At 40.4% G+C, this 144179-nt stretch overlaps 1 non-coding gene across 1 annotated transcript; it reads left to right on the top strand.

Moving 5' to 3' along the window:
* Positions 1–2971: 2971 nt before the first annotated feature.
* On the top strand, positions 2972–3046 carry Trnal-caa (transfer RNA leucine (anticodon CAA)). The gene has a single exon. It is a non-coding gene; the product is annotated as a tRNA-Leu (tRNA).
* The last annotated feature ends 141133 nt before the right edge of the window (positions 3047–144179 follow it).

Here is a 144179-nt window from a genome sequence, read left to right as displayed (position 1 = left end):
CATCCACACCTACAGTTTTGGAGTGTGCTGGTCTGTTACATGTGCTGTCACAGTGCTGCAATTTCAGTATCACCTGGGCAATAGTTTGTGCAGTGTCATCAATGCTCACTCTTGCTGTAGTAAATGCTGTGATTTCAGTAGTCGCCTGTGAGAAGGATTGTGTAGTGCTATCAGCGATCATTTGTGTAATGGAATATATTAGTGCTTCCAGTGCGACCCAAGCAAAGAATTGTGTGAAATATTTTCAGTGGTTGGTTGCTCATGCAGTGGGCTATGTTCAGCGACTAAGTGGTCACCCCTGCAATGAGTAATGTTTCATGACAATGTCATCATTTCTGTGACTAAGTTCTTCTACCAGTAGAGCTATCAATAAATGTTTACTTATTATCTTTTATGTGCCAGAACATGCTTGTTCTACATCCTATGTAAATTATCCCAAAGTGGTGACACCCAGGCGACAAAGACCAATTGCTTTGTGTACATGGTATGCGATCAATAATTCTGATGAGGTTGTTTCCACCAATCATGCCCCCACTGCTTACATTGTTGCTACATCATATCATAGCGAGCTGGATTCTATGGTTTCCTACATTGACATCCAACTACCATCATTCTGGTCTTCCCTCCCAGTCAGTTCATGCAGATCGAGGCCAGTTTCCATTGCAGTGATGTAATGTCAGAACATACAAAGTACTCAGATGTTGTTAGTCAGCTCGACCACCACTTCACCACTGAGGTTGCTGACATCATCATTGCACCTTTACTACCGAGCCATGCCAGCATCTTAACAGAAAGCACATTCTCCACCTCTGAGTATCTCCAAATGAAAGTGTATGGTCCCTGATTACTGACAATGACATTGGCAACAGAATTTTGTCACAGCTCCTGTGCGCCATCTCAGCAGCATGTTTGACATTGGGACAGTTCCAGACGAGTTGTTTCATGTTCTTTGACTGAACTGGCTGCCTAGCCAGACATTTGCAATTCTCACAACTCAGCTGTCACTTTCAGCACAACAACTAGTGGCCCTGGATGACACTCTGATCGAAGCTCTCATCGCAGCCCTGTATTCTGACCCAGCTTATGTTGCCACTACCAGTGCTGTCTTCTACACGACAACTGCCTGCCAGCCTGCACATTGGATTGCAATGCCTCGGCACCCACCATGGCTAGCCAGGAATTCCAGCTGCATTCAGCCCAGATCAAAGCTGTTACTGTGAAAGTATCCACAGCGTGTGCCTGCATCATTCCAGACAGATATCTGGTCCCAAACTTTCCAAACTTCATCCATGCCCTCAGTAGCACTTCAGTCTTCAATGTCCTCAACTGTGTGAAGGCATTCACATAGATACCAATCGCCACAGCAGACATCCCAAGGGCAGCTGTCAACTTGCCCTTTTGCCTCATTGGATTGCTTTACGTGACATTTGGTCTCTGAAATGCTGTACAGAAATGGCAACGATTCATCTACAGTTTGCTATGCTGCCAACTCATTTGCTTCGCCTATCTCTATGACAAATTCGTGTTTTCTTCTTCTCTGGAGCAACATGGTTAACACCTGTCAGCAGTGTTTCAGCAGATCAACGATTTTGGGGCTATTATTAATTCTTCAAAGTGTTTCTTCAGTGTCTCCCAGGTGACATTCCTGGACCATCAAGTTGTTACAGGTTGCATTACCCCCTCCCCCCCCCCCCAACCCCTTAAAAAATGTTCAAGCTGTTCAGAATATTCAGGACCCATGAAGTTTTCGAAAACTCCAGCGGTTCCTGAAGAAGCTGATGGTATACTACTTTAATCTCCCTGGCACAGCCTACATTGAAAAGCCGCTGACAGATGCTCTTACTGGCCCTAACGTCAATGGCAACAGCCCCATTCCTTGGATGTACGAAATGGATGCTTCATTGCTGCCAATAATAGCCTTGCCAATGCTGCACTTCTGGCTCACCCAGCTGGCACTGGTGGTCGACACCAGCCAGCTCAACTTAGGTGCATCCTTGCAGCAACAGTTCAATGGTCCCCGGAAAGCGTTGGTCTTCTTTTCAAAGAAGCTCATCTTCACACAACATCAATGGAGTGCTTATAATAGGGAGATACATGACATCTATGAAGTGATCCACTACTTTTGCACACTGCTCTACCAACTGAGCTACCCGAGCACGACTCACGCCCCATCCTCACAGCTTTACTTCCGCCGGTACCTCGTCTCCTACCTTCCAAAAATTACAGAAGCTCTCCTGCGAAATCTGCAAAACTAGCACTCCTGAAAGAAAGGATATAGCGGAGACATTGCTTAGTCACAGCCTAAGGGATGTTTCCAGAATGAGATTTTCACTCTGCAGCGGAGTGTGCGCTGATGTGAAACTTTCTGGTAGATTAAAACTCTGTGCCGGACCGAGACTCGAACTCGGGACCTTTGCCTTTCGCAGGCAAGTGCTCTACCAACACAGTTTTTATCTGCCAGAAAGTTTCACATCAGCACACACTCCGCTGCATAGTGAAAATCTCATTCTGGAAACATCCCTTAGGCTGTGGCTAAGCCATGTCTCCGCTATATCCTTTCTTTCAGGAGTGCTAGGTTTGCAGGGTTCTCAGGAGAGCTTCTGTAAAATTTGGAAGGTAGGAGACGAGGTACTGGCGGAAGTAAAGCTGTGAGGGCGGGGCGTGAGTCGTGCTCGGGTAGCTTAGTTGGTAGAGCACTTGCCCGCGAAAGGCAAAGGTCCCGAGTTCGAGTCTCGGTCCGGCACACAGTTTAAATCTGCCAGAAAGTTTCACATCAGCTCACACTGCGCTGCAGAGTGAAAATCTAATTCTGCAAACATCCCTTAGGCTGTGGCTAAGCCATGTCTCCGCTATATCCTTTCTTTCAGGAGTGCTAGTTCTGCAGGGTTCGCAGGAGAGCTTCTGTAATGTTTGGAAGGTAGGAGACGAGGTACTGGCGGAAGTAAAAGCTGTGAGGATGGGGCTTGAGTAGTGCTCGGGTAGCTCAGTTGGTAGAGCACTTGCCCACAAAAGGCAAAGGTCCCGAGTTCGAGTCTCGGTCCGGCACACAGTTTTAATCTGCCAGAAAGTTTCACATCAGTGCACACTCCGCTGCAGAGTGAAAATCTCATTCTGGACTTTTGCACATTGCTGGAGGCTAGGAACTATATGATATTTACTAGCCACAGACCCAACACATAGACCTTCATGTCGGTTACTCCAACTGGAAAATACTTCTCGGTTCACTGCAGGCGTTCGACATATTTCGGGAATGGACAATATCGTTACTGATCACCTGTCACGAGTCGCCAGGACCACCGGTAGCATCACTTTTGCTTCAGTCGCTGCAGCACAAGAGGTCAATATGGAGCTGGAATTTTATTGCAATGGACCAAACACTGGCCTCAGACTGGTGTGTGTCTCTATCATTGGCACAGCTACAAAACTGTCCTGTGACACCTCCACCGTCAAGCCACCACTTTTCCTAACAGCTACTTCCCACGGGCAGGCTATTAAAATATCCACAACACTTGCCACACTGGCGTTGAGACCACTACAAGGCTTGTAATACATCAATATGTGTGGTCTTGCATTGTCTCAGACAGCCACTGCTGGACCTGTTGCTGTGTCACTTGTCAGTGTAATAAGGTTGTCTGACATGTTCAAGCTATCATTGGTGATTTCCCCCAGGCAACAGGGAAGTTCACCAGCTCACCCACATCCACATTAGAGATGGGGGATCCGCTCTTGAACTAATTCATAGAGTTCAATCTTTCAAAGGAGTGAACAATCAGTGATTTAGAAAAAAAGAACGGTAGCTCCAAACGTTTCCCATGGCAGAGAGAGAGAGAGAGAGAGAGAGAGAGAGAGAGAGAGAGACGGAGCATATCAGCAGCGCCTCTGCTGGTCAGAGCACAGTGCACGCCACACAACACAGCCAGCGCCGGCCTCTGCTCTGCTTCTACCTCGGCTGCCTGCATTGTGCAGTGCCCCATTGGATTTTGTGTTTCACATATGCCGTGCCGTCTCTGTGCGTCGTCTGCCGTGTACACTGTGCAGTGTCTGGCGCAGCTTAACTTCGCATCGCACTCTGTCGGCGATCGTTTCAGTCGCACGTCCTGCCCTCTGGGCAGTTGATGCGAGCAACAGGACAGAGAGCCACCTAGCCGATAACATAGGAACTACTTGCAAAAACCTGCTCGCAAGGGAACGGACGATTTGTCTCCGAGCGGGTGAGTTCACCGCTCTCCCCCACCCTCGGAACTCGCCCGCTCAACGCTCACCCCACCGTTTCGACTCTAGCCAGAGCGTCGAGCAAAGCGACTCAGGTGTCACTCTGGTCTCTGCGGTCTCAGCTCACGCAGTAATACAGCTCGCGGCTCGACCTGCTCGACTCAGCGCCTCTGCATCGGAGTTCGTCCCCACTGGATATTGTTCTTCGTAGTAATACCGCTATGTATATTACATTATTATGTTATGTATACATCAATTGTTTTTATTTTATTTTTATTTTTTTAAACTGATTAGATTAGGTTCCTGATGACTCCTCTTACTATAGGATTTTTATTATGGACACTCGAATTTACGCTTTAATTACGAGCGAACCGATAAACGTATCGCAAAATGTGATACACCAATATTTTCCTTGTTTTATTCTGCGTAAGGCTATATGCAGCACTTTCGTTTTACAGTCAAATTTATATTTTTTTTCTTATTCTGGTACGGATTTTGTGATTTTAGGCATCTTCGAAAGGAAACGTTCACTTTAAAAATATATGGCTTGCGATGTATTTGTATGAGGTTAATGAAATTTTAATACATTATAGCCAAATATATTGTTAATGTAAATCTCAAGTTACAACATTTTCTGATCACCCAAAAAACCACGATAGTGCAAAATAAATAAATAATCAAAAACTTTGTCATATCGTGGAAATTTCAATAAACAATACAAAATTCTTACTCATTATCTGTGTTACTTCAAAATAGGATCAAATAAGATCAAAATACAGGTATAGTACTGGAATAAACCAAGTTTAAAGGGCAATGTGCCTTCCATTTATTTTCTATTGTAAATGAGTGGTGAGTCATGAAAAAGAGCTAATTCATTTCAGGGAGTGAACAGTTCTGATCCAATCTCTGAAAAGAACAGTTTTGCCCATCTCTAATCCACATTGACTGTGGGAATCAATGGTATCTTTTAACTGTCATCAACCATTTCACATGCTGCCTAGAGGCAGCATTAATCTCTGAAATCTTAGCTGAAACTGTGGCACAAGTATTCATGAGTATCTGACTATCTCGTTTTGATTCCACACTATATGTCAACAAGGATTGCAGAAGGTAATTTGTTCAGTGAGCTTGTCTGACTTTGTGGCACTCATTACCATCGCTCCATTGGATACCACCCAGCCAGCAATGGCGTGGTCGAATGATAACATTGTACTTTGAAGACTGCCCCACTTTGCCACGACGCAGCATCGGCTACTGCACTCCCCAGTGTCCTTTTCAGCCCCTGCATCAATTTCAAGTCGGACCTCAGTGCCTCAGTGGGTGAGCAGGTGTTTGGTGAGCCTCTTAGGGTACCTATGGAATTTGTCAAGCCCACTGCTACCATTTATGCCTCTGACTCTCAGCGGGGCACCCCACCTTCATTCATTCCTACAGATTTGGCCACTGCCATGTGCATAATGGTCTGAATTGAAGGGAATAAGATTGTTCGTCCTGGTAACTGTACGCTGGGAGTTGCCATCAATGGGTACACCTAGACATTGTCACTGGACCACATTAAGCCAGCCTACACTTTCCCATCTCGACCTGCCTCTGCACACCCACTGCAGATGGTCTCACCACCACCACCACCACCACCACCTCCCCAGTCAGCGCAGCCATCAATTTGAGATCGTCAGACCCCCTCTTCGTGTCGAGTGTACTTGCCAGCTCAATCTGCCTCCATGTTTCACTACTCCTTGGGTAGGGTGGGGAGGGGGGGCTATGGAGTGGCTATCATCTATGATTGTGGTATTCCTGGATGGGCTGCGCATCATGAAGAGTATGTTGTAGACAATATATTGCTTCCTCCCACATAAATCCCACAAAACTATCATAAAGAGAGATTGGGGCTAATACAGATGTTTACCTATACACTTCCCTAGGGCACACCTGAAGTAACTTCTACATCCGTTGATAACTCCCCTCAATCCATTCACAAATCCCATATGATACTCCATATAGTCGTACTTTCAGGAATAGCCATGTGTATTGTACAGTGTCTAATGCCTTTTAGAAGTCAAGCAAAAATGTATTTATTTGACTGTCTTGATCCATGGCTCTTTGTATGTTGTGTGAGAAAAGTGAAAGTTGTGTTTCACATGCTTGAGTCCATGCTGGCTGGCATTGAGGTCATTCTGTTTGAGATACAGCATTACATTTGAGTTCAGAATATGTTACGAGATTCTACAATAAATGGATGACGAGGACATTGGATGACAATTTTGTGTATCACATCTGTTGCCCTCCCTGTAGATGTGTGTGACCCGTGCTTCATTCCCACCATTTGCTACAGTTTTTTGTTCGAGGGACCTTCAGCCACAAATTCGGTGTAGAATCTGACAGGCATTCCGTCGTGTCCTGGCTGTGACTTCATTTCTAACGATTTCAGATATTTCTCAACGCCTCTGACACTAATATTTATTTCGCTCATCTTTGCTATAGTACACGCATTAAATTGGGCAATACTCCTGGATTTTCCTTCGTGAAAGAACAATTTAAAACGTAGCTAGGCATTTCTGCTTTTGCATTGCTACCCTCAATTTCAGTTGCTGTCTGGTCCATGAGTCTCTGGACACTATCTTTGGTGTCACTAACAGCCTTTACATGTGACCAGAAAATGATTTTCCCCTGATCGATAATGTTCAGCAGTGGTAACAGAAGCTGGCCTTGTAGACAGCTTCTGCGTCATATTTCTAAACCTATTGTTCAAATATTGAAGACATCATAAGCCTGGTAAGCAAAATGTGGCTAGCTTCATCGAAATCTATTTTTATACAAAATTTCAAGCAAGCCTGAGCCTGCAGATAATTTTATACTGGTACCCATCTGTCAGCAATAAATATTCATATGAACCAAACAAGCCACATTGTCTTTACTTTTATGTGTTCAGACACTCAACATTAAACCATGAGCTTTCTGGTGGTTGCAGACTTGTGACGTCAGGTCATCAAGTACCTAGTGCTGCTATTAGATGTCACACTCAGCGAATTGTTCTTTTGAAGACATATGAAAATGAAATGTATTTTAGTTATTCCCGGATTTTTTTATGCTCTCTGTATGCACTCAGGGTCGACAGCAGATTGTAGAGATTTTATACCTGTGAGTGTATATATGTATATATGAGGCAAGGAGACCTTATGGGTTGGCCCTATTCGATTTTATTTACGTATATTCACAGGATTTGGAAGTCTGTGCCCAGACATCAAGTTCCTAAAGCAGTGTCACATAATTTTAAAGGAGAAAAACTCAACAAATTGTCTCTAAAAATCAGACGATTTTCGAGCGCTGATAAATGCTAAACGTTTCTCTTATACTAAATGCCTGTAGCTGAACGTCACGAGTGCTGCAGTGGCTGAGCTAGTAGACAGCAAAGCCGGACGAGTACTCACAAGGAGACACTGACTTCTTGTCACCACCGATTTCTTTCAAATTTATACCCAGTGCACCGAGCATGCAGGTAACTGTTTACTCATCCACTCCATCGCAGAGTCCATGACTGGTTAGTTGATACTTTTCATGTTACCACGGACCAAGTGCACCTTCAAGTAGGCAAGTTCCTATTAAAGTACGCTATTCAGATTCCCTTCCAACACAGAGATGATACAATCAGCATGGTGCTCCTTGCGGATGCGATTATTGATTATACCTATGTTCGAATATTCAGTCTTCCTCTGGAAGTAGATGACATATCTATCTTGAGGACGTTTTGGTGAATATGGCGACATGAAAGGCACTCATTATGAATGCTGGTCAAGTCAACACAGGCTCCAATATTTTAGCGGCATAAGTTCAACGGAAATGCGAAACAAAACGGACATTCTGTCTCATTTGCGGATGTTATATTCATTTTCGAACCAACTGCATGCGGAGAGTTTTGTTTTATGGTATTCCTTGGAACAGCGCCACAAGTTAACGGTTGCTGACCTTGGGTCGGCCCCCCCCCCCCCCCCCAAGGTAATGAACTTGGGGCTACATCTTCCCTCATTTCTGGTGATCATCTGACAGTTTCCACTATCAATACGGATGATTTTTCTGTCGCTGCTAGTGAAGCCTGACCCCATTCCTTCTACTGCTTGGACGGCAGTGCACGCGATTCATGGTAAGTGGCGCCACACCAAGGATGGTGATGATTTAGTTGTGCTTTCTCATATCCCTCCTTCCCCTGAGCCGTGTTTGTCTGCTATTCCTACAAGTGGAGTCGTAGAACAGAGCCCTGGCGAGGTGAACATCGAGGAGGCAGTGTCTGGTATTCCTGCTGCTGCAGGAATGGCTCCTATCGAGCTGCCTGGGAGTGAGTGTGTGTCAGAGTCATCTCCTTTATTTGCAGCCTCCACCACAAGTACAGTCAACAATACAGCAATGCGCTCCTGTTGCTTTCTCTGCCCTCAGTGATGTGGATCATGATTTGCTGCCTATTGTGACTCCTGTTGTGGAAATTGTTATCACACAGTTGTCTCCTGCTGTCTCTGACATCTACTACGATTGCCCTCCTTTACAGAGTCGGCATGACTTACAGAGTGTCTTCTGTGAGGCAGGCCTCTGACAATGGGATGTGAAAGACTGCTGTGGAAGTGGTACATGATTCACCTATGCCACTGACTGCAGTGGCTATTATGCCTTGCAGTTAGTGTAAACAAAGTGTATGGCCACACCATGCAGTGGCGCTCAAAACAATCAAGTGTAAGAATTCAGTTGGGCCCGGTACTAGCCCCACTCTCGAATCCGTCATTGGACTTTGCAATGGACTGTAACAGATGACTAGTGTAATAGTAATGCTGCTCTGTTGCTATTTCTGTGCTTTTTCTTTTGATTGATGGCTCAAGCACATGAATTTATCACATTAAATATTAACAGAGTGCAATCAGATCTGTGCCTAGCTTCGCTGCATCGGTTTATATATGCATCCTGTGTGGATATCGTATTTCTGCAAGAAGTGTTATTTAGCAGTTCCTTCCCCCTAGGTTTCGGACTGTTTTTAATATGGTGCCTGAATTTTCGACGGCAACTGCCTTATTCCTTTGGGAAGGTACTCCCATTGCTGAGGTAGAGGTGCTTAAGTTTGGCAGAAGAGCAAACTGTAGACTTTTTGACCTCACCTTGGTTATCTTGTATGCACAGTCTGGTTCTGGTCACACAGCGGAACATTAGCATTTTTATAAACAGTAAATTATTCATCTTTTATGTAGGAGTCCTTGGGGTCTATAGTTGGGTGTTGATTTTAACTGCATTCTGCCTCCTGTTGATCAGTCTCTGCGTTTTAATTATTGCCAGGGGTTAACAGAGTCGATATTCTTGATGCAGTTGAAAGATGTTTGGGAGTCTAAACATTCGGCATTCGTCTTTTTTTTTACGCATTTTACTGCGACTTCTAGTAACAGAACTGACCAATTCTACTTATTTGATCGGATGCGCGATCATACTCTTGCAGTCGACCTTATCCCTGCTAGCTTTTGTGATCACTGCGACTTGGCCGCTACGCTCCAACTTGATTGGCAACCAGTGAAGCTGTTCCATTCCTCGTACATGTTAAATATCTGTCACTTGGCACAGCCTTCAGTTGGTGGTGTGCTACAAGATGTGTGGAAGCATAGTCTTCTTTCTGTTGGGAAGTACATTACCATTCTGGAATGATGGACTACTCTAGCTACAACAAAGCTCCGTCAATCTTTCATCGCTTATTGTGTTGCTAGGGCAAGGGATTTCGGAGAACTAGTGAATTTTATTATTCTCTCTTGTGCTACTTGGGTGATGGAGCAGATAGCGCCCCTCAACGGGCTGCAGATATACATTGCATTAAAGGAACGTTGTTGCAGCTAAAGTGGCGACAGATGGAAGGGTTGCAGGCACGAACAGAAACACGATCACTTATGGCGGAGGAACTGACTTCGCTATACCATCTGTTTCGGCCACAGGCTCACAAGCACCATTCTTGCATTACTTCTCTTACAGCAGATAACGGCCATTAGCTGACAACGCAAGTTAATGTACGTCACACCTTACACCGTCGCTATGTACCTGTATCTCTTTACGACATGAATACATCTAGCGACTTTTCCTTCGACCCGGCTATTGAGACCCTTGGTGTACCGCCCACAGCCGAGCACAACAGCGAATTCTTGGTCACCTTTCGACCAGATGATGCACATGATCTTAGTGTTACTTCTCCTTTTCACAAATAGCCAGGTATGGAAGGGCTCCCCAAGGAATTTTATGTGCGTTTTGGCGCCTCTTGGGCGTCGCATTTACTTCCATGTTGAATGAAGCACAAGGGAGGGGAGTTGCACCGATTCCATTCACAAATTGTATTGATACCTAAATATCCCGGACGCAGTACTGTTGATAACTTACGTCCTCTCATGTCACTGAATTTTAATTATAAGACAGTGATGAGGGTGCTAAAATGCAGACTGTCGTTGGCTAGTATCAAAAAAGTCTTTCTGGTCGCTCTATTATTACCCATGTGAATGAATACCGTGATGTGATTTGGTTGCTGCTATCACTTCTCTCCATTGTGCCTTTATCTTTTTGGATTTTGATAAGGCTTCCAATCGCGTAAATCATAATTCCATGCTTCGGATTTTGGAGATGATCAGGTTTACTGTTGAGGCTCATAAGGTGTTATTGTCAATGAGCAACTAATGCCTTCGACGACCACCTATTGGGGAGTGCCACTGGCGAGCCCACTCTCAAAGTCTCTTTTTGTCTTATCACAGGAGCCATTGTTCAGAAGGTTGCATCCTAGCTTCATGGTTGAATGCTTTGTGGAAGGACCCTTGCTGTTCATGCATATGTTGTTGTGTATCGATGGGTAGAGATAACTGCGATGAATGTGATCATCGATTGTTGTTGCCATGCTTCAGGGGAATGAATTAACAAGGGCAAAACTAAACTACTTAATTTTTGGGATTTCGAGGGAGCAGTAATTACGTGGACCACTGCTGTGGACTGACATACATTACTGGGAGTTGTCATTGATTGTTGTCGGCTCCAAATTGTATCCTCCAACTGAAAGTCGGTTACTGATAACATCCATGGGCAATACTGGAACATGAATGACACACTCTTCCCCTTCTTCAGAAGGTAGGAATTTTTATATGTATATGTTGTGCAAGACATATTAAATCACACATCTTTTCCCGCTTCCCTCCATGATGGCTAAGAAACTGAAGCAGTTGTCCAGCCGTTTTTTATGGAAGTGTTGTATCTTCAAGTTGCAATATGGAACTGTGATAAAGCCACATATCATCTGCGGATTGGGACTTTCGGACATTAAGAGTCAGACTTCCATCTTATATCTTCGGCGCACCATATTGATCATCACTCAGGAATTATATGAGGGGGTTAAAGCCAAAGTGGTGTAAGTCATGTTTCATGCATTTTGAGAAACAGAAGGTTTTGTGAGAAGCATTATAATGAATGCCACAAGAAATCAATACCCCTTTTTTTGTGTTTTACTTCACAGGAAGGTGTCATTGTTTCAATGTGTTCATAATTGAAAACGGTTTAATACAAAATTATGTGTCATTTGAAGGGCCCAAATGACTTACACCATTTTGTCTTTTACCAGTATTGTATTTGCACTAAATTTAAATAAAAACAAAAGGTATTTTTAATGACAAATGATATATTTCAGAAATAACTATGAGCAGTACGACGAAATATCCTTTCTTAGCTATGACAATGTTCAGTCACGTTCAGTATCAACAACATCCAGCGGGCCTGCATCATCTACTGTTGCTTCAGCTGTTGTAAGTCCCTGGAAGTAAGCATGGTTGATGGGTGGAATGTATGGTAGAAGATCTAGCATGTCCCTTTTCTTTTCCTTGGTTACAGGTCTTGGTCCATGGTACAGGTTTTCCAAAGCAATACGTCCAAGTGAAACTGGCCTTCCTGGTTTGGCTGGCTTTAGACATAGAGCGGAGAATGGAAAATCGTCATTAAGAGTCTCCTTGTAATAGAGCATAAAAGGTTCGTTCTTCAGTAAACTAATCCACTGCATATTAAGCCACGACACTGTTTTTTTTTTTTTTTGGCGACATTTTGTTTTCTCCCTGTAATAGCTTGTTCAAGATTCTTCGTAGACTTGAAGTCTTCACGTGACATTTGCGTAACAATAAAAGTTTTCTTTCTTCTTCATTTTGCGATTATGGAGCACCAATCAGCAGGAACATAAACTGTTTTACCTCTTGCATAGGATTCCATAGATACAAAATCTGAATCATTAGGGAGATAGGAGTGGCCACTAACCATAAATTTGTGGTCCATAATGTCGATGTTAACACTGGTGTGAAGCAATTTCATGAGACACAATGCAAATTTCAAATTCCTATTTTGCCCCATACAAGTGTCACTATACATGACAACATGTTTCGAAGCTGAAGCTCTAGTAGTAATATGTTTTGTAACACAAGAACCTACTTCTTGTGACCCACGTGAGGCCCTTGTCTCATCCCATGTGTACATAAAGCCAATATCAGTTGACAGCCAAGATTGTATAAGTACATGTTTTTTTTATAATAGGCCACCGAAGTGGTCAGTTTGGGGAATGGTAGAGCTTTTTGCAAGTCAAAAGTGAAGGCATAATAAAATTTATCTTTCTGTGATTTTTCTTTATCTAATTTCATAGATGTTCTAGCAGCCTTCGCCTTTCTAAGATGAACTTCGTGTTGTACGTCCACGTTCTTTCTTTCTATTGCATCTTCTAAAGTGGATATCTGTATTTTGTACTTGTCACACGTCACACAGGTATCTTTACGTGGGCCGGCCGGAGTGGCCGAGCGGTTAAAGGCGCTACAGTCTGGAACCGCACGACCTCTACGGTCGCAGGTTCGAATCCTGCCTCGGGCATGGATGTGTGTGATGTCCTTAGGTTAGTTAGGTTTAAGTAGTTCTAAGTTCTAGGGGACTTATGGCCACAGCAGTTGAGTCCCATAGTGCTCAGAGCCATTTTTTTATCTTTACGTGGAGCATGAAAGTGCAAGTTGAAGTTATGACTGAAACATCTGCGATAAATGGGCTCTTTAACAGGTAAGATTTTTTTCTCTTTGCAGTATTCTCTGTATAAGTTACACATGAGACGTACATTAAGGTCAGGGGATAAATATTTTCTATTTGGATTTTGATCTCTTGTATAATGAGACTGGTATGAGGGGAATGATGAAATATGCTTCCGGACAATATCCATTCTTTCATCAGAGATTTTGTTCACGGGTATCTCACTTCCTCGTTTGTCCGATCCTGGTTGCTCTCCCATTTTCAACTTTTGTACAGCTCTGGTCATCCGCCCATCTGATATTTGGAATGTTTGAAGGAAATATTTTTTGCATACTTTAAAAGTAGCTCTATCAACTTGAATATAAAATTGATTGCTGGTTGACTTTGGCAATCTTGACCCATCTCTAGGACGGCTGTGTTGAGGACTTATTTGCTTAATTAACCCACATAGAAAAGCATTCTGACAGGAAAAAGAACCTAAATTCCAAAATGTTTCAAATGAACTTCTGTGTGCCACTTCTGATATCTTATCTATACATTTTAATCTGCAGTTACAATTTATGTTTGAGAACGTCTTTTCAATAACCTTTCTCCCCTCCTTGGTTTCATATGCCTGACCCGAATTTCTTTTTTTTCTTTCTTTCCTGCTTCATACTCCCCCTTTTTTGCCTCTTCCTACTTCGATTTGGTAATTCATCTTGTGTTATTTCCACTTCTTCCTCTGAAACCAAACAAACATGCATAATTATTTTCCGAATGTTATGCTACGACGTTTTGAGGTTCTGTATCAAGACCGTTATTATTTTTACGAATTGTTTTGCTGAAATTATGCTACATCGTTTAGCTCGCGTTCCACGTGTGCTATTATTTTCAGTGAAATTACGTTTATAAGCCAGTCATTGTTAAACTTCAAAGACATGATAATGTGTTACTAACGTAATTGGCCAAATGATAGACTACGTGAGTTAAACTTACCTGAAGAACCAGACATTTCATTTTCTGAAGGATCATAATCATCACTAGATCCTGCATTTTGCAATATACTGGGTTCACTACTTGTGTCTTCATCAAATTGAGGATCCGTCTTCACCAGAACACGTAAACTACACGGTACGAAGGCACACCTTAGAAGCACTTAGAGGAATAATGGCGTAAGTCAGACTTGCACCACAATGCCTGTAAACAAAGCGGCCTTTTTATTCACAAGTGAAATTGCTAACGCCATCTATGGGGGTAAGAACAAAACTGTGAGTTACACCATTCTTGCATTTAACAGATCTGTATTTCAAAATTGTATTGCAGCACTTAAGTCAATAATTTTAAAAACGTGACTTACACCACTTCGGCTTTAACACCGTCATATAGGCCTACCTTTATGATTCGACTATTCACCTTTAGTGTGTCAGGCGAGTCTTGATTCCCCTGTTGATGTTGGTCATCTGAATTTTAAACTGAGACACATTCGAGAGCTATGTGGGGCCGACACATTGCAGAAACTGGCGTTCATGACCAAGTTTTTGTTGGGATTCCCAGCCCCAATCCAATGAATTATTATCACAGTGAATGTCCTGGAAAATTATGTGGACCAACGTTGTTCTCCCAGTTTTATCACTGACAGCAGCCTCCTCCTGGTACAGGGTGGTCAACAATTTGATTGTCACCAATGAGCATCTATATCATATCGGCATTAGTGACACAGATAAATGCCACAAGTGAGTAACGCTAGAGATGCTACAACAATGATGTACTTGTCGCGGCCACCAGGAAAACTGGTCCTAGTTCAGGAAGCAACTGCCTATCTTCACTCATTACGTTGAATCTGCACAGTCCACTGATACAGTTCTGCGACGGGCTCTTTCTTTTTTCTGACTACAAAGACTAATATTATCATATGCTTGATTAGTCACTTTTTAGATTATGTCGTTGCTGGTGAGGGTGGTGATGACCATTTGGCTTATCACTATTTTAAGTTTACAGCTTACTAGTGCTGCCTGCAACTGCTCTGACTTCAAGAACTCTTTGCCAACATGCTGAATCTTATCTTCCAAAGTCAGGGCATTGGATATTTCTGGCAGCAGCTGCTGCCCTCTTTGTGCTTTTGTTTTCTTGTCTCTATTTTTGCTCTGTATTCCTTCCTTTTGCGCTGATGCTATTGATTTTGGCGAAGAAAATAGAAAAAGAAAAGCAATGTGTGGGAGTAGCTCAGTGATGATGATGTTTGGTATGTGGGGCGCTGAACTGTACGGTCATCATCGTCCCTACAAACTTCCAAATTTTTCACACTCCAATGTTTTACGCAGTCCAATCTAGACACTGTCACGAATGATGATGATGATAAAATGATGAGGACAACACAAACACCCAGTCCCGAGGCAGAGAAAAATCCCCAACTCGACTGGGAATCGAACCCGGGACCCCATGTTCCAGAGGCAGCAACGCTAGCCATTAGACCACGAGCTGTGGACGAGTAGCTCACTGATAGCGGCGTTGTTTGCGGAAGGAGAGGGGGGGGGGGGGGTGAGGCACTTTGGCCAGGCCTCGGGACTCAAGCCCTTCCCACCTTTTCTCCGCCAACCTGAAGCTGACTGTCACCGTTGTTATTAACTGCTTCTAGTAAAATGCATTTCCTGTTCTGTACAAGTATTTAGATACCGGTACTTCTGTTATGCTTCTAACTAATTCTGTTTTCATATTTGTCCAATATTTCATGTTCATGTTTGTTTTCTTTGTTCAAATGTAAGTTAACTGTACATGCAGAATATTCAATAAGTTACTGTTATGCGTTGATAAAATAAATGTCTTGTGTCAAAGTCTGGTGATAAAAGAGTCTCTGGTTCGAATTTCCCTCTCAGCAATTTTTTGTACATTCATTTACATTCTACGTTTTTGTCAATCGGAAATTATAATACACAAACATTGAATCACAATTTTCTAATTAAAATACATAATTATATTTCAGCTACATGTCACATAAAACATATCTAAATTCGATAGATACATGTTAAATGACTTATTTATATCAATAATACGGTAGAATTAAATTTCATTCTGCAGCACAGTGTGCACAGAAAGGAATGTTCCTCACAGATTAAAACCAAATTAATATACCAAGAAGTTTCATCAATAATACTGGCGCATTCTGTACGATCCTTCCTCGATGGAATGAAGAAAGAAGAAATTAGTGGGCGTTAGCAGCAAACATAGAGATATAGAACTCCCAGAAAAATGCATTTGCAACTGACCAGTAAACTGTTTTTAGAGACCTTTTGAATTTTTACGTACATGTTTGTTTTCTTTGTATAAATGTAAGTTAACTGTACGTGCAGAATATTCAATAAGTTACTGTTATGCGTTGATAAAATAAATGTCTTGCGTCAAAATCTGGTGATAGAAGAGTCTCTGGTTCGAATTTCACTCTCAGAAATTTTTTGTAGATTCATTTACATTCTACGTTTTTGTCAAGTGGAAATTATAATACACAAACATTGAATCACAATTTTCTAATTAAAATACATGACTACTGTGAGGGCTACCTGTCATGATAATTGATCGGTTTTCACTTTACTCACAACGACTAAATTTCGTGCACGTGGCTACCAGAATTTATGAGGGCTGTGTCGTCCAGTCCTTGCTTGCAACGTGAAGTTTCAATATCAGTTTTATCACGATTCACAACACCGGGATTTATTTCTGTTTCCGAATTACCACTGACTGTTGACGTGGAGAAATTGTAAGCACATATTTATATGCATGCATGCATGTCCGAAGTAGCTTTACATCGTAATTCGGATTGATACAGGCACTGCAATATTAGGAGGACCAGATACAGACGTACAAAACAGAGGAAAAACAGCCTAAAAAAAGAGGACACAGTTACAGAAAAGAGAATTCATGGAAACATACGTTCAAATTTAATAAATGAACTAATTAATAGACATAGCATACATTCCTTAACTTTTATTGGTACTTCTTTGAAGATAGAATTTTCTTTAGAAGTGTAGGCTTGCTTAGCAAATAATTGTAAAAAGATATACAAGAATTTTTTTTTAAATTATACTGGACCATCAAAATACCTTTAACAGATTCAAGATTCAACCTCTTCCTGTCATCAGTCCACTGTGTGGTAATTAGCGAAAATACTCTTTCTGCATATGCATTGTGCCCTGATATACTGAAAAAGTATTCTGCAAGTTTTAACAGTTCTGAATGACAATCAACATACTTACCTTCACAGAAATACAAGGCCAATTTTTTACCACAAGATAAATTCAGGATCATTACTATTCTATCCTGATTCAGAAATGTCTGAAATTACAGAATTCATAAAAACATTTTACATCTTCAATTTCAAAGGCTTTACATTTGTCTTGTAAATACAAAAGGCTTTTTTCAACGTCACTTTAGTTAACACCTTTTCTAAGAGACTTACATTGGTAACAGGAGAACTCGTCAGATATATAGAGCCATCATTTTAAATATTCATGGTACGATTGATACAGCAACATAAGTGGTAGAACAACCTTCGTACCACTCCACTCTCCATTGTTGCCAAATTTATTCAAGATGGCGGATCCAAGATGGTGGTGATAGATATGGCAATGTTGCAATGACATCATGGCAGGAAGTTCACATTTTGGTGGGAAAATAGGTCAATTGGGCTAGGCTACCTCCACTAACCTAACCCCCTCACCTTCCCTCTCCCCTCCCCTCCTCCAGAAAATGGCGAGAAGTTCAAACTCCATCAGGACAATGCAACACACCACAGCTACCACCACTAACCTAAGAAAATGGCAGGAAAAAAGGGCACTTTGGCTACCTCCACTAACCTAAGTTATCCAACATCCACCTCTTCCTAGGAACCGGTGGGAAAAGGACTCAGCTTATGCTGGATGGGATGGATGTGGGTCTTTATTTAAACAATTAGACACAGTACCTCCGTCCAGTGTGTTCACCAGGAGGTCCAGAGTCCAACTGACCTAGTATAAGATACCGCCACCAGAGAGCAGCGTCACCCCTCTTGTGACGTAATCCAATATAGCGGTCTGGGATGGGGGAAAATGGCAGGAAAAAGACGCAGCCTGTTCTGGGCTGCTGGAGAGAGGAAGGAGTGTTCTTTATTTATTTCTACATCTACATCTACATCTACATTTATACTCCGCAAGCCACCCAACGGTGTGTGACGGAGGGCACTTTACGTGCCACTGTCATTACCTCCCTTTCCTGTTCCAGTCGCGTATGGTTCGCGGGAAGAACGACTGTCTGAAAGCCTCCGTGCGCGCTCTAATCTCTCTAATTTTACATTCGTGATCTCCTCGGGAGGTATAAGTAGGGGGAAGCAATATATTCGATACCTCATCCAGAAACGCACCCTCTCGAAACCTGGCGAGCAAGCTACACCGCGATGCAGAGCGCCTCTCTTGCAGAGTCTGCCACTTGAGTTGGTTAAACATCTCCGTAACGCTATCACGGTTACCAAATAACCCTGTGACGAAACGCGCCGCTCTTCTTTGGATCTTCTCTATCTCCTCCGTCAACCCGATCTGGTACGGATCCCACACTGATGCGCAATACTCAAGTACAGGTCGAACGAGTGTTTTGTAAGCCACCTCCTTTGTTGATGGACTACATTTTCTAAGGACTCTCCCAATGAATCTCAACCTGGTACCCGCCTTACCAACAATTAATTTTATATGATCATTCCATTTCAAATCGTTCCGCATGCATACTCCCAGATATTTTACAGAAGTAACTGCTACCAGTGTTTGTTCTGCTATTATATAATCATACAATAAAGGATCCTTCTTTCTATGTATTCGCAATACATTACATTTGTCTATGTTAAGGGTCAGTTGCCACTCCCTGCACCAAGTGCCTATCCGCTGCAGATCTTCCTGCATTTCGCTACAATTTTCTAATGCTGCAACTTCTCTGTATATTACAGCATCATCCGCGAAAAGTCGCATGGAACTTCCGACACTATCTACTAGGTCATTTATATATATTGTGAAAAGCCATGGTCCCATAACACTCCCCTGTGGCACGCCAGATGTTACTTTAACGTCTGTAGACGTCTCTCCATTGATAAGAACTTGCTGTGTTCTGTTTGCTAAAAACTCTTCAATCCAGCCACACAGCTGGTCTGATATTCCGTAGGCTCTTACTTTGTTTATCAGGCGACAGTGCGGAACTGTATCGAACGCCTTCCGGAAGTCAAGGAAAATAGCACCTACCTGGGAGCCTGTATCTAATATTTTCTGGGTCTCATGAACAAATAAAGCGCGTTGGGTCTCACACGATCGCTGTTTCCGGAATCCGTGTTGATTCCTACATAGTAGATTCTGGGTTTCCAAAAACGACATGATACTCGAGCAAAAAACATGTTCTAAAATTCTGCAACAGATCGACGTCAGAGATATAGGTCTATAGTTTTGCGCATCTGCTCGACGACCCTTCTTGAAGACTGGGACTATCTGTGCTCTTTTCCAATCATTTGGAACCTTCCGTTCCTCTAGAGACTTGCGGTACACGGCTGTTAGAAGAGGGGCACGTTCTTTCGCGTACTCTGTGTAGAATCGAATTGGTATCCCGTCAGGTCCAGTGGACTTTCCTCTGTTGAGTGATACCAGTTGCTTTTCTATTCCTTGGACACTTATTTCGATGTCAGCCATTTTTTCGTTTGTGCGAGGATTTAGAGAAGTAACTGCAGTGCGGTCTTCCTCTGTGAAACAGCTTTGGAAAAAGGTGTTTAGTATTTCAGCTTTACGTGTGTCATCCTCTGTTTCAATGCCTTCATCATCCCGGAGTGTCTGGATATGCTGTTTCGATCCACTTACTGATTTAACGTAAGACCAGAACTTCCTAGGATTTTCTGTCAAGTCGGTACATAGAATTTTACTTTCGAATTCACTGAACGCTTCACGCATAGCCCTCCTTACGCTAACTTTGACATCGTTTAGCTTCTGTTTGTCTGAGAGGTTTTGGCTGCGTTTAAACTTGGAGTGAAGCTCTCTTTGCTTTCGCAGTAGTTTCCTAACTTTGTTGTTGTACCACGGTGGGTTTTTCCCGTCCCTCACAGTTTTACTCGGCACGTACCTGTCTAAAACGCATTTTACGATTGCCTTGAACTTCTTCCATTCACAGTTTTACTCTGCACGTACCTGTCTAAAACGCATTTTACGATTGCCTTGAACTTTTTCCATAAACACTCAACATTGTCAGTGTCGGAACAGAAATTTTCGTTTTGATCTGTTAGGTAGTCTGAAATCTGTCTTCTATTACTCTTGCTAAACAGATAAACCTTCCTCCCTTTTTTTATATTCCTATTTACTTCCATATTCAGGGATGCTGCAACGGCCTTATGATCACTGATTCCCTGTTCTGCGCTTACAGAGTCGAAAAGTTCGGGTCTGTTTGTTATCAGTAGGTCCAAGATGTTATCTCCACTAGTCGGTTCTCTGTTTAATTGCTCGAGGTAATTTTCGGATAGTGCACTCAGTATAATGTCACTCGATGCTCTGGATGGATTTGACATTGTGTATTTATTACACTGTGAAAAGGTACAGTACTGCCCGACATTGAAAATAGGTACACATACTTCGTTATTCTTGTCAGTACAACATATTTTTTCTAATAATAACTCAGTTTCAATTAATACAGCGAAGCCGGATACCAGTGTGGGAAAGAATGACAATTTATTTATTTAATTGATCACATGTGCACTCCCACAAAATAAATCCCTACATCCAGTTTGGTGAGATCCGTGAAATGAATGAATGTATGGTTGTCTGCTAACCGCAGATAGTGAATGTGGATATATGATCATCTTTGAGACGTTCTTTTGGTCACCTTTGGTGGAACCAAAGAGATGAAACTTACCGGAGCTTTGAGCGCCTGAAATGTGGCTGACAAATACGGTAGCAAGGTGCTCCCCCACTTCGGCAGAGGTGCGAGAGGACCTGAAGAACGGCCATGTTTCGGCACTCTGCCGCTGGATCTAATGTTGTTAAGACCTGTCTTAGGTGTGCTCCGTAAAGACAAAAGAGTGGAGACATGGTATGCATGTGAAATACTTAAGAGTAGTTTGGAATAATAATTTCTCTATTTCAGGAACTTTTCTGGGGAGAATTAAATGCCAGGCAGGTAATATTAAGGGGATCGTAGTAATGTTCAGAAGTGACAAACGGTCACAATGAAACCACGTGTAGCAATAAGTTGAAATACTTCCGAGTGCTTAAGTTAAGCTGAATTACTAGTGTGTCTACTATAAGTTGGAAATATTTAAGAATTGGCGTGTGCAGGACTTGAAATTAGAGACGAGTACTTCCATGTGGTGAGTACTGTGTGAGTCTCAATCTGTGTATGAGACAAAGGATAAAGAGAAGTACTCATCCATGGTGTCAGTTGAGAACTCGCGTGTGTGATGAATATGTTCTTAATATTACTTTGCGTGTTATGTTTCCGTGTGACTTGGCTTGCATTGCACAGGAAGACGTGCATATATCCTCCAGAGTTCATAGTAGGAAAGAAAAATTACGAAGTGGGGCAATGTCATGTGAAACTGGGATAAATACTAATTGAAGTGGGAAAGCTGAAAGTGATAATGTTGTGACTATTCCTTGTGTTGTATTCCATGTTGCAGTGTGGTGTATGTCATGTGTGGTTTGCATGGGAGAGTAGCAACGTAGTTTCAGAGGTAGTGGGTTAAGCATGTTCCTTTTGTACCACTCGGTCTGGAGGAAAGTTTCTTGATGATGGTTGTGAGAGTCGAAGTGTGAGATATAGCAAAAGATCCATCATCCTATCCAGAAAGTGCACTGTAGCGTTAAATAATTACGAGACCATAAGATAGAGAATCACCAATGTAAAGCCATGCCCACTGGGCGGAATTTCTCATGTGTTATTGTTGTAGGTTATAAAATTTGTGTGTTTAGGTTATAGAATTTATCGGAATGAATAAGATAGTGAAAAGAAAAAGATTGGTGGCCTTTTCCTTCGAACAGTATGTGGCCATGTTACCCAGAATTTATAATGTGTGCGCCATTCATATGCAGTGCGATGGCCACGTGTTGATCAAAGCCATTGAATAAGAACGAAATCGTGGTATTGCCAGTGCATAGTGAACAGTCAGAGTTGTGTAAATTACTAATAGTCAGATGTGCGTTTCCGTTGCGCAATATCCAAGCAGGAGAATAACTTTTAACTTAATTGTGAGTACTAGAGTTCATGTTACTTGATAAATAAAAAATGAATGCACTGGCTTGGCAGACCACTCATCTTGCAGGCCTGACTGCTTGATGCCACAGTATGAGCAAGGCATGTGGGTGCCTCTCATAATTCGACCCTGCTAGGATTTTGCTGTTAAGGTTTGCTGTTAAGATTTTTTTTGGATGGAATATATTGTGATAGCGCTAAGAAGTAAAATTTTTTTTGTTTGCAATTTCTTTCTGGATTCGTGAGGATTTTTTATTATTTTTATGTAATTAATTGCTATATCGTACCAGGCTGGAAGATCATTGTATAATTTTTTTTTTTGCATAATGTCGGTAGTAACTAGGTCGCAGTCGAAAAGTGTAGTCACCATGGAGGAGAGTGATTCTGGGGTGAACGTAGCAGTGGGTCAGGAAGTAGGTGTCGACCTTGGGTTAATGAGCGAGAACAGCAAACACTCAGAAGGGGCTGAATTGGTCAGCGGACCGTGGCTAGGTGATCTTTCAGGCAGCGGGCTTTGTCCACAATCGGGGGCTTTTCCCGACGATGCGGGCGAGCCGGGACTAGGTCCGGTATGCAGTGAAAGTGTAGCTACCCTTAGCGAATCTACAGTTTCTCAGGCGAGCGAGGTGAGTGCACGGAAAGTAGCAAATGACAATGTGCTACTGCAGTTTTTACAGAGGATGGATAGAGATAATAAGGAAAGATTGGAAGCGATGGATAAAAATAATAAGGAATGATTGGAAGCAATGGATAAGGGAAATAAAGAGGCAATGAGGAAGCTGCACACAGTTATCGATGAGCGTCTGTCCGCAGTTGATAATCGGTTAGATAAGGGGGAAAAGAATCTGGGTGCATTGAAGCAGGTATGTGCCTCCGTGAAAGAAAAAGCCAATAATTTGGAGGTACGAATTATTGCAATGGAGAGTGATATTACAGAACGTATGGACGTGTTGCCGGTTGAGCGAATCAAAGAGTTAGTGGAGGACTTACTTGCAGATTAACAAAGGGCATTAGACAGCGTGGAAGCTCAAGTCACCCGGCAGGAAGTGGCGCTAAATAAACACAGGGATGAAGTTGCGGAGGTAGTGGTCAGAATGAATACGATTAGCGCAGATGTAGAAAAGATCAGTATAAGAGGCGAAACAGGCTCTGACAGTACACAGCGAGAGGTTTATGCCGACCAGGAGGAGATACAATCACTATTACAGTTTAAAGAGGCACAATTAGAAACAAATAGGAAACGTAGGGAAGAACTAGCACAGTTGCAATTAACGTGCAGAAGCGAAGGTGAAACACCACCAGGTAGATTGCAGAGGGAGAGTGAGATAAATTCAAAAAACGAAAATAGGCAGAAAGAGGAAGACGAACTCAGAGAGTTAGAAGAACTGTTGTGTCGGATGAAACAGGTTGCAAACCCGACTGGGTATAGTCCAAGGTCGGAAAACATAAATGTGGAAGAAGAATGTAGGAGGCGCTTCGTGTCGGTACAAACGTACACTTGCTTTCCGGATCCTGATAACTACCAACATCCATGCCTGTGGCTGTCTCAATTTCAAGATTCATTACCTTGATCGTGGGGACCGCTCCTCAAAATGAAGTTTGTGTGTAATCATTTGAGGGACGAGGCTAGAGCAAAAATGCAGGAAGTTATTAAAGACTGTAGTAGCTACAAGATATTTTGTGACAAGTTTTTAAATGAATTCTGGTCGAAAAGTAAGCAGGACCAGGTTAAGCAAAGCATATTGATGATGCCAAATTTTAACGAAGGTGGTATAAGAGATCCATTGGCGTGCTACCAGGAAATGCTGAGACGAAATGGGTATTTGGATGTGCCATACGAAACTGGGGAGCTCATTAGGATCTGTATAACGAAGTTGCCAGTGAGATTCTGCAGAGATATAGTGATAGCAGGCAGAGGCTTAGACGATTCCACGTCATTTCAGCACTTGTTACAGGAACTGGGTAATGAGAGCAACGTTGTGAACGGAGACACGACTCATAGGTCAGACAGAGTCGAGGATAGGAACGGCAGAAACTATCAGAATGACAGGAGAGCATGGAATCAGAGGAATGACGGAAATGGAAGATGGCGAGGAAACAGGGGGCAGAATTCATGGGGATAGACCGGCAAACCGGGAAAATAGAAGATGGGACAGAGATGGAAGAAGAAGGGAAAATGAAAATGATGGGCGAAGAGAGGATAGGCAGTCATTGGGTTCACGACAGGACAATCACTGTCACAATGACGAAGGGACAAGAAGGTGACTACATGATAGACGGGTACAAGCCAGGACTATTAATGATGTAAATATTAGGTATATAGATTACGGAAAACTAAGGGAGAATCTGTTAGAGGAGTTAAGAGATGTGGGGAGTGAAGTCCACCCAATAATTAGCGTAGAAATAAATAATGTAATCGTACCATGTGTTATCGGCACAGGCAGTGTAATGAGTGTTTTGAGGGAAGATGTGTTTAAGTGTTGTAGTCTTACAAAACCATGGCCAACGTTGCCATTGCAAAGGAAAACAGTGAGAGGGGCAGTTACAGGAAAGGGAATTGAGGTGAAGTTACAAGCGCAGGTAGACTTTGTGTACCAGGCGAAGAGGTTTAGTACAGTGTTCATGATTGTGTCGTCACTAACTGTTGAAGGGATATTAGGTGTAAATTTTTTGAACCAATATAAAGCATTCGTTAAGATGAGAAATGGTTCGATGGAGTTGAAACGAGATTCGGAGGAAATTACAGTAAGATTCGACGATTGTTTATGTGCTAAAGATAACGCATACTTAGCATTATGTCTCGCAGTAAAGTCCGGTAGACAGGCACAGAATAAGGGGTTCGAACAAGAGAAGGAGGAAATTCATAAATGTTTGGAGGAGGAGATCAAGGAGAAAATATGGCATTTACGAGGGACCACGGTCTACGGCTAATTGCAGAAAATTTTATACGAGAACAGGAAGGTATTTAAACATGATGCGGGCACAATAAGAAATTTTGTGTATAGATTCAAAGTCAAGCCCCATAAACAGTTTAGGGCCCAAGTGTACCCGATACCTGTTGTGTACAAAGAAAGAGTAGAAGCTGAAATCGAAAGCATGCTACAACAAGGGATTATCAAACCAGCATCCAGTCCGTACAACAGCCCTTTAGTTTGTGTTGAAAAAAAGGATGGGTCAATTAGATTAGTTTTGGACGCAACAAGGATTAGTAAGATAATAGAGCCAGAGACAGATCGGCCACTGACACTTGACGAATTGCTACAAAAGTTTCATGGGATCAGAGATCTCAGCTCAGTTGATTTGAGAATGAGTTTCTGGCAGGTGGAGTTAGATAGGGGGTGTAGAAAATACACTGCTTTCTTGTGCTACGGGAAATCGTATCAATTCCGGAAACTACCATTTGGGTTAAATGTATCATCCGCGGCATTTATCAGAGCGCTAAATACTGTCATTCCTAATGAAATAAAAGATAAGGTAACACAGTACGTGGATGATGTCCTGATAGCAGAAAGAAACTGGGAAGACCACAATAGAACGTTAAGCATATTGCTCGGTGCATTGGAGAGACATGGGGTAACCGTGAATTTGGGAAAGTCAGAATTTGGACGAAAATAAATCGAGTTTCTATGTCACATTGTGACACCAGAGGGAATAAGACCAAATCCAGACAAACTCGAAGCAAGCAGAGATTTTCTGGTGCCAAGAACAAAACGTCAGCTACGGGGTTATTTAGGATTAATCACTTTTTACAGGAGGTTTATTAAGATTGGGGGTGCAGCGACACCCAGACAATGTCAGCTGACTGGAAAGAAAACGGTATGGAATTGGGAGCCTGTCGCGCAGGAAGAGTATGAGGCGTTAAAGACGGCACTGCTATCAGGCACCTCTTCTCGGCCATCCAGACCTAGGGAAAGAGTTTTGTATGGCCACGGACAGTTCCCGTAGTGGACTTGGGGTAACATTGTTCCAAGAGCAAGAGCAAGGAGGAGAAGTAAAATTACACGGTAACTGAGCTTGAAGCTTTGGCAATAGTACGGGGTTTTAGTAAGCTTAGATACTATTTGTATGGGAGGCATACTAAAATCTATACTGACCACAAGTCACTACAGTTTCTGATGTCGGCCAAAATTAACCATAGACGACTCGCTAGGTGGGCACTCTATTTACAGGAGTTTCAGTTTTCGGTCATGTATATTCCTGGGCCACAGAATATAGTGGCAGATGCGTTGTCAAGGAACCCAGTAGGTCATGGTCAATGCTTTGATGAGGAGGTTAACGAGAACAGATATGACATATTGTATATTCGGGACGTGCCGTTCGAGAGATACATATGGGCGGTACTCACAAATATCGCGAAAGAGCAAGATAAAGACGCGTCATGGAGAATGGTGAAGGACAGAGTTAGAGCGAACTTAGATGCCAATATAGCGCGCTTTTATACAATTCAGAACGGGGTCCTTTTCTACCGTAGAAATCCGAACACACAGGACTGGGTGTTGTGTATACCAAATGAAATAGTCAACAAGCTGATCTGGTACACGCACCTAAGTTACGGGCATTGCGAGGCAAGGAAATGCTGTAAGAAGTTAAGGGAATCAGTTTATTTCATTAATATGGAGAGGAGGATCAAGAACGTGCTTGGTAGTTGCAAATTGTGCCAGAAGGCAAAATCGTTAACTATCTCATGCCAAGCACCGCTTTTTCCGATGGTGCCAGGTAGATTGAGGGAATTCGGAGCAACAGATTTGTTTGGCCCGCTACCTAAGTCAGTGCAGGGATATAGATATGTTTTAGTAGCAGTGGAATTGGTGTCAAAGTATGTGACTTTTACCGCACTGAAACGTGCGACGGGAAGGACAGTAGCAGCAGCGATCGTTAAAAGCTTTTTGCGAGAAGTAGGAACTGTAGAAAAGTTCGTAGCTGACAATGAACCACAATATAGATCCAGACAATGGCTAACCACACTGAAGAGGAAGGATAAAACCAGTGTTCATATCCCGATACCATGCTACAAGTAACCCCAGTGAAAGAGTGGTAAAAGAACTGGGAGAGTTGTGTAAGATCTATTGCCATAGGCAACATAGAAGTTGGAGTATTTTTCTCAAAGATTTGCAGGACATCCTCAATGAGCTACCATATGGAGCAACTGGTTTATCACCAATTACGGTACTAAAGAATGAACCACCACCAGATCGAGTCAGGGAGCTGGTAGATTTTCCGCGATCAGGAAAGCAGAGGCACACAGAAATTGTCAAGGTTGCGATAGAGCGTATTAAGAAAGCAGCTAAGGATAGGCAGGAGAAGCAGAAAGGAAAGATCCGTAAGATCGAATTGGCAGTAGGAGACAAGGTTCTAATTAAAACTCATCGATTATCAAAGAAGCACAGATTCCTAACTAGCAAATTCTTTACGGTGTATAGTGGACCATTCAGAGTGAGGCGGATTGTCCATGAAAATACTGTACTGATTGAGACGATCAAGGGAAAACAATCTCGTGGGCTTCATCACATTTCTAACATCAAATTATGGAAAAGTTAAGGATAGACCGAAAGTAGGCAATTTATGGTAGATAGTCAGTGTGGTGTGTAACGTTGTGCAGGGTCAAATCGAACATAAGAGTTTTCAGGCGGGATGTCAGGATGTGTGACGGAATAGACTGGTCGAATGAGTCATGAACAGGAGTCGACAGAGTGGTGTAGGTACGTATTTTTTGTCATATGAATAAGGATCAAGCAGGAACGACGTGATGATTAATGAGTGGATAAAGATGGTAGATAGAGAGAGAAGCGACGTGATAAATAGTAGTGGATAAAGGTGATATTTAAGGAGAGAAGCGACGTGAAGCAGTGTGATTCATAAAGAGAGATTCGACGTGATGAAACAGTGGTAAATGAAGGTGAGTAGAATTCATAATGTGGAGATGTCTTAGATGTATGTTACAGAGAGGCCTGTGTATGCTGCAATCGAGATTGATGCGAATGGCGAAGGAAGACCAGGAAATGATGGAGTAATGGACGGACGGAGAGCAGAAATACGAATGAAGAGATGAGGACAACTGCACAACGTGAAAGGACATAAAGGGAGTATGAGATCCAGATGGTGAACGTTGTGGAATACTTACGTAAGATGTAATATAAGTGTAAATCTAATTCTTACCATAACATTTGCAATATGAAAAAAAATTTTTGTTGTTGTTGTTGTTGAAGCCTGGTACCAGTGTAACTAATCAAAACGGTACCAAGAATGTGTACAGTTATTTTGTAGGATGAATAATTTGTGTATTTTTTGTTCTTAGATGAAATGTCGCAATTTTAAAGTGATATTTAGCAGGATGAATAATCCGTAAAGTGAAGGCAGAGGTAAGCCAATGGAGAGAGGTGCCAGAGTGAAAGGACGTAATCAGAGACTGGAATGCTATCTCCGAAACAACTCCATGTGTTATGTGGTTGAGTATAAGGGAGCAAAGGTATGGTATGTTGACGTGAGTGTGGTGGTGTTAAGGTTAGCTGACTTCTAGACCTATTCTGTTGGTGTATTAATGGATTGAATGAGAAGGAAAATGTGATGTCTGGTGAGTGAGAGTCGTAGAGTAGTGTGATCAATGCGCACACTTCTGTAAAGGGGATGCTACCAATCCATAACTAAAACATTATTGTGCTTTATTGTTTGATTTGGATGATCCTCGATGGCAGGTCAGGATCTGACATCATGTGGATGGTAAATACATGTCCTAGAAATGTTGTTATATATAAAAAAAGGTAAAATATATGAAGAGATACTAATTTCAGTCTGTCAAAAGCACAAAGGTGCATTGTATGTTGTAGATTTAGAGTCATCAGTTTCTAAAATGTTTATTGTGTTAGGATGTTAAAGTAGTTTACTATTTAACATCATGTGGTAGGTAATTGTGAGCTGTGTAGATTATTTCTTATTTTTTTGTTAGGACACTGTCAAGGGGTATTAATTTCAGTCTGTCACAAGCACAAAGGTGCGTTGTATATTGTAGTTTTAGAATCAACAGTTTCTAATATTTTCACTGTGATAGGATGTTAAAGTAGTCTACTATTTGATATTGTAATAGTGAGCTGTATAGATTGTTTCTTATTCCTTTTCTGTTTTTTTTTTTTTTGACGCTTTCATGTTTTGTATGAGGGACGACAGGTACAATCAATAGCACAAGTGTGGACTGTATATAGAAAAGGGATAAATGTTGATGTTGTATGTGTAGAAAACCAGGGAGTATGATTTTATGTTTTTTTTAGAACAAAGATTTTTTTATTATCAATGTATCTAATAGATCATACATGTAATCAATGCATATTTAAATGCTGTAAGAATATCCTTTTGTCTGTAATGTTGCGAGATGCACGGAAGGGTCTGACTGATTGGGTGTCATAGCGCTGAGGTGCTACGTAGAACGCGCCCATACCGCTAGCGGGAGGCCAAGCTGATTTCGCCATGGGAGAGGCGACAGAGCCGCGGCACTCCCCACTCCACTGCCGGTCGAGGTACACTCCACACGCCCACTACAGCAGGTCAACGGCCTGGGGCGACACGCACATACCACTGGCCATTCATAAGTTCCGCCACCCTTACGACTGGAGACAGTTTACCGCGGAGGCTACAGCGGGTGGTTTTTTTCTGCTAAACGGCTCGCGCGGCGACGGCGCGACAGGCAGAATGAACGACGCGCAGCAGAGTCCAGCGGGCATTTTTCAACACCAACTATTAACTAGTACTGGACTGTGGTGCCGTGAAACAAGATGACTGCTAGTATGTCTCCATAAGGTGGAAAGTGAAGGACTGGTGTTTCCACATTGTGAGTAGTGGAAAAGATTTTGTCGCTAGCAGACAGGACGATTGTTGTGTTTTGTCTTGACCACTGAATGGTGGGATCCATAAGCTTTTGGCAGTGACTTGTTAAGTGTGCTTTGTAAATTGCATGTGGGACGCTTGTTATACTTAAAGAGGACAGTTGTCGTATGGTGACTAATTATTGTCTGAACGCAAGAAACTAAAGTGGGACATTGACATTTGCATTTGTAGTAGGAGACATTTCTTTAATTGGTGCAGGAATAAATGCTGTTTGTTGGAATTTACGACTTTTAATTACACCATGAACTGAAAGGTCAGAACCGTGGGTAATAGTAGTTGTAGGGCCATTTCTGGACAACCAGTTCGTGTGGATGGTAATCTGAGAGTGACTATGACATTTATGTTTGATGTGAGATACAGTTTACTGTTCAGTGCATGTTCAAAATGCCGATTTGAGTGACTCTAAGACTTTCGTCCGTGTAACCATGGGAGAGCTTTGACACCGAGACAGTGTTTCTAGGAAAACTATCAGCAACTTTTTGACTCCAAGAAAATCACACAATGAAATGATTCCGTGTGACTCGCAAGATTGGGAATAATGTATTTGTACTTGTAATTGTGTAACTTTTTTTATATGTTTCATTCCTGAAGGAACAGCAAGTGTAATTGTATTTCATTAACATTTGTGTTTAGAATAGTTAGTGTTTTTTTTGTTTGTTCTGGGTTATCAAGTTCACGTAGCATGTTTATTAGAGTATTTGGTACAATGATGCTTTAATTATTAGCCAGTGGCGTAATACTAATGTAGCGGCTCTTGTTGCATTAGTCAGTAAGGTTGTCACAGGGGACAAGAGTTTGCATTGCACAACAAATATCGGAATTAACTGATGCACTTTGATGTCGTGGACAGTAATGATCTTGTTGGTGTGTTGACTGAAGCCACTTATTTGCATTATCACAGTGGTGATATTTCACATTAAAGTGTAACGAAGGCTAGTCGAAATGCAAGTTCTTGTCGTCTAAATGTGTAACAACAGAGAAATGAGCAGTAGAGTAAGATACGAGAGCTACTGGTGGATTCCAGCACTTATTGCTAACTATTTACTGCGTGTATTGATCAAAGTTGGTGGACTGACTAGCTCAGCAGCAGGTATTTGTACTGGCGGACAAGGATAAGGTTAAACTCACAGTCGAGTAGTGGTGGCAATTGCTTAAGTGATGATAGTTAATGAGGTATGACATGATGTCTTAGATGAACTATATTACGTAACCAGTATGTAACTTGTGGTATATTTCATTTTTTGTCTTCTCTGTTTTATTTCTCTGTAGGTTTGATGTATATTTTAGAGTAATGGTATGGAGCCTGACATTCTACATGTAACTAGTGTACGCAATGTTTTTCTTTTGTTGATTTTGTTTTGTATTTACACTTTGCTGTGTAAAGGTTTATACCCCGCAATTTATGAATGTCAGATTACTTGCTCTGTGTTTGGACGGTGAGCTATTTAAAATTTTATGAGTACAATTAGTGTTTTTTTATTTGTTTTAGAATTACTGAAGTTTGGATTACTCCTAAAAATAACGGAGATCCCGGTAACTAAGCAAATTTTTATCTCACCATTATTTTTTATTTGTATGATGTAACGTTTTATTTGTCATTTGGATTGTTGTAAACATGTATGTGTACGTTACTCCGGATTGTGGAGAGTACAATAATGCAACAACTGTGTCAATAATTTGGTAAAGTAATAGCATTTGGTCGTCTATTTGAGGTCACCAGGGGCTATGGTCTCCTCCTGGTTATTATGATGACTTGCTACGTTTGTTCTAATACAGCTTTCTTAAAAAAATGTTCGAAACTATCCTCGCATTGCAAGGATAGTACCGTGCCATTTTTTTCTGCATGGGTAGCCGGTGGTGAAAGAGTACAGTACCGCCCGACATTGAAAATAGGTACAACATACTTCATTATTCTTGTCAGTACAACATATTTTTTCTAATAATAACTCAATTTCAATTAATACAGCGAAGACGGATACCAGTGTGGGAAAGAATGACAATTTATTTATTTAATTGATCACATGTGCACTTCCACAAAATAAATCCCTACATCCAGTTTGGTGAGATCTGTGAAGTGAATGAATGTATGGTCGTCTGCTAACCGCAGATAGTGAATGTGGATATATGATCATCTTTGAGACGTTCTTTTGGTCACCTTTGGTGGAACCAAAGAGATGAAACTTACCGGAGCTTTGAGCGCCTGAAATGTGGCTGACCAATACGGTAGCAAGGTGCTCCCCCACTTCGGCAGAGGTGCGAGAGGACCTGAAGAACGGCCATGTTCGGCACTCTGCCGCTGGATCTAGTGTTGTTAAGACCTGTCTTAGGTGTGCTCCGTAAAGGCAAAAGAGTGGAGACATGGTATGCATGTGAAATACTTAAGAGTAGTTTGGAATAATAATTTCTCTATTTCAGGAACTTTTGTGGGGAGAATTAAATGCCAGGCAGGTAATATTAAGGGGATCATAGTAATGTTCAGAAATAACCAACGGTCACAATGAAACCACATGTATCAATAAGTTGAAATACTTCCGAGTGCTTAAGTTAAGCTGAATTACTAGCGTGTCTACTATAAGTTGGAAATATCTAAGAAATGGCGTGTGCAGGACTTGAAATTAGAGACGAGTACTTCCATGTGGTGAGTACTGTGTGAGTCTCAATCTGTGTATGAGACAAAGGATAAAGAGAAGTACTCGTCCATGGTGTCAGTTGAGGACTCGCGTGTGTGATGAATATGTTCTTAATATTACTTTGCGTGTTATGTTTCCATGTGACGCTTGATTCAAACTATAATACTCTGAGAGAGAAGCAAGATGAGTCAGCCGTCTATCCAGCAACGCCACTTGGCTTGCATTGCACAGGAAGACCTGCATATATCCTCCGGAGTTTATAGTAGGAAAGAAAAATTACGAAGTGGGGCAGTGTCGTGTGAAACTGGGATAAATACTAATTGAAGTGGGAAAGCTGAAAGTGATAATGTTGTGACTATTCCTTGTGTTGTATTCCATGTTGCAGTGTGGTGTATGTCATGTGTGGTTTGCATGGGAGAGTAGCAACGTAGTTTCAGAGGTAGTGGGTTAAGCATGTTCCTTTTGTACCACTCGGTCTGGAGGAAAGTTTCTTGATGATGGTTGTGAGAGTCGAAGTGTGAGATATAGCAAAAGATCCATCATCCTATCCAGAAAGTGCACTGTAGCGTTAAATAATTACGAGACCATAAGATAGAGAATCACCAATGTAAAGCCATGCCCACTGGGCGGAATTTCTCATGTGTTATTGTTGTAGGTTATAAAATTTGTGTGTTTAGGTTATAGAATTTATCGGAATGAATAAGATAGCGAAAAGAAAAAGATTGGTGGCCTTTTCCTTCGAATAGTGTGTTGCCATGATACCCAGAATTTATAATGTGTGCGCCATTCATATGCAGTGCGATGGCCATGTGTTGATCAAAGCCTTTGAATAAGAACGAAAATGTAGTATTGCCAGTGCGTAGTGAACAGTCAGAGTTGTGTAAATTACTAATAGTCAGATGTGCGTTTCCGTTGCGCAATATCCAAACAGGGGAATAACTTTTAACTTAATTGTGAGTACTAGAGTTCATGTTACTTGATAAATAAAAAATGAATGCACTCGCTTGGCAGACCACTCATCTTGCAGGCCTGACTGCTTGATGCCACAGTATGAGCAAGGCATGCGGGTGCCTCTCAACTGATACAAAACACTCACCATGACGTGCTTGGGGTCACATTAAATAGTCTACAGACCTGCAAAACTAGTCATAAGTAATGCAGTCTACTGATGTACAGACACGGAAACAACTCGTAAATTACCGAAATAATACACTACACAGCATACAGAAATGGAATCTACTCGTAGATCACCGAAATAATGCATGTGCAACCCTATGCAAACACTCTCACAACGCTTAAACAGCCGAAAATAATGCAGTGCATAAACACTCAGTGCATGTAAAAACCGCTTTCGAACTATCATCAATCGCAACGTATCAGCGAATTGTTCCAACGCGTGGCCAATGCTTCCCAGAATAACATCGACTGCTTTCTCTCTCGCGATCCCATTGGGACAGCCCGTCAATTACTTATCAACCCCTTCTCGGTACGGCTGGATCCGGCGGAGGTTCGAGTCCTCCCTCGGGCATGGGTGTGTGTTTGTCCTTAGGATAATTTAGGTTAAGTAGTGTGTAATCTTAGGGACTGATGACCTTAGCAGTTAAGTCCCATAAGATTTCACACAAACACACACACACACACACCTTCTCGGAACTGGTAAAGTGTCACAGAAATAGTTAACCGTAGCTTATGTTGTAGCTTTCATGATGTCTTAGTTTGTCTGAATGGAAATTCTTGTCGTAACAGGACCTGTTAACGAAACTAGCCCAGAATAACATCGATTGCATTCTTCCTGATGGTCCCAACGAGGCATCACGTGTTGCTCTTCCTGGAAATCGTAATATTCTGCTTTCAACATGTCTCAGAAACGGTAAACTTCTTACCGCTAAAAGCCTTCATCATGTATGTGCACGCTTGCGAAAATACTGTTAATCACAAAAGCATTCTTGTTACTTGGAGAGAGAGAGACGATGGTCGCATCAAGCCCTTCCAGAAATAGTGTCGTTCGATAAAAGCTTCTCATTGGCTGTACATTCAAATGAAGCTCCCTCATTGGTTGCCTCGGTCTACATATAAACCCACAACCAACCTCCATCGTCTTCATTCCGCTGCTGTCCGCCCTGTTGCCCGTTCCATTATGTGTGTGTTTACTTGTTCTTTTCTCTCCGCAATATGAAGAAAGGTAGCTGCAGCAAATCTTCAGAGTGTAGCGGCAAGAGGCTTAGAGTTCTGGAGACAGGATTACCAAGTGAGTAAATAATTTCTATTTTGAGTATAAATTTTCGTGTGTATGTTAAATTCACCTTATTAATTCCGTCTTCTTGTTATAGTACAACTCCAGGATTTTGTCTTGGAGTGTGTGGAGAGAGAGGAGGGGGCTGGACCGTGACAGACTCTCGAAGTCAAGCCTCCTATGTTGGGTTCACAGCCAAAATTACCTTGTGAGTATAATTTTCATTGTAATTTGTTCTTGTATAGCAGCGATTCAAAATTTTCTTACTTCATACTTTTTTTTTTTTTTTTTTTTTTGTACCTCTAGCTCACTTGAAGCAAACGCAAACTGAGCTGGTGGCAGAGCAGCTACACTACGTGGAACAGCCTCCAGCTGTGAATAACCGACAACAACACTCACGTAAGTATAGAAAAAAATATCCATGTGTGATCTTTCTATGTACCTCGACATTAAAAAAAATAAAATTATGTCTCCTCCTATTACAGGAACAGCTCTGGAGGCGTTCGATTTGTTGGAGAGGCCGCTGGAGGCTGTTCATCAGCTGCAGGAACAGCCTCCAACAAATAATGAGATGCCCAACCAGCATACTTCAAGGTTTAAAAAAAAAGATAACGTTTGTACTTGCCTCTAGTAGTAGTGGTAGTAGTATAGGAAGATTTTTTCTGTAACAAATCGTCTTATGTATCTTGTTTGTTGTTGTTGTTGTAGGCGAGACAGACCAATTGCCAGATTTTGAGGAGAACAGACAAAGGCGCTCTGATCTGGCCCTATTATTTGATGATGATTTTTTTGAGTGTTCGGTGGAGTCGCTCGTTCAAGTGTTAATGTCCTGGAGCCACAGCGAAAAAGGTAATTACTCACTCTGCTTATAACTATGTGATCGTCATCATTCTTTCTTTCACTGCGCCAGCAGCGTAAGCAACGTACTTAAGTATTATTTATTTTATCTCTTCTTCTACAGCGTTCGCGTCTCAGCAACCTCAACAGGGTGTGGCGCGTATCCGGTGGTGGCTAACCATCTTCCTCACCAAAGCGGCACCTGGTAATGCACGCATCGCCTAAAAGTGCGCCGCTACTCGTTGTGCGAGAAGCCGCCGCCGCCGCCGCCTTGGCAGCCCCGCTCTGGCGTCCGTAGGCCGAGCAACGAACCACTACCCCTCAAGTTATCGGGTCGGGTCTACAACAGCATGGGGAGCCATCGCCGCAGCCTGACCAGGTAACACCCCAAAATCCTTCTCCGTCATCATCATCATCATCGTATGAACCTTGTCAGAATCGGCGTAAGCGCAAGGTATGTGTGCTTCACCGCATACCGACTTGCCCCTCCCCAACTCCATCATCAACGGGGTGGACTCAAAATAGTATTAATACTAATATAGATGATCCTGTGCCTAGTCTCAGTTCTCTTTCCCGTCCTTTTAGTGAAAGGCATCAGGTAAGTGATACCATACCACAGTTACAGTACTCGTTGATTGGAGACGCTTTTGAGGAGCGAAACTCGTTCACGAGGACCGAGAACCCGGCAGGAGGGTATCGCGACCCTGTTGGTTTTCTAAGGGAGTGCTTTCCTGTCGAGAAAACGGAGCTCCTCAAGGTAGTCAATTATCCGCGGTATCCCGCCATTAAATGCACTGCGGTGCTTTGCAACGAATTATCTCAACCCCCCCCCCCCTCCCCTCCTTGAGTGCTATACTGGCCCAGTTTTCCGAGATGAGATGGAAGTCAGAGGGTCAGCTAAAGCAGTCAGCCGAATACTACACCTGGAAATCCATACACATATCTATGATCCGGTGAATGGGGGGTCTGGCTATATCAAACTCCATAAAGATCTAGCTAATAAGCAGGCATGTATTAATGTCGAAAATAGAAAGGATCAGGCTTGTTGTGCGTGGTCATTTCTGGCTTGCGAAAGAAATTACAATTACATAGATCATCCTGAGTGTCCGAGTACATACCATGTAGGTGATAACAAATGGCTCTGAGCACTATGGAACTTAACTGCTGAGGTCATCAGTCCCCTAGAACTTAGAACTACTTAAACCTAACTAACCTAAGGACATCACACACATCCATGCCCGAGGCAGGATTCGAACCTGCGACCGTAGCTGTCTCGCGGTTCCAGACTGTAGCGCCTAGAACCGCTCGGCCACTCCGGCCGGCGTAGGTGATAACATTCGTGGGTTTTATAACTTCGATGGTATCGATTTCCCCGTCAAGATCCAGGACATTCCTAAATTTGAGGCACAGAATACCTACATATCGGTTCATGTTTATGGCACGGAGAATAAAAGCAAATCATATGAGCAAGACAAGCATATTGTTATCGGTCCCCTCCATTTCTCAAAATTTGCCGGTAAGCATGAGCTACATCTAAACATGCTGCTCTTCTCTGCAGGTGATTATTATCACTATGTTTGGATCAAAGACGTGTCCCGACTCGTTTCCGCCCAATTGGGGTTACCGAGTGTGAGAAGAGATTGACGATATAGCACATGATGGATTGATGAGAGACATCAACGGTAATTATAGGATATTTAACCCTCGCTGAACGAGAAGACGACCTGAACATCTCATCGTCTGGCTGTCGTAGTCACCCCAGCAGAAAATAAAAAAATTTAAAAAAGTAATAATAAAAATAAAAATAAAAAGGAAGCAAGTAAAAAGTGATCAAAGTATTGTCTCTTTCTCTATCCTTTTTTTTAAACAAAGCGATCAAAGGCGTATTTCAGTTTTCATCGTTGGCGGAGTGTGAAGTTAGCTTCTAGGGTCAAAGTGGCGGTGGCACTAGGTATTGTTTCTGTTTGTGGGTTAGATAGATTTCCGGGGTTAGTAAGAGTGTTAGGAGCCAACGCCTGAAGTTGAAAAAGCCTTGGGGCGAAAAAGTGGTAAGGTGACAGCTTGCGAAAAGCGGGAAATGCCTGGTTCGAGTCCCGGTCTGACACAAATTTTCATTGTCGTCATTCCATTATACAGCTGATGGTAGTTCGTAATAGCAACTGTGAATACATTTAATGTAAAATTGTAAAGAATGTAGCAACCAGTCGCGGAAACATAATTTATTTATCTTGTTGCAAATCGATTTCGACTGATATCAGTCATCATCGATGCATTTTTCTAACCGATGCATGCCATAAGTAGAAGTACTGTACTTGGCAGATTTCTATCATGATATAATTTGCATATTATACACTACTGTGCAACCAAAAATCCACAATGGCTTCGTCAGGTGCTACATCTACGGTCGTGGAGCGTAAACGTATCGTGCGGCATCATAGGAAATTACATTGTGTGATCTTACTTCATCTCAGGCGTTCTAAATGGACATTGCTACACACACTTTTTGACGAAAATTCTGCTGATTCTTCTAGAAGAGGTACCACTGGATATTCGACTGTGTATGTGGTTGCAACACGACGATTGTCCAGCTCACTCGTCCCGTGTTACAACGCAAATACTGAATGGGAACTTTCCTGGACCTTGGATAGGACGAACTTCTGTCGTAGAATGGCTGCGAGGTCCCCTGATTTGGCTTCTCTTGATTTCTTTCTTGGGGGAGCACTCAAATATGCAGCCTATGACGAAGGCCCAACTACGCCAGACGATATGTGTCGAATCGCCAGTGAATGCTCTTCCATACCATTCAGTCTAATTACATCTGTACATCGTTCTTTCCAACGGCGATTGCAAATGTGCCTTGTAGTCCATGATCAAGAGTTTGAACATATGCTTAAATAAAGGATGAAGTTACTATTCTGGAAGACAAAATTTATGTTACGTGATTTGAGTGGTTACCATATCATTGTTAGTAAATTGTTTATTTCATGTACGTGTATATGAAAGTAGATTGCAATGTCAAACAAGTCGACAGCGTGTATTGCACGCAGCTGGTAACACTATCATTACGCACTTTTGTTAAGCATGAAACGATGTTTCCTTAAGAATAATATTTATTTCGTTGTGTACAGGTGCTCATCAAAGCATTTTTAATACAATGTTTAGTTCAACGGATGTACTTCATATGATATTGTTTAAAGCAGTGTAGGTTGAGAGAGTTGTCCGTCAGCTTGTATTTTACCTCTAAGAAGCACAAAGCCACGTGTAGGGAAAGACAGGCCAAATCTGCATTCTAAAATTTAGATATTTAATAGGGAGTGGCCGCTTGTTGCAGCGTATAAGCTAAAGAATGAACAGTTGATTTCTCTGTTTCAGCTCACGTAAATCTGGGAGGATACAGAAATGTGAAATAGTTTTCCTAAGTCCTTTGTGACACGCTACAAGCCGGCCGCTGTGGCCGACCGGTTCTAGGCGCTTCAGTCCGGAACCACACTGCTGCGACAGTCGCAGGTTCGAATCCTGCCTCGGGCATAGATGTGTGTCATGTACTTAGGTAAGTTCGGTTTAAGTAGTTCTAAGTTGTAAGTAGGCTGTTTATGTTTTCTTTATGTAAGTAGGCTGTTTAGGTTCTTATATTGGTAACGCCGCCGCCACGTAGCGCTCTCTGTATGAAAATCACTGGCTGCGCTGTGTGCAGTCTGTGGCTAGTTTGCATTGTTGTCTGCCATTGTAGTGTTGGGCAGCGGCAGCTGGATGTGAACAGCGCGTAGCGTTGCGCAGTTGGAGGTGAGCCGCCAGCAGTGGTGGATGTGGGAAATGAGATGGCGGATTTTTGAGTACAGAATGGATATTATGAACTGCGACAATCAGAGAAATAGACAATATGGGAATCAAAATAATTATTATCAAGGGAGACAGAATAACTTTAGACGCAATGGTCCAGCACGCAGTTACGACTCAGGGAGAAATTCTCCACCACGTGACCTACAAGAAAGAAACTATGGAATCTACCGACATGACGACAGATGATATGATCATAACGACAGACCTGAATTGCATCAGAACTGGCGGGGTTTAAACAGGGCTGGGCCCTCTGGGCAACGTGAATTTGTAGAAGTTAGGTCTTCAAATCCCAATAACGACGCGCGCCAACAAAGAGACAATAGGCAATGACTCATACCGCTAGCAGCCACAAAACGTACTTATGAAACTGACGACGCAGCTGCCGTAGCTAGTAATTACGTAAAAATTGAAGACATTAGGGACATCTTACTCCAGGAACACGACGTAAAACATAACAACATTGCGTATCCTGTGATTCACATTACTGTAAATGACGTAAAATTTACGGCAGTACTTGACTCTGGCAGTCCCATTTCAGTAATTAGTGAAACAGCTTTTAGCAAATGCAACAAATCGAACGATTGCCCCACACTTCCGTTACGTAAGATTAAATTACAAGGTGCAATCTTTGGAAAAAGTGTAGATGTACGCAAACAAACCAATTTAGAATTCTTTTGCCAAAGCCACAGCTTCTCTATGAACTTTCTTGTGTAGATGTACGCCAACAAACCAATTTAGAATTCTTTTGCCAAAGCCACAGCTTCTCTATGAACTTTCTTATTGTTCCATTATTGTCGACGGAAATCATATTGGGAGTAGACTTTTTGAATGAATACAAAGCAATCTTAAACTTTAACGATGCTAAAATAAGTTTAGAGAAGGAAGGTAAGTCAATAGCTTTGAAATTTGAAGATTGGCTCTCAAACCATGACGAGGAAATTAATCGGCTTTACCTTCTGTTAGACAACAGTTCGGAATTTTCTACGGAACTAGACACTAACAATCACTCTGCAAGTACTGACAGGGATGATATCGACGGCATATTTGAAATTAATGAGTTAATTCAGAATAAAATTCAAACAATTGAGAATTGTAATGACATTGATAGGCAGGACCTTTTTGAGATTTACAAGCACGTTCCACAGTTTTTACTCACAAAACAGGAACAATCAAGGGATTTCAATACCAATTTCGTGTTCGTGAGCATACTAAATTTTGTGTTAGACCATACGTAATTCCAGCACATTATAGGGACCGTGTTAGAACAGAAATACAATCTATGCTTGACGAGGGCATTATTGAGCCTGCAGTAAGCTCATACAACAATCCATTACATGTTGTTGAGAAAAAAAATGGATCGATCAGGCTTGTCTTAGATTCGAGACAAATCAATACTATCATTATTCCTGAAACAGACAGGCCGCAAACGTTGGAAGAACTTCTTCAAAATTTTAATGGTGTAAAAGTGTTGTCTTCCATTGATCTCAGATCCAGCTTCTATCAGATCGAACTTCATCCAGAATGTAGAAAATACACAGCTTTCCTTTGTTTCGGCGTTTGTTATCAGTTTCGGAAACTTCCTTTTGGTTTGAACATTTCTTCGGCAGCATTTATTCGCGGGCTAAATTCCATACTACCTGAGTTCTTAAAACGTCACATCACCTTATATGTGAACGATATTCTAATAGCAGAAGCTTCATGGGAACAACATAATCGCATCCTCAACAGTTTGTTACGTATTTTTGCAGAATCTGGAATTACAGTTAACTTGGAAAAGTCTGAATTCGGTAGGTCAAAGGTGAGGTTTTTGGGACATATTATTTCTTCTGAAGGCATTCAGCCGGATCCTGAAAAGTTAGAAGCAATCAGAGCCATTCCAGTTCCATCCACAAAAAGACAAGTACGCAGTTTTCTAGGTCTCGTAAATTTTTACCGTCGTTTTCTGAATATGCAAATTCTAGTTACACCAAAACTTTGTTCTCTCACTGGAAAAAATACTATTTGGAACTGGGACGAACAAGCACTGTTGGACTTCAATTCTTTGAAAGAATCGCTACTTAACGCGCCAATACTAGCTCATCCAGATCTGTCACAAGATTTCTGCCTTAGCACGGATTCTTCTAAAGTCGGTCTTGGTGCTCATTTATTTCAAGAAGCCACAGAAAATGACACTACTGTTCAGAAAACCATTGCTTTTGCTAGCCGAGTGCTAACAAAATCTGAAAAAAATTATTCCGTTACTGAATTAGAATCTTTAGCTATCGTTTGGGCATTTAACAAATTCCGTTTCTTTCTTTCTGGTAAGCACGTAAAAGTATACAGTGATCATCGTGCATTACAATTTCTTATGTCTTCAAAATTAAATCATGACAGGTTAAAACGTTGGGCATTGTTTCTGCAAGAATTCCGCTTCACAATAGTCTACATTCCCGGCAAGGAGAACATTGTTGCGGACGCGCTGTCACGCGCACCGGCTGGGCTTGAGAAAAGTAAGACAGAAGGCAACCTCGAGAAAAATTTCAGTATTCTTTACATTGAGAAAGTCGCCTTTGAAAACTTCATCACCACATCTTTAAAGGACATTGCTCATGAACAAGATAAAGATCCGATTTGGAAAGACATCAAAAGTAAATGGCATGAAAAGCCGCACACTCAGATTCGGCATTATTATCTGCTTAGAAACAACATACTGTTCAGACGCTGCACTGTTGATGACAAGCTATGGGTACTTTGCATTCCAGACGATTTTGTTAATAAGCTCATTTGGTACATTCATTTCAGCTACGCACATTTTGGTCCACGAAAATGTTATCATATTCTTCGGACGACTTGTTATTTTAACAATATGGAAAAGAGAATTATTTGTAAACTTTGTCAAAAGGCGAAACCATCTACTATCTCCCATCGTTCTCCGCTGTTTCCTATCATTCCTTCTAAATTAAAAGAATTTGCTGCTGTTGATCTCTTGGGACCGCTTGTCAGAACATCTAATGGATTTTCGTACGTTCTAGTCGCTGTTGAACTTACTTCAAAATTTGTTTCTTTCACTCCGTTACGTAAAGCCACTGGACTGTCTGTATCCAACGCCTTTGTTAAAAATTTCTTACGTGAAGTAGGCCACGTTGCTAAAGTCATTTCAGATAACGGACCGCAATTCAGATCTGCTGTTTGGTCACGCATGCTTCGGAACCATAAAATCAAACCTGTTTTTATTTCCTTGTACTCACCACATTGTAACCCGTCTGAACGGATCATGAAAGAAATCAATAAGCTTTGTAGACTTTATTGTCACAGAAAGCATCAGCATTGGGACAGATACTTACACTTATTTCAAAACGTGCTGAATGAAATGCCTCATGACTCCACTGCTTTACCACCTACTCTTGTACTGAAGAATGTAGAACCACCGAACAGAATCAAAGAGCTTGTACCTTTCCCGAATACACGTAAACTTCGACACAAAGACATAATTGATTTGGCTCTTAAAAATATAAAATCTGCAGCAGACAAAAGGAGAAAACTACACGGTAAAGCAAAGGCAAAGAAATTATGTATTGGTCAGAAAGTTCTCATTAAAGCTCATTCATTGTCACATAAGAAGAAACACTTGAGTCACAAATTCTTTCTAGTTTACAATGGACCTTACAGAATCCGACGTATACCACATGATAATTGCGTCGAAGTTGAAACACTACGTACTAGGAAGAGTAAAGGTTTACACCACATTTCACATGTGAAACCGTTTATTGAAAGATAATCTGCCTTTTAACTTTGTCTTTGCCATAAAACGTTTCACTTCACATTTCTAGTATGCATTGTCACACTTAGAAACTGTTATCATGCAACAATGTTTGAAGTTAAATATCCAGTCAAGAACCAAGAGAACTTATTTAAACAGAAATTACGAATGCATTGTTATTGTGAACAGACGTCACAGTGTTATTGTGTGTGTGCATTCTTGCTTGTTAGTTGCACGATTACGTAACGACTATAAGGCTCACATACTTAGAACATTTACCAGTACTGCTAATGAGATTCTAATGCAACATTTTGGTTTACTTGAAAATACACTCTGGATTTAAGGTACTTTCTGTGAGATACCAGACGAGACAATGGTTAGTTTATGTGACAGCTACACGATTTTATCACGACGCTACTAATGAGTGACAATTTACAATGTTGCTTTTGCGGTGTTTCTGTTTTATATCTGCACAGTTTTTCTGTATTATTCTGGAAAGTAAAACATGTTTAATAGTAACTTTTGTGGTATAGCTACAATGAGACAGCCTTTTCCGTAGCACAACAATACGTTACAGCACAGTAATTTCTTCATCACAACAATAAGCGTAATAACTAAGATATCTATACGCAAAGCATTTCACTTTTGTGAATCATGAGGTAAGTACATTGACTTCTGCAGAACTTAGCTTTTGGAGGACGATAACTACGACACTTCCACAGAGATTGTCTTACAACAAGACGCACAGTTTAGCGCTACAGTACACGTATTTGAGTGATTAATTTTGTACTTAAAACATTTGTTTTTAAAGATATTTGAAGTACAATGGTACAAAGGTTTTCCGTGATACATTTCATTCCATTGCTGTAACCTGTAACACCTGAAGGTATAATTACATTAATCCTCAGCGGGGTACACGCTTACTTTGTGTACCACGTGTTTGGCAAGCACAAGGAGCCCTAGCTAATATGGTATTTGCTTATACAACTTTACACATCGGTACCATATTCCCTTAACACATAATTACACAGCTATCTGGTCATTTAACTGAGAGAGACAAACTTTTTTACTACGACAGTGACAGATGTTTACGTAATTACACCGTTGGATAACTTCACACTTACGAAATTGTATTTTTGTCTTTACTTTGTGAACTGTTCATATTTTTTTGGAACCATTGTGATACTATGAGAGCTTTGAATGATGTATCTGGTATGAGATCATGATTTTTAAAGTACGTTAGAGGTAGATGACACTATTGAAATGAGCAGAGAATTTTCTTTAGGTTTTGAAATTATTGGAGGAAGCTACGACGATTTTGAGAGTTGACTGAGGTGTTATGATGTTATTATTATGATGGCAATGTGTATTACGCTGTTGCGGTATGTTTATGATCAATAAGCCAATGTTATATGAAGAATTTGATTATGCTATGTATTTATTATGATAAAATATCGTCGCAAGTGTCGTCGCAAGATTGACGTGTCGACGAATATACACTCCTGGAAATTGAAATAAGAACACCGTGAATTCATTGTCCCAGGAAGGGGAAACTTTATTGACACATTCCTGGGGTCAGATACATCACATGATCACACTGACAGAACCACAGGCACATAGACACAGGCAACAGAGCATGCACAATGTCGGCACTAGTACAGTGTATATCCACCTTTCGCAGCAATGCAGGTTGCTATTCTCCCATGGAGACGATCGTAGAGATGTTGGATGTAGTCCTGTGGAACGGCTTGCCATGCCATTTCCACCTGGCGCCTCAGTTGGACCAGCGTTCGTGCTGGACGTGCAGACCGCGTGAGACGACGCTTCATCCAGTCCCAAACATGCTCAATGGGGGACAGATCCGGAGATCTTGCTGGCCAGGGTAGTTGACTTACACCTTCTAGAGCACGTTGGGTGGCACGGGATACATGCGGACGTGCATTATCCTGTTGGAACAGCAAGTACCCATGCCGGTCTAGGAATGGTAGAACGATGGGTTCGATGACGGTTTGGATGTACCGTGCACTATTCAGTGTCCCCTCGACGATCACCAGTGGTGTACGGCCAGTGTAGGAGATCGTTCCCCACACCATGATGCCGGGTGTTGGCCCTGTGTGCCTCGGTCGTATGCAGTCCTGATTGTGGTGCTCACCTGCACGGCGCCAAACATGCATACGACCATCATTGGCACCAAGGCAGAAGCGACTCTCATCGCTGAAGACGACACGTCTCCATTCGTCCCTCCATTCACGCCTGTCGCGACACCACTGGAGGCGGGCTGCACGATGTTGGGGCGTGAGCGGAAGACGGCCTATCGGTGTGCGGGACCGTAGCCAAGCTTCATGGAGACGGTTGCGAATGGTCCTCGGCGATACCCCAGGAGCAACAGTGTCCCTAATTTGCTGGGAAGTGGCGGTGCAGTCCCCTACGGCACTGCATAGGATCCTACGGTCTTGGCGTGCATCCGTGCGTTGCTGCGGTCCGGTCCCAGGTCGACGGGCACGTGCACCTTCCGCCGACCACTGGCGACAACATCAATGTACTGTGGAGACCTCACGCCCCACGTGTTGAGCAATTCGGCGGTACGTCCACCCGGCCTCCCGCATGCCCACTATACGCCCTCGCTCAAAGTCCGTCAACTGCACATACGGTTCACGTCTACGCTGTCGCGGCATGCTACCAGTGTTAAAGACTGCGATGGAGCTCCGTATGCCACGGCAAACTGGCTGACACTGACGGCGGCGGTGCACAAATGCTGCGCAGCTAGCGCCATTCGACGGCAAACACCGCGGTTCCTGGTGTGTCCGCTGTGCCGTGCGTGTGATCATTGCTTGTACAGCCCTCTCGCAGTGTCCGGAGCAAGTATGGTGGGTCTGACACACTGGTGTCAATGTGTTCTTTTTTCCATTTCCAGGAGTGTATATATGTGTAATAAGGTAAGGAGTAGTGGTTAGGGACACTGACTTGTGAAAAAGGATGTTGGAAACCAAGAATCGTACTTTAAGAGTTATGAAATGTGTGTAAATGCGCGAATGTATCACAATGCCGAGGAAAACTTTTTGGACACTGTTATATTTATAGGATTTTGTTTCTACACATTTGCAACGTAAATTCTTGACCTGTGAAATATTTTTATATGAGACTGTCACTGTAGCGGAAACGGCTGTCGTAAATATTTCCGTAAGAAAGTTAAGTGACCACCTGCACATAATGCGTCGTGGGCACCCAGCTGTGTCAGACGCCTGAAAAAAAAAGCCATTAGTGAAAGCCTTTGCAGAGGCACAGGTAGAAAAAAAAAGGGGGGCCCTTATCCTCGCTATTGACATTCCTTTATAGAAAACACCGCAAATACGACACGCTTGTTACTTGAAAACATATGATTACTCGTACTTTGTGCTACTTACTGAAATGCTTATGAATTGATGGGAAATATTTGTACGTCTGCACACCTGATTATGACAAGTGTTTTTCTATGAGAATTGAGAGAATTTCTACTAACTTATGAAATGCCTCATGGCTACTGAATGATTATTTTATGCTTTACTTTGTACATAGTTGCTTATTTCATTTAATATCTGGTTTCCAGCTGTGTTGCAGCATTAGTTTTATAAAATAAACTTAGATGCATTCGCTAATGTGAACACTTTCTGTCAACAGATCTATTAAATAATTATTTTATGACCCACATTCTTCGAAAAAGGAGCCCTTGGAATGGAAAGAACAATAAGAAGGGACTAATAACAGTAACTGCATATATCATTTTCTTTTCAAGTACTTGGTAATTTCTTTTGTAGAAATAGTTGTGGTGCACCACTTTAATTACATAGATATTAAAATGTGAATAGACATTTCCCTTATCTGCATTGTTGTCTTTACTGTAATATTTTTTTGCTTGAGCTATGTCATGTTTAGGTATAAGTTACTGCTGTTTGCCAGGCATAGTGTTACTGAATTTGACTTTGTGTTACTCTGTTAAGCTAGTTTTACTACTGATTTATTTTTCTTGTTGCTGCACATTGGCTCATATTAGTTGTAATGTTGCATTTTCTCTGTTAATTTAGATTTACTGCTGCTGCCAATTTGCATTTTTTTGTCATTGCTGTTTGCGTTAATTGTTTTGTGCTGCTGCATTGCCTCGTCCCTTAGTTTAGCATCTGTGGTCAGTAGATTTAAGTTAGCTTAAGAGGGGGTAGACTATATAAGAAACTAACTATGATGAATTGGAAGAAATGCATTGAGAAGCTATAAGAAAATGGTGTGGCAAAAAAAAATTTTTGAATGAGGATATGAACAAAAAAAAGTTTGGTTTATGGACAACAGGTTTAGGTAGGATTTTCTTGGAAATAAATGTTGAGGTAAGATAATGGTAAATAAATAATGAGGTAAGAAATGTGTGAACAGAATACAGAAAGCATGCTTGGATAGAATTTTTTGGCTGGAGCAAATGTCGAAATAAGCGATCTATGGAATGAAGTTTTGGGTTGGACTGCAGTACCAAATGTTACACTGAAAACGAACCCTGTCCTTTCCTTTTGTGTAATCCCACTATGTGTTTGTGTACCCTTGTGTATTTGTTTTCTTCCTGTCTCTGTGTAGTTTCATAGAATTTTTTCTTCTTCTAATACTAAGCTATATTCACTATGATGAGGAATACTGTTATCCTCAGATATAATTGGCATTAATAATATGTTATTTACCTTGTAAATATGCTTAGACATTATTTATTCTGTTTTGTTTTAATGCTCATGTGTAAAGTTCATGTTTCGAAAGTTATTCTGATCTTTTATGTATGTACTCATGTAATAATTGCCGTAACACTGATGTATATGTTAGTTCAATTCTTTTGTAAAGCCTGTACTACAAATGTTATCTGTATTGTTATGTTTTTAATGATGTATTTTGTACCTTTGTTATTGTATTTTTATGTTATAAAATTGTAATTGACACCAGTTCATCATATTAAGTAACTGGTAAGCATTCATTTCACTGCACACATTTAGGTTGGTCATAGTATATGCGCAATACGTGAGAAGTAGGGACTGTTAGTGTTTGCACGTGTGTTAATAATTCAGCAAGGGACTGGATAACAGCATTGCTGGTTCTAAGGACAGTTCCAAACACTTTGTGAGTGCACAAGTGGTGGTTATGGACTTGCTATATTATCCGCAAGACTCTTCAATGGTGATTGTGCACCTGCACAGTCACAACAGATGGCTGCTGGCCATCTCTACAAGGACTACAGTGGGTCTGCATCTTTGATGACCTAACAATACCATTATTTCTACAAGGACTACAGTGGGTCTACACCTTTGCTCACTCACCAATACCACAATCTCTACCAGGACTACAGTGGGTCTACTCTGTGATGACCTACCTACCAATATGCATCAACTTCGACTGACTCTGCGGTGGGTTTGCTCTGTTGTGGCCCATTACCTGTCTGCATGTCAAGAGTCAGCACTGTCTTTCCGTTGGAAGGACAACACTACTTCTTCAAGACTGCATGGAAATCCACTACTTCGGTGTGCAATTTCTTTTACTAATGAGACTTTGTGAAAAAAACTGTAATTACTATTATGATGAATGATCAGGACTATCTTTATGCACTGTGAGAAAATTTTAGCTTTTGACCAACATTGTATCAATAAGTGTATGCATTTGATTTCTTTGTTATTGTAATTACGATTATGAAAAATTTTAACAAATATGTATTGCCCAGTGTCCAAAACAATTTGTAAAATTTTTTGAGGGGAGCATGGGGGCTATGTAAGTACTTTTGTTTATCATGAGGTAACTACGACACTTCCACAGAGATTATCTTACAACAAGATGCACATTTAGCGCTATAGGACACGCATTTCAGTGATTAATTTTGTACTTAAAACATTTATATTTAAAGATTTTCGAATTACAAAGAAAGTTTTCCGTGATACATTTCATTCCATTGCTGTAATCTGTAACACCTGAGGGTATAATTACATTAATCCTCAGGGGGGTACACGCTTACTTTGTGTACCATGTGTTTGGCAAGCACAAGGAGCCCTAGCTAATATGGTATTTGCTTATACAAATTTACGCATCGGTACCATATTTCTCTAACACACAAATTACACAGCTATCTGATCATTTAACTGAGAGATAAACATTTTTTTACTACATCAGTGACAGATGTGTACTTAATTGCACAGTTGGATAACTTCACACTTATGAAATTGTATTTTGTCTGTACTTTGTGAAATGCTCATATTTTTCGGAACCATTGTGATACTATGAGAGCTTTGAATGATGTATTTGGTATGGGATTATGATTTTCAAAGTGCGTTTGAGGCAGATGACACTTTTGACATGAGCAGAGAATTTTTTTAGGTTTTGAAATTATTGCAAAAAGCTACGATGTTTTTGAGAGTTGACTGAGGTGTTATGATATTATTACGACGCTATTTTTATGACGACGACGATGTGTATTATGCTGCTGAGATATGTTTATGATCAATAAGCTGATGCTGTATGAGGAATTTGATTATGCTACGTATTTATTATGATGAAATATTGAAGAAGTGTCTACAAATATGTATATGTGTTATAAAGCAAGGAATAATGAGTAGTGATTAGGGACTCTGACTTGTGAAAAAAGATGTTGGAAACCGAGAATCGTACTTCAAGAGTTATGAAATGTGTGTAAATGCGTAAATGTATCACAATGCAGGCGAAAATTTTTTTGCACACTGTTATATTCATAGGATTTTGTTTCTACGCATTTGTAACGTAAATTTTCGACCTGTGAAATTTTCATATGAGACTGTCACTGTAGCGGAAACTGGTGTCGTAAATATTTCCGTAAGAAAGTTAAGTGACCACCTGCATGTAATGCGTCGTGGGCACCCAGCTGGGCGGCAGTCGCCTGGAAAAAAGCCATTAGCGTGTGCCCCTTTCAGAGGTACAGGTGGAGAAAAAAAAAGGGAGGCCATTATCCTCGCTATTGACGTTCCTTTGTAGAAAGCATCGCAAAAACGACATGGTCGAACTTGAAAACATATGATTACACTGTGGAGCTCTTAATTTATGATATTTACTGAAATGACGAGAAATATTTTTATGTCTATACACCTGATTATGACTACTGTCTCTGTAGTTGTGAGATTTTTCTACTAGCTTATGAAATGCCTCATGACTACTGAATGATGTTCTTATGCTTTACTTTGTACATAGTTGCTTATTTCATTTGATATCTGGTTTCCAGCTGTCTTGCAGCATTGGTTTCATAAAATAAAATTAAATGCATTTGCTAATGTGAACACTTTCTGTCAACAGATCTATTAAATAATTTTTTTATGACCCACATTCTTCGAAAAAGGAGCTCTTGGAATGGAAAGAACAATAAGAAGGGACTAATAACAGTAACTGCATATATCATTTTCTTTTCAAGTACTTGGTAATTTTTGTAGAATTAGTTTTTGTGGTGCACCACTTTAATTACATAGACATTAAGATGTGAATACACATTTCCCTTGTCTGCATTATTGGCTTTAGTGTAATGTTTTTTTTGCTTGAGCTATGTCATGTTTCGATATAAGTTGCTGCTGCTGTTTGTCTGGCATAGTGCTACTAAATTTCACTTTGTATTACTCTGTTAAGCTAGTTTTACTACTGATTTATTTTTCTTGTTGCTGCACATTGGCTCATATTAGTTGTAATGTTGCATTTTCTCTGTTAATTTAGATTTACTGCTGCCGCCAATTTGCATTTTTTTTGTCATTGCTGTTTGCGTTAATTGTTTTGTGCTGCTGCATTGCCTCGTCCCTTAGTTTAGCATCTGAGGTCAGTAGATTTAAGTTAGCTTAAGAGGGGGTAGACTATAAGAGAATGAGTTGCGATTAATTGGAAGAAATGCATTGAGAAGTTATACAAAAACAGTATAGGTAGGATTTTCTTGGAAATAAATGATGAGGTAAGATAATGGAAAACAAATAATGATGTAAGAAAAATGTGAATATATAAATGCAGAAAGCATGCTTGGATAGGATTTTTTGGTGGAAACAAATGTTGAAATAAGACGAAAAATCTATGGAATGAAGTTTTGAGTTGGACTGCAGTACCAGATGTTACACTGAAAACAAACCCTGCCCTTTCCTCTTGTGTTATTCTGCTATATGTTTGTGTGCTCTTGTATATTTGTGTTTTTCCTGTCTTTATGTGTTTAACTGATATGAGTTATGTTGTAGAATTTTTCTGATAATATGTTATTTTCTTTGTAAAGATGTTTAACTCATGTCATAATTCCTGTAACACTGATGTATACGTTACTTTGATTCTTTTGTGAAGCCTGTACTACAAATGTTATCTGTATTGCTATGTTCTTTAATGATGTATTTTGTACCTTTGTCATTGTATTCTTATGTTATAAAATTGTAATTGACATCAGTTCATCATATTATTAACTTGTAAGTCCCATTTCACTGCACACGTTTCTGTTGGTCATCGTATATGGACAATATGTGGGAAGTAGGGACTGTTAGTGTTTGCACATGTGTTAATAATTCAGCAAGGGACTGGATAACAGCATTGCTGGTTGTAAGGACAATTCCAAAAACTTCGTGAGTGTACAAGTGGTGGTTTATGGACTTGCTATACTGTCTGCAAGACTTCAAAAGACAATTCCAAAATCTTTGTGCGTGCACAAGTGGTGGTTTATGGACTTGCTATCTTCTCTGCAAGACTCTTCGATGGTGATTGTGCACCTGCACAGTCACAGCAGATGGCTGCTGGCCATCCCTACAAGGACTACAGTGGGTCTGCACCTGTGATGACTCACCAATATCATTATTTCTACAAGGACTGCAGTGGGTCTGCACCTCTGGTGGCCCACCAATACCATTATTTCTACAAGGACTGCACTGGGTCTGCGCCTCTGGTGGCCCACCAATACCATATTCTCTACCAGGACTACAGTGGGTCTGCTCTGTGATGACCTACCTACCTATATTCTTCAAAACTTCGACTGACTCTGCTGTGGGTTTGCTCTGTTGTGGCCCATTACCTGTCTGCATGTCAAGAGTCAGCACTGTCTTTCCGTTGGAAGGACAACACTACTTCGTCAAGATTGCATGGAAATCCTCTACTTCTGTGTGCAATTTCTTTTACTAATGAGACTTTGTGAAAAAAAACTGTAATTACTCTTATGATGAATGATCAGGACTATCTTTATGGACTGTGAGAAAATTTTAGCTTTTGACCAACATTGTATCAATAAGTGTGTGCATTTGATACCTTTCTTACTGTAATTATCAAAAATATTTTCAAATCATTATTGGCCACTGCCCAAAACAATATGTAAAATTTTTTGTGGGGAACATGGGGGCTATGTAAGTAGGCTGTTTAGGTTTTCTTATTGGTAACGCCACGTAGTGCTCTATATGAAAATCACTGGCTGTGCTGTGTGCAGTCTGTGGCTAGTTTGCATTGTTGTCTGCCATTGTAGTGTTGGGCAGCGGCAGCTGGATGTGAACAGCGCGTAGCGTTGCGCAGTTGGAGGTGAGCCGCCAGCAGTGGTGGATGTGGGGAGAGAGATGGCGGAGTTTTGTAATTTGTCATGAACTGCTATATATGTTATGACTATTAAGGTAAATACATTGTTTGTTCTCTATTAATATCTTTCATTTGCTAACTATCCCTATCAGAAGTTAGTGCCTTCCATAGTTTGAATCTTTTATTTAGCTGGCAGTAGTGGTGCTCGCTGTATTGCAGTAGTTCGAGTAATGAAGATTTTTGTGAGGTAAGTGATTTCTGAAAGGTATAGTTTAATGTTACTCAGGGCCATTCTTTTGCAGGGATCTTTGATAGTCAGATTGCGTTGCGCTGAAAATATTGTGTGTCAGTTTAAGCACAGTCTTGTATAAATTTTTCTAAGGGGGCGTTTCACAAATCACTTACCTCACAAAAATCTTTGTTACTCAAGCTACTGAAATACCGCAAGCGCCACTACTGCCAGCTAAATAAAAGATTCAAACTACAGAAGGCACTAACTACTGATAGGCATAGTTAGCAAATGAAAGCTTTTAATAGAGAACAAACAATGTATTTACCTTAATAGTGTTGAAAAAGCATAATATACATAGCAGTTCATAATATCCATTCTGTACTCAAAAATACGCCATCTCATTTCCCACATCCACCACTGCTGGCGGCTCACCTCCAACTGCGCAACGCTACGCGCTGTTCACATCCAGCTGCCGCTGCCCAACACTACAATGGCAGACAACAATGCAAACTAGCCACAGACTGCACACAGCACAGCCAGTGATTTTCATATAGAGCGCTACGTAACGTTGCCAATAAGAAAACATAAACAGCCTACTTACATAAAGAAAACATAAACAGCCTACTTACATAGCCCCCATGCTCCCCAAAAAAAATTTTACAAATTGTTTTGGGCAGTGGCCAATAATGATTTGAAAAAATTTTTCATAATTACAATAACAAAGATATCAAATGCACACACTTATTTATACAACGTTGGTCAAAAGCTAAAATTTTCTCACAGTCCATAAAGACAGTCCAGATTGTTCATCACAGTAAAATTTCAGTGTTTTTTCTTTTTCAAAGTCTGAGGACTAAAAGACAATGCACACGGAAGTAGTGGATTTCCATGCAGTCTTGAAGAAATAGTGTTGTCCTTCCAACTGATAGACAGTGCTGACTCTTGACATGCTGACAGGCAATGGGCCACAACAGAGCAAACCCACAGCAGAGTCATTCGACGTTTTGAAGAAGATTGGTAGGTAGGTCATCACAGAGCAGACCCACTGTAGTCCTGGTAGAGAGTATGGTATTGGTGGGCCACCAGAGGTGCAGACCCACTGCAGTCCTTGTAGAAATTGTGGACAGGCCCGCTGTAGTATTGTGGTATAGGTGGGCCACCAGAGGTGCAGACCCACTGTAGTCCTTGTAGAAATAATGGTATTGGTGGGTCATCAGAGATGCAGACCCACTGTAGTCCTTGTAGAGATGGCCAGCAGCCATCTGTTGTGACTGTGTGGGTGCACAATCACCATTGAAGAGTCTTGCAATTAATATAGCAAGTCCATAACCGCCACTTGTGCACGCACAAAGTTTTTGGAATTGTCCTTAGAAGTCTTGCAGACAGTATAGCAAGTCCATAAACCACCACTCGTCCACTCAAGAAATTTTTTGGAATTGTCCTTAGAACCAGCAATGCTGTTATCCAGTCCCTTGCTGAATTATCAACACATGTGCAAACACTAACAGTGCCAACTTCTCACATATTGTGCATTACTATGACCAACAGAAATGTGTGCTGTGAAATGAATGCTTACAAGTTACTTAATTTGACGAACTGGTGTCAATTACAATATTATAACACGAGAATACAATTACAAAGGTACAAAATACATCATTAAAGAACATAACAATACAGATAACATTTGTAGTACAAGCTTTACAAAAGAATCGAAATAACATATACATCAGTGTTGCAGGAATTATAACATAAGTTCATACATAAAAGATCAGAATAACTTTTGAAACATCAACTGTACACATGAGCATTAAAACAAAACAGAATAAATAATGTCTAAGCATATTTACAAGGTAAATAACATAATATTAATGCCAATTATATTTGAGGAGAACAGTATTCCTCATCATAGTGAATGTAGCTTAATATTAGAAGAAAAAATTCTATGAAACTACACAGAGACAGGAAGAAAACAAATACACAAGGGTACACAAACACATAGTGGGATAACACAAAAGGAAAGGACAGGGTTTGTTTTCAGTGTAACATTTGGTACTGCAGTCCAACCCAAAACTTCATTCCATAGATATTTCGTCTTATATCGATATTTGCTCCAACCCAAAAAATTCTATCCAAGCATGCTTTCTGTATTCTGTTCACACATTTCTTACCTCATTATTTATTTTCCATTATCTTACCTCATCATTTATTTCCAAAAAAATTCTACCTATACCTGCTTTCTGTACTTTTTTCGTATAACTTCTCAATGCATTTCTCCCAATTCATCGCAACTCATTCTCTTATAGTCTACCCCCTCTTAAGCTAACTTAAATCTACTGAGCTCAGATGCTAAACTAAGGGACGAGGCAATGCAGCAGCATAAAACAATTAACACAAACATCAAGGACAAAAATTTTAAATAGGCAAAGCAATTGCAGTACTACAACTAATATAAGGCACTGTGCAGCAAACAAGAAAAATAAAACAGTAGTAAAACTAGCTTAGAAGAGTAACACAAAGTCAAATTCAGTAACACTATGCCTGGCAAACAGCAGTAACTTATACCTTAACATGACATAGCTCAAGCAGAAAAAATATTACAGTAAAAACAATAATGCCGAAAAGGGAAATGTCTATTCACATCTTAATGTCTATGTAATTAAAGTGGTGCACCACAAAAACTAATTCTACAAAAAATTACCAAGTACTTGAAAAGAAAATCATATATGCAGTTATTGTTATCAGTCCCTTCTTATTGTTCTTTCCATTCCAAAAGCTCCTTTTTCGATGAATGTGGATCATAAAATAATTATTTAATAGATCTGTTGACAGAAAGTGTTCACATTAGCAAATGCATCTAAGTTTATTTTATAAAACTAATGCTGCAACACAGCTGGAAACCAGATACTAAACAAAATCAGCAATCTCTCAACTACAAAGACAATAGATGTAAAATGTTTCTAATCATTTCATTAGGCATTTTAGTAAATATCATAAATTACGAGCTCCACAGTATGCTTTCAACAAGGAAATGTCAATAGCGAGAACAATGGCCTCCCCTTTCTTTTTTTCTACCTGTGCTTCTGACGAGGCACTCACTAATGACTTTTTCTCCTGGCGTCTGACACAGCTGGGTGCCCACGACGCATTACGTGCAGGTGGTCACTTAACTTTCTTACGGAAATATTTACAACAGCAGTTTCCGCTACAGTGACAGTCTCATATAGAAAATTTCACGGGTCGAGAATTTGCGTTGCAATTGCGTAGAAACAAAATCTTATGAATATAACAGTGTCCAAAAAATTTTTGCCGGCATTGTGATACATTTACGCATTTACACACATTTCATAACTCTTACAAGTACGTTCTTGGTTTCCAACAACCTTTTTCACAAATCAGAGTGCCTAACCACTACTCCTTATTCCTTACCTTGTTACACATATACATATTCGTCGACATTCTTCAATATTTCATCATTATAAATATGTAGCATAATCAAATTCCTCATATAACATCGGCTTATTGATCATAAACATACCTCAACAGCATAATACACATCGTCGTCATAAAAATAACATCATAACACCTCAGTCAAATCTTAAAAAAGTCGTAGCTTTCTGCAATAATTTCAAACCATAAAAAATATTCTCTGCACATTTCAAAAGCGTCATCTACCTCAAACGTCCTTTAAAATCTTTCTCCCTTACCAAATACATCATTCAAAGCTCTCATAGTATCACAATGGTACCAAAAAAAATATCAACAGTTCACAAAGTACAGACAAAATACAATTTCGTAAGTGTGAAGTTATACAACGGTGTAATTACATAAACATCCGTCACTGAGGTAGAAAAAAAATGTTTATCTCTCAGTTAAATGATCAGATAGCTGTGTAATTTATGTATTAGAGAAATATGGTACCGATGTGTGAAGTTGTATAAGCAAATACCATATTAGCTAGGGCTCCTTGTGCTTGCCAAACACATGGTACACAAAGAAAGCGTGTACCCCCCTGAGGATTAATGTAATTATAACCTCAGGTGTTACAGATTACAAGAATGGAATGAAATGTATTACGGAAAACCTTTATATCATTGTACTTCAAATATCTTTAAAAATAAATGACTTAAGTTCAAAATTAATTACTCAAATGCGTGTCCTGTAGCGCTAAATGTGCGTCTTGCTGTAAGATAATCTCTGTGGAAGTGTCGTAGTTATTTTCCTCCGAAAGCTAAGTTCTGCAGAAGTCAATGTACTTACCTCATGATAAACAAAAGTGAAATGCTTTGCGTATAGATATCTTAGTTATTACACTTATTGTTTTGATGAAGAAATTACTGTGCTGTAACGTATTGTTGTGCTACGGAAAAGGCTGTCTCATTGTAGCTATACCACAAAAGTTACTACTAAAATATGTTGTAATTTCCAGAATAATACATAAAACTGTGCAGACATAAAACAGAAACTCCGCAAAAGCAACATTGTAAATTGTCACTCATTAGTAGCGTCATGATAAAATCGTGTAGCTGTTACATAAACTAATCACTGTGTCATCTGGTATCTCACATAAAGTACTTTAAATCCAGAATGTATTTTCAAGTAAACCAAAATGTTGCATTAAAATCTCATTGGCAGTATATGTTCTAAGTATGTAAGCCTGATAGTCGTTACGTAATCGTGCAACTAACAAGCAAGAATGTACACACACAATAACACTATGACGTCTGTTCACTATAACAATACATTCGTAATTTCTGTTTAAGTAAGTTCTCTTGGTTCTTGATTTGATATTTAACTTCCAACATTGTTGCATGTTAACAGATTCTAAGTCTGACAAAGCATACTAGCAATGTAAAGTGAAAAGTTATATGGCAAAGACAAAGTTAAAAGGTAGATTATCTTCCAATAAACGGTTTCACATGTGAAATGTGGTGTAAACCTTTACTCTACCTAGTACGCAGAGTTTCAACTTCAACGCAATTATCATGTGGTATACGTCGGTGAGGAATGCTAAAATTTTTCTAAAGGTTAGCGTCTATGTTATTTTTCTCTGAGCCAGCCGGCGCACGCGGGTGCCTGCGGTGCGAGTCATTGTCTGTTCGTTTGTTGGCGTGCGTCGTTATTGGGATTAGGAGACCTAGCTTCTACAAATTCACGTTGTCGAAAGTGCCCTGCTCTGTTTGAATCTCGCCAGTTCTGATGCAGTTCGGGTCTGTCGTTACGATCATATCGTCCGTCGTCATGTCGGTAGATTCCATAGTTTCTTTCTTGTTGGTCACGTGGTGGAGAATTTCTCCCTGAGTCGTAACGGCGCGCTGGACCGTTGCGTCTAAAGTTATTCTGTCTCCCTTGATAATAATTATTTTGGTTCCCATATTGTCTGTTTCTCTGATTGTCTCTGTGATAGTCATTACTGCGGGGAGGTGATCTTTCCCTGTAATTATTACTACTCTGCCAGTGGTTGTCATACGGGTGGTGTCTGTTTTGGTCACGATTTACGTTATGAGAATAGCCTTGTCATGTATTATTTCTGTCATTTATTGGCCACTGCCCAAAACAATTTGTAAAATTTTTTGTGGGGAGCTTGGGGGCTATATAAGTAGGCTGTTTATGTTTTCTTATTGGCAACATTATGTAGCGCTCTGTATGAAAATCATTGGCTGTGCTGTGTGCAGTCTGTGGCTAGTTTGCAATGTTGTCTGCCATTGTAGTGTTGGGCAGCGGCAGCTGGATGTGATCAGCGCGTAGCGTTGCGCAGTTGGAGGTGAGCCGCCAGCAGTGGTGGATGAGGGGAGAGAAATGGCGGAGTTTTGATATTTGTAAGAATGGATGTTATGAACTGATACATATATTATGACTATTAAGGTAAATACAATGTTTGTTCTCTATTAAAATCTTTCATTTGCTAACTATGCCTACTAGTATTTAGTGCCTTCCGTTGTTTGAATCTTTTATTTAGCTGGCAGTAGTGGCGCTCGCTGTATTGCAGTAGTTCGAGTAACGAAGATTTTTGTGAGGTAAGTGATTTGTGAAAGGTATAGGTTAATGTTAGTCAGGGCCATTCTTTAGTAGAGATTTTTGAAAGTCAGATTGCGTTGCGCTAAAAATATTGTGTGTCAGTTTAAGCACAGTCTCGTATACAATTCTTCAAAAGGGGACGTTTCATATGGCGACCCTGCCAGGATATGAACCTGGAATCGATTGTTGTAATCTGTAACACCTGAGGTTATAATTACATTAATCCTCAGGGGGGTACACGCCTACTTTGTGTACCATGTGTTTGGCAAGCACAAGGAGCCCTAGCTAATGTGGTATTTGCTTATACAACCTTACACATCGGTACCATATTTCTCTAATACTATGTAAGTAGGCTGTTTATGTTTTCTTATCGGCAACGTTACGTAGCGCTCTGTATGAAAATCACTGGCTGTGCTGTGTACAGTCTGTGGCTAGTTTTCATTGTTGTCTGCCATTGTAGTGTTGGGCAGCGGCAGCTGGATGTGGACAGCGCGTAGCGTTGCGCAGTTGGAGGTGAGCCGCCAGCAGTGGTGGATGTGGGGAGAGAGATGGCGGAGTTTTGAAATTTGTTATACTGGATATTATGAACTGCTCTATATATTTCATCAAAAGTCATAATATATGTAATTTCAAAACTCCGCCATTTCCTTCCACACATCCACCACTGCTGGCGGCTCACCTCTAACTGCCCAACGCTACGCGCTGTTAACATCCAGCTGCCCCTCTACAATGGCAGACAACAATGCAAACTAGCCACAGACTGCACACAGCACATCCAGTGATTTTCATACCGAGCGCTACGTGGCATTACCAATATAAAAATCTAAACAGCCTACTTACATAGCCCCCATGCTCCCCACAAAAAATTTTACAAATGTAGTTAGTGCCTTCCGTAGTTTGAATCTTTTATTTAGCTGGCAGTAGTGGCGCTCGCTGTATTGCAGTAGTTACAGTAACGAAGATTTTTGTGAGGTAAGTGATTTGTGAAAGGTATAGGTTAATCTTAGTCAGGGCCATTCTTTTGTAGGGAATATTGGAAGTCAGATTGCGTTGCGCTAAAAATATTGTGTGTCAGGCTAAGCACAGTCTGTCAGGTTAAGCACAGTCTGTCAGGTTAAGCACAGTCTTGTATAATTGTTCAAGGGCCATTCTTTTGTAGGGATCTTTGATAGTCAGATTGCGTTGCGCTAAAAAAAAAAAAAAATATTGTGTGTCAGTTTAAGCACAGTCGTGTACAATTGTTCTAAAGGGACGTTTCATAATATTGTGTGTCAGTTTAAGCACAGTCGTGTACAATTGTTCTAAGGGGACGTTTCAAAGTCTAGGGGACTCATGACCTCAGATGTTAAGTCCCATAGTGCTCAGAGCCATTTGAACCATCTTAAGTCTAGGGGACTTCTGACCTGAGATGTCAAGTCCCATAGTGCTTAGAGCCATCTGAACCATCTGACACGCTAGATTCCAGCCTATTTCGTATTTCCATGTACAACTTTTGTAGGTGAACCTGCATCTAAGTAGTAGCTTGGTTCAAGAGGAAATAAAACTTTATTCTCGTAGGGCAAGCCTACATTGCAGTATGCAAATACGCAACCTGGTCTGAAACACCTGCAGTGCAGACAGGTAAACAAGTAACTGTGTTGACATTTTGACACAGTGTAGCACGAGAGCTCTGCTTGGGAGATGTTTGCAGCGCAAATGCTGTTTCTGGCCACCGTGCTCTAACGTTCTAGGACATTTCTCGAATTTTTTTTACGACAGGTTTCAATGTCAACATTAGCAAATGCTACATCACTGTAACTGTCTTCTCAAGAGCTGTCGAATGCAGTTATAAAAAGTATACAGTTCCATTTAAAAATGCGTACTTGCTTTAATATCTCAGTTGAAAATGGCTCTGAGAACTATGGGACTCAACATCTTAGGTCATAAGTCCCCTAGAACTTAGAACTACTTAAACCTAACTAACCTAAGGACATCACACACACCCATGGCCGAGGCAGGATTCGAACCTGCGACCATAGCAGTCCCGCGGTTCCAGTCTGCAGCGCCAGAACCGTTCGGCCACCGCGGCCGGCAATATCTCAGTTGATACCAGCACTAAAAACACTAACCAAACAAAAACATACATGCCCATCTACGCTCTTACATTTGCCGAAAACCATGTCTCGATATGTGAAACCATTCACGAAATCAAAGGGGTGTTACATCTTACATGAGTTATCCTGTATATGTACACTCGACAGCACAAAACGAGCGCCACCCGTGAATTTCAGTGGGTAGCCCGCACCTGATTGTATACAACCAACATAGCATAGCTGTGTCACAGGTCCTTCAAACCCTCTGTAGTACTGTCATTTGACTCTACACAATGGGTACCACAAGAGACTACTAGAACACTGTTATTTATGGCAGTCAGTCCGGAATAAACTAATACCGTGTTTGAAAACACGTTATTAGAGTTGAGACAGTCCTTAATGATCGTACATTAAACTTCATTACAATAAGTGACAGGGCAGAAGTCTTATCACACACATTCAAATGGTTTAAATGTCTCTGAGCACTATGGGACTTAACTTCTGAGGTCATCCGTCCCCTACAACTTAGAACTACTTAAAGCTAACTAACGTAAGGACATCACACACATCCATGCCCGAGGCAGGATTCGAACCTGCGACCGTAGCGGTCACGCGGTTCCAGACTGTAGCGCCTAGAACCGCACGGCCACTTCGGCCAGCTCACACTCATTAAATGACATGCTGAGTTCTTGTTCGTGATCCAAATTTAAACCCACTGTTAACTTGCGTGTCTTATCGACATCTGACTAAGCATAAAGAGACATAAAACATCTAAGTATTTACCAGTATCAGTTTACAAGGATGAGTGTCCGAAACCGCAAATAAATGACGATACTTATAGCACTGCACTGGGAACCCTATGAAGCTTATATTGCCCCTGAGAAGTAACCAAGAAAGGTATGTAATAAGGAGTAACGCACAAGTGTGAAAAGCCATGAAGTAAAGTTGCGGTGATCGACGGGGAGTAGAACCCAGTACCTATCTCAATGTTAACTAAGCACAATCAGATGTCAGATATTAAATATGTTCTAGATCTATTGGGTACTGAACGTAGCGAGAGGTCTTATGATGACAAAATTTTTAAAGGTGTCGTTCTGAGTTCGATATAGCTGTTTGTCGCTCTGTCCAGAGGAGGCAAAATGTTACAATCATGCCAGTTTGGAACTGAGAGCTACTGCCTCTTACTCTTTACAATATGTCGATATTTTCATGGAGCAAGTGACCAACTGCATCGTTCATCGCCTCGTCATTACCCTTGTGATGGCTGATAGAGATAATTGGAATGTAGACAACGAGACTAGATGTAGTTCTTATGTCGTCTTGTTGTCTCTGTAGAGCTGTACCATGGGAGGAAGGAGTGGATGTTGTTTGGTGGCTGGTATCCTCTTTCTATAACGCTAACTGCACGCATATATTAACTGGGTTCTTTATTCATAAGAATAGAAAGTTACTTAACTCTAGATAGTCGTTGTGTACAAGCTCTTATGTTCTAGTCCACATTAGCATCACTGCTGGTGAAGTACAAAGTCCGCTATGTCAACTATTCTGGTCGCTATGTGCTGCCTGATTCTGAGCTAGCGGTGGAACTAACTGCTACTGCGGCTCCCACTGGGCTGTGACTGATGACAGACCGAAAGTCACTTGGTGCGACAGACTGGCGATCTAAATACTGGTGGCCGAGAGAGTGTTGACAGCGCGTTTCCTTCGAGTCTGTCTTTGGCATCTACCGAGCTTTTCGCAACCTCTTTGCCACCTGGTGTGGTCGCACCACCTTACGCCACCACAGTAATGTCTATGTGAAGGTAATCTCCCTTTTCTGTAAACATATATTTGATAAGTCGATGAAGGGGGATTCATTCAGAATCCTTGATTGGTATATGACGAATATATCAACTGAATCTTGTAAGATAATCCTCTGTCATTCCAGGTAGTAACAAAACTGTCACAGCGTTAGTAGACATGTTCCATTATGTTGTCATGACCAACTCATAGTTGTAGCAGGGATTAGTGAACACAGGGTTGTCTTAGCGAATTTGAATATTGTAACCCCCAAATCCTCCAAAAACAAACGAAAAATATACCTATTCAAAAAAGCAGATAAAAATTCACTTGACGCCAACCTGAGAGACAATCTCCACTCCTTCCAAATCAACGGTATAAGTGTAGACCAGATGTGGCTTGAATTCAAAGAAATAGTATCGGCAGCAACTGAGAGATTTATACCGAATAAATAAACGAACGACGAAGCTCATATTGCTTGGTACACAAAACGGGCCAGAACGTTGTTGCAGAAACAACGAAACAAACATGCCAAATTTAAACAGACACAAAATCCCCAATGTTGGTGAACTTTTACAGAAACTCGAAATTTAGTGCGGACGTCAATGCGAGATGCTTATAATAGTTTCCACAACGTAACTTTGTCTTGAAACCTGGCAGAAAATCCAAAGAGATTGTAGGTGTATGTGAAGTTACTAGCAGCAAGACACAATCAATGACTTCTCCGCGCAATGGCACTGGAGATAGTATCGAAGACAGTGCTGCCAAAGCAGAGTTACTAAACACAGCCTTCCAAAATGCCTTCACCAAAGAAGACGAAATAAATATTACAGAATTCGAATCAAGAACAGCTGCCAACATGAGTAACGTAGAAGTAAATATCCGCCGAGTAGTGAAGAAACTAAAATCATTTAAGAAAAGCAAGTCTTCTGGTCCAGAAGATACACCAATTAGTTCCTTTCAGAGTATGCTGATGCAATAGCTCCATCCTTAACTATCATATACAACTGTTCGCTCGACGTAAGATCCATACACAAAGACTGGAAAGTTGCAAAGGCCACACCAATATTCAAGAAAGGTAGTAGATGTAATCCACTAAATTACAGGCCCATATCATTAACGTCGATATGTAGCACGATTTTGGAACATATATTGTCTTCGAACATTATGAATTACCTCGAAGAAAACGGTCTATTGACACACAGTCAACATGGATTTATCAAACATCGTTCTTGTGAAACAAAACTAGCTCTTTACTCGCATGAAGCGTAGAGAGCAAGTGACAAGGGATTTCAGATTGATTCCGTATTTGTGGATGTCCGGTAGGCTTTTGAAACTGTACCACACGAGCGACCTGTAGTGAAATTGCATGCTTATGGAATATCGTCTCAGTTATGTGAGTGGATTCCTGATTTCTTGTCAGAGAGGTCACAGTTCGCACTAATTGACGAAAGTCATCGAGTAAAACGGAAGTGATTTCTGGCGTTCTCCAAGGTAGTGTTATAGGCCCTTTGCTGTTCCTTATCTATACAAATGATTTGGGAGACAATCTGAGCAGCCGTCTTAGGTTGTTTGCAGATGACGCTGTCGTTCATCGACTAATAGTCATCAGAACATCAAAACAAATTGCAAAACGATTTAGAAAGGATACCTATATGGTGCGGAAATTGGCAATTGACCCTAAATAACGACAAGTGTGAGTTCATCCACATGAGTGCTAAAAGGAATCCGTTAAACGTCAGCTACACGATAAATCAGTTAAATCTAAAGGCCGTAAATTCAGCTCAATACCTAGGAATTACAATTACAAACAACTTAAACTGGAAGGAACACATAGAAAATGTTGTGGGGAAGGCTAACCAAAGACTGCGTTTTATTGGCAGGGCACTTAGAAAATGTAACATATCTATAAAGGAGACTGCCTACACTATGCTTGTCCATCCTCTTTTAGAATACTGCTGCGTGGTGTGGGATCCTTACCAGATAGGATTGACAGAGTACATCGAAAAAGTTCAAAGAAAGGCAGCACGTTTTGTATTATCGTGAAGTAGGGGAGATAGTGTCACTGAATTGATACAGGATTTGAGGTCGACATAATTAAAACAGAGGCGTTTTTCGTTGCACTGGAATCTTCTCACGAAATTCCAATCACCAACTTGCTCCTCCGAATGCGAAAATATTTTTTTGACACTGACCTACATAGGGAGAAACGATCACCATGATAAAATAAGGGAAATCAGAGCTTGTACGGAAAAATATATGTGTTCGTTCTTCCTGAGCACTATATGAGATTGAAGTAATAGAGAATTGTGAAGGTGGTTCGATGAACCCTCTGCCAGGCACTTGAATGTGATTTGCAGAGTATCCATGTAGATTTCAATGTAGCAGGATTATTTTCTACAGGCAGTATCCTTCTTTAGTGGCCTAACAATTTAGGAGTGCATCTAGTGCATCAACGATGCAGTGGCTTAATTACTTTTCCTACGCCATCATGAGGAGTATTCTAGTATGTATGGTAAGGGAGGAGAACGGAAAGTTGCATGGACCACTGCAGTACATAGGAAAGAAAATAAACGTAATCCTCTGACTTACAGATACATCTGATTGACATTGACATGTGGCAGGACGTGTGCATAAATATCTCATTCCAGTGTTATGAAATACCCCAAAATATATTACCTAGTGACATCACACCAGCATGGATTTGGGAAGCATTATTCTTGTGAGGCACAGCTGGCATATCGTCAGCTCAACGTACTGCATACAGGGTCTCTCAAATTGATTCCATGTCTACAGAGTTCCAAAAAGTCTTTTGATAACAATCATCATAAGCGGCTTCCTACCACATGGCTTTCATATGGACTGTCATCACAGTTGTCCCACTGGATTCGTGATTTACAGTCTTACAGGTCACACTTTGCAGTAACTGATGTAACACCACTCTGTGCAATGGAAGTGATGAGTGTGATTTTGCAAGTAAAGTGACGTAAACCTTCTGCTATTTCTAATATGTATAAGCTGTTTAGCAGACAATCAGAACATTTCTCTTAGATTTGTGCCAAGTAATGCTCCCGTCTAGTAACCTTCTCAGAAGAGAAAGGCAAATAGCAACATGATGTTGAAAATAAGTCTTCATGGTGCAAAGCATGACAATTTACTGTAAACAATAAATTCGTCAAGTTTCATAATTTGTGGGTTATAGATCTAACAAAAATCCTAGGAGTTACAAATGTAAACAACATAACTCAGAAACATGTTATGGAGAAGCTGAAACAAATATTGGGTTTGTGACAAGTAGGTTCATTTTATAGGTTCTGATGCACTAATGCAATGTGAAAATAAAAATCTGTGTTTTATAAGTAAAACAACTGATTTTTAAAAATTAAATTAAAAATTCAGTATATTTAATTAAATAAACCGATTTTAACACATTAACTAAATACCTATTTTTACAATAATACAACTAAATACAATAATAAACTGATTTCTAACTGCATTATATTATTTCCAGCAAGATTGTAGCACAATAACACATATTAGTTAAAAAAGTAAGTAATTTTTTAAATAATCACATTGTGAACATAAGTACATTAACTAAAATGTATTAGTTAAAAAAAATACGTTATTTTAAAAATTTTACATTGTTAATGAAATTAAAATCATTAAAATGTATTAGTTAACAAAATTAAATTATATTAAAAATTTACATTGTGAACTCTATATTATGAAATTCATTATTATTTTTCAGTTTCTTCATTCAAGTAAATTTTAATTTCATTTGTCCTTTTTTAATTATTTTAAAATCAAAATCATCAATTAATTTAGAAAATCTATTTGGTAAAATAACTTTAAAATCATTATTGAGTTCTCCAAATCTAGTATTTAAATAGTCACAGTTCGTAATATTATATAAAAGATTTATATCTAGCTCATTTACTTTCTTAAGTACTTGAGGAATTCTTAGATTGTTGAACTTCTTGATTAAAGTAGTTTCCATTTATATAGAAAAAATTTTTATTAGTTTTACAAAAATAAATTTGTAGTTTGTATTTAACATATTTTTTAAAAACTGTTTTCTAGCAGGAAATTTTGAACTTATAACTAAGTGATTCATCGAAAATTATTCTTTTTTATTTTCTTATAAATCTAATAAAAACTATTTGTTATAAGTGGAGAACCTAAACGAAATGCAAACTAAACTAAAAGAAACCTATGAACCTATTCAGGTATCTGAAAAAGATATTGATTTTCCTAATTCTTTAAGTGATGAAAGTAATAAACAGTTTGTTAAAACAAGTTGCAATCATATTTTTTACAAAGAATGTATTGATAAATGGTTAAAAGAAAAAGCATATTGTGCACTTTGTAGAACTATTATTAAAAATAAAACATCAGAAAAATTGAATAAATTGATATTAATGCTATATCTGATGTTCAAGATAAAATAATTTTTTTGTGATATATTTGGAGATCAATATGATGCAGCAACAAATTATGGTGGTTATAGTAAAGCAGCATTATAAGGTTATAATAGTGATTAATTATCTATTTAAACTGTTAAAATAATAAAATTTATAAAAATTATAAAAATTTACTTTTTCAGAAATATAATAAATTTTTATATATAAATGGAGCAAGTTCAACAAGAATTTTCTGTGAAAACTAAATTTTGTAAGAATTGTAATAACGAGAAGGCAATTGATAATTTTACTTTACAAAAATATACAAAGGTAGATATAGAACTATACCTAGACTATGTATATATAAATATCATGTAAAAAATTACAATAAAAATCTAATTACTTGTGTATGTGAAAAAGTGTTGCTAAATATTATTTTAAGGCACATTTACGACGAAATCCAAGTGAAGAATATTCAAAATTTTTATTAACAATGAATAACGAAGAAAAATCTACATTTAAATGAATAATGAAGAATTTGTAAATCAAGAAACATCTGCATCTAGAAAGAAATGTAAAAGTTGTCAATAAATTAAAGATTTAAATTGTTTGTACATTAATCCTTCACATCATGATAAACATAATAATAAATGTAAGAAATGCACTTTAGCATATATTAAGAAAAAGAAAGCTTTAACTTTATGATTTATTATTTATTTAATATAAATCATTTATGATTAATTAAATCAAATATTATAACTAATTGATTGTTAAACAAAATAATCAAGTAATTGAATGTTAATTTCAATAGTAAATTAATTCATTGGTAAATTAAAAAGTGAACTGATTCTTTTAAAAACTAATTCTTTTTATTTTTAACTGTAATTAACGAAAGATTAAAAACTAATTGTAAACCTTAATTATAAACTAATTCTATTTGTGATTAATTATCTATTAAATAGTAATCCTTATCCTTCTATTAAATAATTACCATTTTATTAAAAATACTTTTAACCAATCTAATGTTTTTTAATAAATAAAAGGGCAAAATGAAAATTTACATTGCTGATCAACAACTACAACTATTTGCTGTTGCTAGCCTTCATGAATTTTTTAAATAAATAATTTATGGGGATATTCAAATTTACTTAAAGCTGATTTAATTACATTTATTATTAGTAATCGTTCAATTATTGTTAGAAATCTTCCAAATTTTCTTAGAAATTATACACCTGAGGTTAGTGAAAATAATGAAAATATTGTTAAAAATTATACACTGGAACATAGTTCAATGACTGCTACAGCTGCACTGAAGTAAGTGAAAATCATATAAATATTCTTAAAAATTATTTAACTGAAGTAAGTGAAAATTATACAAAAATTGTTAAAATTTATAGATGTTAAGTAAGTAAAAATAATACAAATATTGTTAAAATTATACAGCTGATATAAGTCAACTAAAGAAGAACAACCATTAAAGAGAATATTTCCATTTTCTACAAATGTAATTGTAAACCTGAACCAAGAAATAGAAAAACAATTAAAAGTTACTTAGTTGAAAAAGCATTTGAAAATAGATTACATACTATAAATGTTGAAAATAGTGTAGATATACTTGATCCTAATCATTTTTTAACTGCAGTAAAAGCAAAAATTTTAAAAATTGTTAAGGACTATTTCAACACAAAAAGGGATTAGTGTAAATTTTAAACAAGGTAAAAAGTGTTATTTTAGAAAAAATAACTAATTTTTGTGCACAAGGCTCTAGATAAAAAATGGAAATTATTGAATCTCTTTTATTAGTTGATTATATTCCAAAAATTGAAAATACAAGTAGTCTGTCTATTAATAATTATTCATTTGATGATGCAGATGAAAAATATCAAGTGTATCCATTAAAAATTACAAATTCTCAAAAGGACAAACATGTAAATCTACTTTAGTCAAAAAAGATAATAATTCTACTGTTGGAATATAAAAAATTTATCTAGACTTGTATCAAGTCAAATCACCAAATGTGAAACAGTAAAATTAATTTGTGATTTACGTTTACTGTATTTTAGTAATAAAGAACAATTAGATAATTATACACCAAATTGTTTAACTAAAAAACCATTAAAAGTTGAAATGCCAAATAAAGGAGCATGTGTATACTGTAAAAATTATCAATATACAAAAAATTTCCATTTGTTATTTATGTTGATCTTGAAAGTATACTTTTAAATATAGGTAATTGTAAACCAAATCCTAAAAAACCTTATACATATAAAATATCAAAAACATGAACCAAGTGGATTTTGTTATTATATTAAATAGGTATATGGAAATTATAATGATCCTGTTGTTTAAAGAGGACCAAATTGTCACAGAAATTTATTGTATGTATAAAGCAAAGAGTTGAAGAAAATGGAAAAATTTATTCTTAAAATAAAGTTTTGAAACTAGATACATTTGAAGAAAACAAAATAAATAATAATTCTAAAGTTTGTACATTGTGTAAATGTAATTACACAAAAAGTAAATAAAAAGTCCATCATCATGATCATGTAACTGGAAAATATATTACTCCATTGCACAATAATCATAATTCATAACCAAAACACACTCATTTTGTACCTATTTTTTTACCTATTTTATTTGGTAAAAATCCACCTTCATGTAGTGTTATTCGTTTACCATAATTCTTTTTTGTTAAATATACGATAATTTTTTAACAATAAGAACCACTAATGTAACAAGTAAATTTCCTCCAATTTTCTTTTCTTTTTTCCTTATTTGAATGTCTGTTAAAAATGGTCCAATTGCATTTTATTGTTCATTGTTTAACTTAAATTTAGTTGATTTTGGTTTCGTTTTACCACTAGGTAGCAAAGTATAGGCAATTGTCGAGTTATTCATTTATATAGTTAAATATTTAATAAACATTTCTATATAGTTTAAAAATGTGTAAAAGATTTTTTATATAGTTTTAAAAATGTATAAAGATTTTTATATAGTTTAAAGATTTTTATAATCCCCAACCATTTTCATCAATATTAACATTAATTCCCATACCTAATTTTCTTTTTCAATAGATTATTACTGTAAGAGCTGTTGCTGTAACTTTTTCACCAAAGGAAGCATAATTCACTTACATTCATTCTTTTGCAGCTAACTGAAGTGCTTCATCAGCTATATGTCTTTTTTTAAATCTTTATTAACTCTATAAGCAATATCACGTTTTTCACAAGCTTCATCTTACGGATTTACACCTTTATCACCTTTAGCTAATCTTTCTTCTAATTTTGTACCTGGACCACAATAATGAAAACCTGGAGGATGGATTTCAAATGGTTATTTGTTAATTAAAGTATTTACTAATCCTTTTTCATATTTATCACTTTTCAAAAATGTATGTGGAAGATTATTTAAAAATCTAATTAAATATGGAATACCTTTCGGATTATGAATTATAACATCACTAAATTTGTTTGTTAACATTTGTGCAATATTTACTTTTTCATTATGATAATTTTTATTTCCACCTAGTTCATCATGAATTACTGCTAAGCCAACAATTAATTGACTAACATCATTTAACCAAAGATATTCATTTGCTTTATCTCTATATTTTGTAACTAAACCTTTTTTTCAGGAGAAGTAACATCTGAAGAATGTATAGTTGATTTTCTTCTTAAGTTTGGAAAATAATCTGCAACAATTGGTTTTATTAAATATAAATACTTATAACCTTTACTTGATCTTATTTTATTTGGATTATTATCAGAATATAGCTCTCCTGAATTTAATATTATATATCTGCAAAATTTGATAAATCTGCACGATTTAACTTTTCATTTAAATCATCTATAGTAATTTGTTTTTCAGTTATAAGTCTCATTAAGCCATCTGTACCTTCGTATGTTCATTACCAATTTTTAATTTATCGCCATTTAATTCTACAGGTAATTAAAAACATATTTAAACATACCAACAAGTTTTAAACCAAATACCTTACCTTCACTATGATTAATATACTTAACACTAACACTAACATTTATCTTTTTAGTTTCAATTATCTTTTTACTTTCTTTCTCTTCTTGGTATTTATTAAATGCATCTTTAATTTCTGTTTCACTTAATGTATAATCATATTATCCAGGAATATCATTAGACAAATCTGTTAATTTTTTGATTCCAGAATTTAGATCTTTACTCTGCAGCAGTGTGCTCTGATATGAAACTTCCTGACAGACTAAAACTGTGTGCCGGACCGAGACTCGAACTCGGGACCTTTGGCTTTCGCGGGCAAGTGCTCCACTGGTAGAGCACTTGCCCATGAAAGTTGCCTTTCGCAGGCAAGTGCTCTACCAGTAGAGCACTTGCCCGTGAAACGCAAAGGTCCCGAGTTCGAGTCTAAGTCCGGAACACAGTTTTAATCTGCCAGGAAGTTTCAATCTTTTAATTGGTGATAAATCTTCATAATCTTCTATATGATGATATGGAATCATTTGTGTTTTTAACATATCTATTTTCTTCAATAGCTTTTAAAACATTATCACCCAAACTTTCAATATCTTGTTTTACTTTTACGGTAGCATCAACAACTGGTTGATCTTCCTTCTTACGAGGGCAGTTCAATAAGTAATGCAACACATTTTTTTTCTCGGCCAATTTTGGTTTAAAAAACCGGAAATTTCTTGTGGAATATTTTCAAACATTCCCGCTTCGTCTCGTATAGTTTCATTGACTTCCGACAGGTGGCAGCGCTGTACGGAGCTGTTAAAATGGAGTCTGTAACGGATGTGCGTTGCAAACAACGGGCAGTGATCGAGTTTCTTTTGGCGGAAAACCAGGGCATCTCAGATATTCATAGGCGCTAGCAGAATGTCTACGGTGATCTGGCAGTGGACAAAAGCACGGTGAGTCGTTGGGCAAAGCGTGTGTCATCATCGCCGCAAGGTCAAGCAAGACTGTCTGATCTCCCACGTGTCGGCTGGCCGTGCACAGCTGTGACTCCTGCAATGGCAGAGCGTGCGAACACACTCGTTCGAGATGATCGACGGATCACCATCAAACAACTCAGTGCTCAACTTGACATCTCTGTTGATAGTGCTGTCACAATTGTTCACCAGTTGGGATATTCAAAGGTTTGTTCCCGCTGGGTCCCTCATTGTCTAACCGAACACCATAAAGAGCAAAGGAGAACCATCTGTGCGGAATTGCTTGCTCGTCATGTGGCTGAGGGTGACAATTTCTTGTAAAAGATTGTTACAGGCGATGAAACATGGGTTCATCACTTCGAACCTGAAACAAAACGGCAATCAATGGAGTGGCGCCACACCCACTCCCCTACCAAGAAAAAGTTTAAAGCCATACCCTCAGCCGGTAAAGTCATGGTTACAGTCTTCTGGGACGCTGAAGGGGTTATTCTGTTCGATGTCCTTCCCCATGGTCAAACGATCAACCCTGAAGTGTATTGTGCTACTCTTCAGAAAGTGAAGAAACGACTTCAGCGTGTTCGTAGGCACAAAAATCTGAACGAACGTCTCCTTCTTCATGACAACGCAAGACCTCACACAAGTCTTCGCACCTGAGAGGAGCTCACAAAACTTCAGTGGACTGTTCTTCCTCATGCATCCTACAGCCCCGATCTCGCACCGTCGGATTTCCCTATGTTTGGCCCAATGAAGGACGCAATCCGTGGGAGGCACTACGCGGATGATGAAGAAGTTATTGATGCAGTACGACGTTGGCTCCGACATCGACCAGTGGAATGCTACCGTGCAGGCATACAGGCCCTCATTTCAAGGTGGCGTAAGGCCGTAGCATTGAATGGAGATTACGTTGAAAAATAGTGTTGTGTAGCTAAAAGATTGGGGAATAACCTGGTGTATTTCAGTGCTGAATAAAACAACCCCTGTTTCAGAAAAAAAAGTGTTGCATTACTTATTGAACTGCCCTCGTATATTTCTCATATTCTGTACTTGATTGCTTCCCCCAATGTTGAAATTTTTCATTTAGATCTTCAGCTATCTTTATATTTTGATAGCTTGTTTAACGAGTTTTTCATCATATTTTGGAAACATTTTTTTGTGAAGAAAAAAATTAATAATGTTTATGTTTATGACTATGTTTATGTTTAGTGTTAATGTTAATGTAAATGTTTAATGTCTTCATTATAGGTTTATGTCGTTAAAAAACATTGTATTTTATTTCTAACTTTACCTTCATTCAGTTTTCAAAACATATCAATTGTCAAAAAACCAAATTCATCATTTAAACATTTATTACATAATTGCTTAGAATTACTAAACTTTAAATCTCCACCAACAAATTCATGATAAATATGATTTATATTTGCATTGCCTTGTCTAAAAATATTTAAAAAATTTGAATTGTTTCTAAGTCTTTTGGTATTTTTGAACAATCTTGAATAAAAGAAATCTATATCTTTTTATCTACCTCTAGTAAAATATATACTCTTACAATATCATGATTTTCTAGAATAAAATCATCAAATACAGCAACTGAATTACCTTCATCATTTTCAATAAAACTAACAATGGTTTCATTAATTTTATGTTCAATTTTTAAGATCGTTTTTTAAATTCTTGATACTTTGGTTGTTCTAAACTGTTTGAATAAACATACAAGTGTTCAATTTTGCTCTAGTTTAACCATCCTGGAGCTAAAATATAATTATCAATCATTAGTGTTGTTTTTCCACAACCACTTGGTCCAATCTTATAGAATTTGGTAAAAGTTTACCATGTTTGTTTTTTAAATTTTTTCTGGAATTGTTACTTTAGGTCCCTAATCTGTATTTTTATGTATTAATAATTTTTCATTTATTAATATTTTTTATTTTATTAATATTTTTCATTTATTTAATCATTTTTACATTTATTAATAATTTTTCAGTTCCAAATGATTAGCTTATTTCAACTTAGTGATAAATCTTCTATATTTAGATACAGATTAACTGTTCCAATACATGATAATTATACTAATGTTTCATTAGCTGGTTTTTATTCAATTTGTTTAACACCAAATACTACAACAAAAAATAATAAACATGATTGTGGTGGAAAACGAATAGAAATTCCTGTAGGGCAATATAGTTTAAAAAAATTTATACATTTGAAGAAACCCTATATATACATTCGTACAGATAATATTTTAAACAGAATTGTTATTGCAAGAGATATAATATTCTATGTGGATATAGCAGATAGTATCAGAAATTTACTTGGTTTTAATAATCAAGTTGTTCAAGTTAATGAAAAAGCTGTAGCTAAAGATGGTCCTAAAATAATTCCTTTTGAATTAATGAATATAAATTTTAATCTTGCTGATGGAATGTATGTAAAACATAATGATGATTTTCATAAAGAAATTAATATTATTGCTTCATTTAAACATTATGCAGAATTTGGTGGACCAATAATTTATGAATCTAATTATCCTGTAAATGTTCCTATTTTTAATACAATGCAAGATTTAGAAGTTACTATAACTGATGAAAATGATAATTTAATTGATTTTAATGGTACTACTGTAACAGTTATTTTGAAAGTATCTTAATATTTTTTTCCTTATCAAATCATGAATAAAATTGAATGTTATCAGTTTTGTTCATTTCCTGTTAATGAAAAAATTAAAAATAATTTAAATTTTCACAATAAAAATGCAGAAATTGAAATAAATAGTAGCGTTGGTTGGTTTCATCCAAATCAGCACAATCATACATGTATTTTAGTATTATTGGAAATGATGGTAAAGATTATCGAACTTATGACTGAAAATAAAAAAAATATATTGATAATTACGTAACTAAATTGATTGACTTTATAACAACAAAAAAGGAAATAATATATGTTTTAGAATTGAACATCATTTTATTTCATCAAGAGTTTTTCTACATTTAACCCTTATTTGTTACTGACAAAATAAGTTTAAAGGGACATATTCTTAATACAGGAAAAATAAAAAGTAAAAGGAATGAAGTACTTTATTCATTATCATTGCTTGGTAAGTTTTTTAAGATTATAAAGAAAGTATGTTTGAAGGAAACTTAACTGTAGTTTTCAGACTAATTCATCTTCTGGAGATGCATTTCTGTGTTGGTTTGATAAAAATAATGTTGGTTTAGAAATAAAATATACTCTTCTTAAAGAAAGCAAAATTATTATGGAATCTATGAAATACATCTATCTGTAGTTAAATTTGCACCAAATTATGAACTTGAATATTGTGGAATTATTTTTAATAATACTAAAATTCCTCTTCCTTTTTATGAACTTCAAACAGAGGATGGATTATCTGCAAAAATAATTTTGAACTAGATATAACAAATTACGATAATTCTATAGAATTTGATATGCCATATTTTGTTTTTGTTGTACTTCAGACAAATCAAACAAATAATCAGTTAGTTGTTTCATCATTACTTCATCATGTTAAACTACAGAATATATATTTATATATGTATAATATTAATTCACGAAATACTTTTCTAAAAGCATATGATGCATTTGTAGATTTTAAAAAATTACTTTACTAAAATCAAATATTGATATTAATCCATTTAGTTTTTTAAACTAATTATGTAGTCATTATGAGATGTAGAAAAAATGTTGTAACTACACAAAAAACAAATATGAAACTTTGTGCAACTTTTAATTATAAAATTCCAAATGATACACTTGCTTATATAACTATGTATGGTAAAAATAATCTTACATATGATTCACAACATAGATTATTTACTGAAAATTTTTAATTATTAACATTTGCTTCTAAATAAATAAATGAGAATCTTAAAAATTTATAAAATTCATAACCTTCATGCTTATATACATTTCTGAAACATTTAAGAAAAAATAAAAACGGAAACTTTTAAAATAATTTCCCTTTGGTAACTAATTTATTTTATTTATTTACATACCTTCACAATGTGAATTTATAAAAATAATGTACTTTTGTAACTGATACAATTTAATTAATTTACTTACATTCACATTGTGATTTTAAAAAATTGTGTTCTTTTGTTACCTAATACATTTTCATTAATTTACTTAAATTTACAATGTTTTTTTAAATAAAATCCTTTTGTTAACTAATAACTTTTAACTAATTTACTTACTTTCCCAATGTGATTTTTGAAAAATAATTTACTTTTGTTAAGTAATATAATTTAATTAATTAACTTATTTTCACAAAGTAAAATTTTAAAAAATTATTTTTCTCATTAATTTTATTTTCTTTAAATGGACAACACTAAGCCACAGTTAAGACAGTGTAGTGAATGTATGATTCAAAAAAAATATTTACAAATTTTATAAAGATAAATATCGAACATGTGGACATAAGTCTATATGTAAAGAATTCTGCAAAAAAGTCATAAAATTAGAGTTACTTGTAAGTGTGTTACAACTATAAACAAGAATAATCTAAAAAACATCTACAAACAACAAATCATAATAATCTTATGGCTGTTAAAGCAGAAAGTAAATAATTTTTTTAATTTTTAAAATTTTAAAATAATTAAAAATAACACTTTTGTTAACTAATGAGTTTTAGTTATGTACTTATGTTCACAATGTGATTTTGTAAAAAATAACTTACTTATTTTAACTAATACATGATATTGTGCTACAATCACACTTTAAATAAAATAATGTAGTTAGATATCAGTTGTTTATTGTATTTAGTTGTATTATTGTAACAATAGGTATTTAGGTAACGTTTTAAAATCGGTTTATTTAATTAAATTAATAACTGAGTTTTTAATTTAATTTTTAAAAATCGGTTGTTTTACTTATAAAATACAGAAATTTATTTCAACATGGTGTAAGTGCACGAAAACCTACAAAATGTACCTACTGTGACACAACCCTAATAAGACCTAAGAGGTCTAGTGAGAGGACTGCCAGCACTAAGATTGTTTGACATCATCTGGAAAATTCCGGAGCACTGTGCGATCATTGCCTGATCAGAATGATGGAGGACATCAAAAACGTCGAAAGGAGGCAGCTGATTTTGTAGTTTAGCAGATTAGAGGTGAGTGTGACGTAAATGGTTTTTTTCTTTTCGTTTTTTTTTTTCTTTTTTTTTTTTTTTTTTTTTTTTTTTTTGTTGCAGGGTGGACGCGGAATGGAGCGAGTTGGGGATGCAATATTAAAACAAACTTTTCTTACTGTGGCACGTTATTTCCACGACATTTCAACTACCATCTTTCTCCTCCAATTACAAACAATTTTTGTTGCTGCCTCCATACAAAGGATATTATAACAACTGTAATAAGAGAAATTAGAACTCACACACAAAGATTTTTGCGTTCGTTTTTCTCAAGGTTCGTAGTTGAGTGGAATGATCGTGAAGTAGAACCATTTACGAAACACTTATCTGTGAGTTAGAGAACTGTGATGTAAATGAAGTGTCTCAGCAGAACGTTATTTCCGTCGTGCAGCACTTAATGTTTCAGAGATACTGAATACACTTTTATAAGTGCTCAAAATGTGAATGATACACTATTTATACACAATTATTGGGTAAGTTCGCCACCAAAACTGTGTACTTTTAAAATCTGCTTTGTTATCTTGGTAGAATACATAATCTCTTAACGTGAGGTCTAATGCAGAGCACTTACAAGAAAGAATAGCTTCCTGCATTGTGCGATTGCTAACTAGTTGCGATATTTTGTGGTAGCTACGTTCATCATGAGTGTATTCTTTAACTTATTTTTCGTTAAATATTTAAATAAAACCTCATAAATAGGCGTGTCTGCTCATGGTACAGCAAAGTAGCTCTATCTGGGTAGTTTATACTACAGACCTCTGTAGGGCAAGTGAAATGTTTGATCCGTCAAGGGGTGACCGTGGCTTTGCGGCATGGGCCTGTACTAGCTACGTTTCATGACCTACAGGCCAGCCAGGCTGGATGGCTGTCGGGCTGGCCAGCCAGTTAACAGCCTGGTGCCGAGGTGAGACTGAAGCGAGCGAGGCAGCGGTAGGGGCCCAACAGCCTCCCCACGCAGTCCGGGTAAGCACCGCTGCAGTGCATGCTGCTCCTTTTGATGTAAATATGTTTGTTTCCTCTCCTGGAATCAATATAAGAGCGGCGAGTAGAAATACTCATAAGGCTGTCTGTTGCAATGGCCCACTGGGAGATACCAAATCGAGGTAGAGTCGTCACTCTTATTGAAGAAGGTGGATGTTCCACAAGAGAAGCTGACAGAAGGTATGGCCTGTCACATACCACTGCAACGAGGTGGTGGAGGAACTAGCTTGAAAGAGGCACTACCTACTGAGCTCCTGACTCAGGCAGGAAGAGAATGAGCTGACAGCAGGAGGACAGGGAGCTAGTGTCTAAGAGCAGAGAAAATCCTTTTCTGAACGCAAAGCAGTTGTGGTGGGACACTGACTTCCCTAGCTCCAGTGACACGGTAAGCTAAGGCTGAGGGATACTGGATTGCATGTGTGACAATCTGTTGTGTGCTGTAAAGCCAGACCTCAGCAAAGACAATATTTTATAGCAGTTGGCATATCTGGAGCTCCATCTGAGTGTGTCATGGGGAAACATCATTTTCACTGACGATAATGTTTTTTCCACCAGTAACAGTGGTCCAAGAGTCGTTTATAGGCCGGAAGGGAATCACCATCAGTAGTATAGCTATCTTCGTTTCAGCTCATTATGTTAGTGTGGGTTGCCTACATCAGGGGCAGGGATGCACTCAGAGGCAAACCTATTGTTCTCCTTCAATCGACAGGTACTTAACCTATTGTTCTGCCAAAAGGATCCTTCCTTTTGATTGACTCCCACTTGACCTATTGCTCCACTGCACCTCCCACTCCTCTCCTCCTCCAGCAAACCTCACACCTCGCTGCTACAGGTACAATTTCAAGTCATAATTTTTGGTTAGCCCCTCTCACTCTTATCAGTTTGCTTGACTACTTATTTAAATTGATAAACTAATTAACATCTCCCCCGCTGGTAAAACTCCCCCTCCCTTCTCACCCTCCCTCCCAGAAATTGGCGGGAAAAAGACTCAGTTCATCCATCATTTGCAGGGAAATCGATTCCTATGAATAAAATATTGTTTAAACAATTTATACAATGTGTGGAATATTGTTTATTTCATGAATTTGGAGGATTCGAGGCAGTGTATGGAATATATGGAAAATGGTGCCTCTATGGTGGAGAGTATTGATCTCATAGCAGGAAATTCAAGAGTATATTGTTTATGTATAAAAAAAATTCAGTTTGTGGGGGTTGGATTTCTCTTGCTCATCATTCTCTGCTGTTTGGAAACATGTAGGTCTTATAAGAAGTAATTCCTTAAACAATTGTACCACCTTTGATGGCAAATTAAGTAATTAGTTATTCCCTCCCATCATTTTCTGGTACACTTTTCGGATTTCACATGCTTTTGAACGCCATTTCTGGCGCATTCTTCTTTGTACCCCACAACCTTAACCTAATGTACTACATTTTACATAAAAATTATGCAAATTAACCTATTGTTCTCTACTTAAATTGCTGTTCTGCTCCAAGTCACCCACTCACACACACATTTCCCTTAATTATTGTACCGCTAACACCACATTGATATAAAAAATTTATGCAAATAAATTAAATCGATATTCTTCACATGTATGGGGTAGCTTCTTTTCCTTAATTTGCAGCATCCTATTGGTCGGTGAACTCGAGGGAATATAGTTTAAACAAAAGATCACTAATAAAAAACACATCCTGCCACCCGACGCCTGACGCTGAAGCCGATAACGGAGTTGGGGTGCACCGACAGCCCCCATGAAGTGACAATGCAATTGTCAGATGCCAAGTGATGCACAGGTGTCCACTCAGGTCCTGCAAACATGAGGTGGCAGCATCCCTTTCATACTTGACACCTAAGAAATTCCTGTTGATATACATGTTCACCTAGTCACCATTGCTCACGCGTTGATGCGTAGCTGCGGTACATGTCCAGCGCCAAGAGAGATGTTAGCATAGCAGCTAAAATGTTAGCAATGTTGTACTGAGGTCACAGGTCGTGCTATAGAAATACACTCCTGGAAATGGAAAAAAGAACACATTGACACCGGTGTGTCAGACCCACCATACTTGCTCCGGACACTGCGAGAGGGCTGTACAAGCAATGATCACATGCACGGCACAGCGGACACACCAGGAACCGCGGTGTTGGCCGTCGAATGGCGCTAGCTGCGCAGCATTTGTGCACCGCCGCCGTCAGTGTCAGCCAGTTTGCCGTGGCATACGGAGCTCCATCGCAGTCTTTAACACTGGTAGCATGCCGCGACAGCGTGGACGTGAACCGTATGTGCAGTTGACGGACTTTGAGCGAGGGCGTATAGTGGGCATGCGGGAGGCCGGGTGGACGTACCGCCGAATTGCTCAACACGTGGGGCGTGAGGTCTCCACAGTACATCGATGTTGTCGCCAGTGGTCGGCGGAAGGTGCACGTGCCCGTCGACCTGGGACCGGACCGCAGCGACGCACGGATGCACGCCAAGACCGTAGGTCCCTACGCAGTGCCGTAGGGGACCGCACCGCCACTTCCCAGCAAATTAGGGACACTGTTGCTCCTGGGGTATCGGCGAGGACCATTCGCAACCGTCTCCATGAAGCTGGGCTACGGTCCCGCACACCGTTAGGCCGTCTTCCGCTCACGCCCCAACATCGTGCAGCCCGCCTCCAGTGGTGTCGCGACAGGCGTGAATGGAGGGACGAATGGAGACGTGTCGTCTTCAGCGATGAGAGTCGCTTCTGCCTTGGTGCCAATGATGGTCGTATGCGTGTTTGGCGCCGTGCAGGTGAGCGCCACAATCAGGACTGCATACGACCGAGGCACACAGGGCCAACACCCGGCATCATGGTGTGGGGAGCGATCTCCTACACTGGCCGTACACCACTGGTGATCGTCGAGGGGACACTGAATAGTGCACGGTACATCCAAACCGTCATCGAACCCATCGTTCTACCATTCCTAGACCGGCAAGGGAAGTTGCTGTTCCAACAGGACAATGCACGTCCGCATGTATCCCGTGCCACCCAACGTGCTCTAGAAGGTGTAAGTCAACTACCCTGGCCAGCAAGATCTCCGGATCTGTCCCCCATTGAGCATGTTTGGGACTGGATGAAGCGTCGTCTCACGCGGTCTGCACGTCCAGCACGAACGCTGGTCCAACTGAGGCGCCAGGTGGAAATGGCATGGCAAGCCGTTCCACAGGACTACATCCAGCATCTCTACGATCGTCTCCATGGGAGAATAGCAGCCTGCATTGCTGCGAAAGGTGGATATACACTGTACTAGTGCCGACATTGTGCATGCTCTGTTGCCTGTGTCTATGTGCCTGTGGTTCTGTCAGTGTGATCATGTGATGTATCTGACCCCAGGAATGTGTCAATAAAGTTTCCCCTTCCTGGGACAATGAATTCACGGTGTTCTTATTTCAATTTCCAGGAGTGTATGTTTGACTGCAATCCTACCGGGCAGCCCATTCGTCACTAAATTTACCCATCAAACTTATACTGATGTGGGACCACTGTCCACCATTGTTTTCTGCAGACGAGACTTTCAGTGGCAAAAACTATTTTTCTCACTGATCGCCATATTGCACTGACAGTTAAACCCTCCAAAAGAGAAATACAGAAAGACTCTTACTCAATTACACTGCTCCACCACAGAGGATGGGAGCGAAAGCCAGACGGGAGCAAAGACCTAACTGCAGAGTGACTCACCCTCAAAGACGCTGCAGAAATCATTTCCATTGCTTCCCAGAATAGCACAGCCTGCTTTCTCTTCCTTGCGATCCTAATGGGACATTCTATCTGCGTCTAGCTGTGCACGTGCACTTACCTGCCCATCACAGCTGACACATTGCCATGAAATGCTCGTGCGTACCTAAGCACCATCGCAAGCCCATCTAAACAGGTTCTCAATGTTATACTGATGTCACATGGCTATGTAAAATAAGAACCAAGTCGACCTCTCGGAAATTGTATAGTGTCCCAGAAATAGTTAATGCTCGCATTTGTAGGAGCTTTCGTGATCTCTCAGCTTGTCTGCATGGAAATTCTTGCCCTAACAGAACCTGTTTACGAAAATAGCGCAGAATAACGTCGAATGCATTCTTCCTCCTGATCCTATCATGGCACCCCATCCATCAGGTGTTACCCTCAATGCTTTCAACATACGCAAACATTCTCACTGCTATGTAGAGGTTCCTGTATCCCAGCACAAAGGATGTCTTGTGAATGAATGGAGCATTGTGATTGGTTCTTACCGAGTTTAACCGTTGAATTACTGATGCCGCCAGTGTGGAAGCACCGTCCACCTTTTCTTTCTTTCTGCAGACAGGACTTTCAGCAGCAAAAAACTATTTTACACAGATCGCCATATTGTGCAGACAATTGAACTCTGCAAAGTGCCCCTACATATCGTCAAATATGGAAAGACTCTTACTCAATTTCACTGCTCTCCCCCTGAAGGCAGGAGCTTGAATATTACAGCATGAAACCGATTTCCAACCCAGCAATATATCACCACTTACCATACCGATGTAGTAAACATACAATTCGTATCCTGTGACATACAAAATCGCCCGTTTTACATCATTTGTATATATTTTGCTAAGACAGCATAAGCTCATGAACCATAGGTATACTCATGGCCCTAGATATTTCCCGCGAGGTTTGGTAGTCATCCACTCCCAATGCATGATCAGAGCACCCTCAGTGGATCGAAGTCACTCTCAGAACTGTTGTGGAAAGACGGACTCGTTTCCCCTCGGCACAAACGCGTTACTGTTTTTGGGCCCGACCTGCTTTCTTGCTTTTCTGCAAACATCTCCAGACTCTGGGATTACAAGAACACATGTATTTTCATATGTTTTACGTGATACATGCCGATATCAAGGACATAGCAGTATCCTATTGATCGCTCGTGCAATATAACTCCGAAGATGTAGACTGGAAATTATTTCTCTACAAAGCCGAAACCTTAGTGAGGTGGAGCATGCTGTAAACCTCTGAGTAACTATAAACTTAGCCCGTCTGCCAAGACCTTTACGTGAGAACTCGAAAAAAATAGAGGAAACTGATATTTCCACTCATGAATACCGATGTCGGTGATATAACAGATTCCAAATCGTCCCTATGATTTACAAAGTCAACTAAGGCGTTTCTCATGTCTAGAGAACCAGCAATCTTGTCTTCCACCTGTCTTTCACCTGATAGATGCACACACCACTATCGATGTTCCCTCAACTAAATAAAGATGCAAAATGTGAAGAAGCAGTCAACTGAACAATTTACATGGGAGGGAATAAATACCCAACGCAAATACACGTCCTTGTTGAATCTTATCAGATTTCCATGCGACCACGAAAGCTACCCAACATATATTAAGTATTATTTCGCTATTCGGCCGTCTAAAGGACGATACATTTAGGTCAGCTACATTCCTACACTCTCAACAGACCTCTCCATTCGGACAGTTCCTGCCATTAACGGGAAACGTGAAACATTACCACCACAGGACACCAGCGCTGCACGCCAAGCACCCCTAGACAGAATTATCGTAGGAAGTCAGTCACATATATATCAGTCCTGGGAGCCTTCCGAGACACATCCATATACACAGACATACAGAAAATTGAGCAAACGCTCTCCAAATGTGAAGTAGAGTGCTATACTATGACTCCCGATCAGTGTATATGGGCCTGGCGTTGGCAGCAGTGCTACATTTACAAGCAGTTTTAGAACACTAAACGAGAGGTTATGTCATGATCGCATGCATAGAACTAATATTGAAAAAACCGATAGAATTGCGAAAAATGACGGGCAATAGTATAAATTGACCGAATGTATACCGAAATGTGGAGAAATTGAGGAAGTACTTGCGTATCTAAATGGTTCAAATGGCTCTGAGCACTATGGGACTTAACATCTATGGTCATCAGTCCCATAGAACTTAGAACTACTTAAACCTAACTAACCTAAGGACAGCACACAACACCCAGTCATCACGAGGCAGAGAAAACCCCTGACCCTGCCGGGAATCGAACCCAGGAACCCTGGTGCGGGAAGCGAGAACGCTACTGCACGACCACGAGCTGCGGACACTTGCGTATCTTTTGCTTCGCGCAGAACAGTTTGTACATGGGGACAAGTATGGAGAAGCAGGAGGAATCCGAGAACATGTCGACATGGAAGCGAAGGGAGTCAGGGAAGCAGTCATTTTTTTGTCTGGCGAGGTAGCATTATACTGTATATCTATTGAGGTACCTGTGATACACGCGAGTTGACTGCTGTACCTGTCGCTTTTCTGGAAGACAGAGAACCATCCACCTCTAAACTTTCTTGCATCTGCGTTAAAGGATAACAGCGAATGGATGGGGTGATCGATTGAGATGGAGCTTTAACGAGGTACGATTTAATGGCAGACTGATGATGCATTCTAGAGAGTGAGGGAGATGTTGGCGCAGGTCAAATGACCATTTTTGCCGCTGATCTGCCAAGACGCATCAGTCGCATGACATAGCCTGCATTTGACTCGTATACAAGCACATGTTCTGTACTTGATTTAGAGCACTGTATACTTGCGATCGTTAACAGCAAACCTCTCCATCATGAGAGGACTTCCATCTCAAGTGTGATGAAACGTGACCATCCTGTTTCGACACATTTTCTAAACGAACGTCCATTTATCCCTTGCACTTCATTCCCTACTCGCATCTTAAGCGTAAAATCGAAACCTCAGTTTCATAACTAAGTAGCAATAGTTGTTTGTGAGATACTGAAATCCCCATGTATACATCTGCTTGACATATGTGCTGTTTACAGAGTTAGTGGTGGCATGACTTGTAATTTCACATGTTAGATGCTGCTGCTATGCGTTTATCTGTTTCCTTGTAATAGGTATCCTCCGTTACTAACGATCATTTTATATAGGGCTGATGTGGGGATAGTGTAATTTCTGAAGCATGATCGGATGTGAACAGTGGACGCTATACATTTCTGGAAAGTTATATTGTGCATGTATCACACATAGCCAGTGTTCTGAGGAAGTAGTTTTCTCGTTTTACGGATCGATACCGTAGTTTATCGTAGAGAAACCGAAAAGAAGGATGTATGTCATGCGCTTGAAATATATATTTTCTACACTGGAATGTTGTAGCCTTAGGAGTGCATGCGTTTGTGTTCTCTTACCAGTACCTTCCAGATACTGATCCTAGACTCTAGAATAATACTTTAAAATTGATAGCTTTTTTGGTTTAAGTAAAAATGCATCGAATTCTATCTGTCTGGAGGTCCATCACACATAAAAATCACACGTTTTTTGTTCTTCTTAACCGTCTGCTATTACATCACAACACTTTCAAATCTGTCTCTGTACATCGATATGGAGTGCTAACCTCCTCGGCATAGGCGCATCTCTAGAAATCTTGTGCATTTGGATGGGCTATTTCTCGGCAAACACCATTCATTCACGGGACGTGGAATGTAGCGGCCTATTTCTGGTCAGAGGCAGATTAAATCGGTATCGGTGCTGCAGTGGAGGTTGGTCACCCCCTAATTTTACCCTAAGACAGCGAGAATTCTCTGTGACCCCCATCAGCATAAATTATGCACTATGCTCGGGGTGCTAGAAATATGTAGAGCGTCGTCTGATGTACTCTGATTATGTATGTGTTTAAGAATTAACAATGTATGGATGTACAGCACAGTCATCTATCTACATTCGCAATGATACTCGCAAAATGGAGAAGGGGTGTTTTAGCTATGATACTGAAATTGGAAAACATGCTGTCACGTCATAGGTCGGTGTTGAAATTAGCGTAAAATTGCTACAAGTGTACGCACTATCAACTGTGATGCTTGCCGCGCAGGATTAGCCGAGCGGTCTATGGCGCTGCAGTCATGGACTATGTGGCTGGTCCCAGCTGAGGTTCGAGTCCTCTCTCGGGCTGGATGTGTATGTTTGTCCTTAGGATAATTTAGGTTAAGTAGTGTGTAAGCTTAGGGACTGATGACTTTAGCAGTTAAGTCCCATAAGATTTCACACACATTTGAACACATGAACTGTGCTGCTTATTATTAGAGTACATCGATGTTGTTTTTCCATCCCATCCATCCACTGGTACGCTGTTGGTTACCACATAATGATTGACTGACATCGCTTGTTTGAGTTGGAGAAAGAGTTTTGGTGGCTGGGCTATACATTCTGAGGTGGATAGCACTGACACAGCGTAGAGTCATCAGCTATTCCATCACTATGACATATGGTTTTAAATGTAGAGCTCGTGAATCACCTTTGGACTGTAGTTTGGAAACTCTACACAATGCGAGCAAGCTCTTCCAGGTTCCTTATGCTGTAACTGTCTTTTATTTAAAATCGTCCAGTGTGCGGCATGTTATGGTAGCCACCGTAACAACATGATTTTCACTGTGTGATGTCTTGTTTCCTGGGAGAGGCCATGGATCAGAACTCTTAATGTCAATTTAGAACCTGACACAGGCCTTGAAGTCGTGGCAGAAAAAGGAAATGTTTGGTAGTGTACAAAAGCGTGTTAGAAAACAGTGTTTCAAACAATTAAACAGGACCGCAGGGAGCGTCTCTCGCGACTTACAGTATAGTCTGTGGTATATGATCATTCTCCTAGAGTATAGGTGATGAAACTTTAAAGTGGCCTCTGCAGTGGATCAACACGTGTATATTTAATAGGATCATGCCACACAGGCAGCAGCAGCAGCAGTTTGAGGTGTAAATTCAGTGAGGGACGAGGTGTTCCGCTGGGAGTGCTAGGATAGATGCACGCTGTGCTATTCTGGGAAGCATTGCAATATCTCTCTCTCCCTGCTGGACTGTACCGCAGTCATGCGTCATCAGGAGAGCAATGGAGCCTAGGTGAGTTCTATATTGGATGAAGTTAGTGGAGCTTCTGCAGTTCTAAATTTTTCTCTGTTGGAGGGTAGAGTATAACGATGATAGAATTTTTCTCTGTTGTAGGGTAGAGTATAACGATGATAGCATGTTGGGGTGATAGATTTGAATGGACGTGGATCTGTAGTACTTGTATGTAGTTTGGGAACGCACCACAATGCACGCCTTTCCACCAAATGGTCAACACGATTCTGTCGCACTAACTCAGGTCGCTCTGTTTCTACATGGATTGCAGAAGGTTGTGGATATGACTTTCTTCGACTTCTGCTCAGTTCTGACTTAAATTGCAAGGAACACATGTGTGAAGCTGCAGAAATGGCTGTATTTGTAAGATGCGTAGGGACTGACTAAAACCAGGTTCGAAGTTTACTGTAGGAGACAGGTTCGAGAAAGGTGACTCATTTCTAGATATGAGAGTGTCAGAAGTATGATTCACTCGTGGCTGTGATCCAACGCAGGTATGTGGTTGAGTGGGAGGACTTGATTCCAAATCATAGACGTCATTTCTAGCGGACAGTGTAACACTAGCGACCTGAGAAGCTGGTGTACATTTCTTACGATCTCAATCAGCATACCATCTACTACTGTTTGTGATCCTTCTCAATCAGTCATCGCCTATGACTCAGTACCTCTGACATGGTATCGAGACAGAATACATTACAAATACCATAGAAGTATCTAGCGGCGTCAGGGAGTTGCAAATACCGGTTACATACCGCGTTCCTAAGCTGAATCACTTTCCAATTTCAGCAGTTTTATCACAAGGTTGCATCGTGGATTACGTGTAACCGGGCTGCTGGTATGACAATATACACTCCTACGATCACTGTCTTGGTATTTGTCTGGACAGAAAACCACCTCATTCGGAGGTAATGCCATACCTCGATTTATAAAGTCAGTTTAGTTTTTAACATTGATACTTGTGTGCACCTGTAGAATCAAGACAGCTCGTGGTAGTAACATACAGTAGTTGTTGCGATCGGGTTTTTTATCATATGAGACGATTACGGCTCTCTTTCTAAGACACAGTGGTATCACTCACAAGAAAAACTTATGAGACATGTCCACCCATCGCTGATTTTCTCTCAGTATTATTTTGTATCGTAGGCAATCAGTTATTGACGAAGTATTATTCTTAGTAGTAGTAGTAGGAGGAGGAGGAGATGCGTGATAGGTTCACCTTGTAACGTCTCCGCTCTCGCGTACGTTAACTCTTTAAAGCCTGTACTATGGTAAGTTGACGGGCTCCACCTTATAAGAAAGGATTTTGGTAAATATGTTGACCGCGTGTACCTGAATGGAGGCAAAATCAGACTGACACCCACTCAGTAACAACAATGATACGTCAAGCAAGTCTAAAGTGCAACTACACGTTAGGACGGGCAAGAAACATACACAGTAGATGCTACCAATTAATAATAATACGGTCGCCAGCCTAATTAGGCATTAAGTGAGTTTTTTCCTTGTACAAGTGGATGTACATACAAGCATAACAACACGTAGTAATACTACATTATATGGTAAATTTTAGAACCAGAAAAATCTACTGAACTAATATTTTCACTTTCTGTACTAATTTGGACAAGCTGTTAATACACAACGTTACACTATAACGATTACTACAATCTGCGTTTTGTCTATTGATCTGACTGAAATCGGGCATAGGTTACCCTAGAAATAGCACTGTTGAAACACACATACAATGTCAATTTTAAGAGGGGTAAAACACTGATAAATTTAGGTTTTATATTGACTTTAACTTTGCTGGTCAAAGCAGTTCAGTACACTTCAGGATTTAAATAAATAGAAAAGAAAGAAATGGGGGGGGGGGGGGGGGGGAGACCCTGAAACTGTTATGATCACTGCATTGGAATTTTAATTATTGAAAGAATTAAGCATTCAAGATTTCCAAAATATGATTTATCACTCTTTTTTGTCTTATTTCCTGCTCATTTAACTACCATTATTTTTGTCTCAATTTAAATAAACTTCATTACTAAACCAATTTCAACATTATCTTCCAACTTTGTCATACCTATATTATTCGTCCAGTATTCATTAAAAACAAAGTTCATTAAATATCCTTTTAACAGTGATATGTCTGCAGGTAATTATTATTAACATAAACTTTAAATCTTCATCTTAGGATACTCGGATTGCACAACATGTGGAAAGGACCCTGTCTAGGTTAGTTGTGAGGATAATTAATTGATAGGACAGTTCTGGTAAAATGTAAGTTATTATTGAACAGTATGTAGCAAAAGTGACACTGGTCCACACGAATACAGTACTGAAAGTTTCAACCTGTTCGTATCGATGAGGCGGTCGGCAGGCGGCGAGACGGCGAGGCACAAAGCACACGTGCAATTACATCAATGGCTCATGAAATATCGGCACTTTACTTCTTCATGGCGTCGCAATGCTTTTCCATTTAGTGCCTATGGAATATTGTCATGCTGTATAGACGTCGGAAACAGCGCATCCGAGGCTCAACGAAACCACTTTTTCCAGGAGAGCCTCCTCGACCCAGCACGTGTTTCTCAGATCGGTGCCCAACTCCGACTACTACTGCTGAGCCCGTTATGCCGTACCGTGCCCGTGTTCATTTTCCCGCGCTCGCCTACCTCCACCTTTTCCTGCTCTCCTACAGACAGGGTATTCACCAAAGGTTTTACATTCCACATATTCTAATACATTGCCTACGTATGGACCAGGTGTACAAATACAACTTTCACATCTTACAATAGTTTCAACATTAGGTACACTTCCCTTCGATTACAATATTACTTGAAATTTGACATAAATATTAAAATTTACATCGAAATTTGTTTATAGCTTTTTCAACATAATGTCATGAAACAAAAAAGAAATGAAACCAGAATATCGATTATACTAATTTATCGAAATTCAGAAGACGAAAAAATTTATTACATATACAGTAGGATAACGTTATTGTTGTTACAACCTTGACAATCAGGCTTACAAAGTATGTGTTGGTGTTCTCACATCTGCAAAGGAGGAGACTGTGGAACACTGTGAAAAAGAGGCAAGAGTATGTTAAGTCATAAGAAAGGTAGTGATATTTCTATTTCTAGAGCCACAGCCGTCAGCAGGGTGTATTTCCAACATTTAACTCATTGTCGAATATCGTTCAACTGAGACTGCAATCGTAACATTTAATTGTGAGTACAATGATAAAACATATATGTGATCGGTTTTCTAGGATGATTCTGTCTATGTGTGGCCTGTGGTGGGAGTGATTCACTTTTCCAGCTAACGACAGAAGCCGTCTGAATGCAAAGGTCTGTTGGAATGCAGGAATGTAGCTGAGTTAACTGCGTCGTCCTCTAGACGGCAGAATAGCGAACTAATACTTTGTATGTGTTGGATAGCTCGTGATAGCGCGTAAATTTGAGAAGATTCAATATGGACGTGTGTTTGCGCTGGGCCATTATTTCCGCCCATGTAAATTGTTTGGTTCATTGCTTCTGCACATTTCGCACCTTTATTTAGTTGAGGGACCATGGATTGTGGTGTGTGCATCTAGCAGGTGAAATATATGTTTGCTGGTTTTTTAGAATGAGAAACACCTTAGTTGACTTCGTAAATTATAGGGATGATTTCGAATCTGTTACATCACCGAGATCGGTATTCGCGAGTGGAAATATTATTTTTTGTCTCTTTGTTTCGAGTTCTTACGTAAAGGTCTTTGCAGGCGGGATAAGCGGTAAAGTTCCGGGTTTGTACAGAAATAATTTCCAGTCTATATCTTAAGAATTATGTTGCGTGAGCAATACTGTTATATAGGCTATATTCCTATGTGCTTGAGATCGAGAAGTACGACGAAAATGGTACGAGGCGTGTTTTTTTAAGTAAGAACCGTTTTGAAATTAAAAAAACACGTGCTAAGATATCTCAATAATTTTATTTTTAGATGAACGCCTGTGCCTTAATCTACTTTTCTACATAGTATCTGTCAATATTGAGCCACTTGTCATAACGTTGCACCAGTTTTTGAATACCGTCCTCATAGAAGTCTGCCGCCTGACTTGTTAACCACTGCATCACCACTGTTTTGACTTCGTCATCGTCTTGAAGACGCTGACCACTCAGATGGTTCTTCAAGTGCAGAAACAGATGGTAGTCACTGGGTGCAAGATTGGGGCTGTACAGAGGATGATCTAGTCTCTAGAGTTTCTCACCAAAAAGATGTGATGAGATCTTTGGTCTGATTCGCCACATGCAGACGGGCATTGTCTTGCAGCAAAACGATGCCCTTGCTCAACTTGCCACGTCTTTTGTTCTGAATTGAACGGCGCAGATTGTGCAATGTCTTACAGTAGGCTGCTGCACTGATTGTCTCATTATGAGGCAGAAATTCCACAAGCAACACTCCTTTTCTGTCCCAAAAAACTGTGCACATGGTTTTCTGGGCAGAAATTATTTGCTTAAACTTCACTTTTCTGGGTGAATCTGAATGCCGCCATTCCATGGACTGTTGCTTTGATTCTGGTGTGACGTAGGCCACCCATGTTTAATCGCTCATAACAATTTGGCTTAAGAAATCATCACTGTCGTTGTGGTACCGCTCAAGGAAAGTCTATGCACTGTCTAAACGTTTGGTTTTGTCCACATCCCTCAACATTTTCAGTACCTAACGTGTGCACAATTTTCGGTCAGTCAAGTGCTCGGCCACAACGCCATACAAAATACTACGAGAAACATTAGGAAAGTCATCCCGCAAGGAGGAAATCGTAAAACGTCTATTTTCTCTCATCTTATAGTCCACTTCCTGCACCAAACTTTCATTAACGACCGAAGGATGCCCACTCCGTTGTTCATCATGCACATTTGTGTGGTCATCTTTAAATGCTCTCACCCACTTTCTTACCATTCCATCACTCATAATCTTTTCTCTGTAAACTGCACACATCTCGCAATGAATATCGATCGCTTTTAGGCCTTTAGCACTAAGAAATCTTATAACAGCCAGTACTTCACAGTCGGCGGGACTCATGATTATCGCAGGCATCTTAAACACTCAGTACACAACATAAACAAGGAAGAATCAGACTGTAAAGGCGTCAGTGCGTAGACAACAGATGTAGGTACCCAGTGTGCATGCACAAAATGCCAACTGCAGCGCTGTGGCAGTGGTGTGGCAAAACAGTACTTACTTAAAAAACATGCCTCATATAATACTACGGCAACCCATGTGAAAATACATGTGTTCTTGTCATCCCAGAGCCTGGAGATGGGTGTAGAAATGCGAGCAAGCAGGCAGGTCCGAACCAGAAACAGTAGCTCGTTTGTGCAGAGGGGTGAAACGAGCCAGTCTTTGCACAACAGTTCTGAGAGTGACTTGGATCCACTGAGGGCTTTCTGACGTAAAAGAGATGATTTTATATGGTGGAGGAGATGAATTGTATGTTTACTACATCGACACAGTTCTCGGTGATATATTTCTGGATTGGAGATCGGTTTCATGCTCTAATATTCAAGCTCCTGTCCTCAGTGGGAGAACAGTGTAATTGAGTAAGAGTCTTTCCGTATTTGACGATATGTATGGCACTTTGCGAGGTTTAGTTGTCGGTTCAATATGGAGATCAATGTAATTCTTTTTTTCCGCTGAAAGTCACGTCCGCAGAAAGAAGGAAAAGGTGGGCAGTGCTTCCCTAGGACTGAGGAGATTCGTGACATATAGCCAGTGTGAGTGTAGGAATACCATAATTTTTTCAGGTGCTGTACAGATATAAAAGATAACTGCATTGTTTGCGTAAAACGTGTATATATTGCATTGTAAAGTTATTGTGGCTTATGTTGTGTAAAATGTATAGATATTGCACTGTAATGTTACTGTGACATCAAGAGCCGAGAGGGTATGAGAGAGTATTTACATGGAAAATTATGTGCACTATAGATACTGAGATTTGTTCCAGAAGTACAAAAGTGAATAGAAGACATTACCTGTACATCAATTGGTGTCAGACTGTAGCAGCAATCATAATATTTAATTGTAGTTACATTGGTAAATATGTCCCTGGCTACCAATATTCTTGTGAGTCTCATATGTATTTGATGATCTGTAGACAACTTTGCTGGTTTAACTGTCAGTGAAATTTAGTGATCTGTGCAAAATAATTTTACCTCTGAAAGTCTCGTCTGCAGAAAACAATGGCAAACGGTGCTCCCACTGGACCCGCACCGCAGCTAGGGGTCATAATGGCAGAAACGGTAAACACACGTGCAGTCCCGAGGATGACTTGGAGGTTATTTAGAAACACATGTGAAGTCAGTATAACATTCAAAGAACTTTCTGATGCCATTGGCAGCAGACTGAGAGTCATGGGTCATGCTGGCTTGTGTCCATCATTGACACGCTCTGCACATAGATCTCCGCTCCCATCTGGTCATGTCAGCAATGATGCTTAGGTGAAAACGTAGTTTGACAGGGCACCTGTGCATGACTTGGCAGCTGATGGTCTCGTCACTTCGCAGGGGCTGTCCATGCATCTCGATTGCTGGTAGTCTCCTGTGTGGGCTAGTGGACAGGGGGCAGTAGGCGGTGCCTGCATGTGTCTGTTGCATTATTTTGTGAGCAGGTCTGTAGGCTGTGTTATGTGCTAATTGGACACTTTAAGAGTTGATTTCGCGTCTGCAGAGTGTTATTTACAAGTAGTTTACGGATCTGTGGGCTGTGTGTTGAGATACCAAGCATATCAGATCGTGTGTTTTGTATCAGTGTGATAAATATACTCCATCCCTAAATAAATTGTTCCAAAATAAATAAATTACACTCCTTCCTTAGTCTCTCCAGCAGCCCAGTGCAGGCTGAGTCATTTTCCCCTCCAGACAGCCATCTTGGCTTATGTCATGGAGTGGAGGACAGCTCCCTCTGGTGACAGTACTGTGTATTAGGTCCATACCTCATGGCGAACACATTGTTTTCCGCCATTTTCCCCACCATCTTAGATTACATCACGGAATGAACGACAGAGCCCTCTGGTGGCAGTACTGTGTACTAGACCTGTTGGACTCTGTACCACATGGTGAACACACTGTTTATTGCCATCTTGGACAATGTTACTTGTGTCATCAGCTGACCTCATGGCTTCTGTCTTGGATTACGTCACGGAATGGAACGGACGACTGATGGCAGTACTGTGTACTAGATCACTTTGACTCTGGACCTTGTGGCGAACACACTGGATGGTGGTAGTGCCTCAGATTGTTTAAATAAAGACTGGTGCATGATTTTGAGAGTTGACGATTAGCAAGCATGTTTGCAGAGTCTTTTAGATGGATCATTATTTTGGCGATTTACAAGTTGTTTGGCTCTCTGGACATAAATGTATTGCATTATTTATGAGTGGTTTGCAGGTCTGTTGGCTGTCTGGCATGTCAGAGCGTGTGTTCTGTGTCACTGTGATAAATATACTATCTCTCAAATCCACTCCTAAACAAATTGTCCCAAAATAAATAAAGTACACTTATTCCTCTCTCCAGCAGCCCAGTGCAGGCTGGGCAGTTTTCCCACCAATCCCTAGGAAGAGGTGGTGGTCGGATGGCTTAGGTTAGTGGAGGTGACCTTCCTTTCCCGCCATTTTCTTAGGTTGGTAGAGATAGCCCAAGTGACCTTTCTATACTGCCAAAATTCAAATTTCCTGACAATCCTTAGGACAAGGTGGCGGTTGGGTGACTTAGGTTAGTGGAGGTAGCCTAAGTGTCCTTTCTTTCCCACCATTTTCTTAAGTTAGTAGAGATAGCCCAATTGATCTATCTTCCCATCGAAAATTCAAACTTGGCGCCAGTTCCTAGGAAGAGGTGGCTGTTGGATGACTTGGGTTAGTGGAGGTAACCCAAGTGACCCATCTTCCCGCCATTTTCTTAGGTTAATAGAGATAACCATGGTGTGATGCATTATCCTGTTGGAATTTGAACTTCCTGCCATTTTTTGTGGCAGAGGGGAGGGGAGGGGGTTAGGTTAGTGGAGGTTGCCAAGTTGACCTATCTGCCTGCCAAAATCCGCCATCTTGGATGACCTCACAGCCGCCATCTTGGATGACGTCATGCACTGTTGCCAAATCTAAATGCCATCATCTTGGATGACGTCATCACCGCCATCTTGGATACATCTGACAACAATGCAGAGTGCGCCTGAAGAAGCCTTGCCCCAATACTACTACATACCTGCGTTGGATCCTATGGAGAAGTCCTTTAATGATTACAGCCACTAGTGAATCATATTTCTGGCACTCCCATATCTCGAAACGAGACACTTTTCTCGAACCAATCTGCTACAGTAAAATTCCAATGTGGTTTTAGGTAGTCACTAAGCGTCTTGCAACTGCCCTTCAGACTCTGCACTACTATCTTACATCCTTCTCAATCAACCATCGCCTATAACCCAGTCGATATATCACCGAACCTCTACATGGTAACGAGACGGAATGTGTTACAAATACTGGAGAAATATGTAGCAGTGGCGGTGTGAGGGAGTTGCAAACACCTGTTTCATATCGCAATCCTTCGTTGAATCACTTTCAAAATTCGGTAATTTTACTACATGGTAGCAACATTGGCGACGTGTAACTGCACTGTTGGTCTGATACTGTACACTCCGGTGATCAACATCTATATTCAGTGTCATGGTATTTGTCTGAAAAAAAACCACTTCATTCAGAGGTAATGCCATATATAGATTTATAAAGTCAAAACAGCTTTTAACATGGATACTTGTGTGCAACTGTAGAACCAAGACCGCTTGTGATGGTAATATGGTTGTGTTTTTTAACATCTGGCCGTTTGTAAGATGATTACGCCTCTCTTTCTAAGACACAGTGGTACCGCTCGCAAGAAAAACTTATAAGTCCACCCATCGTTGATTCTCGGTCAGTATTATTTCGTATCGCCGGCAATCATTAGTGGTAAAGTGTTATACTTAGTAGTACGGCGTGCGTGATAGGCTCGCCTTGAGCATCAGGCTCATAAAGTATGTTTTTGTGTTCCGACATGTGCAAAGGTAATGACTATGTCCAATCATAAGGGAGGTATGGATTTGACGTGGAATACTGTGATAGCAAAGGGAAGAGTATGTCAAGTCATAAGAATGGTACAGATATTTCTATTTCCAGAGTCACAACCGTCAGCAGGGTGTATTTCCAGTACTTCGTTCATTGTCGAATGTCATTCAATTGAGACTGCAATCGTAACATTTAATTTTAAGTATAGCGATCAAATACATATGTGACCGATTTCCTTGGATAATTCTGTCCAGGGGTGCTTGGCGTGCAGTGCCGGTGTCCAGCGGTGGTCATGTTTCACGTTTCCAGGTAACGGCAGGAACTGTCCGAATGGAGAGGTCTGTTGGGAGTGTAGGAATGTAGCTGATTGAACTGTATCGTCCTCTAGACGGCCGAATAGCGAACTAATACTTAGTATGTGTTGGGTAGTTTTTGCCTTCAATCGTCGGAGACGTGTTTGGAGGCAACCTCGCCGTAGACATACTGTCCAGCGAGTGCAGTAAGGTGGAAGTTCCCTGCTGTTTTGGGGTGGCATTATGTGGGACCGACGTACGCTGCTGGTTGTCATGGAAGGCGCCGTAACGGCTGTACAATACGTGAATGCCATCCTGCGACCGATAGTGCAACCTTATCGGCAGCATATTGGCGAGGCATTCGTCTTCATGGACGACAATTCGCACCCCCATCGTGCACATCGTGTGAATGACGTCCTTCAGGATAACGACATCGCTCGACTAGAGTGGCCAGCATGTACTCCAGACATGAACCCTATCGAACATGCCTGGGATAGATTGAAAAGGGCTGTTTATGGACGATGTGACCCACCGATCACTCTGAGGCTTCTACACCGAATCGCCATTGAGGAGTGGGACAATCTGGACCAACTGTGCCCTGATGAACTTGTGGATAGTATGCCACGACGAATACAGGCATGCGTCAATGCAAGAGGACGTGCTACTGGGTATTAGATATACCGATGTGTACAGTAATTTGGACAACCACCTCTGAAGGTTTTGCTGTATGGTGGTACAACATGCAATGTGTGGTTTTCATGAGCATTAAAAAGGGCAGAAATGATGTTTATGTTGATCTCTATTCCAATTTTCTGTACAGGTTCCGGAGCTCTTGGACCCGAGGTGATCTAAAACTTTTTTTGATGTGTGTATTAATGAACAAATAAATAAATCATAAAATCAATTCTAATAAACTTCTTTTTGCAGACTGAATGATGGCTTTGTCTAAAGAGGAACGAGAGGCTGAATAACAGTTTTCCTCACTGGATTGGGAGAAGAGCTGATGTGGAGTGGCCCCCCTCTTCCATACTTTTCTCCTCTTGATTTCTTTTTCTGGGGTATGCTGAAAGTTTACTCGAAGAAGATTTTAAAAATTAAACCTCCTGATAAAACGCATTACCAGTCACTATGCTAAAATGGACGGCAATTCAGACCTATTCCATCGAGTTCACCCTAATTTTGCAAAACGCATCAAATTATGCATTGAAAACCATGGAGATCATGTTGAAAATATTGTTTATTAACGTTACAGTGACTAAAATTTGCTATATTATTATTTATTAGAATTTGCTATGTACCCAGACTTTATGGATACCCCTTGAATACTCCTCATGACGTCCTAGGAAAAGTAATTATGCCGCCGCATCGTTGATGCACAAGATACACTCCTAAATTGTTAGCTCACTAAAGAAAGACATTGCCTGTAGAAACATAATCGTCCTTCTACGACTACGATAGAGTCATGACTACATAATGGAACATGTCTGGTGACGCTGTGATAGTTTTGTTACTTACTGGAATGACAGTGAATTACCTTGCAAGATTCACTTGGTATATTTTTGGTATACCAATCAAAGATTCTGGATGAATTCCACTTTGGCGTGTCATTGACTTATCAAATATATGTTTACAGACAAGGAAGATTACTTTCACAAAGCTATTCCAAACAATCTCGTTGTCTACATTGCGAATTATCTGTATCAGCCATCACGAGGAAATGATGAGGCGATGAACGTCGCAGTTGGTCGCTTGCTCCATGAAAATGTCGACACACTGTAAAGAGAGAAAGACAGTAGCTCTCAGTTCCAAAGTGGCTCGAGAGTGGCATTTTATCTCCTCTGTGACAAAGCGACAAACAGCTACATTGAACTCAGAACGACATCTTTAGGAGTTTTGTCATCATAAGAAGTCTCACTACTTTCAGTAACAAGTAGATCTAGAGGTGAGAAGCATAAAATATTGCGGAACTGCTACTGAAAATACACAAACCTGTTAATGAAATCGTATCACTGAAAACTCTGTTAACTGTGTTTCTCACAGCCACATTGTCGTATTTACGCTGTTGTCCGGTAAAGCTACTAGAGTATTACAATAGACTTCATGTTCAATTAAAATAGTCATTCATTGTATGGTATTATGGTCCGACACCAGTTGTATTACTGTAGTGCTTACTAACAGCGTTTCCCGTTACGTTACTGAACACAATAAACACAAATATTAAAGAAGTTATCAATAATATCAATAATGTATTCTACATCGTTGTCGAGAACCGTCTGATGATGAGCGTATAGTTTTTCGATCCCACCCATTTAGCGACTTGATGATTCTGAGCTAAGATACGTTTAAAGCAAACAAAAAAACAAAAACTAACTTTCTTAGTGGATGATCGATAAGGGGCGAGAAAGGTAAACACATACAGGTGCCAGATTAGAAGACGTGCAATAGGCGTGTTTGTTGATAAAGCTCCTTGGTGCTATCTTCCAGGTCGCATTTGTTACTCTGTGGCTGCAAGGCATCTCATTTGTTGGCAACAAATATCAGGTGTGAAGGACACATCCCTGTGAAGCAGTTCGTAAGACAAATCACCTCCCTTGTGCACCAGATCTAAATCAACAACAATACGTTTTGTGGATGTATACAGGCCACTATTTCCTCCTTATGATGTTGCTATACGGTGCTTCAAATCGTTATCAGGCCGCAATGATTTAGGTTTACAGTGACATTCTTAAATATATTATGGCAGATGCCAGGATCAATCTTTTGAAAAGGCACAGCTGACTTCCTTTCCCATCCTTTCCAGTTCGAGATTCTGCTTCGCGTCTACCTCATTTTCGAGAAGACGTTGTACCATAATACTCCTTCCTTTCTTTTGACCTCAATATGACTACTGAAGGCAAGTTTTGCGTGAGGTTAATTGGTTGTCACACTTGTCAATTATCGGATACTCTCTAACTGACCATAGTGCTAAATCGTAGAAACGTCCTTTGTCAGTGCCGGTTTGTCTTCCTGAAAATGGCGATTAAATTATCTCAAAACGATCGTAATTGAAGCAACACAACTTGACTTCCTCGATAGCACTCACTGAATACAGGGTAAAGATCTTTCCAATTGCTTCAATAGCTTTCACTCTTTTATTAAACACAAAGTCACAAACGTTGGACTTTACTCGATTTTAGACTCCGTTTTCTAATGCTTAAACGACGCTCCTCATAACGTCCAAAATGAGAAATATTCAAGTTGTCATGGTATGAGCTATACTAAAACGTAGAACAAAATAAGCCCATACTTAAATAGGCTTGTAGCAACATGCCATAAAAATCTCCTTGCAGCATGCTGAAACGTAATAATATATCACAGGCAATGTTACAGGATGTTATACTTGCTAATTCGAGCACAGAGAAGTCCGCTGGAGACCATAGGGTCTATACCTTATGTGTCGCGATCATTTGGGCAGACGCCAGTCTGTATCCATCAGCTGCTGGCTGATGCCGCTGAAATTGGTCTTACCATGACAGACACACATGAGCCCTTTCACAAACATGTTTCATCGAGATTTTGCTATTATGGCTGGTTAGAAACTGAAAGAACTGTCTTTGACCTTATGTCAGACTGCTCTTATCAGACAGACAGACTGATTCTAGCTTGTAATGGCTAAGGTGTGGGATCGATTTCCGCTGGGGGTACCAGTTTTTAAGAGCCACAAACGTACCCTCTTCAGCTCCAGTAACGCCAAGTAAGGAACACAGGACTGTGCTGTGACTTCAAATCAACGTTAAACATGTCCATTCGCTACTGACTGGAACAGAATTGGATTCGTTTTGGCTGTCAGAGGCGGAAATCGTTGCTTGCAGAAACTCTGTCTCTAGTAAGCTTTTTTGCATTAGGAATGTTATTTTAGTTCACTAACCAGTCGTCATTTAATGTCATAGGACCTTCATTTCTTGACTGCTACGGTCGCAGGTTCGAATCCTGCCTCGGGCATGGGTGTGTGTGATGTCCTTAGGTTAGTTAGGTTTAAGTAGTTCTAAGTTCTAGGGGACTTATGACCTAAGATGTTGAGTCCCATAGTGCTCAGAGCCATTTGAACCATTTTGAACCTTCATTTCTTATTGCAAGTGACCTTGATATTTTGAAAATATTGGCACTGGACTGAGATTCGAGCTCCGATTCCAATTTTTCTCTGGATTTGAACCATTCGAGATGATACTGTTCCTCACGATGCCAAAATCCTCCAGGTCTCTACGAACGGGGCGATCCTAACTACTAGCGAAAGGGAATTTGATAGTTGAGACCTCTTTGTGTGGGGTCAACAACGACGATATGCGTGGGGTTTGAGTCCCGGGCAGCACAGAACTGTTCGTTGTGTTACCTCTAGCACATCTCGGTACGGTTGAAGAAACAATAGATATTCCAGTTCAGATAATTACTGGATTCTGCGATCACCGCAACTTTACTTCATGACGTTTCACACTTGTGCGTTACTCCTTATAACATACCTTTCGTGTTTACTTCTCAGGGAAACATAGGCTTCATGGGGTTCCCAGTGCAGTGCTAAACGTATCGTCATTTATTTCCGGGTTCGAACATTCATTGTAGAATGATACTAATGAGAACTTCAATATTTTACGCCTCTCTATGCTTAGTTGAGTCTCGATCAGACACTCAATTTTTGTTTGGTTAACGGTGGGTTCAAATTCAGATCACGAACAAAAACTCTTCGACTTCTGCAGTGTCACTTATTGTAACGAAGATTAATGTACAAGCTTTAAGGATTGTATCACCGCCAATAACGTGTTTGCTGCTCTTTGGTTTATCGCGGTATTAGTTTACATCCAGATTGACTGCCATAAAGAAGTGTGTTCTCAAAAAGTCTCTTGTGGTTCCCATTGTGTAGAGTCAAACGATCGTACACGCAGGATTTCGGTGTTTAGAGTACTTGGGACACAGCTACTTTGTGTTGATTGCATTCAGTAATGTTCTTTCTTTCAAGTGTACATTAAAATTTCTAATTCTAGCTGCGAAATCCTCAACGGGTTCATTACATCTTCTAGACACCACACTCAACTGTTCATGAAAAAACCGTGCACTATTTTGTTTCCTGTTCCTCTCTTCTAGCTCTTTTCTAAGCTGCTCAAACATCGTCAGGTTACGCAGTACTCCTGTACAGCTCATGAATGACTTCACCTTAGCCACGAAACGCAGTCTGCAATAATTGACTATCTGACTAACCCTCTTCTCAGCCGATGACATAACATCCTCCAACCATGCAAACACATCCTAATACACTCCACCAAAAAAAGAAGAAACCAGGTTAGCAGTAGGCTGATTCACTCCTGAACTCTGTGGTTTCAACAACTCTACTTCTTTACTTTTCTCTGTCAAAGTATTATGCAAAACTACCTCATCTGCCTTCAACTGAGCCACGTGATTTACTAGTGATTCTATAGTTTAATCCCTGGTGACCCCCTATGTCTCCAAGTTTGCCTTCGCCTCTTCTGTATACATTTTAAAATAATAATTCTCACAAAAAGAAATCCAGCACTAGCACAGCTAGAAATCACCTATTTCCTCTGTCTAAACATAGGTCATCTGAACTCTCTACAATGCCTGGCTACATGTCCAAAACGATTACAAGTGAAAAAAATTACCGCTACTGATTCGGCACAAGGGACAGAATGCCCATCAAATTCAGTTACGTACAATGAACACGCGCAAATCGTTCATCCCTAGTATTCCCTTTAAATTGTGATAAATCTACTGGTTCCTCCGGTTTTAAAAAATAACTTTCACATAATCCTGACATCTATACTTTGACAGCATTACTGTCACCAAACGTGAGCAAATAAAAATGGCCTCACTCATCCCGAATGATGAGACTGCGAACTCTGGCTCAGATGGCTCACTGTGGAGGTGACACAGCCTCCGCTATAGTCTGAAATGGCGTCACCACCCCTGACGTCGCTATGAAGGGTGTAGTGGGCGAGTGGTGTAGTCAAAGTGGCCCCGTGCATATAAATGTTGACAACAAACAATGTTTTTATTAGTTTTGGTACATATTGCTTTGTTACTCACAAGGGAAACTCCCCATCGCACCCCCCCCCCCCCTCAGGTTTAGTGGTAAGAGGGCCCAGTGGGCAGCCCGTCAAAGACTAAACACAAAAAATGGTTCAAATGGTTCTGAGCACTATGGGACTTAACATCTAAGGTCATCAGTCCCCTAGAACTTAGAACCACTTAAACCTAACTAACCTAAGGACATCACACACATCCATGCCCGAGGCAGGACAAGATTCGAACTAAATACAGGTCAAGCATGAAACCAGGAAGAAGGTGTGCTGCACTGTAAAAAAAAAAAAAAAAAATAGAAACAGTGAACGGTCCAAAAACAAGAAATGCAACATTGAGAAGCCCGGAAGAGAGATGGCATCGTGGTTAAGTGATTACGGTGTTGATTCGTCAAGCCGTGTTCTACCCTCCCCCTTGTCAGATTTTTCTGTTTTGTTTTTTCGCTGTTCGCTTTATTCAAATTTGTGTCTGTGCCGTGGTGTAAAGTCCGTTTGCAACAGCGATGTGTAAGGTAGGGTAATATATTGACAGTTGATTCCGCATAGTTACTCTATTAGCAGCCGAAAGGAAGTGGCTTTCGAACGGGAACAGCTAACGTTTGATGACAAGGTGACAAGTCAACCGGATCCTCCACCGGAAAACACGTCTGGTGTGTCATACACTGCATTAGTGACAGTACGTGTGTCATACGATAGGAACCTCTTATCGACACACCTAATTTGTGCGACTGGTGAGTGAGATATGCCTCCTTGCGCGATGTAGGAGTTCGTATGAATGTGAATGTGATCGCTCCCACGGAAAGGATGAAAACATAATTTGTCACATATAGCTGCAACGCTGCAACAAATGAATGTAGCAGTTTCATAATCACACAGTTTCTCTGTGCTCTGTCAAAACATACGTTTCTGACGTTTTCGAAGTTGTGTTTCGTTTTGGAAGTTTTGACTCTTGAATTCCTTTGTTGTAATATAGTTTACACCCGTTTATTTGTTGTTTTCGTTTTTGTGAGATGTCTATGTGATATATCTCCTGCTCTCACTATTCATCACATTTTGCGATGTTGACGTACACTGTGTAATCAAAAGTATCAGGACACCTGGCTGAAAATGACTTACACGTTCGTGGCGCCCTCCATCGGTAATGCTGGAATTCAGTATGGTGTTCACCGACCCTTAGCCTTGATGACAGCTTCCACGCTCGCAGGCATACGTTCAATCAGGTGCTGGAAGGTTCCGTGGGGTATGGCAGCCCATTCTTCACGGAGTGCTGCATTGTGGAGAGGTATCGATGTCCATCGGAGGGGCCTGGTGCGAAGCCGGCGTTCCAAAACATCTCAAAGGTATTCTATAGAATTCAGGTCAGGACTCTGTGCAGATCAGTCCATTATAGGGATGTTATTGTCGTGTAACCACTCCGCCACAGGCTGAGCATTATGAATAGGTGCTCGATCGTGTTGAAAGATGCAATCGCCATCCCCGAATTTCTCTTCAACAGTGGGGAGCAAGAAGGTGCTTAAAACACCAATGCAGGCCTGTGCTGTGACAGTGTCACGAAAAACAACAATGGGCGAAGCCCCCTCCATGAAAAACACGACCACACCATAACACCACCACCTCCGAATTTTACTGTTGGCACTACATACGCTGGCAGATGACGTTCACCCAGCATCAGCCGTGCCCACACCCTGCCATCGGATCTCCACGTTGTCTACCGTGATTCGTCTCTACAGACAACGTTTTCCACTGTTCAGTGGTCCATTGTTTACGCTCCTTACACCAAGTGAGGCGTCATTTGGCATTTACGAGCGTGATGTGTGGTTTATGTGCAGCCGTTCGACCATGAAATGCAAGTTTTCTCATCTCCCGACTCGTGATGACTGGGTGTTGTGTGATGTCCTTAGGTTAGTTAGGTTTAAGTAGTTCTAAGTTCTAGGGGACTGATGACCATAGATGTTAAGTCCCATTGTGCTCAGAGCCATTTGAACCATTTTGAACCATCTCCCGACTAACTGTCAGAGTACTTGCAGAGGATACTGAAGCAATTTGGAATTCCTGTGTGATGGTCTGGATACATGTCTGCCTATTACACGTTACGACCCACTTCAACTGTCGGCGGTCTCTGTCAGTCAACAGACGAGGTCGGCCTGTACACTTTTGTGCTGTACGTGTCCCTTTACGTTTCCACTTCACTATCACATCGGAAACACTGGACCTAGGGATGTTTAGGAATGTGGAAATCTCGCATACAGACGTTGTAACCTCCCCACAAAAATTTACAAAGAAATATTATATAGAAATGGGAGCCAAATGAAACCTTCCCACAAGAATGTTGACCGGACGATAATTTGAATGTTAACAAGAATACAACCTAACATAATCTCCCAGCAGATAAATTTACTGACAATGACAATTAAACAGAAATTCGCAATCTGACTCTGCTGTATGCTCCCGCAAAAATAATGAAAAACAATTCAGTGCTAATGAAAATCAGTGACAATGAAAATTCAATTAAACCGAAATATCGGTCTTTGGCCCTGTGCAAAAATCAGAATTAAATTCTTACCTCATTGTAACTGCTAGTCAAATTTCTGCTCTTATTCTTGCGCACAGCTTGGAGGAACTGCATTGCAAATAGTAATATTCCTTTTTTTTTTTGTAATTTAACTGAAATTTGTTTAAGGGAAGTGGAACGAAATTTAGTTCAATAAAATTGCTTTTGAAATCATAATTATTATTGGGGCACTTGTTGGAAATTAATTACAATAAATGAACTTTAAATTATCTGATGATTACCTTAATTAACAATATACCTCATTCAGCATCTTGACCAGTGTTGCCGACAGACTACATCACACTGGGCTGCTACTACTGACCGACCGCTCTGCATGACGACTACTAGCGTACTGCTCTCAACGACTACTGACTGAGTACTGCTCGCAACACTCGCGCGGTCAAGCGCAGACTAACTACGATTATAGGCTCTCTGGTCAAAGATTTTAACGTGCCTCACCATCGCTGCTATGTTACGTACGTGTTTCATAACCCTCCACTGGGGGGGCAAAAATTTGGCAGCGATGGTGAGTCATTTGGACTTGCCATCGCAAGAAATTTTTACAATTTACAGAATATTCAAATTTAGTACATAAATTAATTGTTGTGCACATGCACCGAGTACAAAGCATTTCAGACAAAGACAGGATGTGAGTACAAAACATAGTAGTAAATCAGAAAACTGTATATACAAATTATTTGACAGATAACAAAGTGCACACGCACTGAAAAAATTCTTTAGCATTTTCAGAACAAATAAATGGCAAAAAATCGTGTTGATAAGTGACATGAGTGTACTCGCACTGGAGTTGAGAACATGTTAGCAATTTACGAAATGTATATATATATAATTAGTAACAAATGAGATAAGTGCATACGTACTGAAGTATTGAATATACAGAATGAGTACAAATCATATTGAAAATGCACAGGCACTGAAGTTCAGTAGAAAACATATTAACACACAACATAAGTGCACATGCACTGTAGTTCAGAACATATCATTAAAATAAAATAATAAATAAAAAAATGTATATACAATATAAAAGACAAGAGTGCACATACTGTACTTGAGAACAAATCGAAAAAATGTCTTAGGCATTTTTGCAATAAATAACATAATGGCAAAAAATCATATCGACAAGTGACATAAGTGTACTCGCACTGGAGTTCAGCGAATCAAAAAAATGTATAACCCATGAACATAAATAATGTTAGCAAAAAAATGATTTTCACTATGTGACAAGAATTAGGATAGGAAAGGGAAGGATTGCATCATGGTTGTAGCACTTTAGATTGCACACAGCTGTTCTGAAAGTCCATATCTTTCCACAGAAGTACAACACCAAGTGACACAATTTGAAGTTCTTTTCTCATCAGAATTTACCAGTGTAGCCAAGACACTGAACTGTCGTACTAATGGTCCATGTTCTCATTTTGGCAATACACTAGGTACACCAAACAGTGGGACCATAATAACGTCTTCATCGCCCACGGTGGTGGACAGCATGTCGTGTCAACACCACGCTCTTACAAGGCACACCAACGTAGAATTAGTGCAAAACCAAAGATAGTGCTCCATGATCACTAGGATAGACAGGACAAATGGACACTGCAGTAATTCAGGGTAGTTAGCTCATGAGGTGAAGGACATTAAGTCACATAATATTGACAATTACAGTCTTCATTAGTAGTTTGGGGCATTCATAGCCCAGTGATTGAACATTTCTGTACCAAGTATGTAGTATTACAGAAAAATGTTCATTAATTGTTTTACATAGAATCAGTAACCTTCTTTTCCTAGTTACAAAGCATTATTAAATAATCACATTCTTTTCCAGTTACAAAGTATACCATAGTTAATTAATCATTGGTCATTCCAATAGTATTAATCACTAACCTTCTCCTAATTACAAAGCATTATGAAGCAATCGCATTCTTTTCCAGTTACAAAGTATGGCATCGTTAATTAATTATTTGTTATTTCAATAGTAATAATCATTAGCCTTCTCCTAATTACAAAGCATTATTAAACAGTCACATTCTTTTCCAGTTACAAAGTACGGCATAGTTAATTAATTATTTGTTATTTCAATAGTAATAATCATTAGCCTTTTCCTAATTACAAAGCATTATTAAACAATCACATTCTTTCCCAATTATAAAGCATAGTTAATCATTTGTCATTTCAATATAGTAAAAATCATATTCTTTTCCAGTTACAAAGTATGGCATAGTTAATTAATTATTTGTCATTCCAATATAGTAAGAATCATTAGCCTTCTTCTAATTACAAAGCATTATTAAACAATCACATTCCTCTCCAGTTACAAAGTATCAACATTGAAAACAAGAGCTAATTAATGGCATAATTAATAACATAATTCATTAAGTGACATTAATTATTGGCACTCAGTGGCCATCAAGTATCGAATAGTATAAAACATTGTTCCTCATTCAGTATTATTCAGATCATTAAGAAGTAATAACAATTCATTGAGTGACATTTAGATCATTACGAAGTCATTATTAAAAATCAGCTAATTACAGTCATAGCATTAATAAGCATGGGCATTATAAGTAGTCTCATTACAATAAACCGTGGCAGTTATTAGCCAGTTACAAAGCATTATTTTATACATATATTTTTTTGTATCATTACGAAGTCATTACTGAAGTGACATACTATTCAGAGTTGATCAGTATTATTCAGAACTTTCTCAAACTGGTATCACTATTTGGGACTGGTAATACATTTTTTTTGTGCTAGCAAAGCATTGCTTTTGGTAATTATAAGAGAAAGCAAGAAGAGAAAAAAGAAAAAAATTGGTACTGGGTTGTTACTGTAAATAAAAAATGTGTAACGTCATTCGTCATGAGTCAGCTGTAGCAAGGTTATGTGACAAGGCAGTATATGTGATCACATTTATAAATGATAAACACAAATGGGTTAAAAAAAATGCAAGTACTAGAACAGGTATAATAAGTAACAGGTTTAGTATGTATCATGAAAAACTTCTCCTGGAAAAAATACAAAATGGATTATTGACCTGAAAGAAGAAACGCACACTATGCTGAAAAGTAGTGAACTTCGAATTAACAAGTAGTGAAATGTGTATAAACATGTGTTCCATAGCTGTCCTTTCCAAAACTTTCCGTCATCCTACTATGCAATATAACACCTGCTGTCAAAACAAACTGCAACAAATACTTAAATAACTACATAGCATAAATACATAACTTCAACATTATCCTCATCTGTAAAGGAAAAGACTTCATTATTCATCACTTCATTATCATAATTCCATCATTATCATCACCTGTAAAGAAAAACTTCATTATCCATAGTAGCACACTCTTCATCATTATTCATCATCACTCATTATCATCTGCAAAAAATCACTTCATTACTCATTACACAACTATTCCTTATCTCTAACATATTTCATCACTAAAACTAAGATGTGTAGTTCTGTCTGACAGCCTGCATCAATCACCTTGTATTCTGAAAGAAAAAATTAGTTAAGACTGCTATTCTACGATGAGTATAGTATATTCTTGTTAATGCTTGTTAATCCTGATCCATTTACTCTTCCTCATAAGGTTTTTGTATCCTCTTTCGTCTATTCCGTAGTTGAAATTCCCATTTCTGTTTAATTTATTTCCTTTACACGTTATTTCTTTCTGAAAATGATGAACGGAGATTAACGTCTTACATTTAAATCATATACCCACTAAATAATGACTGGTTTATGGTGACACAATTAACCATACAGCATAACATTACAGACAACGTAATATGTCAAAGACATTGACAGTGTTCAAAGCCAAAATGTACAGAGAATATCACAATGCAGCAGCAAAAAATGTAAAAGTCACGATGTTGAGATGTCATAAGGCCAAAAAAAAAAAAAAAATGTCAAAGTCGACTGGTGTGTGTTATATCTTAACTATTTCACAGTGCATATAGACAAAACTGGAATACAATCATACATAAAAAAAATGGAAAATGTGCATGGTCTGATGTGTAACGATAAGAAAAGCGACCTGCTAACCTTACCTTGCCGGGCACTTGCCAAGAAAAAATACGATAATCATCAGTAATTAGTCAGGTGAAATAATTGCAATAGTAAATGGCATCATAGTATGTTACATCATAAAGTGATTTCATTCAATAAACGGTTTAATGTTTGAGATATGGTGGTTGCCTTTCGATTTTCTGGTTCTCAAAGTTTCGACGTGTACAACATTGGGGTGAGGGATGCTGCGAATCCGATATGGACCTGCGTATAGAAGTTCAAATTTACTGCACTTACCTTTTAATTTGCTGGATAAATAGTGTGTACGTACTAATATTTTCTGTCCAACGTGAAAGTCGCGGCGTGTACAAACCTGTTTTTGCTGTCTTCTCCGGCGCTCTGCGGCACGTTTGATGTTGTTCAGCGCAATGTCAATTATTTCGTGGTGTCGTAAGCGACGAGATGTGGGAAAATTTACAAATTCTTTAATTTTGTTTGGTGGTTCAACGTTTTTCAGTATAACAGACGGAGATAGCATAGTGGATTCATTTGGAATGGAATTAATTACATCTTGGAATGAGAGTATGTGTGTATCCCAATCAATATGTCTTTTGTGGCAGTATATTCGGCACAGCTTACCAATTTCTTTCATTAACCGTTCACAGGGGTTCGAAGAAGCGTGGTACTTGGATATATAGATCGGAGAAATGTTTCTGGCTCGTAACATGCGTGTCCATATGCTACTACGAAATTGAGATCCATTGTCAGAAATTACTTTCATCACATGCCCTACATGAAATAGAAAATGTTTTACAAATGCTTTCGAAACAGTTTTAGCAGTAGCTTTGCGTAACGGAGTGAAAGTAACAAATTTTGAAGTGAGCTCAACAGCGACAAAGATGTAGCAAAAACCTCTGTTAGTTCTCGGAATCGGACCAAAAATATCTACTGCGGCCATGTGTCTTAATTTAACAGGTACAATGGGATATAAAGGAGGAATATGTGAAGTGGTGTCTGATTTAGCTTTCTGGCAAATTTTACAAGACGCTAAAACTCGTCGTATACGTTTCTCCATGTTGTTAAAATAACAGTTCTGTCTCAGTATAAGAAAACATTTTCGTGCTCCGTAATGTGCGTAACTTAAATGAGTGTACCAGATTAATTTGTTAACCAGTTCGTCAGGAATACATAATAACCAATTGTTGGTGTCAGGGTGAGAGCGGCGAAACAAAATGTCATTGCGTACAGTGTAATGGTTTCTAATCGTAACATTATTCTTATCTTGCCAAAGGCGTTTAATTTCTTTCCACACGTTGTCTTTACTTTGCTCTTTTGCTATGTCCTGTAATGACGACGAAATAAAATTTTCAAATGCAACTTGTTGGATGTACATTACGCTGAAATTTGCTTTACAGAAGTTGGTTGCGATGTCTTGCTGATTGTTGCAAAGAGAACGGGATAATGCGTCTGCTACAACATTTTGTGTGCCGGGAATGTGAACAATTGTGAAATTAAATTCCTGCAAGTAAAGTTTCCATCTGCTTAACCTGTCGTGAGTGAATTTAGCTGAAAGTAAAAATTGTATCGCTCTGTGGTCTGTGTAAACTGTAGTGTGTCTTCCATAAAGAAAGTGCCGAAATCTCGTAAAAGCCCAAACAACACATAATGTTTCAAGTTCAGTAACGGAATAATTTCGTTCAGCAGGTGATAGAATGCGGCTTGCAAATGCGATGTTTTTAATTACTGTAGAACCATCTTCTTCAATTTCCTGAAAAATATGTACGCCTAAAGCTGTGTTGGAACTGTCGGTGGCAATGGAAAAATTTCTGGTAAGATCTGGGTGCGATAAAAGTGGAGCATTCAACAAGGTTTCTCTCAGGTTCACAAATTCAGAATGTGCTTGCTTATCCCAAGACCAAATAGTGTTTTTACCTGTCAGTTGACATAATCTAGGTGTGTCTAAAGCGGAGTGATGAATAAATTTACGAAAAAAGTTAATTAAACCCAAAAAGCTGCGTAATTGTTTCTTCGTCGTAGGAACAGTAATGTCACGTAAAGCTTGAAGTTTTTCCGGATCAGGCGCAATGCCTTCTGCTGAAATTACGTGTCCAAGAAATTTTATAGAAGTTTTGCCAAAGTGCGATTTACTTAGGTTAACTGTGAGTCCTTGCGCATGAAAAGTTTGCAACAGTCGTTCTAAAATCAGATTGTGTTCAGACCAATTAGCTTCTGCGATAAGAATGTCATCTACGTACGTCGTAATTCTGTCTTTAAGTTCTGTCGGAAGTATTGTGTTCAAACCGCGAATAAAAGCCGCAGAAGAAATAGTTAAGCCGAATGGTAATTTACAAAATTGATAACAGTCGCCAAAACAGAGAAAAGCTGTATACTTTCTGCAATTCGGATGAAGTTGAATTTGCCAAAATCCCGATTTCAGATCTAATGTAGAATAAATTGCAGTACCGTGAAATTTCTGTAGTAGTTCCTCTAGTGTCTGTGGTCGATCTGTTTCATTAACAATTATTTCATTAATGTGACGCGAATCAAGTACGAGGCGAAGTGAGCCATCTTTTTTCTTAACAATATGCAACGGGTTTATGTACGGACTAACTGCTGGTTCTATAATTCCTTGGTCGAGCATATCCTGCAATTCTTTTTTAACTTGTTCTCTGTGAATATATGGAATGGGATAATGCTTTGCTTTAAATGTGTCGTGCTGTTTCACTTGAAATTCATACATAAATCCGGACATAGTACCTGGAATGTTATCAAAAACTGGAGCTTGCTGTAAAAGAATTTTGTGTAGTTGCATTTGTTCGTCGTCTGTAGTTGCACTGCTCTCTTTAACCTTATCAGAAATCATCTGTATAACGTCGTAGTCAGCTTCGTCTGGAGTATTATAGTTGTGTACGTACGTATCCGTGAACAATGTGGGATTACTGTCTATGCAACGTGACACGGAAATGACCTCTGTGCGGTTAATTGTTTGTTCTTCCGCAGATAATGAGTGCTGAAATTCTAAAGCCAATTGTACATCTTCATCCTTTAGCATTAAATAAGAATTCTGAAAATCAATAACTGCGTCGTGTTGTACCAGAAAATTAGTACCTAAAATTACGTCTGTTGTCAATAAAGGAACAATCCAAAAATTAGAGTGGGAAGTATGACCTCCAATACAAAATGATAAATGCGTCTGTAATTTAACGTCTACTCCTTTACTCGATACTGCTCCTTTCACTTTTGTTTTGCCTAAAGGTAATGTCGGATAAGTATTCTCTTTGTTGCACTCGTTAAAAGTCTCCTCATTTATTACTGATATAGGTGATCCAGAATCGATTACTGCTGAGAATTTTGATGAACCAATTTTAATTTCGATGACAGGATGTGAAATAGTTTTCTGAACAAATGGTCTTTCCTGCAAGAGAGTGTCTCTGATATCGTCAAAAGTAATTACATTTTCGTGAACAACATTTTGCTTGTCAAAGGTAGTGCTTGTGTTATTGGAAGATGCGTCCTGTACTGTATCTAGTCAGATTCTATCTGAAGTGTTATTATTATTAGGAGGATTCTGTGGCATTTCGACGATTTGAACTGTCCTATTACTTCTTCCAGACGTATTACGCTCTGGATGGTACCTACTGTCGGGTTCATTCATGAGAATATGTTCTTGTTGATTACTTTGTTGCTGGTAAGACCGACTGTTATTATATGTACGCTGATAATTGTGTTCATCATTTTTACGTCTGTCGTGATAGTCATTCCTATACGGTGCATTGCGATAGGAATTGAAATATTGTCTTCTTTGTACGTAGTTGTTTCCTTGCTGTCGTGTGTTACTATTTGTTGTATCAGGGACTATACGTGCTCGCGGCGGAACATTAAAGCCTGGTTGACCTCGTGCATTACATTGTTGGTTACGTATGCTAACCGGTTGACTTTCATGCTGTTGCGGTGGAAAACTTCTATTGTTACCAAAATGTGCTTCCTGTTGCTGAAAATTTTGACAATATTGATAATTAGAATTTTGGCTGTTATTAGAGTTTTGGTAGTTGTCGTTCCTAAAGCGTCTGTTATCTTTCCTATTGAAATTACGTGTCTGATCATAATTGCTGTACTTTTGTTGACCTTGGTTATTATATGAAAAATTTTTGTTTACAAAAGAATAATCAGATTGTTGTACTTCCAAGAGCTGTAAAAGATCTCTGAATGCTGAAATGTTTTCTTTTTGCTGACCAGTTAAAAGTGACACTCGTAATGACCGTGGTAATTTAGAGATGCATAATTGTATAAGTGCGGATTCACTGTACGGTTCACTTAGGTACTGGTTTTGTTGTACCATGTGCTCAAAAAATTGCGTGACGCTGGGAAAATTTGTGTTCTCATAATTTGGTAAGCTAATTAACTGATCTTTAATTCCGCGCTGTGTCGTCTTCGACCAGTAAGCTGACAGAAAAGCATTCTGGAATTCTTCTACCGAGTAACATTGTCTCGCGATCGGTCTCATACGAGTTGCCGGCTCGCCTTCCAAAAAACTACAAATAAATTCAAGTTTGTGCGTTACAGGCCAAGTCGGTGGAAGAGCAAAGCTAAATTGTTGAATCCAATCTAGTGGGTGAATCTGCGTTCTATCGTTTTTAAAAACTTTAAACTTTCTCACTGACAGAAAATGTTTGTAATCGAAATTATCATCTCTGTGTGATGGAACAGGTTCAGGATCGTAAGAGAATCTATTGAACTGTGCTTGATCGGAATCTAAGTCCCGTACTCTCTGTAGATTACCCAAATTATACGCGCTGCGTGAGTCTGACAAATGTTCATAAAGTGGCGTCTGTTGTGGTATGTTATTAACTGAAATGTTTTTCATCTCTGTTACTTCTTGTTGTAAATTTGACAACTTCCTACGTAACGTGTTGTTAGATGAATCGATCTCATTAATTGTCTGCTGCAAATTTTGAAATTCAGGTGTTTGGTTAAATGAAATCGGTGCAGTATCGTCTGATTTATTATCATTACTACTTTCAATAGCATCAATACGACTGGCTAATTCATCATATTTTTCAGTCAGTATTTTTGCCTGATCATCGGTTTTAGAATCGGACGCATTAATCTGTTTTTGCAACTTACGCGTAGTTTCGCTCAGTTTTTTAACATCAGCTTTGATGATATCGCAATCCTGTGTTAGTTCTAATTGTTCGAATCTGTCTGTTACTGTTTGAATATCTACTGTGTGTGTATCTGTTTTTGATTTAAGATTGGAAATTTCGTCACGTAATTCTGTGTTCGACTGTTTGATGGAATTAATTTCGTCGGACACTGAGGCAATATTGTTGTCTACATATGTCTTCGCTTTCGCGAACATTTTACGTTTGTCTTCTTGTCTCTGAGCCGTGATTGTTTCCATGACTTGACGTTTGACTTTATTTTGATCCTGAATAAATTTACGGAAACGCGTATCACTGTTCTGTATGTGCTGATTAAAGCGCTCGTTAATCTGAGTGTTCTGCTGTTCGAATTTCGCGTCTATCTTTGCGTCCACTGTGCGTGAAAGTTCTATCGTCATAGCTTTAAACTCGTCCCGTAATTGTGTAGCTTTTTCAGAACATTGTTTAGCGACTGTACTAATTTCCGCTCTAAGTGTTTCTGTTGCGGCAGTTTGCATTTCCCTTAATTCCTGAGCAACAGACCTAATTTCTTCGCTGCTTTTTTTTGAACAAGCCTCAATTTCCACGCGCAACTGTTCCTTAGTGTCATGACACTGCGCGGCAACGGCTCTAATTTGTTCACTAAGCTGTCTGGAATTTTCACTCTGTTGTCTGAAATTCTCTTTAAATTGTTTGTTATCTTCGCTATTTTGTATCAATATCGCCATAATTTGACCCAATGTAACATTATCTACTCCATTCTCTGTACCGTTTGACGGTGTATTTGCAAGTGTCGCGTTTTGCGTGACCATTTGGTCATTCTGTAATTTACAATAAGATTTGTCAGTCGAACGTACACTGTCACTCATTATTTCGGAATTAGATAGATCCGTCCTACTTTCAGTACACTGACCATTTTCATTCGAAACATTTGTCTGTACGTTACTTGAATTTTCTAAATCGGGTGTGTTAGGCTGGGCATTGCTCATTACAATAGAGCGTTCCGCATCATCGATTGTCGTCAAATCAACAGAAGACACAATCGAGTTCGTTCGTTCATCATTAAGACAAAAGTCATCATTAGTGGTTGGAATACACTGATCGTTAGTGAACGCACGATTATCATCATTACACTGCGCGTCACAAGTCCTATCGGTAAAGTTGTTTGAGTCGGTAATTTCATTCATAATACTTCGCGATACACTATTCACAGTCTTTCGCGGCATTTTCACAATAGTCACAAATATTCACAAAACAAATAAGCACAAATGCAAAAGGGCAACAAACAAATACAACAGAGCAGCGAATTGCCGTTGACCTGTAGAAAGAAAGTCACAAGTTAATAAAAGCGTTGCGCCAAATCCTAATTATATCTAAGCAAATAAGAGCAGATATCTGACTGTTGTTCAAAAGACTCTCAACGAAATACGATCCTGGACTGGGTGTCGCCAAGTGTAACCTCCCCACAAAAATGTACAAAGAAATATTATATAGAAATGGGAGCCAAATGAAACCTTCCCACAAGAATGTTGACCGGACGATAATTTGAATGTTAACAAGAATACAACCTAACATAATCTCCCAGCAGATAAATTTACTGACAATGACAATTAAACAGAAATTCGCAATCTGACTCTGCTGTATGCTCCCGCAAAAATAATGAAAAACAATTCAGTGCTAATGAAAATCAGTGACAATGAAAATTCAATTAAACCGAAATATCGGTCTTTGGCCCTGTGCAAAAATCAGAATTAAATTCTTACCTCATTGTAACTGCTAGTCAAATTTCTGCTCTTATTCTTGCGCACAGCTTGGAGGAACTGCATTGCAAATAGTAATATTCCTTTTTTTTTTGTAATTTAACTGAAATTTGTTTAAGGGAAGTGGAACGAAATTTAGTTCAATAAAATTGCTTTTGAAATCATAATTATTATTGGGGCACTTGTTGGAAATTAATTACAATAAATGAACTTTAAATTATCTGATGATTACCTTAATTAACAATATACCTCATTCAGCATCTTGACCAGTGTTGCCGACAGACTACATCACACTGGGCTGCTACTACTGACCGACCGCTCTGCATGACGACTACTAGCGTACTGCTCTCAACGACTACTGACTGAGTACTGCTCGCAACACTCGCGCGGTCAAGCGCAGACTAACTACGATTATAGGCTCTCTGGTCAAAGATTTTAACGTGCCTCACCATCGCTGCTATGTTACATACGTGTTTCAACGTATGACACAAGTGGCATCCAATCACCTGATCACATTCGAAGTCTGTGAGTTCCACAGAGTGCCCCATTCTGCTCTCTCACGATGTCTAATGACTACTGAAGTCGCTGATATGGAGTACCTGGCAGCAGGTGGCAGCACAATGCACCTAATATGAAAAACGTGTGTTCTTGGAGCTGTCCGGACACTTTTGATCACATTGTGTATTCTTACCACATGTCTCATATTCTATAACCAGTGTGTAGTACGACAACTGCTAAGACTACAGAAAGAGAACAAACATTTCATTGACCGGAGTTTTTAACACAGTGACCACATAACCACGACGCCGTGTGCTGTTTCATCCTGAACTATATTGCATTAATATATGGAGATTGTATCTGTTCTGTCGGACATGTCACTCCACACAATGTTTTTCCACTGTTCAATCATCCAATTTTTACGCTCCTTACATCAAACGAGGCGTCGTTTGGCATTTACCGGCGTGATATGTGGCTTATGAGCAGCCGCTCGACCATGAATTTCGGACATGTCCGAAAGAACGGATACCATCTGTGACCATGCAGCGGTCTAGAATGAAATGATAATTAAAACAATACCGCAAGCTGTCGACAGGGGGTAATATACATCAAGGGGGACAGTTGAAAATGTGTACCCCGACCAGGAATTGAACCCGGGATTTCCTGCTTATATGGCAGACGCTCTATCCATCTGAACCACCGAGGGTACAGAGAAGAGTGTGACTGCAGGGCTTTATCCATTGCACACTCCCCGTGAGACGCACATTCCCAACTTAATGTCCACTCACTACATTTGTAGTGCCCCTGCCCGCTACACTCATTTGTCGCGGCCGACAATCTTACCGATTCCCTTAAGAGTTCGGGTAATGTGTGTGCATCCGCACAACAGAAGAAGGTCAATGGCCTATTAGCCTTAACTATATATGGAGACGGTGTCTGTTCTTTCGGACATGCTGCACTATTCTGTCTGTCTCTATTTACTGTTCTACATGTCGCCACAAGGGTAGCTTCCAGCCCTAGGTGGCTAATGCTATCCTTCTTGTGGCTAACTTACCACTTTTTACTACTCTTTCGTTTGAACTGGCACCGTGGCGTTATAGTATAGTGAAATAGACGATAAATGAAGTGCTGGATTTGGTCCCCTTGGGCGTGTCTTTAAAAATAGCAAAGCTTGCTAGTGGCAGTATTACCAGCTCAATTTCTACCATGCGCCTACACAAAATTTGAAACGTAGCTTTGTCAGCTTGAAAGCCCTTACAGAAGCGAAAATCTTTATAATACAGAAATAAAGACAAATGTCAGCATATGATGGCACAGAATCAGCAAAATATGAACTGCCCCTCACATGCCATAGTCTTTTGAAACCAGACACTATGATCAAGCGGCATTTACACGCGGAAAGATGCAAGTCATCCTTCCCCAACCACTTCCCTCCTTTGAGCCTGTCATTAAGACCGTGTATATTGCTATTCTTCTTGCCACGCCGCTCTATATTTATTTTTTCTAATTTGTCTGTAACTTGTTTTGAGTTTTCCTTTTCTTCCTCCGTATTGAATCCATAATCAGTAGACACTGATATTAAGATTATACGGAAAAACCTGTCAAACCTTATTTTGGAGCTGAAGCAACTAAATTTGCACTGCATGAACTCTTTATCCAGTTTCATCTTATTTCAAACTGTTTGCGTTCCAACAAATTTATTTAGGATTTAACTGTTACTTTTCAGTACAATAAATAAAGGGCTTTCAGAACTACTTGTTATGAGTCCTAAATCGTTGTCGTTGTATGTCGGAAAACTCCCTCATTTCGATATTCAACCATAGCCGTTACTCCTTTATGTACTACGGAAACACTAAATAGACGCTAGCAATTTATTCACTTTTTGCCAATGAATAAAACATTTATCTGTAAGTCATTTGCCTTCCTATAACGTCAAACGTTCTCTTTTCTCCAAAGGTCTGCTCAATTTTCTTGTAGGCAGTATCTATCCCACCCCTAGTGATACATGCTTCTACATCCTTACATTTGCCCTCTATCCATTCCTGCTTAGCCATTTTGCACATCCTGTCGATCTCATTTTTTAGATGTTTGTATTCCTTTTCGCCTGCTTCATTTATTGAATTTTTATATTTTGTTCTTTCATAGGTTAAATTTAATATCGCTTGTGTTACCGTAGGATTTCTACTGGCCCTCGTATTTTTACCAACTTGATCCTCTGATACCTTCACTGTTTCACCTCTCAGATCTATCCATTCTTCTTCTAGTGTATTCCTTTCCCCTGTTCTTGTCAGTCATTCCCTAATGATCCCTCTGAAACTCTCTACAACATTTTGTTATTTTAGTTTATCCATTTCGGCCACGAATTACTTTTTTCATGAAAAAATCATGGTTTTGCTATCCAGTTCTTCAAATTAAATTATGATTTTTCAGATGTATAAAATATTCCGAGGTGCCCTCCAAGGGGGGATACAATGAGGCTCCTAGTGAGGACATTGTGTTCAAGTGGGTGCAGTATAAGTCGAAGAGTCACAGTATTTTATTTTATTTTATTTTATTTCACCAACATTCATAAATTAGACAAAGATTACGTAATGATTATATACATAAACTATGGTTCTACACTTGTGGAGAATGATAATCAAAGAAACAATTTTTTTTTCTATGCAGACATAAGTGAATGTTACATTTTACATAATAAAATTAGGTTTTGCCTTGGCAACCCGGTTTCTTGCACCTGTCAAATGATTTTTTGACACTGACCACTGGAAGATGCCCAACGTTGTCCGAACGAAGTTCAGCTTCTGGACGAAGTTCCACACTGGCTCGTTTTGAAGTACTTGGACACTCACTAGTGGGACGCCCCCTTTTCCTGGCAGCTGCCTTATCTATTTTTGTCAGTACTTTGGACACATTTGCCCTAAAGTGAAGCAAATCAAGGATCTTATTTTTAGGAGCACCTAATTCTGATGCGTTTTTCTTGTACTCAATCTATGCATTTACACACGAAATATCAACTGCATGAGCAAACATGCGTCCAGTTTCAGGTTGCAAAACCGGCTATAAACCGTCGTAAATGGCTGTCGAAAATCTTGTTCGGTTTCAAAAGCAGCTAACTGCATGTTGTCTTCGGGAGCAAAGCCTGCTAAATGCCCAATAGGCGTAGCTGTAGCCGTGCCATGTCCAGATACAAAGCACGTGAACAGATATAAGACTTACCAATTTGGACATTCAAAGCTACCTTTCAGTCTGGATTAGAATGGATATTTTTCTTATTCAGCTTTAGGTTGGCTGCACTGTAACAAATTCTTACGCAACAATAGCATACTTCCTACCAATGCATTGTCGTTTGGATGGGACGAGTGATTTTTTTTTTTTAATTTGTGGCAAATACTGCGGGACCAAACTGCCGACGTCATCGGTCCCTAAGCTTACACACTACTTAATCTAACTTAAACTAACTTATGCTAAAGACAACACACACACCCATGCCCGACGGAAGACTTGAACCTCCGACGGATGCAGCCGCGTGGGACGAGTGTTCCGTGATTACCACACTGTCACTTATCATGCAGTTAGCGGGCTTTGCGTCTAGGCTACTCAGCTTACAATATACCGTATGATATAAACTGTCTAACATTACCTCCATCATTGTCCTCTTCTTCAAAATTATCGCCAGGATCATCGGACAGATTGTCAATTTCAGATGAATTAAGGAGCTCTATAACTTCTTCTGTAAGTGGCCTTCGTCTATCTTGGACACGGGGCATTGTGAAATCAACGTAAGAGGAACTAAAAAGACATCGAAATAATATCCTGAATTTCTATGTTATTACAACCTTTCAGTCACAATGTCCTCATTTGGAGACACGTATAAAGTTATAAACATGTCACTTACCTTCCGTTCTGAAAGACACCTTTAGTTTTCACCTTCAAGAATGCACCGTTCTACGCACAAATATTTTTATTTACCTAGACTCAGAAGATATTAACCGGCTGATGAGAGGTAGAAAGATTACTGGGAAGCGATTATGTGACTGTACACATTCAGTTTTTTTTTTTTTTTTTTTTTTTTTGTGGTACCACAGAGAGACAGGAGATGTCGACACTGTTCTCAAATAAACTCTCTGCTAGTGACAATATCAGGACAACAAGTACAAACGGTAAAATTTAACGAATTTTAAAATATTAAGCCTTTATTTAGTATGTCCTTATATGAGGACCCCATGACCAAAAGGGTCAAATTCCTTCCTTTTTGCAGTTTCTTTAGTTTTAATCTACAGTTCATAACCGATAAATTGTTGTCAGAGCCCACATCTGCTCCTGGAAAGTCTTACAATTTAAAACTTGATTCCTAAATCTCTGTCTTACCATTATGTAATCATTCTGTTCACTTCTTGTGTCTCCAGGTCTCTTCCATGTTTACAACCTTATTCCATGATTCTTAAACCAATTGGTTTGTTGGTTTGAGGAATAAAGGGATCAAACTACAGGGTTATCAGTCCCTTGTTCCACGACCATAAGAACAGACAAGGAGTGAAACCAAGTAAGAGAGGTAACAAGGGACGACACAGAACAAGAAATACACAGACAAAGACCAGAAAACAAGGAAATAAAAGCACAGACATAACACAGTGGTTGACCGACCGTAGAAATAAAAAGGAAAAGCCAACCACCAAGAAACACACTAAAAACACCAATCTAAAATCGTAGGCAAAAAAGACCGGACTCAACAAACAAAAAAAGGGACAAACGCTAAGATCGAGTGATAAAAGCCCCCTGCATGAATAAAACGCAAAACTAAGTCTGCCATTGCAGCGTCATCTGCTGAAGTGCAGGGAGTGCATCAGGCAGCGCAAATGTCTGCCTGAGCGGAGTTAAAAACGGACAGTTCAACAATATGTGGACCACCGTCTACGTTGAACCACATCGACAGAGAGTTGGGTCCTCGCGGCGTAATAGATCCGTGAATCAGCAAAGTGTGGCCAATGCGAAGGCGGCAGAGGACCACAGAGTTCCTGCGAGAAGCCCGCAGAGAAGACTTCCACTCAGTTGTGCTCTCCTTGATGGCGCGGAGTTTATTGGGCGTAACTAAGCTGCACCATTCAGCATCCCAAATTCCGCGAACCTTGTGGCGTAACACCGATCGGAGATCAGGTTCGGGTATTCCAGTCTCCAGAAGCGGCATAGGAGTGGCCTGTTTGGCCAGCCTGTCATTGAGCTCATTTCCCGGGATTCAACATGCTGCGGGGTCCATACAAAGACTACTGATCGACCAGATCGTTCGAGGGCATAAACCGACTCCTGGATAGTTGCTACCAGAGGATGTCACGGGTAGCACTGCTCAATGGCCTGTAAATCACTCAGCGAGTCACTGCAGACCAGGTAGGACACACTGGGGCAGGAACAAATATGCTCAAGGGCACGAGAGATGGCCACTAGCTCGGCAGTGAAGACACTGCAGCCATCCGACAAGGAGCGCTGTTCGATATGCGCCGAGTGAGCATAGGCAAAGCCTACGCGACCATCAACCAGCGGGCCGTCGGTATAGCTGACTTCAGAACCCTGGGACGCGGCTAGGATCGATAAAAAGTGACTGCGGAGTGCCTCAGGAGGAAGGATTCCTTATGGAATTGCGAAAGGTCCAGCCGAAGTTTCAGACGAGGCATACACCACGGAGGCGTATATGTATGGACCTGCACGAAACGCTGAAAGGGAATGACTCGAGTTCAGACAACATGGAACGGACACGTACAGCGATCGTTATCCCTGAATGAGGCTACCATTCTGGGAGATGAACAACTGTGTTCGGGAACAAAAGACGGTAATTCGGTTACTGAGGCGAGCTATGGATGTGCGCTGTATAGTGGGCGAGCAGTTGGCGGCGCCTGATGTGCAATGGAGGGACTCCAGCCTCCACTAGTAGACTGGCCACTAGACTCGTTCGAAAGGTGCCCATCGCTAGACAGACCCCCACAGTGGGGTACAGGATCAAACAGCTTCAATGATGAGAGTGCTGACGATCATACGCTACACTCCCATAATCAAGTCGTGACTGAACTAGGGCTTTGTTGAGCCACAGCAATGTAGAGCGATCTGGCCCCCAAGTGGTGTTGCTCAGGCAGCAGATGGCGTTAAGATGCCACCAGCACTTTTGCTTAAGCTGACGAATGTAGGGGAGCCATGTCAGCCAGGCGTCGAAAACCAGTCCTAAAAAGCGAACGTTTCGACTACCCATAGTGGATGGCCATCAAGATAAAGTGCGGGGTCAGGATGCACTGTCCATCACCAACAGAAGTGCATAGCGCAGGTCTTGTCGACATAGAAGTGAAACCCATGGGCGAGAGCCCATGACTGCGCATTCCGAATGGCTCCCTGTAGTCAACGTTCAGCAACACCACCCAATGGTGGAGGAACTGAAGTAAAGGTAGAAATCGCTAGCATATAAGGAGGGTGACACTGATGGCCTTACAGTTGCTGCAAGGCCATTTAAGGCCACTAAAAACTATGGAACACTCAATACAGAGCCCTGCGGGACCCCATTTTATTGGATATGGGAGGAGCTGAAGGAGCCTCCAACTTGAACACGGAAGGTACGGAGGGAGAGGAAGTTCCATATAAAAATCGGGAGCGAGCCATGGAGGCCCCACTCATACAGTGCGGCAAGGATGTAATGGTCCCAGGTCGTGTCGTAGGCCCTCCATAAATCAAAAAAGATGGCTACCAGATGATGGTGCCTGGAAAAAGCCGTTCAGACGGCAGACTCAAGGCACACAAAATTATCTGTCGCTGAGCAGCCTCGGTGGAAACCACTCTTGGATGGAGCCAGAAGGCCCTGAGACTCCAGGAACCAACACAACTCCCGGCTCACCATTTGTTCGAGTAATTTGCAGAGAACGTTGGTGAGGCGTAGGTAGATGTCATCTGCACAGGATGGAGTCTCTCATATTTCCGCTTAGCCTCAGTGTAAGTCAGGCGGTCCAGGGTCTTATATTCCATTATCTTCCATTCTTTCTGTAAAATCCTACAGTCTGGCCAGCAAGGGGAATGGTGTTCTCCACAGTTAACACAGATGGGAGGCGGGGCACTTGGAGTATTGGGATGCAAAGGACGTCCACAATCTCGACACGTGACTCCAAAAGTACATTGGGGTGACAAATGCCCAAACCTCCAGCATTTAAAACACCGCATTGGGGGTAAACCATCACCTTGACCTTTTCGGGTAATGTGTCCCCTTGAAGGCCAAGATGAAGGCACCAGTGGCTATCTGACTATCTGTCAGACCCTGATGGACACGCCGGATGAAGTGAACACCTTGTCAGTCTAGGTTGGCATGCAGTTCATCGTCAGACTGCAAAAGAAGATCCCTGTGGAATATAATGCCCTGGACCATGTTTAAACTCTTATGGGGCGTGATGCTAACAGAAACATTCCTCCAACTTGTCACAAATGAGTAACCTTCGTGACTGTTCTGAGGATGCCATTTTGATCAAAACTGACCCAGAGCGCATTTTGGACAGGCCCTCCACCTCTCCAAACTTGTCCTCTAAATGCTCCACAAAAAACTGAGGCTTTGTTGGCATAAATGAGCCGCCATCACCACTTACACACGAAGTACCAGGGTGAATTCACTGCCATCTTTAGCCATGCGTTCTTTCCATAGAGTGGCCAGGGAGGGTATTGATCTTGGACCGTATTTCCTGCCATTGAGGTTAGACCTCGATCACTTAGAGACTGCTGGTGGAGGCCCACCAGCGAGAGATGATGTACCACGCTTCATTGCAGGTCATCCGCCCTGATGCCACCCACTCCAACCAAGGGCCCTCCCCATGGGCGCCACCCAGCCTCAGCAAGGGCGACCTGGCAGGGTGGCCATTGCCAGGAGTCCCGATGCCCCAGGGAGATGGTCAGGCATCTACTCCTTGGCATACATGGGTAGTTAATGGCGCAGGCATCAGCAGAGTGATCCCTGTGTTGTAAGGGGGCTACAGCCAACAGGGTGCATCGCGGCCCCACCACAACGGACTGGCTACCGTGCTGGATATTAGGTGCAAGGAAGTTCATGGTTGTCGTCTCCGCAGAAAGCAACACTGCACAGTGCATGGTGGAAATCACACCCAGGGATGTATCCTCGCCCAAGAGATGGTGAACGAGCGGGACTGCAATGCGACGACGAAAAAGCTGGCTAAAGGTCTCTATGCACAATGGACACAATGCACCACGTAAGGCGCCCTTCCACAATTGGCTCGCTCTTCAGAATAATTTTGAAAGATAGAGTTCAAACCCGAGAGAAGACCATCACATAAGAGCCAAAACGTGTGAGACTCGTTTTAGTCTCCTCTTATGACAGGCAGGAATACCGCGGGCCTATTCTTACCCCCGAACCCACAGGGGGGTCTTTAACCAAGTGTTAGCAATGATTCAGCTATGCTCTGTGCAAAATTCTATGAGGCGGCTTCCTCTTTCATTCCTTATCCCCAGTTCATATTCACCTACTACCTTTCCTTCCCTTCCTTTTCCTACTATCGAATTCCAATCCCCCATGACTGTTAAATTTTCGTCTCCCTTAATTATCTGAACAATTTCTTTTATCTTATCATACATTTCTTCAATCTCTTCGTCATCTGCGGAGCTAGTTGGCATATAAAATTGTGCTGCTGTGGTAGGCGTGGAATTTGTGTCTATCTTGACAAAAATAATGCATTCACTATGCTGTTCGTAGCAGCTTACCTATGTTCCTGTTTTTATATTCATTACTAAACCTATTCCTGCTTTAGCCCTATTTGATTTTGTATTTATAACCCTTATTCAACTGACCAGAAGTCTTGTTCCTACTGCCACCTAACTCCACTAATTGCCACTATATCCGACTTTAACCTATCCATTTTCCTTTCTAAATTTTCTTATCTACCAGCCTGATTAAGGGATCTGACATTCCACACTCCGATCTATAGAAGGCCAGTTTCGTTTCTCCTGATAACGACGTCCTCCTGAGTAGTCCCCGCCCGAAGATCCGGGTGGGCGACTATTTTACCTCCGGAATATTTTACCCAAGAGGACGCCATCATCATTCAACCATACAGTAAAGCTGCAAGCGCTCAGGAAAAAATTACAGCTGTAGTTTCCCCTTGCTTTCAGGCGTTCGCAGTACCAGCACAGCAATGCTGTTTGGGTTGATGTTACAAAGCCAGTTCAATCAATCATCCAGACTATTGCCCCTGCAACTATTGAAAAAGGCTGCAGCCCCTCTTCAGGAACCACACGTTTGACTGGACCATCAACAGATGGCCCTCCTTTGTGGTTGCACTTACAGTACGGTTAACAGTGTCACTGAGGCACGCAAGCCTCCACACCAACGCCAGGGCCCATGTGTCATGCAGGAGTGGGGGGGGGGGGGGCTGGGGTGTTATACGTCATACTACGATGTTACGTAGTGCTGCGCCGTTTGCGCTCCTGTTTCCCTCCCTCAGAGGTTGTATAGCAATGCTTGCCTGGTACCTTGCTGTCAGCTACATCGGCAGTCTGCCTTGTTTATATTCGGAGCTACACTATGTGATCGAAAGTATCAGGACACCTGGCTGAAAATGACTCACAAGTTCGTGGCGCCCTCCATCGGTAATACTGGAATTCAGTATGGTGTTGATCCAGTCTTAGCCTTGATGACAGCTTCCACTCTCGCAGGCATACATTCAAACAAGTGCTGGAAGGTTTCGTGGGGAATGACAGCCCATTCTTCACGGAGTGCTGCACTGAGGAGAGGTATCGATGTCCTTTGGTGAGGCCTGGCACAAAGTCGGCGTTCCAAAACATCCCAAAAGTGTTCTGTAGAATTCTGGTCAGAACTCTTTGCAGGCCAGTCCTTTACAGGGATGTTATTGTTGTTTTTGTGTAGCTACTTCACCACAGGCCGTGCATTATGAATAGGTGCTCGATCGTGTTGAAAGATGGAATCGCCATCCCTAAATTGCTCTTAAACAGTGGGAAACAAGAAGGTGCTTAAAACATCAATGTAGGCCTGTGCTGTGATAGTACCACACAAAACAACAAGGGGTGCAATTCCTCTCCATGAAAAATACGACCACACCATAACACCACCGCCTCCGAATTTTACTGTTTGGCACCACACACGCTGGCAAATGACGTTCACTGAGCATTCGCCATACCCACACCCTGCCATCTCATCTACACGTTGGCTACCGTGATTCGTCACTACAGACAACGTTTTTCCACTGTTCAGTCATCCAATGTTTACGCTCCTTATATCAAGTGAGGCGTCATTTGGCATTTACCAGCGTGATGTGTGGCTTATTAGCAAGTTTTCTCATCTCCCGCCTAACTGGCATAGTACTTGCAGTGAATCCTGATGCAGTCTGGAATTCCTGTGTAATGGTCTGGATAGATGTCTGCCTATTACACATTATGACCCTCGGCGGCCTCTGTCAGTCAACAGACGAGGTCGACCTGTACGCTTATGTGCTGTACGTGTCCCTTCACGTTTCCACATCACTACCACATCGGAAAGAGTGGACCTAGGGATGTTTAGGAGCGTGGAAATCTCGCATACAGACGTATAATACAAGTGACATACAATCACCTGACCACGTTCGAAGTCTGGGAGTTCCGCATAGCGCCCCATTCTGATCTGTTACGATGTCTAATGAATACTGAGGTCGCTGATACGGAGTACCTGGCAGTAGGTGGTAGCACAATGCACCTAATTTGAAAAATGTATGTTTTTGGAAGTGTCCGGATACTTTTGATCACATAGTGTATCCTCCTTGTCTCCAAGCTTGCTGGGCAGGATTTAAAAACTATTTTAAGCATGCATAACGAAATTAATCTGCCACTAACAAAAATATCACACTGTCGAAAATATTTTATGAAACGTTAATTTTCAGTTGTAACTTTACAAGTGTAATCGTCCTAAGAATGCTTTATAAAACTTTGATTCTTAATACGTTATAAATTATTGGAAGTGTTTGGGCAGACTTTTATTGGGGAGCTTTTGTACAAAGCAGATTTTTTGGGGCAGTATTTGAATTTTGTGCAGTTTTGTTTAGAGCTTGACATGCATAAATCATTGAGATCAATGGAACACGGAACGGAAGATTGTTATGAAGATTTTGTATTTATTTTGTGGAATAAACAAGAAGTTAAATGAAATTTACAGTTGGGTTATTGACAGTGGGAAACCGTTCCCAGGCAACAGTTAATTCAATCCCTGCAGATAGGTAGTGTCCTTAAAAATCAAATTTGAAATTCTGCATTACCGTCCAATGCTATTAACCCTTGCTGATGTACATCGGCTTATTCTGATGAGATCACCTGAAAATAACAATTTTTAGATGCAATCAAAATTTTAATATCGACTTATAATCGATTCGTTACGTCAGAAGTTGAAGGTGTCGTACACTACATAAATGTAGAGGGTGTAAAAAACTACATATAGAATATTTTAGAGTTTTCAGAGGAGATAAAAAGAAACACTTTTTATGTGACAAAAATGTTGCAGGTGTATCCTTTACCCTTTAGGGGTCCTTGAAGGGCTTGCGCTGTACTTCCCTTAGGCCAACATTCATAGTTGTTTTGACTGCCTCGTATGCAATAAATTGACACTGAAATCTTATTGCAACACAATTCCATCTTATGCTATAAAAGGTAAGTTCTGATTATCGTTACCATCCACGGATCAACAATTACATTATTATTGTTTATGCTGTTGTGTTTAAATGAAAGTTTCTACTGATGTTTACATGTTCTTGGTATCTGATTACATTTTAACCTAGTTAGTAGTCGTGCATTTCATTTATGGGGAGGCAAGGTGGTACAGTCGAACAGCAAGGCAGCTGTATGCATACCGATTTCCAGGGTGGAGGTTACCAGATCCTGTCACATTTCAAAGACTTGATGGCCGTCTTCGTGAGACAGAATGCCTTAGACCAGACCTATGGGAAACTGACACACCTCATGGTATGCAAACTGCTCAACTCGAGGAAGCTGTATTACAGCGAAATGAGGACAATCTCATTACTGGCACATGACTCATAGCGAAGAAGCTAAATATCTCTAATGGCAATGTTTGCAACGTACTCTATGAGACATGCATGCATCCATTCAAGTTGTCTGAAGGCACAAGTCCAATCAGCTGATGACTTTCTCCAGCAAGTGGAATTCTGTCAGTGCTGTCTGCCCCAAACTGTAAACACTCTTTTGAGTTCCAAACGTGTGAGCCGCGCGGGGTAGCCGCGCGATCTAGGGCTCCTTGTCACAGTTCGCGCGGCTCTCCCCGTCGGAGGTTCGAATCCTCCTTCGGGTATGGGTGTGCGTGTTGTCCTTAGCGTAAGTTAGTTTAAGTTAGATTAAGTTGTGTGTAATCTTAGGGACTGATGATCTCAGCAGTTTGGTCCCATAGAACTTACCACAAATTACCAAATTTTTCCAAACGTGTGTTTCGTTTATTCACGAGCCTGCCTTCCAAAGGGAAAGAATATTCAACGGCCATAATAGCCACGTCTGGGAGTTGGAAAATTCTACAGGAACTCGTGCATTCCACCATCAATAGAGATGTATCATAAAAGTGTGGGGTGGCGTTATTCATAATCATATGTTTTGGCCACCTTCCTCCTAACACGCTCGGTGAGGAAATTACCATATATTTCTCCGCGAATTATTACAGAAAAATGTTGAAGACTTTCCCACTAACAGCCAGGCAACGACTATGGTTCCACCATGATGAGGCTCCATTGTCGTTGGATTGTGAGCGGTAGGCCAGCACTGTGGCCACCACGTTCTCCAGACCTCACTCCTATGCATTTGGTTTTTGTGGGGAGAAATGAAAATTTTGCTGTACAAGACAAACAACAGATACTCCAGAAGAGCTGGTTGGCAGTTTGGCATCAAACTGCAGCCATTATTTGTGAGCATGTTAGACTATCATTAGCACGCAGATTCCAGTTGTGCATTAATGTAAATGGTTGACAATTTCAGCAACATCTCTAGAACACTGTGCACCGCATGACAATTCGAATACCATCTCTGAACATCACTAGCGTCAAAACCCTCACGGATCGCTAGTGAGGAAATAATGTGCCTGTGTCATTTCTATCAAATAGAAAAATGTTTCGTTTTATCTCCTTAAACACAAAAATTCTCTATACCTAGTCCATTTAGACCCTGTATAGTAACAACTGTCGTCCCAGGATCTATTGGAATACCGGTGTAAGAAGATATTCAAATTTGTTCATAACCTGCCATAACTACTCTTAATTCCTTTATACTCTGTGTAATTTGTGTATTGTTAGAGATTATGAATATGAATTTCGTTTGCTGTATGTTTTAGATCTGAAGATAACTAGCCAAAGGTCCCAAGTTCGAGTCTCGGCCTGGCGAACAGTTTTAATCTTCCAGTAAGTTTCACATCAGCACACACTCTGCTGCAAAGTGAAAATTTCATTCTGAAGATAATTGTTTAGCAATCGAAATTTGTTAACAAAGTTGTATTTTGCGGTAAATTCAAATAAAATTTTAACTGACTCTGCTATACCAGTAGTATTAATCAGTGTGTCAGTGTTCACTAAAAACCAGTCTTGACAGATGTTGATAGTAAATCGTTCATTATTCCCAAACACACTAGTTAGATTCATTTCCAGTTTATGTTTAGTGTATGCTGCTACTCAGAGCCCTTGTCCTGCGTGCCACACATACTAAAAATGCGTAAAACATGAACTTATACAGTTTAAGCAAGAAATGACACGAGGGGCTAAGAAACCTACCATCACATTTAAATGGATTAGCATAGCCAGTTAAACCGTATGAAATTTGAACGATCTTAATACAGCCTGTTAAACAAGTTAGATCATAGTTTTTTTCTCTGATTATCGTTCGCAAGGTGTGAATTTGTGGCAGCACAACGTTAAAAATATTCCTTACCTATGAGTAAATATTCCTTCTCTGTTGATTGATTCAGCCTTGTTGATAACGAGTTGATTGATGCAGCCTTGTTGATAACGAAGAAGAACTTTTTCTTCCCTCTGTATATTTTCTTTTCTCCACATTTTTTTCGCTCCACTTTGGTATGTTGTTTTCATACTTCAAAATTACATGCAAGTACAACGATAAGCTGTAAATGAAATTCAGCAGCGGGGAATTTCGTTAATAGTTTATTATATCTGTATAAAATTTAAATTGGGAGTTCAATTTCTGAAAGTCCCTGAGAACGTTAGCGCTTGTGCCATATAAGCAAACGCTTTTGAACAAAACAGGTAGTGCAGCAGGAGCTGCGAGCAGAGATGGGGCGGTCGATGAAAATTCAACTCATCTCTCAGGAGGAACACGGGCAGGAGCCAGCAACACTCAGAAAAAATGACCTCTGTATCTGGCTTCCACAATGACTGTAACTTAAGCTGCCCAAGAAACTTTGTTGGTTACATACTTCAGCTGTGTAACTTTTCCCATCCATTCACATTTCTTCTCACCCTCCCTACACAACGGAGTACTTCGCAAGGAATATCTTGCGGTGTCGCGCCATGCTTGCTTCCGAGCCCGACAACCAAAGTTTAGTGTTTTTCCTTCCACGAAGCGGGCTGCGGAGTGTGCGTTATCTGCTGCGGTGGAGGATTGGCGGGAGTCAGGCGTCTGTCATAAACCCGTCAGCTGTCTGCGAGCTACTGGCGCAGTCTGAAACGACGGAAACCATTAAATTCGCATTCAGAGGACTGGCTGGGGAACACAGCTCTCGACAGATACGATGTGGACTTTTCTGAACACACAGTGACGCATGCCAGCTTTGTACCTTCACGCTTTTCCTTTCCATTTTAAGTTTTCCTTTCTTTTTACCACCAGGCAGCCCCGCGACCCTGTGACTCAAGGGACATTGGTCCGGTTGGTGCAGCTATTTTACGTCCTTGGAGTGTGACTGAAGTATTGAACGCACAGGGCTCACTATCACAATACAAGTACATAATTTGTAATGTAAAATTTAAAACAATGTTTACTCTATATACTTCATATTACATAGCCTTCCATTTAAATCTTAGTTAGTGATGTTTATGCCTTTTATGAGATTTCCATATCAATGTTATGTCTTATGACGACAATACGTCTACTCTCTTGTACTTCACAAAATAGTTTACCGAAACCATAAATACTACTTACTGGCTGACTTCTCGTCGCATTTTGCCTTTCCTCCCTCAGTCTTCACAAATAATTGGCCGACTTTCCTGTCGCCTGATGACCATACTCTCCTTTCTCTCTCTATGTAAATAATTGCCCGACTTTTCTGTCGCCTAGTAGCCATAACTCTCCATTTACCTCTTTTCTGTCTTCATGGACAATTGTCCGAGTTTTCTATCTCCTAACAACCGTCACCATTTACCATAAACGTCTTTGGCAGAACTATACCCAGCCTATCACTGTTTTATAATTCATTACAGCGGAAACCACTTCACTGTTTCAGTTCATACTAAAAAGTGACGATATGTATATTCTGACACAATCTGTACATCATCTAAAGATAACATTTAGTTATCTCCATTAATTTTGACTCCAAAATTCCTTCTATTGTACATTGTCATATTCACTTATCTTGTTTAGCGTCGTTCACTTCTTCTGAAGTCTATAGCTTTTCTATAGGCGTTATTTCATCTGTATTATACATAATATCCCTTGTCTTGCTTTTCTTATCATAAAGTATTTTCAAACATATATGTTTGTTGATCTTTGTTGTAAATATTTAAAAATTGTTCCACTAAATGCTTTTTAATTTGTTTTTTTGTTATATGCCTTAATATTTTACTGGTGTCTTGTTGCAACTATATGCTGTGTTATCTTTCTGGTGTATCTGTAATCCCACACTTTGCATTCTGGCCTGTCCACCTACATTCCATGAACTGTCTGTTTCTTAACCGTGCTGTGCAGATGTTATATTCTGCTGCATTATTTTTTTGTTGTCATAGCTTGTTTTCGCAGTGGGTGTTTATGCCCGATCTCTACCAGTATTTTACGCAACCACACTTCAGAACATCCCCCACCTAAAACTGCCGTGATTTAGTGTCTGCACAATATTGCCCCCTGATGTTTAGTAGTCATAATATTTTTTGATGTCCACGAAGTCGTAGGCTCCTTTGCTTGTTCCTGTTTTAATGTTGGCTACCTTCACTGCATTGCGGTCTGCTGTAGTAATGATTTCGAATGGTTCTTCGTATATCTCACAGAATTTTTTGATCTCTGAGTTTATTTTGGAAGACCTATGTCTTGACCTGATTCACTAGATTAGATACTTTTTTCCCCTGTTAACAGTTCTTGTGGTGGTATTTCCGTTGTAGAATGCGGCAGTTAATTCATAATTCTCTCAAATTCTTCCACATAATTTACCCACCCGTGATGTTTTCTACAGCAGCATGCTTCAAACAGCCTGTTTTGTTCTCTCATAACTCTTTCACTCAAATTTGATTGAGGATAGACACATCGTTCTTATGTCAAGGTCCCTCAACATATTTTTCCAATGTTGTTGTTCTTGTTGTTGTCGTTGTCTTCAGTCCTGAGACTGGTTTGATGCAGCTCTCCATGCTACTCTATCCTGTACAAGCCTCTTCATCTCCCAGTACTTACTGCAACCTACATCCTTCTGAATCTGCTTAGTGTATTCATCTCTTGGTCTCCCTCTACGATTTTTGCCCTCCACGCTGCCCTCCAATGCTAAATTTGTGATCCCTTGATGCCTCAGAACATGTCCTACCAACCGGTCCCTTCTTCTTGTCAAGTTGTGCCACAAACTCCTCTTCTCCCCAATTCTATTCAATACCTCCTCATTAGTTATGTGATGTACCCATCTAATCTTCAGCATTCTTCTGTAGCACGACATTTCGAAAGCTTCTATTGTCTTCTTGTCCAAACTATTTATCATCCATCTTTCACATCCATACATGGCAACACTCCATACAAATACTTTCAGAAACGACTTCCTGACACTAAAATCTATACTCGATGTTAACAAATTTCTCTTCTTCAGAAACGCTTTCCTTGCCATTGCCAGTCTACATTTTATATCCTCTCTTCTTCGACCATCATCAGTTATTTTGCTCCCCAAATAGCAAAACTCCTTTACTACCTTAATTGTGTCATTTCCTAATCTAATTCCCTCAGCATCACCCGACTTAATTCGACTACATTCCATTATCCTCGTTTTGCTTTTGTTTATGTTCATCTTATATCCTCCTTTCAAGACACTGTCCATTCCGTTCAACTGCTCTTCCAAGTCCTTTGCTGTCTCTGACAGACTTACAAAGTCATTGGCGAACCTCATCGTTTTTATTTCTTCTCCATGGACTTTAATACCTACTCCGAATTTTTCTTTTGTTTCCTTTACTGCTTGCTCAATATACAGATTGAATAACATCGGGGACAGGCTACAACCCTGTTTCACTCCTTTCCCAACCGCTGCTTCCCTTTCATGCCCCTCGACTCTTATAACTGCCATCTGGTTTCGGTACAGATTGTAAATAGCCTTTCACTCCCTGTATTTTACCCCTGCCACCTTTACAATGTGAAAGAGAGTATTCCAGTCAACATTGTCAAAAGCTTTCTCTAAGTCTACAAATGATAGACATGTATGGCTCTGAGCACTATGGGACTTAACATCTGAGGTCATCAGTCCCCTAGAACTTAGAACTACTTAAACCTAACTAACCTAAGGACATCACACACAACCATGCCCGAGGCAGGATTCGAACCTGCGACCGTAGCGGTCGCGTGGTTCCAGACTGAAGCGCCTAGAACCGCTCGGCCACACCGGTCGGCAACTAGAAATGTAGGTTTGCCTTTCCTTAATCTATTTTCTAAGATAAGTCGTAGGGTCAGTATTGCCTCACGTGTTCCAACATTTCTGCGGAATCCAAACTGATCTTCGCCGAAGTCGGCTTCTACCAGTTATTTCCATTCGTCTGTAAAGAATTCGCGTTAGTATTTTGCAGCTGTGACTTATTAAACTGATAGTTCGGTAATTTTCACATCTGTCAACACCTGCTTTCTTTGGGATTGGAATTATTATATTCTTCTTGAAGTCTGAGGGTATTTCGCCTGTCTCATACATCTTGCTCACCAGATGGTAGAGTTTTGTCAGGACTGGCTCTCCCAAGGCAGTCAGTAGTTCCAATGGAATGTTGTCTACTCCGGGGGCCTTGTTTCGACTCAGGTCTTTCAGTGCTCTGTCAAACTCTTCACGCAATATCGTATCTCCCATTTCATCATTTCTCTCTTATTTATGAAGAAAAGTGTACCTATAGCAACAAATGCAGCCAACAGTAAGTGAAAAAAATCATGAAATCTCACATTTAAAAAATATTTTTTCGTGTTTTTGAACTTCCTCTGCTATGAGTGTGTATCCTGAATCCTGCCATACTTGACCATTGTGCTATATGCTCCAGTCTGTTGTGGTAATTTTTTGATGTGTGTTCATCAGTCACTTTGCATCCTGTTCTGTGTGACAAACAATGGAAAATTTAACTGTGAGTAAAAAAAAGTGTGAGTGGCACACTCATAAGTGTTAATTCAGTGCCTCGCTTCCCAGAATGCTATATCAATAAATTATATCACATGATATGCCTTTTCAAGAGCACATACAGATTACCACTCATAAAACCTGCCAAAATTAGGACCTAGAATACAGGGAAACGAGTCTGTCAACGTCATCAGGTCGCTCATTGAACATTCGGATGCAGTACTGTTACTGGTGATGAGTTATGATGACTTCATCGTTATTTTCCTAAGAAGAAATCAAAGGTTGAGCCCTACCAAAAGATGTAAACTGGAGCAAAGAGTAGTGTAACGACATAACTAAATCACATGTGCTACTGCATGATAACGCACCCTGTCGATTTGAGAAACAAATTGATAGGGACGTCATCTCTCAGGCACTTGTATTGATAGGGAAGTCATCTCTCAGGCACTTGTCCTTCTGATCGTATACTCGTAAACTTTTACAGGTACCTTTCCCGCTCTTGATCGGTCAACCATCAAGGCAATTCATTTCTAGACGAAAATGCTCTTCAAACTACACTAGTTTAATGACATCGTTAGAACCAGTAGGTTTCTACAGGCACAGAATTCGTAAACTACTTTAGCATTGTCAGATTGTTTTAGATATTGTGAAAGAATATACTGTTGCTGAGTAACTTCTCTTTGATGATTACTCTTGTGTTCAATAAACTAATGGAAAATGCAATTAAAATATGCGCAGCACTAATACAAATTAAACTCAACTTACTGCAGAAACATTAAGATGGCGGTCTATCTTAATAAAGAATTAATTGTCTATAAAACGATTGTGCCTGTTTTAATACGAATTAGTAGAGTATTACCGATTTTGACTTCGAAAATGTCTGTATTTACTCCATGTCCTATATCATACTCAAGTATTATGAAAATTTGGCAGTTTATAGATCAAATTATGTATTCACAACACCAAAAAATATTTTGGCGGGAAACAAAAGCGGTATTATGTATTTTGCAGTACCATAATGTTTTCGCGCTGCCTCTAAGGAGTACTGAAAACAGCAAGACGAATTTTGCTCGAGCGTTGTCTTACTATTCCCTTACTGAGTTTCTATCTGCCTGCTTGTAACTCTGCAACAAAAGAATTAAAAATATGGCTTTCAGCGAGTCTCGAAAGGGGAACGATAGCAGCTTGCACGTGGTAGGCGAGCACGTTACCTCGCACCTTTTTCATTCTTTTTCTTTTTGTTGATTATGATGATGACGACGAGGGGTTTCTTTTTTTATCTCATTTTGTTCTTTATTTTCGTTACATCTGCTTGGGGCGGGCGCTCCATGACACCTGTTTTAAGTTCGTCGTTGACCCGTTCAATCAGTTTTTTTTTTTTATGATTACAGGGGGCAACTAACCCTCTGACCGAACGCACTGAGTTACCGTGCCGGCAGCAGCTAGCGAAGAGATGCGTCTTACTTATTGGCCAAGTAGCCGCTATGACAGATAGATTTCAACATAAGAGACGAGAGTAATTCTATTTCCCGTGTGGAACGATTTTCGTTGACTCAAAAGTATTAACTAATAACCTTATATCACATTTCAAAAGAAAATCAGTCACATTATTCATCTGAAACGACTCGATAATATCAAGTGAAGTTAGCAGGATAGTTGTGTGCCACTAAGGAAGTAACTCGTCGGTCACAGAGCTGCCAAACATATTCTGCATTGAAACTTCCTGGCAGATTAAAACTGTGTGCCCGACCGAGACTCGAACTCGGGACCTTTGCCTTTCGCGGGCAAGTGCTGTGGTAGTGCACTTGCCCGCGAAAGGCAAAGGTCCCGAGTTCGAGTCTCGGTCGGGCACACAGTTTTAATCTGCCAGGAAGTTTCATATCAGCGCACACTCCGCTGCAGAGTGAAAATCTCATTCTGGAAACGTCCCCCAGGCTGTGACTAAGCCATGTCTCCGCTATATCCTTTCTTTCAGGAGTGCTAGTTCTGCAAGGTTCCCAGGAGAGCTTCTGTAAAGTTTGGAAGGTAGGAGACGAGATACTGGCAGAAGTAAAGCTGTGAGTACCGGGCGTGAGTCGTGCTTCGGTAGCTCAGATGGTAGAGCACTTGCCCGCGAAAGGCAAAGGTCCCGAGTTCGAGTCTCGGTCGGGCACACAGTTTTAATCTGCCAGGAAGTTTCATATCAGCGCACACTCCGCTGTAGAGTGAAAATCTCATTCTGGAAACATCCCCCAGGCTGTGGCTAAGCCATGTCTCCGCTATATCCATTCTTTCAAGAGTGCTAGTTCTGCAAGGTTCGCAGGAGAGCTTCTGTAAAGTTTGGAAGGTAGGAGACGAGATACTGGCAGAAGTAAAGCTGTGAGTACCGGGCGTGAGTCGTGCTTCGGTAGCTCAGATGGTAGAGCACTTGCCCGCGAAAGGCGAAGGTCCCGAGTTCGAGTCTCGGTCGGGCACACAGTTTTAATCTGCCAGGAAGTTTCATATCAGCGCACACTCCGCTGCAGAGTGAAAATCTCATTCTGGATATTCTGCATTGTTGCCATGTTTCAGTTATACTACCATGAAGGATACCAGCTGATGCGTTCTGTGAGTGATGTGGAAAGTGACTATAGCTTCGGCTCAAAGTTGTATGTGGCAAGGGCCGGAATATCCTCGTTATATCTCAATGAGTCTTATTCGCATTTCTGTAACTAGGTTTAGGGGCTAGACTGCTAGAGTGTAATTACTTGTAATACATCGATGCATTGAGTGCAAACGAAACGTGATAATAACTGCGACAATTATAGTTGGCAATATAATTTTGCTAAACAATATTATTCTTGAGATCACTGTCATTGACACACCTGCCACAAGACAGGCATGATCTGGCTTCTAGTCGTCAGCTTTTTTGACGGACATTCTGCCTTTGCTCGAAACGTGAAGACTTAAAGGTGAATTCGAATATTCCATATGGCGAAAATGTGATGTTTCTATTCTTCCAGCTATAACATTCAAAAAGTAGTTACAATAAGAGGCAGAAAAGTGCCTGTGAACCAATAATTAATAATGCAGTCGTAATTATTGGAATCTGATAAACGCCATCTGTCATCTGATAATTGTGAAAAACCACTTTTTTCATCTGCACAGCACCGCACTCAAGGGTTTCGTAGGATTCCTGTACTCAATTTCGATGTGATCGTTTTCAATGACCGTAGAGGAGGAGTAAAACCATCTGATTTGAAATATAATTTTCTAGTGGGATTTGAATCTTTGACTACAGTCGCAGTAGCACATCCAGTGAGGTAAACTACTGGCGATTAAAACTGATACACCAAGAAGAAATGCAGATGATAAACGGGTTTTCATTGGACAAATATACACTCCTGGAAATTGAAATAAGAACACCGTGAATTCATTGTCCCAGGAAGGGGAAACTTTATTGACACATTCCTGGGGTCAGATACATCACATGATCACACTGACAGAACCACAGGCACATAGACACAGGCAACAGAGCATGCACAATGTCGGCACTAGTACAGTGTATATCCACCTTTCGCAGCAATGCAGGCTGCTATTCTCCCATGGAGACGATCGTAGAGATGCTGGATGTAGTCCTGTGGAACGGCTTGCCATGCCATTTCCACCTGGCGCCTCAGTTGGACCAGCGTTCGTGCTGGACGTGCAGACCGCGTGAAACGACGCTTCATCCAGTCCCAAACATGCTCAATGGGGGACAGATCCGGAGATCTTGCTGGCCAGGGTAGTTGACTTACACCTTCTAGAGCACGTTGGGTGGCACGGGATACATGCGGACGTGCATTGTCCTGTTGGAACAGCAAGTTCCCTTGCCGGTCTAGGAATGGTAGAACGATGGGTTCGATGACGGTTTGGATGTACCGTGCACTATTCAGTGTCCCCTCGACGATCACCAGTGGTGTACGGCCAGTGTAGGAGATCGCTCCCCACACCATGATGCCGGGTGTTCGCCCTGTGTGCCTCGGTCGTATGCAGTCCTGATTGTGGCGCTCACCTGCACGGCGCCAAACACGCATACGACCATCACTGGCACCAAGGCAGAAGCGACTCTCATCGCTGAAGACGACACGTCTCCATTCGTCCCTCCATTCACGGCTGTCGCGACACCACTGGAGGCGGGCTGCACGATGTTGGGGCGTGAGTGGAAGACGGCCTAACGGTGTGCGGGACCGTAGCCCAGCTTCATGGAGACGGTTGCGAATGGTCCTCGCCGATACCCCAGGAGCAACAGTGTCCCTAATTTGCTGGGAAGTGGCGGTGCGGTCCCCTACGGCACTGCGTAGGATCCTACGGTCTTGGCGTGCATCCGTGCGTCGCTGCGGTCCGGTCCCAGGTCGACGGGCACGTGCACCTTCCGCCGACCACTGGCGACAACATCGATGTACTGTGGAGACCTCACGCCCCACGTGTTGAGCAATTCGGCGGTACGTCCACCCGGCCTCCCGCATGCCCACTATACGCCCTCGCTCAAAGTCCGTCAACTGCACATACGGTTCATGTCCACGCTGTCGCGGCATGCTACCAGTGTTAAAGACTGCGATGGAGCTCCGTATGCCACGGCAAACTGGCTGACACTGACGGCGGCGGTGCACAAATGCTGCGCAGCTAGCGCCATTCGACGGCCAACACCGCGGTTCCTGGTGTGTCCGCTGTGCCGTGCGTGTGATCATTGCTTGTACAGCCCTCTCGTAGTGTCCGGAGCAAGTATGGTGGGTCTGACACACCGGTGTCAATGTGTTCTTTTTTCCATTTCCAGGAGTGTATTATACTAGAACTGACATGTGATGACATTTGCACGCAATCAGTACCCAGAACAATCATCACTGGCCGTAATAGAGGCCTTGATACGCCTGGGCATTGAGTCAAACAGAGCTTGGATGGCTTGTACAGATACAGCTGCCCATGCAGCTTCAACCCCCTACCACAGTTCATCAAGAGAAGTGACTGGCGTATTGTGACGAGCCAGTTGCTCGGCCACCATTGACTAGACGTTTTCAGTTGGTGAGAGATCTGGAGAATGTGCTGGCCAGGGCAGCAGTCGAACATTTTCTGTATCCAGAAAGGCCCGCACAGGACCTGCAACATGCGGTCGTGCATTATCCTGCTGAAATGTAGGGTTACGCAGGGATCGAATGAAGGGTAGAGCCACGTCAAGGGTACCCGCAGCCATGGTCTCCAAGCTGATAGTCCATGCTGTCGAACTGTTCGTGCAGGTGGTTGTTGTCTTGCAAACGTCCCCATCTGTTGACTGAGGGATCGAAACGTGGCTGCACGATCCGTTACAGCCATGCGAATAAGATGGCTGTCATCCCGACTGCTAGTGATACGAGGCCGTTGGGATCCAGCACGGCGTTCCATATTACCCTCCCGAACCCACCGATTCCATATTCTGCTAGCAGTCATTGGATCTCCACCAACGCGAGCAGCAATGTCGCGATACGATAAACCGCAATCGCGATAGGCTACAATCCGACCTTTATCAAAGTCGGAAACGTGATGGTACGCATTTCTCCTCCTTACACGGGGCATCACAGCAACGTTTCACCAGGCAACGCCGGTCAACTGCTGTTTGTGTATGAGGAATCGGTTGGAAACTTTCCTTATGTCAACACGTTGTATGTGTCGCCACCGGCGCCAACCTTGTGTGAATGCTCTGAAAACTAATCATTTGCGTATCACAGCATCTTCTTCCTGTCGGTTAAATTTCGCGTCTGTAGCACGTCATCTTCGTGATGTAGCAATTTTAATGGCCAGTAGTGTAATAAGAATGTGAGCATTCCCTAATTGGTGTAGTATAGGCTAGGGTAGAAAGAAGCAAGAAGTAAACGATGAGAGAATCTGTAATTAGCGTATAAAGTAACTATCCCGCAAACATAAATTTTCCAACTCGCTGTTACTTATTAAACATGAATTGTTCAGAAAATTACAACAGTATCTAGTGAAATGAGTAGGTTAACGCAGCTGCAGTCTGTCACTATCACTGAGTTGCCAAACATTTTCCGAATAGCACTCAAGACAAAAGGTGTGTGTGTGTGTGTGTGTGTGTGTGTGTGTGTCTTCTTTCGGACATGTCCGAAAGAACAGACACTACTAGTCGAAACAGACAGACTTGTTAATCAATTAAACATCGAGGGACAGATGTCCAGGCTGTCACAGGGCGTTAAAATACACCTTCGGCGGCAGATGGAAATTTGTGCCTGACCAGGTTCGAACCCGGATTCGCGGTGTCTTTTCTTTTGGAGGTGTCCGAAATTACAGACACCACACATATATGCATATACAGGGTGTTTCAGGAGGAATAGTAGACGTATTAGCACATGGTAGTATAGACGAATTGCACAAAAAATTCCATATAAATGTGTCCACTTTTTATTGAGTGCAGAAATGCAGCTGTTATTATACAACCATAACAGACTCAAAGCAAACGTAAATGACTTTCAGAGTTGGTTTTCAAAAATTCCCCCACCAACTTCCATGCACTTTTGATTTCTCTTGGTAACACCACGTGTAGCTCTTCTACAGTTGTCTTTGCGTTCTTTTATGAGGGCTGCACTATTCATTATCCAAACGATCAAATCAGTTCATGGGTTTACTTTTTCTTTGTAGACTTCGCCTTTTTATCGTCCCCACAGGCAAATATCCAAAGGGATAAGGTCCGGAGACCTTGGCGGCCAAGAAAAAGTGCCCACATCTACCGATCCATCTTCGAGATAATGTTAGGTTTGGATGATGTGTCACCTGACGACTAGAATCTGCAGGAGCCCCGTCATGCTGGAGGAGCATGCGCATTCTTGTAGCAAAAGGAACATCTTCCAATAATGTTGGAAGCTCATTTTCAAGGAAGTGTAGACAACGGGGTCCTGTAAGGACCAACAAACGAAATGAAAATGCTTTGAACCCAGCTGTATGTACTCAATAAAAATTGGACACAAGTTATATGGCATTTTTTCTGCAATATGTCTTTCATACCACCTCCTACAATATTTACTATTCCTCCTGGAACATTATTCAGGTGTCAACGGACCACCGAAAGTTTTCAGTGCTAGACTGACGTCATCGTACGGAGCCTCGCGGGAATACAGTGCAGCTGCGAGCGAGTGGAATAATGGACAGGGGGTACCGCGTATGTAGTATGCGGCAAAGGTGGGAAATTTGCTTCTGACGAGGAGCGTCTGTAGATAGGTCCTGCAGGGAGGCTAGCTGGCGTGTTCCGATAATGAGCCGGCACAGTAGTTCAGCGTGTTCGGTCACAGGGTTAGCTACCTTCAGTAATAAAAAAACTGAGTTAATCGATCAACAACGAACTTAAACGGGTGTCTTACAACGTCCGCCCCGAGCAGATGCAATGAACGAAAGCGAACAAAAATGAGATAAAAAAAAGAGATAGCGCAATGATCAGCACGTCTGCTTAGTAAGCACGAGGTCTAGATTCGAGCCCCAGCAGGGCACAAATTTTCATCTGCCGCTGTTGCTGTATTTCAACGCCCTGTCCTTCGATATTTAAGATGCAATTGTTTTTTGAGCAATACAGGTCATTTGCGAACACGGGACTTCAACGGCATCCATTCCTTAGTCATTGTTTTGTGATGGCGCTAGCCCATGTCATATATATGTAAATCAGAATGTTGCGCATATTTAGTCAAATAACGAATGGTCAGTATACAAGTATTTACGAACAATAGAAACAGGATTGCACTTAACCAAGAGCAACATAGGGTACCTGTTTAGTGAGTCATTTCAGCTGACGGTAATATTTGTCAAGCAATTCATTGCAGAATTAATGTAATACCCGCACGATGATCTCTGCTATCATACTGTATCATTAGCAGCTCGTGATTACCAAGCTGATGCCAAATAAAGAGAAGTGATGACGCCACCACACTATCTTTACTTAGGTAGTCAGCGCTATATTTTGTGCGCCACCAGTAACGTTCCTGTAAGCAGTTTGACAGCATAACAACACCACATCACTGACAACCTGTACCATTATCGTCACACAGTTGTTACTCGCCGTGATTACAAGTTGCTGATGTTTGTCAAGAATAGCGGAAAGCGCCTCATGAATGTGAAGTTTCATTTGCACTACGCCTAGGACAGAGAGAATCCTAAATAACAGTAAGAGGTTATCCAGCGAAGGGAAGAGTCCACTTATTGTCTCGAGTTCTTGCAGTCTGATATAATGTAGTTCCCGATGGTTTCACAGTACCGGGTTCTTTTGGTTATCGGAATACTCATATGGGAATTATCAAAGAGTAATTGCTAGGACACTCAGGTACCTTAATAACACCTCATTTTAGTTTGAATATGACTCGGAAAGTGACGTTAATTTGACGTTTCCGTCCGTCTCCTGACGACACTGAATGAAGTCTGAAGTGCACTCACGGTAGTGTTGCCTGCAGCATGAATTCTGTTAAGTGTTGTGGCAGCTGGCAGTCATTGCTGAATACAGACATGTGCAAATATCTTCACTGCTCTAGGAGAACTCGTCTTTGTTGCATTTTTTTTCATACCGTAATTAGCTCAATAACATACGGCTCATTCTACAGAAGAAGTTGATGCCTGCAAGTCCTTAAATAAGAATCTGCGAGCGGTAGTAATGCACGATAGGAAACGGACTGTTGGACAAAAGAATGGAGAGCTGCCTGCTTTTTGCGTTTCCGATAGGGCCTACGATAAGAATCTGGTGTCATATTAGGCTTCAGAACCCTAAACTGTTAATTTTTCGCTTCATACTAA

Source organism: Schistocerca cancellata, chromosome 4, assembly GCF_023864275.1.
Source record: "Schistocerca cancellata isolate TAMUIC-IGC-003103 chromosome 4, iqSchCanc2.1, whole genome shotgun sequence".
Lineage (NCBI taxonomy): Eukaryota > Metazoa > Arthropoda > Insecta > Orthoptera > Acrididae > Schistocerca > Schistocerca cancellata.
Note: the sequence above shows the minus strand (reverse complement) of the source record. Positions and strands in the feature narration are given on the sequence as shown.